The sequence below is a fragment of the Pinus tabuliformis genome, chromosome 8, assembly GCF_031772625.1.
Source record: "Pinus tabuliformis cultivar Carrire ecotype Pingquan chromosome 8, CPIR1, whole genome shotgun sequence".
NCBI lineage: Eukaryota > Viridiplantae > Streptophyta > Pinopsida > Pinales > Pinaceae > Pinus > Pinus tabuliformis.
The window spans coordinates 847,838,129-847,982,307 of NC_142294.1; the positions used below are offsets into that span (position 1 = coordinate 847,838,129).

Below are 144,179 nucleotides of genomic sequence, written 5' to 3' on the forward strand. Positions count from 1 at the left end.
TGAATCAATTTGATGGGCCATTTCCACTGCTGATTTCGTAAGGGAGTGAATCAACCATCCAAATTTGAAAACGTGAAACCATTTACCCCATCACCTTAAATTTAAAAAATATTTAATTGATTAAGTTCACAATAACGCCTTATAAATTTCAAAAACGGGTGAATTTTAGTGTATAACAACACATATAGTGCTGACACCTCTTAAGTTTGTACAAACCCCAGGTTGATAATTTAAGTTGGTAGCCTTCGGATTTGCAGCGTTCTTGTTGCAATAATGGGGTTCGTCACTTTTTGGCATTGTTTTTGGGGAGGTTTCAAAATATGCATTGTTTTCTTCCATAGTTTATTCATTTCTTTTATGTTATGTAAGAAAAAAAAAATCATTAGGCATATTTCATTTCAAAGATGGAAAAATTGTGTTGCATTAGCATTCTTATTTTTAAAAATTATAAAAAAACAAAAAAATACTTCTCCAAGACCAAACCCCCCATTTGATGATGTGGTGCAGTAAGAACCACATCACAATCCACTTTTGCAAGTAGAAGAAGAAGAGGTGGTAGAGAAGGTAGAAGAAATGGATGGAGATGATGACAATGATGAAGATCCTCTTAGATTTCCCATTCAAGATATTGATATCGGTGTTCATATGAAGAACATACCTCCATCTTTACTTCCCCACTTCCATGTTTTGAGGTTTGAGGATCTAGAAACCTTTCTCTTATCTTATGGTTACTTACTAAATACTCAAAAATTGAGATTGTTCAGGCAGCATTGAAGGATAGAGCTCTTAAATGGTTCATGAGTCTAAGGACTAATTCAATAATATAATGGAATGATATGCAAAATATATTTCTAGAAAAAATATAAAGATCACGATCTTAAAGAATAAATCTTTAGAATGACTTAAAAAGAAGACGTGAGCCTTGAGGATCTAATAGAGGGATTCATGTATAATATTAAGAGGGGAAAATTACATTATTTAGGATTTAACACACTAAAAACTCTCTTACTTAAAATAATTAGGGATGAGTGGATTGATATCCTTGATATCATGAGTAGAGGTGATGTATACCAATTATCATCTGAATAAATTTGTGAAATATGAAAGTGCATATCAAGAGGAAGGGCAAGAGTAAGTAAATCAACATCAAGATTGGTAAGTCAAGCTAAACTTGGAAATTTGTTTGATAACTTTAAAACGGAAATTTTTAGCAATCTTAGTGAGCAAGTAGAAATGTTAAGAATGAAAAATGAGCAAAAAGAAGATGTTGATATTTGTGTTATCCATGTTGAATCACATGCTACTAAATATTTCCCATTATTTCCAAGGTTGAAGGAATTTTACCAAGAAGAGAATGGAGCAATTCAATCACCAAAGAAGCTATGTTATGTAGCTCCAAGAAGACCATGACAACCTAATCAACCTGGTAGGATGCAAGAACCTAATTCACAATTTCAAGGATATGTGAAACCATCTCAAATTAATTGGAACACACCCTTTCCTTGGCAACCTTGGTCATATCAACCCCAATGTTTTAAAACTCCGACTCTGACTTTGACTCGGCTAAGGGTCAACCCCGACTCTGACTCCGACTCGGTCGGCTCAATGTCAATGACTCAGTCGTTGTAAAAAATACATTAAATATTTTTTTTTTTATAAAAAAACATAATTTTAAATATTTTCATTCATGTTTCCAAACACACAGCATTAGAATATAGATAGAAGACAACATATGATCAAAGTAGGCTCATGAATATATCCGTTATATCAAAATGGCACCCAGTGCACTGTCCAATACATACATGATGATGATATAGAGATCAAAACAAAAACACATAACCAAGAAGGCTAGAAATGGCATTATCCTCCAAAATAGATTGTAAGTCATCAAGGAACTAATACAAGGGTCCAAGAGTGTTCCTCACTCCAAGAAAGTCCCAAAGTGCATGTGTACATCTTCAAAAGGTGCATCCTCCACCATGATGTCATCTAGGGGAGAACCAATGTCACCCTTTTCAAGCATGTGAGTGACATCGCACCCCTAAGGGTAAGCATTGGCATTAAAGAGGGATGTGCTAGCCCTCCTATGTCATCTCAATGATAACCATCCTCATCTGTGCTTTGGAAGAAGCCACCATCCACTAAAATAGGGTCAAGGCTAGCCAGGGGGCATCTTCAGTCCATTTGGGCATATCATCAAATAGTCCAACGTCCAAGCTTTTAAGTTTAGTGTTTTAGCATTTGGAGGCTCATCAAGGGGTGTAGCATCACGTGGAATCAACTCAAGGCTTGATGCTCATCTTTGGAGGGCCAAGGTTGGGGCCACAAAGTTACGTTTGCTTTAAGAAAGGGGCAAAGAACCTATTGGAAGGTTTTGAAGAAAAATGAAGCTATCCCTTAAGGAATCTCTACTACATATGTGATACCACCTAAACAAACCTCTCAAGATCAAGTGAGATAAACTTATTTAGGGACAAAAAGCCATTAAAGTATCATCGTGAAAACCTTGGAGTCCCCCAAACGCATTTTTTTTTTGAATCGTATTTTTTTAATTCATGGGTCACTGTCATCCAACCCGGCCAAGTAGGATCGGATTCGGCCGAGTGGGCCGAGTTGTTAGACAACTCAATTGGCTTGGTAATAACTCGGCCGGCCGAACCGGTTCACTGGCCGAGTCGACCCGGTGAGGCCTTGACTCAAATCAACTCGGCCGAATTAGTTCCGAGCCAACCAAATCTTAAAACATTGCTCAACCCCAAAACCAATCTTGGCAACAAGGTTGGCAAGGACCTTCTGGGAAAAATCCACAATATTCCCAATATCCTCCATACCCAACTCCATGATATCCATACCATCCAGCTCCACCACAACCAAAACCCCAACCACTTCCATCTCAAATATCCACTCCCACTCAACTAGCTATACCACCATTTCTGAATCCAAACAACGAAGTAACTCAACCCACTTACAATGTTGAGGTACAATACTTCCAAACAACTCCTCTTGATGTGAATGATATTCACCTTAGGTTGGGAAGTATATTGCAACAAATATATTCTCTTGATTCCATTGAAGAACAACATCCAGCAAAAGAAGATTCAAAGAAGACCAAGGAATCATGGGCACCACTTGATGGAGAGCATACATTAGAATCAAAGATTGAGAAAGTTATATCATGTTTACCATTAGATCCTCCATGTGTTCAAGAGAGTAATCAACAAAAAGAAGAAGATATGAATTTCATGGATTCATAAGAAGAAATACGAGATTATCTAAATCAACAAGCGAACCAAGGGCATCAAATCTATATTGAGGTTTGGTTCCAAAAAATCAACAAGATGGAGCATCACTCTCTTCTTCAACAGTTTTTGATATCATAAAAGTCAAAGCACTTGGTCTCTAATATTCAGGCGCATGTCAAAATATATGTTTTGAGCTTACACATGAGTTTATTTGTCATCTTGTTATACACATGACTCCATTGGAATTATTCCTACACTTGAAAGAGATTTTCTTTTTTAAAGTAGGGTAAAACAAAAGAATAAAAAGAAAAAGAAAAAAGGAAAAAGAGGAAAAGAAAACAAGGGAAAAAATAAAATCTCAGGTGAAAACCTCTTTTGAGGTGCTTGAGATTGGCTCACTGATTGAAAACCTCCTTGAGGCGGTTAGTGTGTTGGAAAGAAAAAAGGAAAATATCCTAGGTGAAAATGTCCTTTGAGGCACCTAGGCAGACCTACTAGTTGAAAACCTCATTGAGGCAGCTAGTAGGCCTAAAGAAAAAATGAAATAAAAAAGAGAGAAAAATGGAAAAAAGATGAAATAAAAAATAAAATCAAAAAATTGTTTTTCCAGTTGCATATATGTGTTTTCATACAGTTACTCCTCCACCTTCATAAGGAAAATAAACAGGTCAGTGCCACAAAAAGAGAAAAAGATATGAATGAGCAATGAGACAAGCAAAAAGTCAAAAACAATCAACCTTGGGCTTCTTACCTTCTGTGAAAACTGCTCAATAAGGACCAAGTACATGTCACTTCATCACCGTCATCCATTTCCAGCATCCACCCATCATTCCCAAGCCTTTCCCATTCATTTTCCTCATTGTCCTAAAATGCTACATGAAGTTTATGTTTTGCTATAGGACTAGCAAAATACACAGGGCATAAATTTTTTTTTACCATATCTCAAAAATTGTGTATCTTTTTTTCAACTTGTTTCATGGGGATATGCATAAGGATTATGTTAACGCGCTCAATAAATTTCAACAAATTCTAGTGCACAATTTTCGAGAAATTGACCTCCAACAACTACAATAATTTTTCTTTTTTCTCAAGATTCGTAGATTTTTTGGCCAATATTTTTTATGGGGATATGCATAAGGATGATGGAAACATTCTCAAAAAATTTCAAGTCAATCCAATCTACCATTTGAGAGATATGGATAATACAATTTTACTACAAGATTGTTCCAAAATTGCTACAGGAGTGACCAGAATTTCTACAGGATTGTGATCAACATAGAGAGAGGGGTCAGATCATGAATAAATAAGTCTACCACACCTCCATCATCCACCCTCCACACCATTTATTCACTTCTCCATCCAAAAATTCATCTTTTTCCATGAAAAATCTCGATTTTCACCCCTTGTTTCATTACTTTCACCACAACCAAGGATTTTGATCCTTGTCCATAGATTGATAATGAATTATAAATTCTTTTGGAAGCATTACCTGAAGGATATTGTTGTTGTAGAATGGTTTTTGTTACTACTACAGGAAGAAATACATTCATGTAGCAGTCTCTAGTTACCTTACAAGACCACAATTAAGAGCACCAGAATGAAGAACCAATCATCATGAAGACATTGAAGAGTCATTTCCTCAATTTTTGGAAGCTACAAGACCTCTGCAAAGTTGCTACAAGATCATTGTTCATCTCCAACAACAACCTTTGATCCATGGTGGCACCTATATTTTGATCACATGAATCATGGAACTTCAATCAACAATGAGAAGATTCCATCCAATGAAAAACAATTGATGAAAGTGACATTTTGTACCTCAAAGAGAATTCTAATAGCTTCATCAATGTTCCAACAGCCTCATGCAAGCATCAACAAGTCGATCATCAGCTACAACACTCACATCATGAGCATCTCAGCAGCATCATTTTAACCAGGGATGTGAAGCAACAACAACAAAACCTAGAAGACCTCCATATTCAAGGCTATCATCAATAGGACCTCCAATAGATTATCACATGCAGCTTTAGGATCATCAGTAGCACCTTCAGAACCATCAAAGGTAGCTTCAACAGTCATATCAGTAGCCTCAATATCACCTGCAAAAACACATCAAGGGTAAGGCTCAAGTATGCAATCCTCTAAACCTTTCCTATGAACTTATTTTAGCTTGAAAAACATTGCAAGTGTATGAAGGAAAAGGTTTTTATAGCCAAAATTAGTAGCAGAGAAACCTCGGCCTTATCTAGTAGTTAGCTTCATTTTTCCACTAAGACACTTGCACATGTCGGAGAGGAACAAGACAAAAGTGAAGAGGAATTGAGAAAGTGGGTTGTAATCATTTAGTCGTGATGGAGGCCAAGGAGTGAGAAGGGGTAAGTGAGGACAAACTCAGTTAACAAAAAGCACTCTGAGTTTATTTTGCATGCAATGAAAAAAGAGAAAAAATTAATAAAAAATAAAAAGTGGACCCACCACCTCTTAGCATGCAAAGATCACTTGCTACAGAATATAGGTTGTGTGCTACATGAGAAAACATAGTTGCTACAAGAAGCAACAAAGCTGTTACAGGAAAGAATATAAGTGCTACAGGAGTACTATCATTACTACAAGAGTACCAACATTTCTATAGGAGAGCTCCTTTATAAAAATTATGTTACTAGGCTGTTGGACAATGATTAATTAATTGCTAAAAGGTACAAAGAAACACAATAGAGCTGCAAAGGATTTTCTACAGGAAGTCTGGGCTATATAATGGTAAATTCTCCAAGGGTGAAAGGTATCCAAGTTATTAGATTGGTCATCACATCATTCCTTTCTTTTGATTTAGTTTATTCACCATCATTTCTCCCTCTATAAGAAGAAAGAGCTTTGTGTTAAGTGTTTTCAATTCCATAATTTAATGAGCAAAGTAGAATTCAGATTGCTAGTCAAGGGTGTTCATGAGAATTTGATGGATAGTATGATGTGTCATGGCCAAGAATCAAAATTTCACTCCTAAAATTGAAAAATGAGGCCACCATTGTCAAAATTATTCTTTTTTTAGATATGCTACAAGAAACATTGTTTCTTGTGGAAACCCCTGTTTGCCACTAGATTGCTTGATTTTTTTCCCAAGAGGAGTTATAAAAAGGATGGAAGGCAAAGACATTGAGGGAAAACCTCAGTGTGTGTTGTGGGAGGTATCAATGACACCTAGATTCCTGTGAATTAAAATTTAGTGGTGCAAGAAAAACCCTAGCTTTGCACATAGAAATCATAGACTACAAATATGGGAGGAGGATTTAATAGAAGAAGAAGTTGAAATTGAAGGGGAGAAATCAAGGAAAGTATCAGAAGAAAGAATGGAGAGAAAAATAGCAGAAACAAAGGTTGATCCAAATCCAAAGGAAGAAATTTCATATCATGCATGGTTTCATTCAGTAGATGAAGCTACATCCACATCAGTGTGGGACATCAAAAAAGTCCGCATAAAAGAATAACAAAAAGGAAAGAAGATGGATAGGTTGCTTAGAGGATGAGAAACAGTTTCAGTAGGAGCTATAATGGGCCTCCAAATTAAACACAAATTAAGCCCCATCTAACCTTTCTTAGGAACATAAAGGCTATATTAAATCTCTCCTTCTACATGTAATAATGTTTTTTTAGCTTTAATATGTTCTTGGAAAGGTTAGGATATAATTGCATATTTGTCCCTAATATTATTTATTATTGCAAAATATTGAGAGAATATTGAGTAAATTATGAATGATATAATATAGGGACTTTCTCCCTACTATAGGATGAAGGAATATTGGATAATAAATGAACAAAATATCATGAAATTATTGAAAAAAATTGGAACTCCACTGATTGAGAAAACCTGGGAATGTGTTCCCTATCGTTTAATGAAGATTCCTAATGTTGGGAAGCAAATACACTTTTTGAGGGATTTTGGAGGGGAAATTTGCCTCCTTTCAAGGATAATGTTTCCTCGTCACTTTATAGAAGCACCAATTCAATTTTTCCTCTAGGGACATGTATTTCTTAGTCTTCTTGTGGAGAAAACTTGTTATTTAGCAACTCCACTTTCATTTCTAACAGGGGTGTACTTGGATTAATTCAAATAATAAAGTTTGGTGCCATTTTTAGCTTCTAAAACTTGGTTTCCTTCATAGGACTCTGAGTTTCCTTAGGCTTGGCCATCTCAGGAGCCTCAGAGCCCTCTTGTACAATTTCTTTATTTCCTTTTAATGTATTTTTCACTTGCATCTCTTATTCATGCATTTAGTTTTCATGCTTGTTTTGTTGTAGGTTATATTGGTTAGATGATTGAAGTGAGTTATTTTGAAGGTTATTTATAGATTCAAAAGCATGATGCATCCTTAGAAAATCTTTGAAAAATCATATTCATCATTGAGCTACTTGGATTGGTTTACTAGTTTACAAATCTAGAATTTATGGAAGTCCCTTATAGAAAAATAGTAGTAATTTTCTGATATTTTTTAGAACATGTTAATGAGCTTCATTTGAGTTTATTCCATTTGTATTCAGTCATAAAAACATTCAAGAATAAAAAAAATTTACCCCATAACATTTTCACTTGATTAGGTCAGGCATTTGGTAGGTTAACTAGCTCACTAGTTCTTGAATTTCTGATTTTTAGAGTAGTAAATTTATGTTATTTTTTAGCACATGTTAACAGGGGTATTTTGGAGTGATTCCACTTGTAAATGAGTCCTAGGACATCCTAATTAATAAAAAAAATCTCCCATCTCATTTTCATTTTATTTACTTAGGCATTAGGCAAGTTATCTCACTCTTGTAGCAATCCTCCCACTCATGTAGCACATGTAAACTTGACCAGATCTGCTCCAATATCTTTGCTTTTATCCCTTAGGCTTTAATAATGACTCCTAGGCTCTAAATACATGATTTAGAAATACCAAATACCACTTAGGATTTTCTTTTTTACCCACGCAACACATATCATCAATTTGGGTTAATGGACAAATTTATGAATTGGATAGCACAATAATGATTTCCTTGATTTCCACATGAAGTCTCTGATGAACTTTGTAAATAGATCTAACCTATTTGGAATGAAATGATTTATTACATTATCTTTCCTTCATGCATGTTAGATTAGTTTACTTTTCTTTATTCTTAAGCTATGGTTACTATTTCAAGCACTGTTATTTCCATTCCATAGACTAGTTTTCCTTTTCAATGCAGCTCTCACATTTTGCAATTAGGCTAGTGTTTGGTTTCATGATATTCACTTCATTGCATCATATCAACGACAAGAGGACACATTTCATTTTGTGCATATACTATTGACACCTCTTAAGTTTGTACAAACCTCGGTTGATAATTTAAGTTGGTAGCCTTGGGAGTTGTAGCATTCTTGTTGTAGTAATGGGGCTCATCATCAACTAGAGGTGAGAAGATCATAATAAAAATCATAGACACATGGAATTTTTTCTTATTGAAGGTGTCTCATGTTCTTATGATGTTGAGAACATAGGGGACATCGAGGTGTCCTTTATGTATAAACATCTAGAGAAATGATGGGTACCCAAGGACCTTCTTCAAGAAAACACTAATTTTTATCTCAACAAGAGGATATATCACATTGATCCATCATCGTTACATGGTTTGGATTTGTTTTATATGGACAGCATAAAGGTTTGTTACGATGGATTAATTTAATTGATGGAGTATGTCAGACCCTGCTACAATTACAATGATTAGATGTGGTTGGTCCAATATATGCAAGGTATGCGAAGATACGAAGTGGCTGCAAATTATATACAACTAAGATACATTGATAAAAGTAAGGGAATGTCTATTTATATTGACGGAACGAAAAAAACATCAAGGAATATTTCAAGTTTTATAAACAATACACAACCTAGGACAACAAATAAGCAACTAAATTTCATATTTGAGGGACGTGAAGGAAACCGTGTATTTTTTATGTGCAATAAAATGAATAGAAATAAGAGAAGATTTGTTGATCAATTACAACTTGAGTGAAATAGATGCAGTGGAAATTGTTATTATGGGGGTGCTACATATCAAAATTTCATGGCCAATGAACATCATATGACTGACTTATCAAAAAAATATATCTATTGTCATTTTGCATTTTTGAGGGGTAAATAAATGAATCTATGGCTAATATTTTATAAGAATGTGTATATATGATCCAACTAACCAAAGTCCAAATTTGGTCTTCATATGATTTATTATGTATTTATTAAGCCAAAAAATATATTATAATGTGGTAGGATGATCATGGAAAAGCACCAGCAGAGTTAGAATAGGTAAACAATTAACATTTTTGATTTACATTGAACGTGAAATGGTTTATTTGTTTAAATAATAGAAAAAAAAAAAAAAAAACGTTTGTTGAAATATGTAGTCCAGGGGACATGACCATGGATGATTGTGATTGATTTGATGAGGAGGAGTTGTTTGATTCTCCCAACCCAATAGAAACAATCAAAAATCTTGTGGTTAAAGCGAACAAAGAACTTGTTCATTTGATTCGCATTAGAGATAAAACTCTTGAGATTAAAAAGAGGATGCATATATTAAACGAAGATCTTAAGAGATATGAGGTAATACCATATTTTAAAGTAATTTTTTTTATGTCATTAGTTGAATTATGCATTTTTTTAAACTTTTACATTATCTAATCGAAAAAACATTTTCTTTCTTCTATAGGATTTTTTGGCAGAGATACCACAGCGTCTGGCCACCACGAACCAACATATACCTATGAGGCTATTTGTTTCTCCACCTTCGCGTGGCCATAGTCCTAGTAGCTATATTGTGTCCGCACCTTTGGATTTGATTGATGAGCATACGCCCCTAGAGGAAAACACACAACCAAATTTTAGAGGTGGTGATGGAGGTGACCGTATTTATGACACTATAGGTTCATTTCCTAGATCATCGCATGTTACTAGCATGGGGATAATTTTGTGCAGATTTTTGGTGAATGAGAAAGGAATTCAAATAAAAACACCAAAAATCCCACGTAATTTTTATGTTTTAACTATTTCATGTTGTCTCTTGCAAACATAAATCATCTAGATTATTCTTTTCAAACTATTGATCATGTATTTTTGCATGTAGGAAGCAACTCGTTCTATAAACACATGAATGACAAATATTTGATGCTTTTTGGGCCCACCATTTGTATAGGGTGGAATTCCAAAATTTCCAACCTGAAGAAAGAGCTTATGAACTACCATGAAGGCCTATTTGGGGTATCTACCTTCAATAAAAGTGTGATCACCTCTGCAATTAGAAACTATTTAAAATATATACAACATTATAGGGGTCACTTGGAAAACAAATCTAGTTATGAGCATCCTCCCATGATTCCTGTGAGGAATGGAAGGCCCTCATTGCTAATGCATAGGAGAAGAAATTAAGAAAAGAAGGAAAAATACCACCTATTTCACCAAGGTAAATTACATTTTCAATTAAATACTTTTAATTTTCTTTAGTTTTAAATAAAATTGCATCATATAACATACTTGAAACTTTTCATAGGCTCCACGACACTTTGAAATCCACCAAGGCAACGCTTGAGAAGCCTGGGCAACACAAACTAGGCCAGGGCATCTATTCGAAGTGGCAAGCACGAGTTGTAAGTACCCAAACATCTTAACATTATTATTTGTTATATCTCCTTCGAACTCTCTAGGAATTGTGCTAGCCAATAACAAAAGTCAATACTATTATGCATTCGAGGGTGACGAGTTCAAAACCCAAGCCACAAAGGAAGACTTCTAGCTTGGTTTCAAGTTTGGCTTCAAGTTGTTGTTGATCACCGAATAAAAATGTGACAAACTCCAAGATCCAGTTTTAAGGACATGGTAAATAAAAATCAATCCACGATAACCTTTCATTACTTATAAAGTACAATCATGTTTCATATCATCCATAAATTTAATGTTTTTTTTTTTGTGTTAAGCAAGGGAGTAGCAATATCAACGAGCAGTTTGTTAATATTCAAGTGCAGAAAGAACATGGTCCTCCCATGCAATCTCTTGATAGTGGGGTGCAGCCCCATGATATTACTTTAGATGAGGCCCACGACAGTAATTTTGTGATTGTGCTTATAAATTTAATGACGGTAATTCACGATTGTATACTTATAAATTTTGTGCTTTGAATGGCATAGTCTGTCATGCATGAGGATACTCTACCAAAAGAGGAGCATGGGGAAGCCATTCCAATGGTGTCGACTAATTAGTTTGCATAGGTATTTTCTAGTATTAATGAAATACTTCAATGATATTGCCTTTGAATAAGTTATTTAAATTGTTAGGTAGCCTCACCTTTTCTTCATTTAGAAAAAGGATTACAATTAAAAATATCTATTTCAAATGGTTTATTAATTATAACCTTTCATGTTTCATCTCCATAGTAGGTAGAGGATGAGACTAGATAATAAACTATTTTTCCTTCCTCCACTACTCAAGCAGGTAGAGAACACTCTAGTGTTATTTTTATTAATGAAATAATTGTAATAATAATAACAAAAAATATAAATTTGACATTTATTTATTGTTGTAGTTGATCATTCGCCCCTCTTGCAGTAGCCTCTACGTTGTGCATACACGACCAAGTTGTCAAGAATACTTCCAAAGGCCATAACAACTGAAGGGGAAGAAGAAACAGATGTCTTCATTTCTCAATTCATGTCAAAAAAAAAATGTTTGAACTAGTTATATAAATAGAAACCTCATGTACCATATTATGAAAACATATTTTTCATGATAAAGTTTATTGAGATGAAGTATTTTGTGTCTATGATTAATGAATTAATGTTATATGTTAATGAATGATTGTTATATGTTTCTTTAGGTACAAAACCACTTATGTTTCTTATGACCTTTTTGTTTTTCTAGTGTTTATGCATGAATCTTGTTGTGTTGTTTTCAATTATTGTCTAGTAGATAGAATGGGTACTGGGGAATTGAGAGTGATGTGAGGGGGTGAGGGGTCATAAGGTTTTCCACCTTCACATGGTTGGCCCTGCTCAATAGAGAATAAGTTAGGATTCAAATAATCTTAGATCAAACCTCCCTCAATCCAACATAGCAATAGAAAATTCAATCTTGACTTCACTACTACTCCGTCAAAGCGAGGTTGGTTTGCTCTAAGATTTGACTACTCCAATAAATTATTCTCAAAAACAAGAAGATCTCATTCAGGTATTCATGCATTCAAGTATTTTAAATCATTATTTAGTCATAAAAATGTTTGTTAATCTATTTTATTATTTTGTTTATTCTTCAAGTGTTCGTTGAATCAGTAGATAACTATTGGAGGACATTGCAATAGGAATATTTGGTGTTGATTATTTTATACAGACACCTTCTATCCATTCCCCTAAACCCTTTTCTTTCAAAATGTCAATACATGCACAAGGAATCACCATAACTCCTTTGTTGTCCTCTCCCTGAAAAATACAACATTTAGCCATTATAGCATCTCCACAATCACTAATGGATTGTGGAGATGCTACAATGTTTGAATGTTGTATTTGTGAGGAAGAGGACAATAGAGGAGATATGGAGATTCCATGTGCCTATACTTCTGCCATTTTGAAGGTACATGGTTTAGGGGAGGGGCCATAAGAGCTTCCATCTTCACATGGTTGGCCCTGTTCAGTAGAGAATAAATTAGGATTTGAATAATATTGGAGAAAACCTCCCTTGATCCAACAGAGAAACAACAAAGTCAATGTTGACTTCATTGCTTCTTTGTCAAATCAAGTCTTTTTAATTATCATATAGTCATAAAAATAATTGTTAATATATTTTATTATTTTGTTTATTCTTTAAGTGTAGGTTGAATCTTCTGCAAAACTCTTATTCAGAAACCTTTAGAGATTAGAACATTCATCTTTGTGTGAGGGCCAAGGAGGAGTTGGAGTAAGAAGCTACGAGAGCTTTAAATGGGACTCAAGGTAAAAAACACGGTTTATGTAATGTGTCTCATGTTATGGATATATATTTATGATTTTCTCCTTCATTATCTTGTGTATTCAATGTTTTATAGAAAAAAATGGTAGATATAATCTTCCTTGAGTACATTAGGTTAGATCTAATAGTAGCCAGCATCCCTATTGCTTGAAATGGTTTTATATTAATGTTATTTTTCTCTTGTGCATAGGAAGAAAGTGCTAGGAATTAGATATGGATCTTTGGGGCTTTATCAGCCCAGATTGTGCAAGGAAAACTATCAAATAAAGGGTGTGTGCCATATTATCCATTCCCTTAGCATGTATTAGGATTGATTGCATTGGATATAGTGGAAAAATGCATTTTAGCCTATCCCACATTTTGTCTTGGAAGGATCTAGTGTTTCTTCATTAGATTTTGAAAATCATGTGCTCTTATATTCAATCCACTAGCCACACCTTATTTCCAATATTCAATCCACTAGTTGCACCTTATTTCCAATATTTAATCCATTAGTCACACCTTATCCAAAAACGAAATTGCTATGCAATGGTTAAATCCATTTGGACATCTTTTTCTCTTAAAATTGATCATATCTCTTTGTCCCTATGGGATTGAAATAATCTATAACTAAAGAGATATGGAAATTCCTTTGGGAAGGAAGCAAAACAAACCACAATAATTTCCATTTGGTGAATTGGTGCATAGTGAGGGCCCCAAAATTTCATGGTGGGATAGGAATAAAAGACCATTTTCCAGTCAACTAAGCCTTAGGAGCTAAACTCTTATGGATATGGTCATCAAGAAAGTTGACAAGTGAAAAAAAGAAGTCCATAGAAAATGCCTCTCTATAGATTGGCACCATTGTTTGGATTAGAGTCTTTGGTGCTCTAATGGTTCAAAATTTTGGAAGTTTCTCTAGACATCCTCTCCTTCCTTTCAAGAGAAGCTCTCATGGACTCTTGGTAATGGGAAATACATTAGTATTTGGAATGATAGGATAATGGAAAGGTCTCCCGTCTCTTTTGTCCCTCCCCTCCTCCCTTTGAAATCATGGCTTCATCAGTAGGGAAAATATTCCCTTTATGACATATCTTATTGATCCCTCCCATATGGAGTATGGAAGTTTTGGAATTTGGGAGAAGTTACTAGACAACTTTGTATTATTCTTCCTTCTTTCTTCTCTGCTCTCCAAGGATGCGCTCCAAGGTCATTATTTTAGGAAGATTTCAGGAGTTGGGGATATGTTTGTTTGCTACTAGATTGTTATTCTCTAAATGGAACTTGGAATGGATATATCAAGGTGAAGGTGGTCAGTCTACCATCGAAATGCATTTCACACATCAATACATTCATCCATAAAGTAGCTTGATCCATCTGATAATTTGGGTATGGTATCTAGTGATCTATGGAAAATATACCTTCAATAACAACATCTTTAGGTGATTTTTCATCAATCTAATATAGGGAATATACAACAAGTTGTTGCAAACCTAATTCTATACCAAATTGCTACAACTATGATTCTATATAAAATTGATCAATGGCCTATTTCTCCAAAATTACAACATGGATTTTTGAGAAATTATTGTAAGCACACTTGTTGTATTTATTGTTTTCCCCAACAAAAATCATGAATACCCATATCATGGATTGCTAGATATGATAAAATCATCAGGTAAGCTTTGGTTACATGTGTTGTTGAGGATGCTAGTAACACTTAATGAATACTTTAACACATCTTCATGATGGAAGTTTTCCATACAATTTAGGGAGTGGATGTCCATTGTAAGAGATTCATCATTGCCATAAATTTATTTGGAAGTTTTGTAGAACATCGCCTACCACTTTATTACTATATGATGATGTGAAGAGGATCAATTGTTTATTGAAAATGCACCCAATATTTGAATTCATTCCATCCAAGACATGCCTAATTAAAAGTTATCATCTAAAAGGAATGTGTCACCCTCAGCTTTCAACAAATTCTTCAAATTGATAGTGTCAAGATGCACAATTTGCCTCCACTTCTTACTAGATATTATATCTTCTCTTTATATCCTAGCATTTGTAAATGAATCCAAGTTTTGGGAATATGGAATGAGATTTTGAGAATGCATACTTTGAAAAGAAAAAATAATAATTGAAGTGCTCTAGAAGCATTCAATATTGACATTAGCCTAGTTACCCATTCAAATATGTGTCTTGCACCCCAGGCTTCATATATCAAGTTTACCCAAATGGGAAACATAAATCTAGATTGTGCATTGGGTGCATTGATATGGAAACTAACCTGGATCCATCTAAATTTGGTTCTGAGATGCACCTCTAAGTTGTGAATTTTTAGGTTCAAAGCTTGAGGATGCATAGCTCATGTGCACATAAATTGTCAACATAAATCTAGACTACACATTGGGTGTATTGAATATGGATAATAACCCACATGCATCTAAACCAGAGTCTAATATGCACTTCTGGATTACAAATATTGAATATGAATGCCTCGATTTCACACAAATGTCCAATGTAAAACCAAACATTGCATTGGATGCATTGGATATGGGCATTAGCCCAGACTCATCTAAACTCAAGTCTGAAATGAAACTTAGTGTGGAAAAGCTCGAAGATGCATATCACAAGTTCACACTAACGACTAATGTATCAAAGGTTGGAACTTGAGATGTGCAATATCAAGGTGAATATCATACATGGGTTTATATACCTTTGTTCCATTGTAGTTCATTTTTTTTGTACATGGACATGATGTTTTAGTCATTTCCTTAGCCATGGGTCATGGGTTTGATCGCATATAGTAGCACCATGTGCAATTAGAAACATTGGATAGACACTAATGGCATGCTAGAGCATATGGATTGTTATCAAATAGGTTTGGAAAGTTTCGTTCCCTTGCATCAACATTCACAAGACATTTTTCCAATTTTGAGACGATTTTTAGATGTTTTCAAGAATAATTCACACCTTTTAAGGCACAAACAACCATTCTAAATGTATTTTACACTTTCTCAAGGGATTAGGGATTGAATGGTGGATGATTACCAGGAAGTCACTATTTTCATAACTTATTGATGTTTTATTTATTTATTTATAGATAGATAGGGAAATAGGTGAGAAATTTGGGTAAGTGACATCATTCAATCAATTTTTTGACAATTGTGTGTAGGTGAGCATACATGTTGATTGATGTAGATATATATTTTTTAGCATTTCACCTATTCCCTGTAGTTAGCTAGTGTTGCATAATTAATATAGTTTTCCTCTATCATTTATGTAGGTATTGAGGTGTTTCTTGATCTTCCTCTCGCTATTTATTCAATTCATTCATAGGCAACTAGACTCTATGTAATGGTATCATTTTTTCCTTGTTTGTAGAAACTACATAGATAATTCTTTGAACTCTTTTATGCTAATGTTTCATTGTCATAGTGTTGTCCTTAGTGCATCTTGCAACTCAAGTGAAAGCTCTAAACTTAGTGACACTATTCATATCAGCCTTGTAGAATTTTACTCTTATTCCCGATCATAGATTCATGTACTTCCTCTCTTCAATTTCTTGAGCCATGGTATGATGAAATATCTAATTTAATAACTTAAACCCTACCATAGATTATAGTCTAAGTGCATGGACAATTCTTGAAGACAACAAATTCTTCTCACAATTCTAAAATGGTATGTAGATAGTTGAAATCTCTTTAGAAAAATGCACTAGCTTGAAATAAGAAAACCTGCTATAAATTCACCTTAAACTTATCTCATAACGACATGGCCAAATGGAAATGGTCATCCTTATTAAAGAAGATACAGCCACTATCAAGATTCATCTTCAACTGAAACACAACTCTAGATTCTATAGTGCCTAGTAGCCCAAAATCCTAGCATCTTTACCCAATAAGTCTAAGGCATTCATGGGGGGTGCTCCAAATTACTATTAATACAAAATTCCCCTTACAGTTGGACTTACATTAGAAAAATATCCTCAATTTTTATTGGGTACAACCCTGGAAATGGCAACCCTTTGTGTGCTCATAACCAGATCTAAGATTAGTATAGTGGTTCCTTCCATAGTGCAAAGTGTAGAAGATCCTTTCTATAATCTGTTAATATGTTGACTGTTATGGGCTTGAATCTCTCCATCATTTTTTTTGGGACTGTGACGACTAATTCTTTATATCATTTTATTTCCTTTTTATTTCAATGACTACATCATCCTTTTGCATTTCTTGTGCATCAGGTATCATTCCTATAGAAAATAAAAGATAAATATTTCTCTGCCCATTTTGGGTATATAACTTGGACTTATAATGTATGATAAAGGACCTCTCATGGAATGCCATTCATAAGGTAATATAAACCACATATTTTTAGGATTTTTGGCGAGACCAGTTCCTTTCCAAATTTGAAATGTAAGCTCATTAGTTATCAATGTACTCCATTAATATACATATATCTATCCATAAATAAGATATAGGGAATAATAATTTCAAAGAAAGCCACAAAGAGAAACTCGTAATTTGAAGCTTCTTTTTTAGCCACCCAAATGAATTCAAATTATCTAGCATATCGCTCCTTTAATTATACATGTTCTAGAGCTCAATAGGAAAAAGAAAGAGATATATTTGTTCGTTTCATCTAGGAGAGAGAGCCTGGATATGAGAAGAGTCAAAGATATTCTTTACATCTAATCTTGATATCAAATAAACTAAAGGATTTGAATTAAAGGATTGATGTAACAATCACATACCTTTCTCACTACATGCATCACTTTTTTTCGAAATACATTGAATTGAAGGTTAGAACAGCAATTGATATAGAGAACTTAGAAGTTGTGTAGATATCTTATGATGGTGGATTTGATACTTGTGCCTTAGCATTAGCATTGTATATGTATAATAGGGTCATTTTTTTCGTTGTTGACTCATGGCTAGGAAAATTTTGATCACACAAACAATATCTAGCAAGAGGCCACATAAAAGTCTTGGTGTGTCATAATTGCTATCTACTTGGCCCCTGCGATAGTTGGTTGTATGGAAGTGTAAAGAATGGTTGTATAGTTGAATATTGTGTGTGCTTTGGTTATTGTGTATAATATTAGTGGCACCTATGATTCCTTGAATTTCATGGAATTTTATGATCCATATAGTTTACATAGGAGAGATACAATAATATTGTACGGAGTTGTTAGTAGGTTTGTTAGATAAGTTGTTACTCTCCTTTCTCTTAATAGTTTGTTGAGTACCCACTAGCTTTTCATACCTCTTTATCCAGTAGGAATTACTACATCCACTCTTAAGTGAGGTTGACCTTTTCGACAAGGAATTGTAGTATATATCTAAGGTGGAGGTCCCAAATGATGTGACAACTTTCCCATTTGTATATCTAATCAACTTGTTATCAATGATAGTTAGGTTGATGATCCAAGAGATGGTTTCTGCACAAGGTGATATAGCTAGGCATGTAGCTACTTTGTGTAATTGGGATTTTCTAATGCACTTGTAGACTCCTTTATCTAGGTTAGTCTTCTTATGGGTGTATGGCATCTCGGAATATGTCTCCTGATAAAACATTTGGTATAAATCCCCCATTTGAAGACTAAAATAGTATTCATGCAGCGTCTTATATCACCATATGTAACTGAACTTATTTATGCACAAATATTCAACAAAAATAAGATCAGATTAGATGCAGAAGAGTAACCAGATAAAATCAATATATTCCGATCATTATTTAGTATTCGAAGAATCTTTATAAATAGTATATTCACTACCAATTCATTTTTTAAAGCACCAAGCTTCATAACTTTACAATTTTCTTATAATCTTATTGTTCAAATATCAAAATTCTTGCTAATTTCTATTATAAATTTGTATCTATTCATACGGTTATTTTGTTACCAGAACACTGTCTCAAGAAACAAAGAATCAAAGAAATTGGAAGACCATGGTTGATGGAATCATATGTGGGTAGAGACATTTTTTAATATTTAAAAAAAACTCCACTCATTGGTCACGATGGCATCTAATTGTGACTCGTTGGTTTTATGATGGTAATTGCAATGGTTGTTAACGTCGATGATTTTACACGTTCATCACAAAAAATCGACTGTCTTCGATCTATCGATGCTCCATTTCATCGAAGTATGTACACTTTCGGCGATATACCAACCACAGACTCTTACTTCCATCATTATTCTGATGATAAGTTCCATTTATTCTGTGACACCAATTCAACAGTAGACCGAGGACAACTATCATTGATCATGTGACACCACAAAACTCTTATTTCCATCGGTATTTTGACGACAGTTTTCATTGATCGTGCAACACCATAAGAATGTCCTTTCATCGGTTTACTAATGTGTGGTAGGTGTCAGAATTACGACTAATTTGGAAAATGTTAATAATGTGACTGTACCATGTTCCACGTTTAGTAAAACCCCCTTTTGTCATTATAGCAACCAAACTTTGTGGCAAAAGTGATAAAAGGCCATCGAAAAAATGACTCAATTTTTATTAGTGCATCCTAATATAAGACAGTCGAAGTGGGCATACCATGTAGCTTAAATATTTGATTTATGGAGACTTGGGAAACTAAGGAAGGAGTGAAAGGATGAGCAAACGTGTAAAAATGAGTAGCTTTTGAAAGATGGTCAACCACCACCACAATGATTGATTTGTTGCCTGCTTTTGGGATACCCATGATAAAATCCATTGAAATTTCCATCCAAATATGTATTGGGGTTGGTAAAGGTTGCAATTCCCCTATCAACTTTAGTGTTTCTTCCTTGTTTATTTGGAAAGCATCACATGATGCTGAAAAATCCTAGATATCTATTTCCATGCCTTCCTAGAATAATGGATGATTAGTTCTTTCATGGGTTTTATGAAATATTGAGTGGCTAGTTGTTGATGATTATTGTAGGTCCTCTAATACTTGTTTCTTTAGGTTTGAATATTTTTCCAAAACAATGTGACCGTTCTATCACAATGTTTCTTGTTGTCATGTATAACTTTCAGGTAGTTTGGGATCTATCTAAAGCCTTTGAATGAGCTACTTTAAAGTAATGTTTTTTATCCATTACTTGTGATCTTCCTCAATGCATCATAGATTCAGTAATGATAAGTCAAGGAATGACACATCCTCTTCAAATCACATAGTAAGTCATCAACCACAACATTATCTTTACCCTTCTTATATATGATCTCAGAGTCATACCGCAACATCTTAGTGGCCCATTTATGTTTCTCTAGTGAAGACAATCATTATTTTAGGAAGTACTTCAGAATGTGATGACAAATCTTGATCTAAAAATGAATCCCAAAGAGATATGACCACTAAGTTTACACTACATGAAGGATATCCATAATTTCCTTCTCATATGTGGATTTTCCCAAATTACGGTCACACAATTGCTTATTAGTGAATGCACATGGATGTCCTTGTATCAATACTTCTCCTATACTGTTTCCTGATGCATCACATTCCAAAACAAAAGATTTATTAAGGTTAGTCTCTGCTAATATTATAGTTTCATGTGGGATCCTTTAAAGAAATGAATGCATGTGAGGCTTCATCACTCAATATAAAGTCATTATTTTTAAGGAGTGAGGTTAGGAGCTACATTTTTCGACCAATTTTTTTTTAAATCCTATAGTATATTATAAGTCCTAAGAATCCCCTTAATCTCTTCAATTTTATTTTATGAGGACATTCTTACATAGCCTCCATTTTCTTTGGATCCACTCATATTCCTTCCTGAGTTACAATATGACCCAAATATCAACCTCAAAATCCCCAAAAGCACATTTGGAGTACTTCATGAATAATTAGTTCTCTCTTAAGAGATGTAAGGACTTACCAACATGATCTATGTGATATTCCCATGTTTTATTGTACATAAATATATCATCAAAGAATACTAATACAAACTTGTATAGGAAGGGTTTGAAAATATGGTTCATGAGGCTAGTGTGAGGCTATAGAAGGTGGATAAATTATTGACAAAACTAAAAGGCATCAACTAGAAACTCATAATGACCTTCATGTGTTCTAAAATTCATCTTAGTGATGTATGTCTCTTTCGCCTTGATTTAGTGGTATCATGGATGTAGATCATGCTTAGTGAAATAACTTACCTTATGAAGTTCATCTAGTAAAATTTTAATAACTAGGATAGGGATTTTTTCCTTGATTGTCAATTAATTAAGAACCATAAAATTAGGAAACATTCACCACATATCATAAAATTTTAACACTATGAATACTAGTGGTGAGTAAGGGCTTGTACTGGAACGTATGACCGCTTCTTCCAATAGTTCCTTAATGATATTTTCTATCTCATTCTTTTATGCAAAAGGGTGTTGATAAGGATGTACATTTGGTGGTTAAATTCTTAGAATAAAGGGAATTCCATGGTCATGTTCTCCTCAAGAAGGAGGTAAACCCATTAATGTCTCAAAGCCCTAGTGATATTCATCAAGGACTAGATAAAAATCTAGGTGGATTTCTTCTCTTGGATTATCCATAATATGTATGGCATTAAATTGGGAAATAATGCGAGAGTACACTTTATTTATAAAAAAATATTCATATGATGAGAGTTATTTATTTCAGGGGATCCTTCCAAAATCCCTTAAATGGTGTATGCATGCCCCTTTCTAGTGAAACTCATATAGAATTCTTTGAAATCCATTGTGATTGGTCCCGATGTGCATATATATTCTTCCCAAAATATTATATCACAACCACTCATATCTATGGAAAATAGATTGATTTTGAGTTCATAATCTCCCATTTGGAGTTTGACATTTTCACATCATCATAACTCCATTATTGATCATTATTTTAAATTTGTGCACTACGTGTACAAACAATGGGTTTCTTCTACCACTCTCTTATGAATGAAATTGTGAGTATTGCCATTATCAACTATGACCACAACTTCCTCGTGCTTGATGTAGCATATGAGTTTCCATTTTTTTGGATTTAAATCCCCAATAATGCATGTAAGGAGATTAGGGGTTCTATAGGGACAAATGAAGAATCAATATATAACTGAGTCTGAGTGTTCATCTGTTCAACCTATAACTATGGTTTCTCTTTGATAGTTATGTCTTTAATTAGGTGTTGTGTGGTCATATAAATTTGGAACCTTTTTTATTCACACCTTGGGAAGCAAGAGTGTGGAGAATGAATATTGGTTTCTTAATTTGTTCATTGATCACCATCTTGTCTTCTAGTTCCCTATCGGTTGATTCTAACCATATATCAAAATGCTACATTCAGACTTGTACTTGAATCTCCTCTTTTAGGCCACTGATGAAACATTATTTATAGTAGGAAGTTATTAAGTTCTCTATAGAGATTGCCAATTTCTCAAACGTTGTCTTAAAGTTAGTGATTGAGCTTGTTTTGTGTAACTTTGTAAGTCACCCAAAATAGTGAGTATCTCTTTCAAAATGTGCGTGGAAACTTTTAACGAACTGACTCCAGACAATGTAACCTGGTAGTATTTTTTTTTGTTCCCACTAGTTCCATCATTTCAAATAAATACGAGGACCCCACTCTAATTGTCATCAAATAAATAATTCCTTAGAGGATGAAGTAATGTTCCATCTAGGTGACCCATTCTGACAAGTCAAACTTATCAAACTTATTTAATTCCACCTCCAAAGAATGGTGTCATATGTTATTATCCATTATTCTATTACTATGTGGACCTAAATAGGGTTGAGGGTGACTACATGGCCCAATGTTAGAATTTTCTTCCTACTATTGCTCAATGTGATGTTTAGTCCAATGTTGTTCTTTCGGTATGCTTTGAGCTAGCACACTTGACAAATTCTTAGCCAATATATTTTCAATGTTGGCTAGTGTTTGCTGATTTGTATTCTCCTTCTCATCTAAATTTTCTAATTTCTCATTCAACTTGGTTAGTTCCTACTAATTTTGCTTATCATTCTCATACCAACCTATTTAGTTGTTTTTCAAAGTGGTCAACTTATTCGAAGTGGAGCAGGTTTTATTGCTTTTTAGCAAAGTATGAGGTGGTTTATAGGTATTATGGTTATCCTTCTTTGGTGTTGTCACTAGAAATAGTTACTAAGTCTTAAAGACAAGGGAGTAGCCAATGTTATAGCTCTTCAAAATATGTACAAGGTCCAACAATAGTACTTGGCTCAATATTTCAAAGTGCTAATTAAGGAGGCTAAATCGTCACTTTGTTCATACTACTCAACTACCCAGGTACTAGAGAGTGGTCTCCCAAGTGTTATTCTTAGTGTACTATAGCAACAAGATAGTTTATTCGCTTATCTAAATATGGGTTCAAATATATCTAGGGGACTTTCTATATATCAAAAGGTACATGGGAGCAAGATTCCATATATAAGTATTATCTAATGAAATACTACTTGAAGAGGTAGAAATAGGGGTTTCAAGAATTTCCAACCAAGTGAAACCATCTGTAGTTCCTACATGATTTTTTCCCCAACTATGGTGTTACCCACCAAACAATGGATCATTATGTTATTTAAAGACATCATAACATATCTCTAAAAAATACCTTACTAACCCAAGAAACAATATCTTTAAATCACTTAAAAATAACTTGTGCAAGGTAGGGTTTGAGGCCAAAACTGAAAAATAATCACAACTTGTGTTAAACTCCTTGGATTGGCTATTGTGACCCTAGTTATGAAATTCCATAACTTCTATGAATCTAATGGCACTATTTTGAACAAAATCTATATTGTCTATCAAAAGATATTCAATCATTGAAAATTGCAACCTCCTAAAAAAATAGATAGATAAATAAACAAATTAATTAATTAAATTATATTAAAAAAAAATCAATAATTTAAATAATAATTTAAGGAAAAAAACAACAACAACAATTTTAAATTACACAACTTAATTTCTTGAACTCTGTTTTGGATTTTATTTTTTTAATTAGGTAGTTTTAAAGAGAAATTAATTTCTCAAATTGAATTCTTCAAATTATGCACAATAAGTGTCATAAATAGATCTAAATGCTTTTGTCCTCTTTTTCCATGGAATATCAACCAAAAAAATAAATCTCTCACTTTGTGCCCAAAAACTCTCCCACTTAATGACTCAGAAAGAGCTTTGATACCACATGTAATATAGTTCGCATGAAATATGGTGTAAAGCCTAAGAACATAAGAAAAAAGAGAGAAACCCTAAGAAGTATCTCTTTGATAATAGAAAATAGAAAGTTATGGTTCACTTGCCCCTTCAATGGGGAAACCTCCAAGAGAAATGTTTTAAATACAATAACAACTCTTCACAAAACATTACATAACCTTATACTCTACATATACATATTCATTGAGAATCGTAACTACCTATGGGCCCCTTATAATCAGGGTCAACCAACTAATTTGGACTTGATTAATAAAAATGACCTTTTTAACAATGAATGATAATTAACTAATTATTTAATGGGCCTTATTCAAAGACAATGGCCTCATACATTAATAAAGTATCTAAGTAATGAGTTTAGGGTGGGATCCGAACACAAATTCAATCACTTTCGTTAAATGAGGAGGAGTTTAGAAGTCATCTAATAAAGTCCTAAAAGAAATTTGACAATTATTTTAAAGTGCATAAATAATTTTTTGATAATATAAAAAGGCTAAAAGAGGAAGTACTTGAATCCGTATTGAACAAAGCTAGATAAAATCATAAAGAACCTAGGTGGAGGAAGGAATAAAAGGGATTTTTTAATAATGTGGTTAGTTATTTTTCTTGAAGAGTAAACCCACTCTTAAAAATAGCTTGAACGTAAAAAGAAAAGTTTGATGGATAAGGAAGACGCAAAATTAAGGCTTGAGAGAAAATCCACTTAACTCGCTGAAGGAATTAATAATACTAATTTATTTCATATATTTGAAACTACATAAGGAATGTTAACATCATCTAGAAAATTGGTTTACAAGATGGTTCCAAAGTTAAGTCATTTTCAAACGAAAAGAAGCTAATAACCAACATTTTAAAAATATTTTGACAAATTGTAAGAATTCAAATAAAGATGAAATAATGAAGACTTTTAATATTATTACCCTGTATATTATTGAAAGAATGATTAAAGCATAGTAGGAGTACCAAAAGAGAATATTAAATAAGTGTTAAACTCTTTTAAGAGGGTGAAAATCCCTAGACCCAATAGATGGATTGTTGAGTTTTATCTTGTTTTTTATGATTTGTTGGAAGGGGTATTCTAAGAGTGGTTGATGATTCCAAATTATTATAGAAAGTATTGGGAGACTTGAACTCTACTTTCATAACCCTCATCCAAAAGGAAGATGGCCCATCTAAAATCTTACGCATATCTCCCTGTGTAATCTTGTTTACAAATGGATTTCAAAAAATAGGACTAACAAAGTGAAGGGTGTTTTGTCATGTGTTATCTTAGAAGGATAGTTTGGATTTATTTCAATAGGAAAATTCATGATGCTATTTTAATATCAAAATAAGGGATCCATACTACAAAACCTGAAAAATCTAGCAATGGTCATGAAATAAATCTTGCAGATGCATATGGAAAACTAAACTAGTTATATCTCACAATTGTGTTGCTTCTACTGGGAATGAATCTACATACTATTTGTCGGATAATGAGGTGTCTCTCCTCCATTTCCTTTGAAATTTTAATCAATGTTTCCCCCTCATGGTTTCTTAATTCCTCTATAGAACTCTGACAATATTGTCCTTTATATCCATTTGTGTTCTTGTTGGTAGTCAATGGTTTAATAATAATGTTAAAGAATGCTAGGAGAAGATGGTTAATGAATAGCCACTAAACATTGTTGAGTCAGTGATCATCTTGCACTTTATTTTTCTTGATTATATTGTAAGTTTTTTCCATAGGTCCCTGAGGGAAATGAGTTGCATTAAGATATATTATAATATAATTGTTCAACAACAAGGATGGAAGTTAACATGTAAAAATCCTCATTGTTTTCCAATGAGATGGATGAGAAGGTACAATTCATTTTATTTTCAATAGAAACCCAATTATTTTATTCCTTGGTCAAGAGGGCCATTTTCTATGGTTGTTTTAACAAAATTTAAGCTAAAATCTCAATGTCATGTAATATATTCCTTTCAAGGGGAGGTAGATAGATTCTTGTTAAGACTATATCGGAGAGCATCCAAACTTATTAGATGTCTATTGCCGACATTCTAAAAGTTATCCTCGACAAAATTAGAAAGGATCTCTTCAGCATTTCATGGACAAGAAAAAGAGAAGGGGAGAGAACTCCTTTCGTTAAATGGTCTATGGTGGAAATCTAAAAAATGCAAGTGGATGGGGTCTAAAGAACATTTGTGTGATTAGTATGACTCTAGTTGCAAACAATTTGCAGAGATTAATCAATAATGAAGGGTTGTGGGGAAAAGTATTGAATTCCAAATACGTAAGTGATAGATCCATGGAAGAATGGTTTAGATAGGAAATAAAAAGTGAGAACGAGACCTCATTGAGTATGGAAAGCATTGGTTAGAACCTTCCCCTTGGTAGGAAAATGTGTTGTTTGAAAAACTGGAAAAAGAAACAAGGTGAGGATTGGGGAATACCCCTAGATTGATCATTAACAAAACTAAAAGCTCACATATCCTCTCCTAAATTATTTACATTCCTTGGGTATTTTTAGTATGGGGTTGCTAAAATCTCTGGACGTGAGAAATGGTTGGGCGCAAGAGTAGAAAACAACAGAGTCCTTAAAATTGCAAGGGGAAAAACATTTGAAAGGTCTTAGTTTATGAGGATATTAAAACAAAGCACAATCAGGTTATCATATGAATAATATGTAATTAAATGGTCCAAGGACAAGTACTTCAAAGAGTATATAGCCAAATCCTAATACTAGGTGAAGATGTATGAAGATCGTGTAGGAAATAAAACTCAACATTAGAAGTTGGTGTGGAAGTTGTGTTGAAGAAAGTGTAGCTAGGTTCGGTCTTCATAATGACATGATCTTTGTAAATGATGTAATAAAGAGAATAAATTATTTTTGTATATCTTGCTACATGGGTTTCATGACAAAGAAGTGTCATTAGGTCAAAGACTTCATCTTGTTGTCTTTAGGATTTTATTTATATGTCAAAGAGTCATGTCATATGTAAAGAAGCTCTTCACGAGCCTATGGAATTGTATACAAGTGTGTAGCACCCCTCCAAGACCAAGATCAATTCTCCATTAGCAAACACAAGAAGTCTGCCAGAAAAATGAATCAGAGATCATCATTGTCTGCTTCAAATATTGAATTAAATATGTTTAACTGACATGTCGGCTCAAATGAAAGACATGTCGGTTCACAAGTTCACGTTGGCTCAAAATAGGAGCAAAAGCAACTATAAATACCTGTCTAGGGTATCCACAAATTCTAAGCCAAGATCTCGCAATTATCCTATGAGATTTCGATGGGTATAGGTTGTAGGAAGGCATGGAACAAGCCTTGGATAGGTTATAGGTATAATACTTCATATAGGTACAGAAAGAAACAACCTCATACATATCCCTGCACCTAGATTAGCATGATCTCATAAAAGATGTCACCGTAGGCAGACAAGGATTCGGATGGACAGTAAGTCGCAATATTGATGACAGTGAATCCCTCTATGTAGTCTCGATGAAAGGAAATGATCTCAGTGTCACAAACTCGTTGTACCTATCTATATGTACTCAGCATACCTGTGGAAGAAGAAATACAGTCTCGACATATATATACTATCTCAATTATTGTCTCGACATACTATCTCAGCATAACCATGTTGATGAAATGAGTTTCTGTGATAACAGTGATTCTCAGCATACCTGTGAAAGGAGACATGCAGTCTCAATGGATAACATAGTATTTGGATCTTCCTTCTAGTGATCTCAATATGAATATGTATCTCAAATGCAGCCACAATGACAAGGATCATAAGCAGTGATAACATCATTATTACAGTCTCATCATAATGGAAGAAGCAGCGATCACCAATTCAAGGAGGGTCAGTCTTGGCAAGGATAAGTGACAAGGATCATGATTTCACTATGATCTCAACCTACAGTGAAGTGCAGTCATGATCTTCATGATCTCAAAGAAGGTGCAGAGATTATCTCAGTGATAATCTCAAGGAGCAGTCATGGTGTAGCAATGATATGATATTGTAACAATAATGAATTTCTTGGTTGATGCAGTAGTGTTGATCTCAGAGGTGCAGCAAAAATGATGATCCCAACAGTGATGAAGAAGAGGATTGATGTCTTGGTCTTGGAGAGGTAGAATGTGTCAAGGGTCAAGGTCTTGGTATTCGTCAATTGGAATCTCTATAAGAATAATTTTGTGCGGGTTTTCCTCTCCAAGGGGGAGAGGTTTTAGCCTTGGAAAAGAGCCTAATCTCTTGTGTTATTGTCTCTTTGTTTTTTGTAGCAGTTTTATGAAGTAATCACTCAGACCAATAATGAAAAGAAGATCACGCTAAGATAAATTGTAAGAACACTTCAGAAATTGTTATCATATCAAGAAGAATCACCCTAATTTATGTTTGCCCTAGATTCTTCAACAAGTTGGACAGTCCTTGAAAGGCCAACATTTTATATGGTTAGCTTTAGCCAATAAAATTATGATGTGGAATAATGGTCAAAAGAAGAACTAGTGTCCTTTGCCCTTTTTGTCTAGATGTTTGGATTGAATTCTAAATATTTGTAATGGTAGAAATAAGTAGGACTAGGACCTCTATTGGAATGCTTTCAATCATGGATATTAGGTAAATTTGTTTAAAAACATAGGGCATTTCAATGTTCCATAACTGGGGATTCCAGTTATCTAGGAATATAATGCTTTTTCAACGGTTAAAGAATGGTCTTGTTCATCTAGCAATAAGATAAGATTATCCCACGAGGGAAGTTGGGATCCCTTAAAATTCACATCCTCAAGATTAAAAAGGAACCAAAGACAAATTTAGCTATCCTATGGAGTTTTTTTCTAAAAGGCCTATCAATGAAGTCCATATGTGTTTCATGTGACGGATATATTTTTCTTTGATTCTCCACATTTTATATCATTGAAACATGTTTTTTGGAAAGGAACTAATAATCAATATGATTACTATGCTTTATGTCTCATTTTGAAAATGTGTGTAGAGAACACAATTACTCACTTGTAGGTGTTTGGGGATTCAAAGTTGTTGATGGATTAGGCCAACAAAAAATGTTGAATTAAAAATATTATTTTAAATCCTGGCATGCACATTCTAAAGGTAACAATTAGGTTTGCAAACTTATCCTTTTCATATATAAAGAGAGACTTCAATACAAAATTAGATCAACTTTATAAAGAAGCCTTGTCTCTGTGGAAGGGGATCCTACAGCGATTTCCAAAACATCTCTTCTCTTCACATATATTTGGTGTTGAAGTCGTCCTGCATGATTTTGTTTTAGAAAGAAATAGTGTTTTAGATATGATATTTTAGGACATTTGAACTTGTTTTTTTGTGTGATTCTAGAAGGTCTCCACCTAATTCTATGGAAGTTTCTTGGAACTCAAAATTCAATGCTAAAAAATCACCTTTAACCTAGAAGGTCTCTTGGATCTTAGTCATATGAATTTTCAACATAAGGTTACTGTAAAATAAGGTACAAAACAAAAATAGAAAAAATATAGTGTTTCAAATTCCAAATAGCACAAACTTCACAACAATTCAAGGAGAAAATGTATCAAATCAAAGGGGCACTATCCTTAGGGAACTTATCCACCAATAAACAAAGATAGAAATTTTATTTTATAGCAGTAATAACAGCAATACGGAAGGTGAAAAATCAGCCCCTTATATCCAAGATTCACTTAGATGTTAACTTACTTAACAATTATCCTTTTATTTATGTCAAATCAACAAGAATAGTTGTTAATAACAATGCATAAAGACCAAATGTAACTTAAAATAAAATTGGAAATTGCACAAGTTTTGGGAAAATGGTCACTTCATTAATATGCTCAAAATGAAGTACATTTACATAAAATAGCTTTTTCTTAAGGTTATCACAAATCATCCCAACTATCAAAACCCTAGATAGGGAAAATCAAGAAATCCCTAACAACCAAGAAGATCATTAGGAGAATTTTGAGGTAAAAATGGGTCTCAAAACAAAAAATGTGCTTTCAGAATCAACTTCAAAAGAACCAATAGAATTCAAGATGATGAATTCAACCCTAAGGGTAAATATTTTTGGATGGAAATGAAGAAATTTATTTTTTAGTTGTTTTCAACTTATCTCCATATATATTTACTCAAATTTCAAGTGTAGGCACTTGTCAGATGCATGTGAGGCTTCATCACTCAAGATAAAGTCATTATTTTTTAGTGAGGTTAGGAGCTACATTTTTCGACCATTTTTTTTTAAATCCTATAGTATATTATAAGTCCTAAGAATCCCCTTAATCTCTTCAAAAAAAATTATGAGGCCATTCTTGCATAGCCTACATTTTCTTTGGATCAACTCATATTCCTTCCTGAGTTAGAATATGACCCAAATATCAACCTCAAAATCCCCAAAAGAACATTAGGAGTATTTCATGAATGATTAATTCTCTCTCAAGAGATGCAAGGACTTACCAACATGATCTATGTGATATTCCCATGTTTTATTGTACATAAATATATCATCAAAGAAGACTAATGCAAACTTGTATAGGAAGGGTTTGAAAATATGGTTCATGAGGCTAGTGTGAGGCTATAGAAGGTGGATGGATTATTGACAAAACTAAAAGGCATCAACTAGAAACTCATAATGACCTTCATGTGTTCTAATATTCATCTTAGTGATGTATGTCTCTTTCATCTTGATTTAGTGGTATCTTGGATGTAGATCATGCTTAGTGAAATAACTTACCTTATGAACTTCATCTAGTAAATTTTTAATAACTAGGATGGGGATTTTTTCCTTGATCGTCAACTAATTAACCATAAAATTAGGAAACATTCACAACATATCATAAAAGTTTAACACTATGAATACTAGTGGTGAGTAAGGGCTTGTACTAGAACGTATGACCCCTTCTTCCAATAGTTCCTTAATGATATTTTCTATTTCATTCTTTTATGCAAAAGGGTGTTGATAAGGGTTGATAAGGATGTACATTTGGTGGTTAAATTCTTAGAATAAAGGGAATTCCATGGTCATGCTCTCCTCAAGAAGGAGGTAAACCATTTAATGTCTCAAAGACCTAGTGATATTCATCAAGGACTAGATAAAAATCTAGGTGGATTTCTTCTCTTGGATTATCCATAATAGGTATGGCATTAAATTGAGAAATAATGCGAGAGTACACTTTCTTTATAAAAAAATATTCATTTGATGAGAGTTATTTATTTCAGGGGATCCTTCCAAAATCCCTTAAATGGTGTATGCATGCCCCTTTTTAGTGAAACTCATATAGAATTCTTTGAAATCCATTGTGATTGGTCCCAATCTGCATATATATTCTTCCCAAAATATTATATCACAACCACTCATATCTATGGAAAATAGATTTATTTTGAGTTCCTAATCTCCCATTTGGAGTTTGACATTTTCACATCATCATACCTCCATTATTGATCATTATTTTAAATTTGTGCACTACGTGTACAAACAATGGATTTCTTCTACCACTCTCTTATGAATGAAATTATGAGTATTGACATTATCAACTATGACCACAACTTCTTGTTGCTTGATGTAGCATATGAGTTTCCATTTTTTTGGAGTTTAAATCCCCAATAATGCATGTAAGGAGATTAGGGGTTCTATAGGGGCAAATGAAGAACCAATATATAACCGAGTCTGAGTGTTCATCCATTCAACCTATAATTATGGTTTATCTTTGATAGTTATGTCTTTAGTTAGGTGTTGTGTGATCATATAAATTTGGAACATTTTTTATTCACAACTACGATTTGGAGCATATTTTTCATCACAATTATAGTAAATTACATTACTTTGGTAGTGTATCATTTCTGCTAGAAAAGAGATGAGTAAGGGTTGTGCTTGGGTAGTTACCTTGGGAAGCAAGAGCGTGGAGAATGAATATTGGTTTCTTAATTTGTTCATTGATCACTATCTTGTCTTCTAGTTCCCTATCAGTTGCTTCTAACCATATATCAAAATACTACATTCAAACGTGTACTTGAATCTTCTCTTTGAGGCCATTGATGAAACATTATTTATAGTAGGAAGTTATTAAGTTCTCTATAGAGATTGCCAATTTCTCAAAGGTTGTCTTAAAGTCAGTGAATGAGCTTGTTTTGTGTAACTTTGTAAGTCACCCCAAATAGTGAGTATCTCTTTCAAAATGTGCGTGGAAACTTTTAACGAACTAACTCTAGACAATGTCACCTGATAGTATTTTTTTTTTGTTCCCACTAGTTCCATCATTTCAAATAAATACGGGGACCCCACTCTAATTGTCATCACATAAATAATTCCTCAAAGGTTGAAGTAATGTTCCATCTGGGTGACCCATTCTGACAAGTCAAACCTATCAAACTTATTTAAGTCCACCTCCAGAGAATGGTGCCATATGTTATTATCCATTATTCTATTACTATGTGGACCTAAATAGGGTTGTGGGTGACTACATGGCCCAATGTTAGAATTTTCTTCCTACTGTCGCTCAATGTGATGTGTAGTCCAATGTTTTTCTTTCGGAATGCTTTGAGCTAGCACACTTGACAGCTTATTAGCCAATATATTTTCAATGTTGGCTAGTGTTTGCTGATTTTTATTCTCCTTCTCATCTAACTTTTCTAATTCCTCATTCAACTTGGTTAGTTCCTACTAATTTTTCTTATCATTCTCATCCAACCTATTTAGTTGGTTTTCAAAGTGGTCAACTTATTAGAAGTGGAGCAGGTGTTATTGCTTTCTAGCAAAGTATGAGGTGGTTTATAGGTATTATGGTTATCCTTCTTTGGTGTTGTCACTAGAAATAGTTACTAAGTCTTAAAGACAAGGGAGTAGCCAATGTTATAGCTCTTTGAAATATGTACAAGGTCAAAAAATAGTACTTGGCTCAATATTTCAAAGTGCTAATTAAGGAGGCTAAATAGTCACTTTGTTCACACTACTCAACTACCCAGGTACTAGAGAGTGGTCTCCCCAAGTGTTATTCTTAGTGTACTATAGCAACAAGATAGTTTATTCGCTTATCTAAATATGGGTTCAAATATATCTAGGGGACTTTCTATATATCAAAAGGTACATGGAAGCGAGATTCCATATATAAGTATTATCTAATGAAATACTACTCGAAGAGGTAGAAACAGGGGTTTCAAGAATTTCCAACCATGTGAAACCATATTTAGTTCCTACATGTATTCTTCCCCAACTACAATATTACCCACTAAACAATGGATCATTATGTTATTTAAAGACATCATAACATATCTCTAAAAAATACCTTACTAACCTGAGAAACAATATCTTTAAATCACTTAAAAAATAACTTGTGCAAGGTAGGGTTTGAGGCCAAAAATGTAAAATAATCACAACTTGTGTTAAACTCCTTGGATTGGCTATTGTGACCCTAGTTATGAAATTCCATAAATTCTATGAATCTAATGGCACTAGTTTGAATAAAATCTACATTGTCTATCAAAAGATATTCAATCACTGAAATTTGCAACCTCCTAAAAAAATAGATAGATAAATAAACAAATTAATTAATTATATTATATTAAAAAAAATCAATAATTTAAATAATAATTTAAGAAAGAAAAAAAACAACAACAACAACAATTTTAAATTACACAACTTAATTTCTTGAACTTGTTTTGGATTTTATTTTTTTAATTAGGTATTTTTAAAGAGAAATTAATTTCTCAAATTGAATTCTTCAAATTATGCACAATAAGTGTCATAAATATATCTGAATGCTTTTGTCCTCTTTTTCCATGGAATATCAACCAAAAAAATAAATCTCTCACTTTGTGCCCAAAAATTCTCCCACTTAATGACTAAGAAAGGGCTTTGATACCACATGTAATATAGTTCGCATGAAATATGGTGTAAAGCCTAAGAACATAAGAAAAAGGAGAGAAACCCTAAGAAGTATCTCTTTGATAATAGAAAATAGAAAGCTATGGTTCACTTGCCCCTTCAATGGGGAAACCTCCAAGAGAAATGTTTTAAATACAATAACGACTCTTCACAAAACATTACATAACCTTATACTCTACATATATATATTCATTGAGAATCGTAACTACCTATGGGCCCCTTATAATCAGGGTCAACCAACTAATTTGGACTTGATTAATAAAAATGACCTTTTTAACAATGAATGATAATTAACTAATTATTTAATGGGCCTTATTCGAAGACAATGGCCTCATACATTAATAAAGTATCTAAGTGAGGGGTTTAGGGTAGGATCCAAACACAAATTCAATCACTATTGGTTAAATGAGGAGGAGTTTAGAAGTCATTTAATAAAGTCCTAAAAGAAAATTGACAATTATTTTAAAGTGTATAAATAATTTTTTGATAATATAAAAAGGCTAAAAGAGGAAGTACTTGAATCCGTATTGAAAAAAGCTAGATAAAATCATAAAGAACCTAGGTGGAGGAAGGAATAAAAGGGATTTTTTAATAATGTGGTTAGTATTTTTCTTGAAGAGTAAACCCACTCTTAAAAATAGCTTGAAGGGAAAAAGAAAAATTTGATGGATAAGGAAGACACAAAATTAAGGCTTGAGAGAAAATCCACTTAGCCCGCTGAAGGAATTAATAATACTAAATTATTTCATATATTTGAAACCACATAAGGAATGTTAACATTGACTAAAAAATTAGTTTACAAGATGGTTCCAAAGTTAAGTCATTTTCAAACTAACAGAAGCTAGTAACCAACATTTTAAAAATATTTTGACAAATTGTAAGAATTCAAATATAGAAGAAATAATGAAGACTTTTAATATTATTACCCTGTATATTATTGAATGAATGAGTAAAGCATAGTAGGAGTATCAAAAGAGAAGATTAAATAAGTGTTAAACTCTTTTAATAGGGTGAAAATCCCTAGACCCAATAGATGGATTGTTGAGTTTTATCTTGTTTTTTATGATTTGTTGGAAAGGGTATTCTAAGAGTGGTTGATGATTCCAAATTATTAGAGAAAGTATTGGGAGACTTGAACTCTACTTTCATAACCCTCATCCAAAAGGAAAATGGCCCATCTAAAATCTTACGCATATCTCCCTATGTAATCTTGTTTACAAATGGATTTCAAAAAATAGGACTAACAAATTTAAGGGTGTTTTGTCATGTGTTATCTTAGAAGGATAGTTTGGATTTATTTTCAATAGGAAAAATCCATGATGCTATTGTAATATCACAATAAGGGATCCATACTACAAAACTTGAAAAATCTAGCAATGGTCATGAAAATAAATCTTGCAGATGCATATGGAAAACTAAACCAGTTATATCTCACAATAGTGTTGCTTCTACTGGGAATGAATCTACATACTATTTGTTGGATAATGAGGTGTGTCTCCTTCATTTCCTTTGATATTTTAATCAATGTTGCCCCCACATGGTTTCTTAATTCCTCTATAGAACTTTGACAATATTGTCCTTTATATCCATTTGTGTTCTTGTTGGTAGTCAATGGTTTAATAATAATGTCAAAGAATGCTAGGAGAAGATGGTTAATGAATAGCCACTAAACATTGTTGAGTCAGTGATCATCTTGCACTTTATTTTTCTTGATTATATTGTGAGTTTTTTCCATAGGTCCCTAAGGGAAATGAGCTGCATTAAGATATATTAGAATATAATTGTTCAGCAACAAGGATGGAAGCTAACATGTAAAAATCCTCATTGTTTTCCAATGAGATGGATGAGAAGGTACAATTCATTTTCTTTTAAATAGAAACCCAATTATTTTATTCCTTGGTCAAGAGAGCCATTTTATATGGTTGTTTTAACAAAATTTAAGCTAAAATCTCAATGTCATGTAATATATTCCTTTCAAGGGGAGGTAGATAGATTCTAGCTAAGACTATATTGGAGAGCCTCCAAACTTATTAGATGTCTATTGCCGACATTCTAAAAGGTATCCTTGACAAAATTAGAAAGGATCTCTTTAGCATTTCATGGACAAGAAAAAGAGAAGGGCAGAGAACTCCTTTTGTTAAATGGTTATGGTGGAAAATCTAAAAAATGCAAGTGGATGGGGTCTAAAGAACATTCATGTGATTAGTATGACTCTAGTTGCAAAGAATTTGCAGAGATTAATCAATAATTAAGGGTTGTGGGGAAAAGTATTGAATTCCAAATACGTAAGTGATAGATCCATGGAAGAATGGTTTGATAGGAAATAAAAAGTGAGAACAAGACCTCATTGAGTATGGAAAGCATTGGTTAGAACCTTCCCCTTGGTAGGAAAATGTGTTGTATGGAAAAATGGAAAAAGAAACAAGGTGAGGATTGGGGAATACCCCTAGATTGATCATTAACAAAACTAAAATCTCACATATCCTCTCCTAAATTATTTACATTCCTTGGGGATTTTTAGTATGGGGTTGCTAAAATCTCTAGACGTGAGAAATGGTAGGGCGCAAGAGTAGAAATCAGCAGAGTCCTTAAAATTGCAAGGGGAAAAAACATTTGAAAGGTCTTACTTTATGAGGATATTAAAACATAGCACAATCAGGTTATCATATGAATAATATGTAATTAAATGGTCCAAGGACAAGTAGTTCAAAGAGTATATATCCAAATCCTAATATTAGGTGAAGATGTATGAAGATTATGTAGGAAATAAAACTCAACATTAGAAGTTGGTGTGGAAGTTGTGTTGAATAAAGCTAGGTTCGGTCTTCATAATGACATGATCTTTGTAAATGATGCAATAAAGAGAATAAATTATTTTTGTATATATTTCTACATGGGTTTCATGAGAAAGAAGTGTCATTAGGTCAAAGACTTCTTCTTGATGTCTTTAAGATTTTATTTATATATCAAAGAGTCATGTCATATGTAAAGAAGCTCTCATGAGCCTATGGAAATGTATACAAGTGTGTAGCACCCCTCCAAAACCAAGATCAATTCTCCATTAGCAAACACAAGAAGTCTGCCAGAAAAATGAATCAGATATCATCATTATCGGCTTCAAATATTGACTTAAATATGTTTAAATGAAATGTCGGCTCAAATGAAATACATGTCGATTCACAAGTTCACGTCGGCTCAAAATAGGAGCACAAACAACTATAAATACCCGTCTAGGGTATCCAAAAATGCTAAGCCAAGATCTCGCAATTATCCTATGAGATTTCGATGGGTATAGGGTGTAGGAAGGCGTGGAACAGGCCTCGGATGGGTTACAGGTATAATACTTCATATAGGTACAAAAAGAAACAACTTCATACATATCCCTGCACCTAGATTAGCATGATATCAAACAAGATGTCACCGCACGAAAACAAGGATTCGGATGGACAGAAAGTCGCAGTATTGATGACAGTGAAGTCCTCTATGTAGTCTCGATGAAAGGAAATGATCTCAGTGTCACAAACTCGGTGTACCTATCTATATGTACTCAGCATACCTGTGGAAGAAGAAATACAGTTTCGACATATATATACTATCTCAATTATTGTCTCGACATAACCATGTATATGTATCTCAATATGAATATGTATCTTAGATGTAGCCACAATGACAAGGATCATAAGCAGTAATAACATTATTATTACAGTCTTATCATAATGGAAGAAGCAAGGAGGGTTAGTCTCAGCAAGGATAAGTGGCAAGGATCATGATTTCACAATGACCTCAACCTACAGTGAAATGCAGTCATGATCTTCATAATCTAAAAGAAGGTGCAGAGATTATCTGAGTGATAATCTCAAGGAGCAGTCGTGGTGTAGCAATGATATGATATTGTAATAGTAATGAATTTCTTTGTTGATGCAGTAGTGTAAAAATGATGATCCCAACCGTGATGAAGAAGAGGATTGATGTCTTGGTCTTGGAGAGGCAGAATGTGTTAAGGGTCACGGTCTTGGTATTTTTCAATTGGAATCTCTATAAGGAGAATTTAGTGTGGGTTTTCCTCTCCAAGAATGAGAGGTTTTAGCCTTCGAAAAGAGCCTAATCTCTTGTGTTGTTGTCTCTTTGTTTTTTGTAGCAGTTTTATGAAGTAACCACTCAAACTAATAATGAAAAGAAGAACACGCTAAGATAAATTGTAAGAACACTTCACAAATTCTTATAATATCAAGAAGAATCACCCTAATTTATCTTTGTCCTGATTCTTCAACAAGTTGGACTTCCTTGAAAGACCAACATTTTATATGGTTAGCTTTAGCCAATAAAATTATGATGTGGAATAACGGTCAAAAGAGGAACTAGTGTCCTTTGCCCATTTTCTCTAGATGTTTGGATTGAATTCTAAATATTTGTAATGGTAGAAATAAGTAGGACTGGGGCAGCTCTATTGGAATGCTTTCAATCATGGATATTAGGTAAACTTGTTAAAAAACATAGAGCATTTCCATGTTCCATAACTGCGGATTCCAGTTATCTAGGAACTAATAATAAATATGAGTACTATGCTTTGTGTCTCATTTTGAAAATGTACGTAGAGAAGACAATTACTCACTTGTAGGTGTTTGGGAATTCAAAGTTGTTGATGGATTAGGCCAACAAAAAATGTTGAATTAAAAATATTATTTTAAATCCTGTCATGCACATTCTAGAGGTGACAATTAGGTTTGCAAACTTATCCTTTTCATATATAAAGAGAGACTTCAATACAAAATCAGATCAACTTTATAAAGAAGCCTTGTCTTTGTGGAAGGGGATCCTACAACGATTTCCAAAACATCTCTTCTCTTCACATATATTTGGTGTTGAAGTTGTCCTGCATGATTTTGTTTTAGAAATAAATAGTGTTTTAGATATGATATTTTAGGACATTTGAACTTGTTTTTTTGTGTGATTATAGAAGGTCTCCACCTAATTCTATGGAAGTTTCTTGGAATTCAAAATTCAATGCTAAAAAAATCACCTTTAACCTAGAAGGTCTCTTGGATCTTAGTCACATGAATTTTCAACATAAGGCTACTGTAAAATAAGGTACAAAACAAAAATAGAAAAAATATAGTGTTTCAAATTCCAAATAGCACAAACTTCACAACAATTCAAGGAGAAAATGTATCAAATCAAAGGGGCAATATCCTTAGGGAACTTATCCACCAATAAACAAAGATAGAAATTTTTTTTTTTTAGCAGTAATAACAGCAACATGGAAGGTGAAAAATCAGCCCCTTATATCCAAGATTCACTTAGATGTTAACTTACTTATCAATTATCCTTTTATTTATGTCAAATCAACAAGAATAGTTGTTAATAACAATGCATAAAGACCAAATGTAACTTAAAATAAAATTGGAAATTGCACAAGTTTTGGGAAAATGGTCACTTCATTAATATGCTCAAAATGAAGTACATTTACATAAAATAGCTTTTTCTTAAGGTTATCACAAATCATCCCAACTATCAAAACCCTAGCTAGGGAAAATCAAGAAATCCCTAACAACCAAGAAGATCATTAGGAGAATTTTGAGGTAAAAATGGGTCTCAAAACAAAAAATGTGCTTTCAGAATCAACTTCAAAAGAACCAATAGAATTCATTTTGATGGAAATGAAGAAATTGAATTTTTAGCTGAGGGTAAATATTTTTGGATGGAAATGAAGAAATTGAATTTTTAGCTGTTTTCAACTTATCTCCATATATGTTTACTCAAATTTCAAGTGTAGGCACTTGTCAGGTACACAATTTTTAATTTTCCATCTAACAAGTATGTACACTTGAAATTTGAGTAAATTTACAAGGAGATAAGTCAAAAATACAATTAAAAATGGTAGTTTTCTTTCTTTCCCTTTGAAAAAACATCATTTTTATTCTATTATTGTAGTTATTATTTTATGATTTTCCTTAAGAAGCCTATTTTAAACCTCTAATGCCCACATGTCCAATATGCAAGAATCACTTGTTTTGGGGACAATGAGTGACTCAATGTGTATTTTGATTTCATACTTGAAATGTCAAATATAAGATATTTTTTTCTTAGAAAAAGAAAGATGAATCCTACTAGACTAGAAATAAAATGTTGAAGCATTTAAATTTTAGCATTTTTTTGTTAAAAGGTGACCCTTATTTTTTCTTTACAAACATGAAAAAAAATATTGCAATAAAAGCATGCTTCCAATTTCATTTCAAATAGTGAAGAAAGTAGTGATTCTAGGAAAGTAGAGAGCACTAGGTAGCATTCCAATGGAGTATTTTTGCAACCAAATGGATGGTTCCTTGTCTTGATGTTTCCACTCCCTAAAAAAATTTACTATGACAGTAAATTCAATGAGCACAACATATCCTTAGGATTTATGGTGATTTTTATTTATCTTATATTCTCTCCACCCCATATCTACTCGAGATTCACATGTCCTTCATCTATAGGAGCATGTGGAAGGCCTAAATGGAATTGGTCAAGCCACCATGCAATATGGGATATGTCTTGAAGTTCTATTTAGAACTAGAAGCATAGAGGTCATCATATTTCTTAATTTCTAAGATGCCAAACTCATAGGTTAATAAATCTATTTTGATATCTTTGGGGTTTTAAGGTTGGTTAAGATGGACAGTGACCATAAAACACCTTTTCTACACACAACTGTATTAACTTAAAGGAATACCATTACAATATTTCAAATCATAATCCATTTTGTTGTACATTTCCAATCAACTCTTCATGAACTTTATGGATTGATGCCAGCCTAAGCCAACAATACCCACATTATGCAAGTAAAATTGCATGTGGAAACATTTTAATTGACTAACCCAAAGTCTAAACCTCCATTAACTTTTCCATTAGGACTTTATACACCCTCATAAACTTTGGTTAATCTATACCCCGCACATATTAATCAAGTCCATACCATGGTCTTCAACTTTGGTTTAACCCGATTTAACCCAAAATACATTAACCCACTTTATTTCTATTATAACCCTTGTATAACAGAAATACACATAAAACACAGATAAACTTACCTTTTCACCTTTCCTCGATATTGGCACATTTATCAATACTTACCTTTATCGAGTTCACTCTCCACCATTGATTTCAATCCCTCAGATCAGTGGCTGTCACGTGATCTCCACTCATCCTCCGGAACTCAAATGAACTTAACTCGTGTTGATAAACTTTCGAGTCCGCTCTTTCCCAAGCCCTATCGGCTTCAACCTCCACCGTAGATCCTACCATGCAATCCGACGGTTGATGTCCTTCTCGATCAACAAAACTGCCCGGCGATCCTGCACCATAGATCAAAACCCATTTGATTCGACAATCCACAACGATATCGGGTGACCTACTTGCATGAGGATTACCCGCCCGATAAAGCGGTTTCCTCTCTCCTCCGACGTGCTACGTGTCAACTACCTAATGGAATCAGGTGACTCCCTCCTATTACCACTTATCGCTTATTCTCCACCCGATAACCCGCTTTCGCTTATAAACCTGCATTTCTTCTTTGATTAACACACGAGCTTATCGGCATCTGATGACCGTAGATCTTCTACCATCAATGGCTACGATGGCTCCTCCAGATTCCTCTTCCGCTGACGCTTAACTTAATCTTCGTCGTTCAATTCTTTACTCCATTCTACGTGACTTAATCCTGGCCGCTTATCGCAAACAATTCTCGTTCATTGATCTAGCTGATCCAACGCTCCTATGCATCAACACCTCACTTCTTCGTTCTTCCCTTTACTTCGTTTTTACATTGTTTCTTCAGTGTTTCTGTGGTTTTCAAGTTTCTTCCAGGATTCTACTCTTTCATTGTTCTGCGTCACAACTTTCTCCTGAGCTTAACTCCGCTCGCTCTTAACCGTTGCCATCCTTAAACTTCACTTGGATCCTTTGATCGAATTCATCAATCAAACCACGATCCTTCTTACTCCACCTTCTTCTCTGTGTTCTGCTTGAACTTCACCTGCGTATATATACTATGCAGAATTACACTAATTACATAAAACTCATAACTCCATACACATCATAAACTCATAATCGAGTTGTTTGTATTAATAAACAGTTATTTACATAGGAATTCTCTCCTTGTCCTGATATTTTGTATTAGTGGCCTCTGTTTTCCTAACTGCTCGTAAGCTTACAGTCAAACCTCTAACTCACACCTCTAACTACTAACTTGACTAACTCTTTTTATGCCTTTTAGGCTTACATTTATACAAAAGGAGTCTATAACCAATTTCTGGTTCAGATCCTTAATAATTTCAACTAAAACCTAAGAATCCTCTCAATCCTATAAATCATGAACTAATTCCTAATTCAAGATCTACAATTAATTTCCAAAGATATCAATCCCTATGAACTCTTAACTATCCTGATTCTCTCATGTTCCCCTTCATTTGAGAACATTTACAATATGCCTCACAATACTTAATTAATTCCTATTTTCATTAAAATCACTCAAAAGCCTAAATAATTACATTAATTCAACACTTAGGAAACCAACTTCCTTAAAATACAAGACCCCCTATGTCTACTAAAATACAATGATTTTCTTGAGCTGAATGCTCTTGCATCAGACTCCCAAGGTAGAAAATATTCATGATCTCCTGATCATGTGTCTTCATATGTTGATAGAAAACCTCCAAGGTCCCAAACTTTAGTTTGTAACTGACCAAATGCCTTGCACCTTTGCTATTGTTGTATCTCTATTTTCTTCTGATTCATTTTCCTCTCTTCAATCAATTTCAAAGTGTGATTGATCACACTTCTTGCTATCATTTTCCTCAACCTAGGTTGTTTCATCATCAACTGCCATAGTTCTTCAATCTCTATTTCCAGTGCATCCTTGGACTATTCCATACTCTGCCATTTTTTGTTCTCTCTTTCTCTCTGCTTCAGGTTGTTGTTAATGTCCACTAACTTTGACACCTTCACATTCTGCATCTCACTGCACGTTGTCCATTCATATTCAAATTGTTGATTACCTTCCTCAGTCTTTTCTACTTCAGCTTCTGCTATTACTCTTGATATTACTCCAGGTATTATTGTAGATATTACTTCCACCCAAGCTTCCTAAATATCCTTGAAGATATTTTCCTCTGCAACATCTAATTTTTGCTCCTTGTCTACAACAAAACCTGTAATCATAAAACAATTGTTAAAATAAAAATCATAAGGCTTCTGTGCCTTTTCTTCTTTTGGCAACAATTCAGCTTGCTACTCTAATTCTTCCTCCTCTATCAGCACATCAGTATGATGTTTTCAATTCTCAACAGAATTCATGAGGCTATTAGCTAGTCTCTCCTCCACACCATATGTTTCAATGATGTCTTATTGTCCTTGTCCACTGTAGTGAACTTCTTCATTCTCATTCAGTTCTGATTTTACAACCTGAAGTGAACTTCTTCATTCTCATTCAGTTTGAGTTTTTCCATCAAGCTCTTTACTTGCCTCTGTTGTAGCCTTCTCTGTAACTTATGCCACTTCACTGGCTTTTTCTTCAAGACCCAACCTAGTCTCTGGCTTTCCTCAAGTATCATCATTAATACATTGAGTTGTTCTTTCATCTCTGCAATTTCCTTGTCAAGCTCCTCTTGACTAATTCTCTTTCCATTTGCCTTGGCATTCTCTTTCTTCACTTTTTTTCTGTTGTGGTCTTCCTCAGAACCTCCACTATGACTATCAATATTCATCTTCTTCTCCATCTCTATGAGTTCTTCACTCACTCACTATGAGCTGCATTAAAGCCTCTGCAACAGCAAGTCCTCCCTACTGCCACTTACCTCACCAAGCTTTCCTTTGTACTTGGTATTTTGGCAAGCACTTGGTTCTCTGTCTTTGGAATCTCTTTTGAGAACTTCTCTCTACTCCTTCTAGGCTTCAACTTATCTGCACCTTTCAAGAACCCAACTGTACTCTCTATCCAATCTATGTTGGAATTCCTCAAGGTTCTACCACATTCTGCTTTCATTCAGAAACTTTTTACCAGCTTCTTTTATCCCTTAGCAATTCTACCCACATCCTCTATGGAATTGCCTCTGTAAGATGCAACAATACCTCTGCAATAACAAGTCTCCTTCTTGCTACATATGCCTCACTAAGCTTCTCACCTCTGAGCTCAGTCTTTTAGCATTTCTCTAGTTCCGTCCTTTGGAAACAATTGATCACTCCTTGCTCTAGATTGCTGCAACCTTATAACCTTCTTATGTTGCTACCTTTAAGATCTCTGCATGATCATATTCTACCATTCACCTGCACTTTGAATGGATTGTTCCCTATTTCTTGCATCTGTAAATTCTGCTACACTTTATCCCTGTGTTCCTACTGCTTATCAGCTTAAGATCTAATCTCCTCTTGCCTGCATACACATCTTAAAACATAACTCTGTTCTAAATTTCTCAAAGACCTTTTACACAGAATTCCCTTATGTTGCTATGATATCAAATGATGCCAGCCTAAGCCGACAATACCCACATTATGCAAGTAAAATTGCATGTCAATGGTCCCAAGCCTTAATCACCTGATCCATGGTGAAGACCTTCTTAAATCAAGGTTTAATGTCCTTAATTAAGTTTTAAGGCCCATTCATTTAATCTCATGTGGAAACATTTTAATTGACTAACCCAAAGTCTAAACCTTCATTAACTTTTCCATCGGGACTTTATACACCCTCATAAACTTTGGTTAATCTATACCCCACGCATATTAACCAAGTCCATACCATGGTCTCCGAAATTGGTTTAACCCGATTTAACCCAAAATACATTAACCCGCTTTATTTCTATTATAACCCTTGTATAACAGAAATACACATAAAACACAGATAAACTTACCTTTTCACCTTTCCTCGATCTTGGCACATTTATCAATGCTTACCTTTATCGAGTTCACTCTCCACCGTCGATTTCACTCCCTCATATCAACGGTTGTCACGTGATCTCTACTCATCCTCCGGAACTCAAATGAACTTAACTCGTGTTGATAAACTTTCAAGTTCGTTCTTTCCCAAGCCCTATCGGCTTCAACCTCTGTCGTAGATCTTACCCTACGATCCGACGGTTGATGTCTTTCTCGATCAATAGAACTGCTCGGCAATCCTGCACCATAGATCAAAACCCATTTGATCCAACGGTCCACAATGATATCGGGTGAGCTACTTGCACGAGGATTACCCGCCCAATAAAGCAGTTTCCTCTCTCCTCCGACGTGCTACGTGTCAACTACTTAATGGAATCGGGCGACTCCCTCCTATTACCACTTACTACTTATTCTCCACCCGATAACCCGCTTTCGCATATAAACCCGCCTTTCTTCTTTGATTAACGCATGATCTTATCGGTGTCCGATGACCATAGATCTTCTACCGTTGATGGTTGCGATGGCTCCTCCAGATTCCTCTTCCGCTAACGCTTAACTTAATCTCTGTCGTTCATTTCTTTACTCTACTCTACGCGACTTAATCCTGGCAACATATCGCAAACAATTCTCGTCCGTTGATCTAGTTGATCCAACGCTCCTATGCATCGACACCTCACTTCTTCATTCTTCCCTTTACTTCGTTTTTACGTTGTTTCTTCAGTGTTTCTGTGGTTTTCGGGTTTCTTCCAAGGTTCTAGTCTTTCCTTGTTTTGCGTCACAATTTTCTCCTGAGCTTAACTCCACTCGCTCTTAACCACTACCATTCTTAAACTTCACTTGGATCCTTTGATCGGATTCATCAATCAAACCACGATCCTTCTTACTCCACCTTCTTCTCTATGTTTTTCTTGAACTTCACCTGCATATATATACTATGCAGAATTACACTAATTACATCAAACTCATAACTCCATACACACCATAAACTCATAATCGAGTTTTTGTATTAATAAATAGGTATTTACATAGGAATTCTTTCCTTGGCCTGATATTCTGTATCAGTGGCCTCTGTTTTCCTAACTACTCGTAGGCTTGCAGTCAAACCTCTAACTCACACCTCTAACTTCTAACTTGACTAACTCTTTTTATGCCGTTTAGGCTTACATTTATACAAAAGGAGTCTATAACCAATTTCTAGTTCAGATCCTTAATAATTTCAACTAAAACCTAAGAATCCTCTCAATCCTATAAATCATGAACTAATTCCTAATTCAAGATCTACAATTAATTTCGAAAGATATCAATCCCTATGAACTCTTAACTATCTTGATTCTCTCGTGTTCCCCTTCATTCTAGAACATTTACAATATGTCTCACAATACTTAATTAATTCCTATTTTCATTAAAATCACTCAAAAGCCTAAATAATTACATTAATTCAACACTTAGGAAACCAACTTCCTTAAAATACAAGACCCCCTATGTCTACTAAAATACAATGATTTTCTTGAGATGAATGCTCCTGCATCATGGATTATCCTCTAAATGGGAATGTGTTATCTTGTAATAGTAAAGCTTCAAGAAAGGAATATTTTACTTGGAAGTCACTTGCAATAAATCGAAGAAATCTTACAATTGATTAACACTTAAAATTTGGTTAAAAAATAATATGAAACACAACTTCTCTCAAGTATAGTTCTTGTTTTATTTTTTAACTTATTCATGTGTACATTTTAAACTATGATGTTGTTTTCATCAAACTTCCATGAAATAAATAAATATAAATATATATATATATATATATATATATATATATATATATATATATATATATAGTGAGATGTATATATTTTGTGAAATATGGAATTTTATCCATTACCTATTTTAAACATCTTCCATTTTTAATGGTTAAAACATATTTTTATAAGTTTCACTTACTAAAATGTCTTCTTATGAGGAAATGTTTTTAATATCTTACAGACTATTCCAAAAGTCCTAACAATTAAAGTATTATTTTTAGTCTTTTAATTGCCAATGTCAAAATTTATGAAAGATTCATATTCCTAAGAAATATAATGATAGAGAGCTTTGGGAAACCATTTTTGTGAGAACAAATTCAACTTTACCATTCTTCATTTTTCTACTTGTATTAGTTCAGTAATAAATCCATACTCTTTATATAATTTACCTTCAGAACCATGCTTGTGCAATCCATGGTTCTCTCTCAAATTGGTCTTATTAACAATTGATACTCAAGATATTTTCAAAACCTTTTACACTTTTTTTCTCTGGTGGCATTGAAAAATGAGAGATAATCCACTTCAAGAGTGATCAACAATCAACAAGAGTTTTTTTCATATTTCCTTTTTAAGACTCATATGTTTTCACAAGGACAAAGATGTTTTGTGAATTTATTCAATGAATGTCAACAAAAACATCCTGATTGCATCCTTCCCTCACAATAATCCTCTGTAGGCATCCTTTGTGCATAGTCCAATCACATTCAGCTTATTTGCAACCACACAACCTTCTTGCAAGATATTTGAATTTCAAGCACGTCCTCCTAGGGTCTTGCATGCACATGTGTTCATAATAGTTTGTTCAACCTTGCAGCTTCAAAGAATCCCACTACCCTCTATGGCCTTCCTCAACCTCAACATTGTCATGTTTGGCCCCTTCACCAGGCACACACTTTGTGGGAGACAATTTGTTTATGAGTAATCTCCTTGTCGCTCTCATTGTGTAATTGCATCACGTTTGCATGTGAAATAGGTCCAAACATCTTTCATGTGAAACAAATATTGTCAACTCTTTCACAGTATTGTCATATTTTGAAAGTAAACCCTTAACCTATATATACTTGCATCAACAGAGATCACCTCAATTGGCATGCTAGCACTTCCAATTAAAGTTTGGAAAAGAACTTAGAAAGATTTGAAGGCATGAGGTGAAAAAACGAATCCTAAGAATTATGAATTGTCTTCTCTCATGTCATTCATGGTAGAATATTGTTAGTAGAGAATCATTTTAACTTGAACTCTATTAAGGATTAACAAGGATTAAAAAATAAAAAATAAAGCATAGATATATCAGTGGTTAAAACATGTGAAATAAGATAGATCCATTTTGATTTACTTTATTTTACATATTTTTATTACTGTTATGGTTGAGTGTTTTTCTTTTTCTTTTTCCTTTTCGTTTTTTTTTAATGAAAAACTCAACTTTTAGTCCACTTAATTATTTTGTTGGGTTATAAATACACCACACTAATCTCGGTGGAACAATTTTCTACTTAAAAAAAGTGATAGGTCATGATAGATTTTCATTCATTGTTAGGTAAGAGATAGATTTCAAATTTGCTTAGCCTATATCTTGTTTCTTAGAACATGGTTTAGAATGTTAATGATGTGATATGTATCTACTCCATAGAAGTCAATTTTGCAAACCCCTATTATAATTATTTTTTTCATTTTTTAGTTGGTCAAATTCAAGGTTTTAATATATTTTGATCCTTAGGTGCTCATTTTATCATTTTCCTCCTCCTTTTTAAATCAATATTATTGTTGGTGTAATGTACCTATGGGATGCCCATCGAATGAGACTACCTGTAAATATGTTTCCATAAACAAACTTAGGGAAGTGGGTAATGTGTCATACCAAAATGAAGTTTCCATGAAAAATGAAACAATAGGAAACAACGTTTTTGAAAATGGGACAGCAAAATCAAATACTGAGAGAGTAAGCAAACATATTGTGAATCTCTCCAACACCCAGATTGACCAGGTTACTCTAGGTCTCCTTGAAAGAGGCTTGAATTTTTCTATTTCCCCTCATTCCATCCCCAAAGAAGACATTATGTGCAACATTGAGTATGGGATTAAGGATTTACTAGATAACATTAAAGAAACTGTTAGACAAGATTGTTCCATCATCCTCAGGAAAACCCAACCACCCAAAAGCAATATTACGAAACAAGAACATCTTTCTCTTAAGAACCTGAACCAAAACCCTAACATTGTGGTCTTGAAAGTTGACAAAGGTGGGGCAATTATTATAATGAACACAAATTATTATAATGAGAAGATGTTGGACCACCTAACCAATACCAGTTGTTACATCAAATTAAAAAGGAATCCCATATAAAGATCTCTAGGAATGTAAATAACTTGATAAAATCAAGCAAAGAACACAACATTAAAAATCTTATTAAAACCAATCCCTACACTCCCAGGATCTATGGAGCCCCTAAAATACACAAAGAAGGTGTCCCCATAAGACCCATTGTCAACACCATTGGAGGTCCTACTTACCATCTAGCGAAGTATCTTGCTAAGAAACTTAAACCCATGGTGGGAAACACCAATTCCTTTGCCAAAGTTTCCAATCACTTCATCAATGAGACCAAACAAAGTAAACTTGATCAAAATGACATTCTAGTTAGTTTTGATGTAAAAGATCTCTATACTAACATTCCCATAGATGAGGCCATGGAAGTGGTCCATAAAATCATTGATCCTGACACTGCTAAACTAGTATAAATTTGTTTAAAATTGACCTTTTTTTCAGTTTTAAAGATGATATTTATGAACAGAATTGTGGTGTAGCTATGGGGTCACCTCTATCTCCCATCATTTCCAATCTGTTTATGGAATATTTTGAGACAAAAGCCACTGAATCCTCCCCATTAAAACCTAAACTTTGGAAAATATTTGTCGACAACACATATTATTTGGCCTCATGGAAAAGAAAAATTAGACATTTTCCTTAAACACCTTAACAATCAATCTAATTCTATCAAGTTTACAATGGAAGTAGAAGAAAATGGCAACCTTCCCTTTCTTGACATCCTAATCAAAATAAATGAAGACAACTCCATATCCCACCATGTCTATCGTAAAAAACCCACACAGAACATTACCTTCATGCCAACTCTCACCATCATCCAGTTCAAAAACTTGGAGTTCTCAATACTCTAGCAACTAGGGTTGTTCGCATTTCAGATCATGACCATTTTGAACAAGAGAACAACCATCTCATGGATGTTTTTGAAAATAACGGATATAGAAGACACCAAGGAATCAAAGTTTTCAAGAAGGCAAAAGCTCCTCATAACAAACAACCAATGGATGATCATGTTGGTAAGATTCACCTCCCTTACATATTGGGTACCACTGATAAGATTTCTCATATTTTAAAAAATAACAATATAAAAGCCACCTTTAAACCTATGAACACCATTAGCAGATGCTTAAAATTGTTAAAGATCCCATGGATTCAAAATCCCACAAAGAAGTGTTTGTGATTCCTTGTTCTTGTGGCAAAACCTACATTGGTGAGACTGGTCGATCAATCTTAACAAGGATTCAAGAGCATGATGTCGACATTAAACATAACCGAACCAAAACCTCGACTTTGGCAGAGCGCTCCAGTAAAACCAATCATCATATTTGTATTGAAAAATCTTGTGTTGTGGCCAAAATTGAGCATTATCACCATAGGAAGTTTAAGGAAGCTATAGAGATAGGAAAACACCCTAACAACCTTAACTGTGATGATGGTTGGAAAATAAGTGATAATTGGATTCCCACTCTAACCTCCGACTCCACCTTCCCCTAGCTAATCCCTACCCTCTTACTGCTTAATTTGTCCTTTCAATGTCTTCCCTATAGTGTAAAAATTCACAAACCCTAAAAAAATTCACTAAAACTTTTAATAATATATGCTAAAAATTTATGATTTTTAACTAAATTCAATTCCAATTTTAGTCTTAAAATTAATAATAATAATTAATAATGAATTAATAGGTTTATAATCATATTAGGTATTAATTATTAATAATTAAATTTTAAAAAGTATATATATAATTTTCAATTTAATTCCAACAACTTTAATTTGATTCTAAACATTAAATTTAATTTCAAAAACATTAAAATTCTATTTTATCTATTAAAAAAAACCTAATGAAAATTAATTAATAGAATAATAAAATTTATTCATAAAATAATAGTTAAAAAACTAAAAATATTTCAAACAACCCATTAACCATGAGTTAATTTGGTCAATTATTTAATATGTGTTAATAATAATTATAGTAATTGTTATTAATTATTATTAATAAAATTAAACACTTTACATTACAATTTAATTCCAACAAAAAAAAATAATTGATTTGACACATTACATTTAATTCAAACATTAAATTTAACCCTAATTTATAATTAATAAAAACTAATGATAATTAATTAATAAAATAATGAAATCTATTTTATAATCATTAAATAATAAACAACAAAAATTTATTAATAATCTTTAAAGAAAGCTAGGTATTAAAAACTAAAATTAAAAAATAAATCATTATCTATTGTTTCACTCTCATTCCATCAGAACTTGTCGATTGTCATTCATTCTCATCCTAGCCCACACCTTTATTTATTAACCCTATTGAGTTCTGCCTTATTCACTCATGGATCTATCCTGATGATGAACCACAAAGGATGGTTCGAAACATCGATTCCAAAAATATGAATGCGGTCACTGTGGAAGATGACCACCATACATGATAATGAATGTTAATGTGGCCATAATAATGAAATAGGCCTACTATGTATTTAAAAAAAAGAATATAATAATAGGGATAGTTGGCCTAAGCCTCACAAAAATATTCATGAAAAATTATAAATAAACATGATTGTCAAGTACAATCGCAGATGATTATAGGTTCTAACGTGTATGATAAGATTAATTATTAAATTGCAGTATCAATTCAATGTTGATGTTTCGTCAATCATGACCTTGGAGAAGCCTCGTTATTCTTCCAAAATCAACTCCACGACAATTCAATTTATCAAGGGAATGATCATAACCACATTCAATATTAACTAGATCCAATATAATTACATCCATGTACTTTATGTTTCAATGCATTGAGAGGTGCTATTCAACCCAGTATGGAGAAGAAGCTCTATTGAAGTGTTACATGTTGTAGTGAATTTTTAAAATACTTCAATTTGCACCTTAATTTTGCATCAACTTTATATGAAGAGATAAAAAGTGGAAATTTTCTGACTTCATTTATAATTGTTTTCTACTTCTTTTTTTGTAAACTTGGTAGGACTCCAATTTCGAGTTAACATGTCCATTATTCACCCCGCTACGAGGGGAGGGTAGCACAAGATTCGAACCCAAGATCTCCGGTTCGGTGAGACTTCATTCCACGGCCATCGCCACTTGAGCTACCCAAGGTGGACAATTGTTTTCTACTTTTTAATATGAGAGAGATGTAATTATTTTACTACTCAATATGGAGTGGAAATGGGGGATCTAAAAATAATATTGATATTACAATCCATTAACAAGGATATGTGTAATTAATTTCGTGTTTAGTTAACATGTGCGTGTGAGTTAATGTCAACTACAAATAAAATATTTCAATGTCCATATAAAGCAAAAAAAATTATATCAACTTTATGTATAAGTAATTGAAATTAAAAAATTTCTTATATTTTCAATTTGCACTATGAGAGCAATGTGTAATTTATTCAATTATTAATATGGAATTGATATATGACATTTAAAAAATGTTAATAACAAAAAAAGATTGAGTTATAAATAAAATATTTCAATATACACATTATGTTTTATAAAAGAGATTTGTGATTTCTTCAATGCTTAACATGAAGGTGGTCATGTATTTAAAAATATACCTATAACCAAAAAACATTCTAATATGGACAATGTCAATCATAAATAAAATATTTCAATGGTCTTGTTGAATAAAATGTTTCAATGGTAACTATGTATATATTATATAAAGAAAATGAAAATAAATAAATACAAATCATGGTTGAACCATTTTATTAGTGTGTTGTTCAAGATAAAGGAGATGTGTAATACCTTCCATGCTCAACATGGAGTTGACGCATGGTGTGTGATCCATGTTAATCCCAAATCTATTAAGTGCCAAGAGGGATCAAACCTCTTGAAGTAGAAACATTTCTTCAAGCTTTGCATTCTATAAAAGTTCTGCACCTCAAAAAAAATTGATCCCTCTCAATACTTGATAGATCCAGAGTTAACATGGATCTATGCTAGTGTTTGTAATTCTGCAATTACAATTGACAAATATGAATTAAAATGTCATTCCTTTATGGGATAAATGTTTACCATAAATTAAAAAGGCAGTGATGTTTAGACATGTATTGTAAGGACTAAGACTAAGGACTCCCTTTACAAACCTAAATATGTTCTTACGAAGTAACCACCAAAAGGGACAATTCAAGAATGAAACTACAACAAACTAACATGCATCATTAAAAAAACCTAGAGCCTAAACCAGAAATCATTTCATAAGGAAATAATCAATAGCACCAATTGGATGTTTTCCATAGAATTGCAGTTTGTAAGGTTATTTAATACCGATAATACATAACACCAATTTATATCCATCTTAGCTTTAAAGCTATCAAGTGTCAAGAGAGATCAAATCCCTCCAAGTGTGAACAATTAATTAAGTTTTGCATTCTAAATCCAAAAAATACATATCTAAATTAATCAAAAAAATACAATCATAATTTCAATTAACTTCTCAATTCACTGTTTATACAAGTTGTTTAATTATTCAACTTAGCTTTTCAATTCACGTGAATTTCAATCCACTTCTATGTTCAATGATTTCAGTCCATTACTCAATTGCTCAATGCCCTCTCCATGCAAGATATTGATGATTTTAATTTTGTTAGATATAGTTTCTGATGTTTATTATATTATTATCATTATTTTTATTTGTCAACTCTATATTAGAGACAAGGAATTGCACATCTCTCTATATTAGACACAAGGAATTGCACATCTCCCCTGTACTTGGATCAGTTCATTTCTCAATTGGTCAATATCCTCTTCATGCAAGATATTGATAATTTTAATTTGGTTAGATATAATATGTTATATTATTATTTTTAACTGTCAACTTCACATGAAACATACAAGGAATTGTATATCTACCATGTAGTGGGATATGGAAAGTGCCTCTGAACCCAATCATCATTAGTACATTGAAATATGTCCTGATAAAAGTTGAAACAAAATTGCTTATCTTACTTTCCTTAGTAGAGCAAGATAAACTCTGAATCAAAGGTCATTTCTGCATAAGCAATGATCATAACACCATTTTGATGAGCTTCATAGAACTATAATGCACAAGGCATTTAAATCATTGTTTCTTAGTGCATTTGAAGAATGTCCAGCTGAAAGAAAAATTTAGCTACATTGCTTTCCATATTCGTTACAAGAATAATTTAACCAACAGGTCATAGATTATAGAAAGAAATACAACCCGATAAAGGGAGAATAGGTTCGGCAACCTACAATTTCCCAGTGCACCTATTAATTTTGTTAGCCAGTTGGAGCTATTTAGCATAGAACTAACAAATACAAGGTGTAATGCAAGAGATTCTCAGAAAGAGAAAATCTGTAAGATACAAAATATAAAATAGGTACTCTGAGCTATATCTCATTTCAATTTCAACCTGTCCCCGGGATAAATCAAATCAGGATTATTTATTTCAGGGTTTAGTAGAACCAACTCCTTCCAACTTGACTTGCCAACTCGTTTGGATATTTGTGACAATGTATCACCTTTCTTAACCTCAACATCTTTGGGTATCCTGCTAGTGATCAAACAGAAGACTAAAGTTAGAAGAATACTGTTGCCATGTGAAAATTTCAAAATAGCTTAAAAGCCATTTTTCTCTACTGCAATGATATAACTGATAAAAGGCTAATTTAAAAATGCTTAAGCAAATTAAAAAGCAATTAATTTTCATTTGTGTTCTTGATATGCTGCGTTTAGGATCTATACCTGGCCCGCATTATTGTGATCGCTGTCCCAAGGACTGCAAGGCCGCCAGCAAGAAATGGCATCCATAGCCTTCTCCTGTTATGCCTACAAGTTGTCAGCTTTTCCACTGATTCATCTTTTCTAGGGATTATTTTTTCCTGGAACATTAGATAAGAGCCAGGGGAAATTTGAAAGTAAGTATTTTGCAATATGCTATTTTATTTAATGTTTCTGCTTCTAAGCAGTTAAATGAAAAGTTAGAATGTAGTAAAGGAAATATCATATGGCTTGGAGAACTGAAAACTTTTAGAAAATGTTGAGGTGATGCATTACAATTTCACACTGATTTTCTTCATTGTCAACAGGGCCAGAATCTTCCTTCAAGTGAAGAAGTCGATTTAAAGATTCATTGGCGTTCAACGCATGGTCTTCATCTACAGTTTCAGATTGCCTGATATACAGGGAATCAGTATCCATGCTATCTCCTTTTGTCACGTCTGACATACCAACCTCCAGACCATGTGCCTCTGGCAAATTTGGCCGGCCAAGCTTGATACCATATGCTTTCTTTGAATTTGGAGAAACGTGAACACCAACAGTCTCTGGTTTCGGCACATTTGTGCAGTCAACATCAACACTATCTGCTTCTAACCCATTCATAGAATTGACCACACTATCTTCTTCCAGCATATTTGCACAGTTGATATCCACACTATCTGCTTTCGGCATATTTACGGTCGCCATGTCAACAATATCTCCTTCTGGCATGTAACCACTGTCGGTATCCACAAAACCTGACTTTTCCTGATTAACAAAATTCATGTCCACACTACCTGTCATTGGTTCGTTCATGTAATAATCATCATCATTTACATTTGACACAATTATACGATCAATGTCAACACTATCTACTTGTAAAATATCTGTGCAGTCAGCATTCACACAGCCTAATTTCAATGGCTTTTTAGAGCCAACATCCAAACTATCTAATTCTGATACAGTTGTGGGGCAACTCACCACCACATCAGTTTTTCCTGCTTGCTCAAAACCATGGCAGACTGACACAGAGGAAGAATTCGCACATTCCTCACAAGCACCGTTACTAGCATGTTTATCAGAGATGCAAGGTACTGAGTTCCCCGTGAATTCATTAACAATGTCCGCCATGCCTGTGCCAGTAAGTTTAGGGCTGTCATTAAATTTTCCACTGACATGTTTATCTTTTAAAGGCCCTATGTTCGTGTATTTGTCCACATTGTCAACATCAACGTTATCTCCTTTATGAGCGGAAGAATTAACTGGTGAATTAGAAAGAAGAGATGTGTTAATCAGCTCTTCATGAATGCTGTCAGAGGCATGTCCATTAGAGCTGGATGGGACTGGTTTCACTGTGTATTCATTACCGGCATCTGTTACGAAAGTATGCCCGATGCGACATTCTTCATTAGAACTTTTCTCATCAATATCTTTTGGAGCCAAAGAAATGTTGAGTTCAGCAAGCGAATTCCTCATAGGTGAAGCACTCATTGCCGAACTTTGGGAAGACCAATCTTCACTTCTATTTGGACTTCTTGGAGATGTTGAATAAATGTCTGAATTTAAACCAGCATTTCCTTCTAAAAGAGAACCTGGGCTTCCAAAATCTGGTGATTTTAGCTTACTTTCTGCTTCATCAGGGTCCTCGGGTGATAGTTCAAATGATCCTGTGAAGAATGGTTCATTGTTCTATTGCAACAATTGACAATAGTCAGAAATAGAGATTATAGCAAGAACTTGAAGAGAAAATATAACATTAAATAAACTTGTCTAGGTAATTAAGCTCAATAAACTTCATAGCCTTCCTGCAAGTGGATTCTGAACTATCATGACTATAATTGTAAGTTTATTTAATCTCACATTTCCCAATGGTCCATTTGAGCCTGAACCAGGGCTGTATTCACTTTTGCCAGACACGGCATACCCCACCGTCTCTAAGTATTTTCGAATACTATCCACCATGTCTGTAGGCATGGATAAGCCATGAGTGACGATATCAAAATCAGGCACCTACCACAAGCAATAGTTTTAAGTTCAGCAATCTGTTCAAATAATCTAACCTGATAACAGTATTAACTTTTCCCAAACAAAAAGAGCAAGTACGATCTCTTAATTTTAAGAACTCTTACATCTAAATGCCTTGACCGGGCTTTCTTTGAAAGTGCACGAATGCATAGACAAACACTTCGGATGTCCCTCTTCTCAACAACATCGGGTGGAGAGAATAGATCTATACCCGTTAATCCCAACTTCTGACAGACCTGTTGTAAAACAGTTCACTGAACTTGATTAATGAACACAATAAAAACCGGTACCCTAAAAAGAAAATTACAAAGACCCGTTTCTAAAAATATAATAGAATCAGAGAAGTTTCTAGATATGTTCTGAAACAACACAAAGCAAACTGTAGACCCATCAATTGTATGATTTGAACTTGTTTTTATAATATAATGCACAGATGAAAAACTCTACCATAGGGAGGACTTCCTCTCAACACAACAGGTAATGAAATTGAGAAAAGAAATAAATTCAGGGCTCATGCTGTACTTTCACCAATTAACATCTTAGAGGATTTTATATAATCTCGGACGCTTAGTTTCAACTTTCTGGAAATACATTAGCAATTTAGCACTTTAGCCCCTTTTCGGACAACTTAGAACCAGCATTCCTCCCTTTTATATATATAATATAATAAGAGAAGAAGGCCGCCTTGAAGGTTTTTCTGTGAAAGAAATATGTTGAGGTTGAGGTTGGTACTCATTTTAGAGCTCCTTAGCTGTACTGCTTTCTTCCCTCCCTAGGACTAGAGTAAGAAGAAGGTCTCCTTGAAAGTATTTCCGTGAAAGAAATATCCTGAGGTTGAGGTTGGTAACTTGGTACTCATTCTAGAGCTCCTTAGCTGTCCTGCTTTCTTCCCTCCCTAGGAATAGAGTATACAACCATAGAAATTACTACAGCCTAGGAGTGTAGCCACAATAAGAAATATGCTGACAACCATTTTTACGTTATTTGTAAATGGACATGCCTTTTGGTTTCTTTTTCCAAGAACCTTACCTGGTTTATGCATCTGTCGCAAAGACTTAATATGCTATGCTTATTCATCATGATTATTGTGATGCATGCTTTTAGAATACCAGACTTAAATTACTGTTATGGTGCACCTCTATTCCCGGATTTATAACTGTCCAGTTTAAGAAAGAGTAACACTGAGTATATAAATGATGGTAAAGAAACAAAAAGCTAAATCCTAAACTTTAAAGTTGAATGATACTACCTTCAGAAAGGCATCAACATTTGAATAAGGTAAATATTTCCCACCATGCTTTGCAAAAGCAGCTGCTTCCGGGAATGTATCCGGAGAATCAATTTTTGCACCAAATCTCGTTCGCATCAATTCACTAATTATTTTAGATATTTTGAACCTGGAAAGAAAGATAATACAAGTGAGTAATAATCTATTGAAAACATAAACATGTGCTGATTCTGAGCACACAATCAAAGAGTTCATTGATGAGATCACCAGTCAAAAGTAGGGTAAGTCTAAAAGGATTGGATATTTAAGAATGGTATAAGCAGATGTTGCTAGGAACCAAAACAAAATGATACCAGAACATTATCAGAAACGGTAGCATTAATGTATGTAGTTTGTATTACTCACTTTTCTTTTACTGGTCTAGCATGTTTTTTCTTTTAAAGAACAGTATGTATTTTGACACTCTAAAAAACTTGTCAAATTCAGATTAATGGAATATAATTGTAAATGTAATCGGGAAACAGTATAGAACTCAGCAGTTTCAGATTAGTTAACAGACACATCTCAAGTTGCAGAGAGATTTGCAAGTATTTCTCTAAAACAACTACCAAGCTCCATGAATGGCAACCTGCTCTCCTCCATGCTATAGGTTCCTTCTTATATTATTGCATGTTTCCTCCTCAGTTACTTCTTTTTGTCATTTCTATTTTTCATTTTTAGAAAGCTGAGGGGAAATCATGGAAAGTCAAGTAACAAGAATAAGAGAATAAATTATTGATTCTACAAATGTGAAAAACTTTCGTCAGTTCCATTTGCAACCACACTAACAACGTGGTGCTTGTATTCAATGCCACTAAATTATTAGTTATTCTATATCCCTTGTAGGACAAAGCCAATCATAGAGATATCAGTGCTATACAACTAGCAAATATAATCAACATCTGTTGGAAGACAGTGACTGGATACCTCGATGTGATGACAATAATGACATGATTATTTGAAAAGTATTCTGTCAGAAAACATGAAAAGTGTAACTTTTCAGATCGTAACACTCAAAGAATGGACGTTTTAATTTTATACTGCAAATTACCAGCATTCCAATGTCAGAGTAGAATCGTTTAGAGCATTCGAGGGAAGAGGGAGGTTGGCAAGGTGGATCAACGACAGAAGCTCATTAAAACATGCATTTTCCACCAAAACAAGTTCGTTCTACTTCTTAGTCTTTTAGTCCAATGATTATCAGGCTTTGACTGTTGTAGTATACATATACATGCATGCATACATGTCAGATATCAACGAATTTTAACCACCTTTCATATAACTATTAAGTTTGGTAATTTATTTCGTCAAGTTAAGAACAGAAAAGTAGGCATTCTGATTGTAACTTACAGAATTTCTCCATCAGCAAGTAAATCTACAAGAGTGTCCTCATCATGAAATCTTTTCTCTAAAACTTGTTCTATCCATATTTTTGCTTGTGTCTGCAACAAAGGAATAATGCAATACAAATAAGAAACTCTTACCAACATAAAAGAAAAGCATGCTTAGCTTAGTATCCAAATAAAAATTTGCAAAAATAAAAACACCAAATCAGTAAAAATAATTTTTACCCATAGAGTTGAAATGAACAAAGTCCATCTAGGACAAATAATTAAAATCTATATAGGACATATAATATATAAAATTAATTAAAGATAAGATAAAATTGAATGAATGATATAATGTCATGTGACAGTATACTTATAGTTATACGTATTCACTAATTACAATAGTGAACGGTCATGTGCCTTAGGTTATGCCTTCTAGTTTTTATTATTATTGTTATAGTCATCATTATTACTATCCATATTCATTTATATATTTTACATTTATTACGTTGCCTATCCATTCAAAGATGTTTTGTCCTTAAAGCAAATATGGAAAAGACCATGTCTTCGTTCTAGCTTATGATACTTGTCATAATTCTTTATTATTGAGGTTGAACACATGAGATAATATGATATTTGAAGAGTTGAATAGAATTTTCAAATTGTTAAAGGGTTTGCCCACTCTAATTCAATACTTTGAGGAACTGTGTTTATGCAGTTCCCAAGATGGTCATCTTGTAATGTGATTCCCAACATGACTTTTAGTTTGGAACCAAATTGTACTAGAATTAATATTCTTTGAAATGTAGTTTGAATATTTTCCTTGTTCTCAGAAATTTTAAAAGACAGATCAGTTCAGTATCAACTCCTGTGACAAGAAGGACAAATAATTAAAATTCATATAAAATAAATAATATATAAAAATGAATAAGTTAAGATAAAATTGAATGAATGATAAAATGCCATATGGGTATATACATATACACATTCATTGGTAAAATTCATATAAAATAAATAATATATAAAAATGAATAAGTTAAGATAAAATTGAATGAATGATAAAATGCCATATGGGTATATACATATACACATTCATTGGTTAGGTGTTATGTAAAAAATTAATTAATTAGTAGTTATTAGGAAAAGGGCATGATCAAAGATCATGCCCATTCACCAAGAGGCACCCAAGGCAGTATAAATCCATGGGCCTCCCACAAATTGTAATCATCTTCTATCATTTAATAATAATAGATATGATTTTTCTGACTATTTGAAAGTGTTGTGTCATCTGGTATCAGAGCGGTTGATTCTCCCTGGAATTCTCTGTCCGTCCCTTTTTCATTCGTCCCCCTTCACTCATACGACCCCCCATTTGACTCCAGCACAAACAGTAACAGTCAAGTCGGGTCACTTCATCAATTGTGCCCTTGCATTCGACTCCATTGTCGTGCTCCCGCATCCTATTCTTCTGTCGTCCAACTATGCCACTGTGCCAGCTTTTCCACGCATCGTATATTACCGCCGCACCCGACCAGTCGTCGCCCCCACACGTCCTCCCAATATCTCTGTCGGTTGTTGTGTCTGCCCCTGTCTTCACCTTCGTCCACCTGTGCCCCCACCCTTCCACCGCGTTCTCTTATTGGTCATAACATTTGGCCTCGTTCCCTAATGTTCGTCCACCACACTGTGTCCGTCCAGCCACTGTTTTATAACATCCAGCACATAGTTATAAAATTTTACAAAGAAAATTTAAATAATGCAAGACATTGTATGAAGCAACAAGCATACCAAAAAAGAACCGAAAGAGAATTTGAAGTCGGATAATGGGTATTTGTCAAGCTCCAGACATACAAATAGTTGTCCTTGAAACAAAAAGGGAAAAATAATTGGCACCGAAGTTCTATGGACCATATTAGATCAATAAAAAGATCAGCCAAGTTGCATATAGCTTAAGCCTTCTGGATAAAAGTCAAGTTCACAATGTCTTCCATGTATCCTGCCTTAAAAGGGCACTGGGCGACCATGAATCAGCACAAACAATGCTTTCGTCCTTAGATGATGAAGGAAGGGTCATTTTAGAACCAGAAGGTATCATATCCACCAGGGAAAAGAAGCTTCGATCTCGTGTAATCAAGGAATACTTGATCAAGTGGAAAGACTTACCAGAAGAAGAAGCTTCTTGGGACACTGAAGCATTTCGTCAATAACATCCATCGTTGTGTATGCTTTGAGGACAAAGCATTTTTTTGGGAGGAAGACAGTGTTATGTCAAACATTAATTAATTAGTAGTTATTAGGCAAAGGGCATGAACAAAGATCATGCCCATTCACCAAGAGGCACCCAATGCAGTGTAAAGCCAGGGGCCTCCCACAAATTGTAATCATCTTCTATCTTTTAATAGTAATAAATATGATTTTTCTAAGTATTTGAAAGTGTTGTGTCATCAGGATGGTGAATGGTCATGTCCCTTAGTTAGGTTATGTCTTTTACTTTTATTATGATTATTTATTACTTGGGAGAAATCGACAACTAAAACATACAATCATTACTGCCACCAAGGATCACATAGGGTAGCTACGAAGAAAGACCCCCCTGGCCCAATATGATAGCCCGCAAACCATATTGAGCAAGGTTAGCCAGGATTTGCACTGAGTTGGGTGACATTATCACCATGAGTACCAACCACTTGGACCACCCATGATCGGCTATTATTACATTTATTAATAGTATTCATATTTGTTTTTATATTTTGTGTTTATTACACTACCTATCCATTTGAAGATGCTTTATCCTCAAAGCATTTATGGAAAAGATTGTCTTCGTTCTAGCCAAAAATACTTGTCATAATACTTTATTCTTGAGGTTGAAAACATGAGACAATATGATATTCAAAGAGTTGAGCAGAATTGTCAAATTGTGAAAGGATTTGACTACCTTGATTGCATCCTTTAAGGAACTGTCTATAGGGTTCCCAAGATGATCTTGTTGTATTGTGATTCCCAAGATGACTTCTATTTTGACACTGAATTGTACTAGAATTAATATTCTTTGAAATGCAATTTGAATATTATCCTTGTTATAAGCAAGGTTAAAACACAAATCAGTTAAACTATTGTCTTTTGTGATTAGGAGGATGATAAGGTGTCTTTGTAACATGACTTTCTCTTATCACTAGCATAGATCCTTCTTAAGTCCAAGTCTATCATGCATCGAGAGGGATCAAATCCCTCGAGGTGCAAACCTTTCCCTTAGTTTTACACTCTAAAAAAGGTTTGCAACTCAAGGGATTTAATCTCTTTTGATGCATGATAGATTCAGAGTTAGGCGTGCTAGTGATCTCAGGACTCACATAACCTAGCAAACAAACAAAAAATGTCACATGTCAACTACATATTAAACGTTGAAGTAATTACACATACGCACCTATCAACAGAATAAGAAATTTTCTACTTTTAATTAATTTATACCTCATTGAGATATTATATTTATGGCCGACATTGAAAATATTATTTTTAAATACCACATGACAATTCCATATTGAGCACGGAAATAATTACACATCTGGACCCTCATATTGATTGTAGAAAATGTTGAAGAATCAAGGGCAATTAGGTGTAGTTAGATTCTTCTTTGCTTGATAGCAATTTGTGAAGTCCTTTTACTTTTCTTGTTAGCTTAATCTTCTTCTTATTATTATTAATGCATGTGTGTACTTCATCAAACTGCTACCAAAAAACATAACAACAAGAACACAAGATGTTGGCTCTTTGCCAGGGCCAAAACCTCTCTTCTCTTGAGAGGAAAACCCTTCGGTAAGTTTTCTCTTATTGATCAATGCCAAACCCTAGACCCCTGACTAGAATTTCCTCCAAGCACAAGTCAAGTCCTTGTTCCCATGCTTTGATCTAGTAGTCCTTCATGACTTCATCCTGATATTGCTTCAACATTAAATGGTGCTTTTGTTGGATGGCTTCTTCATCATGACATCTTTGTAGAGTAGAATCAGTTATCTGCACCTTTCATATCTCCAAGGCCTTCATAGATCTGCACCTTTCATATCTCCAAGGCCTTCATAGATCTGCACCTTTCATATCTCCAAGGCCTTCATAGGTGTCAAGGGTCCTTTGATCTTTTCCTTTCTTGGCCAAAGTTATCCTGCCTTCTTTCGGGAGATGTCTTCAATGGATCTTTGTCAGATAGTGATTCTTTGTGATCATGGTGTTCTTCACATGCTTGATCTCTTTCTTCACTTGCTTCTTCTTTGATAGATTAGTTAACCACCTTATGCTCCTTGTGGGAGCACTCCATTGCTTGCTTCTAGGACTAGTTAGCATTCCTTTTTCACTTGCTTCTTAGACAGCAATCGTATACTCCTTATGTGAGTATTTTCCTTTTGTTGACCTTCAGTGCATTGTAGTACATGCCTTCGAGCATGTCATTGGTGAAAGAGATTCTTTTCTACTTGATCATATCATAGAACCATTCCCATGACTCAATAATATACATATGATAACATGACTAAACTTTGATGCATACATACCTCATCTTGATTCTCCTTTGATCATCTTAGCTTCATTTGGTTGTCCTTGGTGTGGCCCTTCTTGCTTCATCTTAGCTTGCCTGCATATCATCCTTTTCTTGAATCCCATGAATGGGATTCCCAATGAGACATCTGCTTTTGTTTATGAATCTTCTTTTGAAGATTCCATCATAGGATCTTAAAGACCCTTACCCTGCAAATGTTTCTTTCCTTTTGATGATGGAGGTCTTCTAAGATTCTTAATCATGATCAATTTTCTTTCATTGTGGATGAGGTCCTATTCTAGGTATGCTCCTTCTACATGAATATCTTGAGCTATATCTACCATGCTCCTATATTCTAGAAGATATTTCTAACCATGCATTTTGTTCTTATTTATAAATGCTCTTTCTACATGAGTATTTAGAACTCTATGTACATCATGCTTCTAGATTCTAGAAGATGTTTCTAGCCATGCAATTTTATTCTATTCCTACATGCTCCTATACTACTCAAAACTTTGAAAGAAGACTTTAAGTAAAGAGTTTGACTTAGTCATAGTAGAGATCTAGAGGATCTTCCTTCTTTTGCTTCTTTTCTTCTTCTTTCACCTCTTGAGTCATGTGAGCTTCTTCCCTTTTTCTTTTGTTGTTGTTGTCCTTCTTTAGTTTAGGACAATTCCTTTTGTAGTGTCCATATTCTTGGCATCCATAGCATTGGATTTTGGACATATCTTTGTTGTTTGTTCTTCGTGGACCAAATTTTCCAAATTTTCTTTTTCTCTTGGCCATGGTAGCAAATGCTTGCTCCTTTGATCCCACATCTTCCTTTGCTTTGAGTCTTGTTTCCTCTATCTTGCATAGAGACCACATTTCACTTAGTGGGGTGGCTTCCTTCTTTGCATATATGCTTGATGTGAAGTTGCCCCAATCCTCAGGTAGAGCATTGAGTACTATGGTTGTCATTTATCTGTAAGACATGACTTCCCCTAACTCTTGAAGTTGATCCCTCATCTCAGAGATCTTCATGAAGTAGGGAGCTATTACTTCCTTTGATATCTTCATTTTGTACAATTCATTTCGTAGAGATATCACTTCTCTAGTTGTGGTTACCGAGAGTAGCTCTACTAGATTTCTTTTGATGTTTCAAGTTTGGAGAAATAAGGAATGAGAGAGTCTTTGAAGGATTCTATTAGAATCCTTTGAGCTCTTGTCTCATCCTTATTATACTTGGCTAAGGTTTGAGTTTGTTCCTTACCAGGAATAGTAACATTCCCTTTGATGTGTTCTAGGAGTTCATTCTCCTTGAGAAGTAAATTAGTCCTCTTCTTCCATGCAAGAAAGTTATTAGTACCTACCAATTTATTGCTTTCCTTGCAAAAAGTCATTGATGTATATTCAGAAGGGGATATATACTTACTTGATAGATTTTGAGATGTAGTAGACTTTCTTTCTCCTTGAAGACTTGATGGCTTGCCTTCCTTAGATCTTGATGTTTTTTAAGTTTCTTTCTCCAAGTGAACAAGTTTCTTTCTCCAAGTGAACTTGCTTGATGATGAGAGTTGCTTGATGACTTGTAGCTTGATGTAGGGTCCTACTTTGATTTTTTCTTCTTGTAGGTGCCTTTGTGTAAGGCTCTTCTTCTTGCTTTGTAGTTGTCCTTGATGAATGATAAATGGTAGACCTTCTTGTCCTTGAAGTGATTGAGACTTCTTGGCTAGATGCTTAAACTTGCGTAGATGTCCTTCCTTGATTAGTGTTCTTGAGGTGCCCTTTCCTTGATGTGTCACCTTAGCTCTGATACTATGTTGACGAATCAAGGGCAACTAGGTGTAGTTAGATTCTTCTTTGCTTGATAACAATTTGTGAAGTCTTTTTACTTTTCTTGTTAGCTTAATCTTCTTCTTCTTCTTATTAATGCATGTGTGTGTACTTCATCAAATTGCTACCAAAAAACATAACAACAAGAACACAAAATGTTGGCTCTCTGCCAGGGCCAAAATCTCTCTTCTCTTGAGAGGAAAACCCTTTGGTAAGTTTTCTCTTATTGAAGCTTCTTATTGATCAATGCCAAACCCTAGACCCCTGACTAGAATGTCCTCCAAGCACAAGTCAAGTCCTTTCTCCTTGCACTTTGTTCCCTAGCACTTAGTCTTCCTTCTTCCGGCAGCTTCCCGGCACTTCGTCCTTCTTCTAGCAATTGATAGTAGTCCTTGTTAGGTATCTTCTATAAGAGATATTCCTCTTTGTTCCTTGGTAGATTCCTTTACATATGAAGAATACTTTATCCTTCCTCCATCGGAGCCCTTTCTTAAGATGTAGTTGCAGACTTGATATGGCAGCACTGCAGCCCTAATTTCTCGCATGTGTGAGAGTTCTCCTCTACACTTTTGTTCCTTTCTCCTTCGCTTAAGATACTCTCTTCTTTGCTTAAGTAGTAGGCCTTATAGGCCTAGGTTACTAGCCCAAACCAAGAGATATATATGACTGTTATCTTGCTGCCGTAATGACCATAAGGATGCTTCTGTTTCTCGTACGTGTGACTGTTTTCTACCCTAGAAAACAGTTCTCTTAACTTCGGCCTAGACTTCACCTTGTACGCTGCACTAGAGGATTGTCCCTCCTTTAGGCCGACTTGAAGGCCGACTTGCTGTTTGTAGACCGACTTGATATCTTTGCTTCAGATGGCTTCTTTGGACGTGTCTTTGCTTTGAAGGAGACTTGACTTTGCTTGGAGGGATATTCTTTGACTCTTATACATACATATACATGGTGTAACATGCCCTTAAGGTCTTCAACATTTTCTTTTGACTATTTGACTCACCTATAGCACTTTAACATGTGCTAGACCTATTTCAATGAGCAAGAAACTCATTGACATATATTATAAAAATAATATTTCTTTTCTTGAATAAATACAAATATCAAAAGTACATTTATGAAGACCAAACCTAGTTACATTTCCTTCAACAGAAAGTGCCTTTTGGCATAGTTATAAGTTACACAATAATTCCTCAAAGAATAGTAGAAACTACTCCAAATACCCTAATACATTCTTACATCCATATCACATGTTTGTTGATGATAGTAACGTCGAACGTACTTCTACACAAGTTTAAGTTTCTAGACATGTGGAAGTCATCCAAGACCTTTAACCTTAGCAAATTATTTTAATTAAAGGATTTATTAAATTAAATGTTTTTTATAAAAAAAGTGAGTTAACCTAATGAAATGCAAAGGTTATTTGCATTGGTGAATTAGATGAATCTCAACCATTGATCTCAATTGAATTTGAGATCTAATCTCAACCGTCAATCGCTTTGAAGATTAGGGTTATAGATTCAGTCAATAACTAAAACTTATAAAAGCAAGGCTAGGCGAAGGAGGAAGACACAACAACGAGCACAAGACACATTGAAATAGTGAGCATCTCAATGATTGGGTGAAGAAGGACTTTCATCAAAGTTTGCAAGGTCTAATGAAAGACAACAACAGGATTTGTAGCAGTGAGAGGAGGAAACCCAATAGTAAGTAATTTTAGGACAGAAGATTTCTACAGCAGCAAATCCCACACGAGTAGCAGAGAAAGAAGGCCATAGGCCATACAACAGTGTGCATGTGGGAGTACAACAGGTCATACAAGCACAACCATCTCCAATACGAGTTGTACAGGTTGTACAACAAGCCATACAACAGTCTGTGAGGGCAAATTTGCAAGTGGGATTGATTCAGAAATTCAAAGGGGCATACAGCACGTATGGGTGCCCAGTAAAAATTTCTAAGTTGTTGTAGCTTGTATTTTTCTCATTGGGCCAATTTCCCAATAAGGGGGGCCTTGTATTCTAAGATGTTTATTTAATGAACAATACATTTGAAGGGCTGAAATTTCTGGGTGTGCATGAGTGAAATTGGCTCATTTTGCTTTCACTAACTTTTATGTTATTTACTGTCAAAATCCCAACTGCATAATTTATTCAGTAAATCCACAGTTTAATTTAATTTACAGCAAGAAAGTACTAGGAAATATTTTGCCTATTGTTGGGGTACATAGTATCAGAGCTTACACTCCAAGAGGGAGGCAGATTTCAGAGTTTGCACAGTAAAGCAGTGAACAGTAAGATTGGTGGAGGTCATACACTTCAAACAGAAAGAGGGATACCATACTGATCAAGTAGATTGGCAGTGACGAAATTTTATGTGGGTGTTTTAAAGGACCAAAACATACTTCCACAGCAATTTGTAGCAGATCTATTTGATCTACAAGGAGATCTTAGCAGAGCTATAAAGCAGCAGTATTTTTATTCTTGTGGGTACTTGAAGGAATAAGCACATGGCAGATTTTTATCAGATCTAGAAATGGCAGCAGCAAGTCTCAAGTTTGAAGACAGGTTGGATGGAGCATCTAACCTCTTGTCCTAGAAGGTAAGGGTAGCCTTGCTTTTGAAGGAGCATCACCTTTGGAATATTATACAAAAGGTTGTTCCTGCACTAACAAATGCAGCAATGAAGGCAAGTCATGAAAAAGAGGACAATATATCCCAGAAAGTGATAATGGATGTCATGAATGATCATCTGATCTCTCACTGGGCAAAGAAGCAGTCAACCGGAGGATGATCAAGGATTTAGTGGATTTGTTCTAGAGTGACAACATGAACAGGAAGATGACCTTGAGGAACAAGCTCAGATCCATCCAAATGTCAAGGTCAGATAACGTTACCAGCTACTTCATGAATTACACAGATACGTGATCAACTTGCAGCTATTGGGGAGAAAGTGGAGGACGTAGAACTTGTAAATTGGCATTAAATGGTTTCACCAAGCCATGGGAGCCATTTGTCAAGGGAATCTATGCTTGGGGGAAACTTCCCAATTGGGAGAGGCTTTGGGATGATTGCATCTAATAAAGAGGCTTGACAAGAGTCTAAAGCTTATAAGCAGGGAAATGGAGAGGAGAACCTAGCTCAGTTAGGCCCAAAAGGGCAAAGGGAAGGGTTCCAAGAGTAATAATGAGGGGTCAAACTCATAGCCAGGGAAGAAGAAAAACTTGAGCAAGCTCAAGTGTTTCTTTTCCATAAAAATGGGCACTATGCATCACAGTCTCCAGAGAAGAATAAGGGGACGGGGAAGGGGAAGGGGAAGGGGAAGTCACAGCAGACAACAGCATTAGCAGAGACACGGCTGGATTAGTTGGCAGCAAAGTTTGAAAAGGACTTCTCACCAGTCTCCCATCTTTCTACTAACACCATTACCAAAAGTCTATGGTACTTGGACACTTATGCATAATGTCATATGAAAAAATCATGGCAGTTGTTTTGTATTCTAATGGAGAAAGACTCATGGATTCATGTAGAGCTTGGTGATGATGCATGCCAAGTATGAAGTGAAGGGGGAGGGAACTATCTTGTCTCATTTTGAGCCAGAAGGATTGTTGGAAGCTAAGGACATGTTGTATGTACCAGGACTGAAGAATAACTTGCCCTCAGTCTCAATGATGAAGGATAGAGAATTTGTAGTCATCTTCGGGAAAGGGCATGTGGTCAGCCATTCCAACGATTCTAGCCCTAACACAACAATAGCCAATGGGGCTAGAGAGGTCAATTTATACAAGTTGAAGGTAAGCCTATTTAGGCATTGGTACATGACAGTGACAAATTATGTGAGCTATTGCACAAGAGGATGGGACACTTGCACTCTATGGTTTTGTTGATCTTGAGGGAGATTGTCACTGGTCTCCCATCAATGTTGAGTAGCAGTGCGTGTGCAGAGGATGTGCACTTGGAAAGAACACCAAGGCTACTTTTCGAAGTAGTGAGAGTAGGTCATCCAAAGTTATCTTGGATCTCACTTATTCAGATGCGAGTGGGTCGATGTCAGTCGCATCAGTATAAGGAGAATCGTACTATGTGACATTCATTGATGATTACTCCAAGAAGATGTGGATTTAATTCATGAAGACCAAGGATGAGGTTTGCGATCAATTTCCAAAGTTTAAGGTTCTCGTGAATAACCAAATAGGAATTACGATCAAGGTCTTAAGGTCCAAAAATGGGAGTGGGTACACTTCCAATGGCTTCGAGGATTTCTACAAGGAGGCAGGGGTCAGGACGAAGTTGAGTCACATACAACCCTCAATAAAATGGGGTTGCAAAGAGAAATAATTGGTCTATCATCGGTTTTGCCAAGGGAATCATACATGACCAAGATCTACCTATGTTACTTTAGGCAGAGGCATGTGACACAACAGTTTATATGCAGAATAGGAGTCCTCACAGGATATTGAGGGGCAAGACTCTCTTAAGGAAGCTTTCATAGGGGTGAAGCCAAAGATAGTACATTTGAGAACCCTTGGTTGTCCAGTATACATCCATGCACCTATGGAGAAGAGGATGAAGTTGGAGCCTTGAGGAGAGAGGGATATTTGTTGGATACAGTGAGACCTCCAAAGTTTACAAGACCTTCATACCAATGCAAAGGAAGACAGTTGTAAGGAGAGATGTTAAGTTTGATGAGAACTTGGCATCTAGGAAGTCTCATGAGTTTCCACCAATAATGAAAGAGGACGAGGAGCAAAATGTTATAAAGGGAGAACAATGCTCAAAGATTTCCAATTCAAGGGGTCAACCTTCAAGTGGGGGGGAAGATACAATAGCTCCTTCCAATTATGTCAGTAGACCTAGATGGTTTGAGTAGACATTAAAGGATGTTGAGGATTATGTTGAGGCTTCTCAGAGCGCATTCAGGGAGAGCAAAGCTCTAAAGAAGTTTTTGAACTATATGGCATTAACAAGTGGCATCATAGAAGAGGCAATAGGCCAGGAGGTTCGGAGGAAATCCATAGTGAAGGATGATGCATGGGACATTGTGCCAAGATCATAAGGAAAAACAGTTCTTGGTGGCTCTTTAAGAAGTACCTTCCTCACTAAGAAGGAGTGTTGATGATAGTAACATCGAACAGGTACTTCCACACAGGTCTAAGTGTGTAGATGTGTGGAAGTCATCCAAGACCTTTAACCTTCGCAAGTTACTTTAATTAAAGTAACTGCTTTTCATACGAAAAAGTGAGTTAGTGTTAAAAATTGGCAACTAAGGCCAAATTTCACTTCAGACAGCTCCTATGGGGAGATAAATTGTAGCATTGAATTCCTCTCTTCAAGAGGACTAAAATCGATATAAAGATTGTCTCATTTGGACAAGCGGAAGGTGGATTTTTGAATTTATGTTCTCTCACAAGTAAATTTATAAGGTCGGCCTCATCCTTATGTTGGCTCATCAAGCCCAATGGTCACATCCCATGACCTCCACTGAATTGTATATATTGTGGTACTTGCTCCCTCATTAGATACATCTATTTGTCTTGGATAGAAGTCTGGATAGTCGAGTTCTTGTAGAAGGTTGAAGGAGGGTTTTTGTTTTGGGTTTTCCTCTGCATCAAGGCCAAGACCTTCCAAGGAGGACAGCCACTGGTCTGGGCAGTTTAAGTATGGGAAAATTCATCCAGTCCAAGTTTGGTAGCATCTTAACAAGTCGAGATGGTACGGTGTTTTCTAGGCTTGTTTATGAGAAATAACACCTCTCCTCATGAGGTCGTATCCATGATTCATCTCAGGCAGAACCATAGTTAGTACAATCTTCAACATCAAGGGAACCGAGAGTCCTTTCATAGGTTCATATCAGTCCTAATGGCCAGCATAGATCATATTCATGCATGCCAGTGAAGCCGCATTTGAAGGGATAACCCTTGGTTCAACTGGATAAAATCACAATGGACAGTAAGCTGCCCTAACCAGACCTTCATATCAAATTAATTGAATGTTGGTATTATAGTTTGAGCCACTCACATGTTTAAGATATTGGATCTTCACCAATTAAAGTCATTTTGACTTTGGTTATTGTACTCTCTCTCTATTGAACATTCGATATTAATAATAAGAAGAATTGATATAGGGTTTTCCCCATCTTGGGGTTTTTCCCTGGCTTGTGCCACATCCTTGTGTACTCTTGTCTTAGCTTGTCTTCAGCATCTATCCTTTATGTTATTTCTTCATTCACTGTCAGTTTGATAATGTTTCATGGGATTGCTAAAAAAAATACACAGGTCGAATGACATGTTCCTCTACAACATAGTCAGTTTGAATGGTATGAATGGCAACGATCTACATTGCTTCTCTGCTATATATATATTGGCACTGATGCATAGTTAATGTGGCATCGAAACTCCATATATATGTAAACTATCCAGTAGCATCAAATGGCATCAACTCTCAACAAGAAACGTACCACAAAATGCAAAAGATGGTTGGGACATACAAATTTAGCACGTTGGAAAAAGCCAAACATGAGCTCTACCTCTTATCCATGGCCATCACCTTGGTTCCTATGGGCCCTAGATGAGCCCCTCCATCATTAAGGAAGCCAAGATTGTCCCAACCCTTGGTGGGCAATGAACTGCCCTATCTGAAGGGGGTATCCACTGCTATATATTACACAACATGCTTTCATCCCCTGGAGCCCCAAGCAATTATGAAGAAAAATCAATCAAAGGCAAAAGGCATATGAAGAAGGGTGGAAAAACAAAGGTCAGGGTAACTCATGTACCACAATATTCTCCCTCCTACACTCATATACCCAGGTGTGGGCTTCCATCACTGTATACCCTTGTAGCATGACATGTGGTCTGGATGATTCCCATGATCCCCACTTTGTTCAATTACTATATCATTTGCCACCTACCACTTGAAGGTTACACCATGGACATGCCACCCCCTTTAAAGGTTGAAACCACCTAATAGGGTCCTTCATTAACCCCCTTATTGAGCTTGGAGACACTTGTACATGACAAAGCCCACTATGGAAGGGCATGCTACCATGAAATGCCCCATTGATTCCATGACTTGTAAGCTCTTTTACTTGATTATTCTAATGATTGTTGTACTGGAGGGCAAGGGGATGCATTGGATCTTATGCAAGATTTTTGGTGGGTCTCCATTTGGGTCTTGGTCTCCCTATACGGGGTCCTAGCCCTCCAGAGGGCCACATTGGCACCTGTAGGGTGAGTGTTGAGAGCCATGGGCCTCCACTATAGCAAAGACTACTTCATGGATCCCCAGAGCCACTCATTGATTGCTCGTGTTCCACCTTTTGGATGAGGATGATGCACCTGGTTCACCATGCCCAGCCGGCTCCACACTTGCACCATACACTTGGCAGATGATTCGGGTCCAGATGAGGGCTTATGACATCATCCTAGCCCTTACAAATGGTTTACAGGCATTTTCGATCCACTTGGAGACCCATGAGGATGTCCTTGTGCCCCTCACACCCACTTGGGGGCACCACATGGATTTGCTTGGAAACAAAGGGCCAACCCCTTATCCACTATGTTTGAGGTCCATTCTCACATCATGGCACACTTTGGACTTCATTAGGCCTCCTCAAAGGCCCAACAACTCACTTTATTCATCATTCTACCCTCTTGAGTGACTTATTATTGAGCTATCTTGGTGGGTATGTCACCAAGGGATGTTATTATCGCACATTATTTTATTATTTGGGGCTCAATTACGACAAATTAGGCAAATCAAACTCATTAGTGATTGTATAAATACAAGTGAGGCGAATCATTTTCATCATCATCACTTGGATTGGATTTAGTAGCTACTTAAGAATTTCGCATTCCCTTTTGGAGGATGAGTTTGGATTGTATGGATGAATTTTGATGTTTTGATATATTTATTTTGTCTTGGAGCTTCATTATTGGCATAATATGATGATTGGATATACTCATTTGTACATGTAAGTGATCCTTTTCATTCTTATTCTTGTATTTACTTTTTCACATGAAATGTTGTTGGGATTTTCACTATACAAGTCCGAAATTTACTGCTTTTCTATGCGAAATTGTGGAAATTTTGATCTTTTGTAGCGTTGCATCATTGCATGGGCCATATATGAATGGGTGAATGTTGCTAGAGGTTATTGTTGTTAAATATATCTTGACAAGTCATCAATTATTGCATATCAAAGTATAAAGACCTTGAGTAGTTGCTCTCATGCCCTAATGCCATGTGAAGTTGCTTGAAGGCCTCCTTAATTAGGTAATTCTTTTCCAAACACCAAGTTCTCTTTGACTCCATCTCTCCCAAAGTATAAGGCACTAATCCTTCCATAGGTGATCACCTTTAAAGAACATTTCTCTCACCTCTCCTCTTTCTAGGCCTACCCTCCATAGGTCACTTAGGGCATCACTTCTCTCCCATTGCAGCCATCAAAAAAGTTCGATCTCTTTCCCATACCTGCGCTAGGGTTTTCTCTAGAGGCCCTCCAAATTTCAAGAAATTCTCTAACGGTGGGATCTTGAGATATAGCAAGCCCTAGCTTGAGAATCCTTTTTTTCCCTAGGTTTCCCTTGGCTAGTGTCCTTATTTGGATCATTGCATTAAATTCTCAAAAGAAGATTTGTCCTTTGGTCCTCTTCTCTTCCATAATTAGGTCAAGCCCCTCCTTGGCTGATCAACTCCACATCCTTGACCTAATTCTAGGTCCACTTGGTCTTGTGTGGTCCCGCAACCTTACAACTCTAATTCCACAAAGATCACACAAAGGCCAATTCTCCACAAGGATTCTCGGGTCTAGGAAACCTCTTGACAAGATATACTCCCAAACCCTAGCCTCAAGAATCCTCCTAGCCTTTCCTAGAGAGCCTATCACCTTGCTTTCCAAGCAAGAAAACCATATTATTGAGTCTCTCCTGTGAATGGGCCTTGGGAATCACCCTTCATCCTTTTATTGACCTATTCATTCACGTGATTCCTCATATTGGTTCTCCTCCTATTGGTGAAAGTCTGTAAAGAGCAGGGAGCCTTGGTTGAGGTGATAGTGGGTTATCGCTCCATTGTTGCCCTTTGACCTAGTAGTTACTCTATAGGACCCCTGCTAGTTTGAGCAGTAACAACCCCATAGGAGAATTTTTCTCCTAGATTTGTCTTCAGCCAATAGCCCTTGACAGTGACCAGTGTTGTTGATATTGTGCCAATTGTCTCTGCTCCCTGAGCCAGTCATGTGTCCCCTCACCCATCTGTCAAGAGCATATGTTTGAAAGGGGTCATTCAATCTTAAAGGTATGTCTTTCATTGTGCAATCAGGTGCTTATGTTGTTTTTACTTGGACACATTTCAGTGTGGATTATTGGGTGACTTGGAAGAAGGAAGTGTTTCAACTATAGTCTTGTTCCCTCACCTTAAATGGGGGGTTAATCCTCAACCTAGTCCTGTGTGATCTCCCCTACTGGCTTATAGCTTCAAGATGGGCACTACTTGGGAAAACCAAATTTCAGTAGTGCGGTCTCATTTTCCCATTCCACATTTTTCACTCCCCTTTGCACATTACATGCCCTATTTCATCATCTTCCCTCTTTGGTCCACGTGACCACTAGGTCCATAAGGCACTGGTACTCCCCCTCCCTTTGTCCACGTGTCTGGGTCAAGCCTGGAACGATGCCCCGGAGGTTGATGCAGCTAAAAAAAAGATAAAAGCATATCATGGCCACATATAAAAGGAAATAATACCAAAAAATGCAAAATATGGTCGGGAAAATAAAACTTAGCACATGGGCAAAAGCCAAACATGAGTTCTACCCCTTGTCATTATGGCCACACCCTAGTTCCTAAGGCCCCCCCCATGAGTGCCCCTACATCATTAAGGAACCCATGCATGTCCCAACCCCTCGTATGCTGTGAACTGCCCCACCTTAAGGGGGTAATCATTTTTATATTATACACATCATGCTCTCATCCCATGGAGCCCCAAGAAGTATAATAAAAGAAAAATCAATAAAAGGCAAAATGCAAATGAAGAAGGGTGGAAAAACAAAGGTCGGGGTAACTCATGTACCACGATTGCTCCATCCTACATTCATACACCCAAATATGTGAGCATCCCTCATCATTACCACCCTTGAGCCCACAGAATTTGGCCTTGAGACCCTTGTGCCCTGATCCACCTCATCATTATCCACGTGACACCTACCACTTGAAGGATGTGCCTTGGACACTTCTTTCCCTTTAGGGGCTAGAAACACCTAATCTGGTTGTTTATTAGCCACTCCTACTTAGGGAGGTAACAACATTACATGCTCAAGGCCCCAAATTTGGAAGGGAAACCCATTATGAAGTCTCATTTGTGCCCTCGACTAACAAGCTTGATTCACTTAGATGCACTAATGAATTATTGTACCTGAAGGTGAGGAGATGTATTAGATCTTATGCGTAATTGGCAGGTGGTTTCATCATGGGTTGGGCAACTTAACTAGGGCCCAAGCCCACCAGAGGATGATATTGACACTTGTAAGGGATGCGTTGAGAGCCATGGAGCTCCATCATGTGATATAGCATTGTCTCATCTTATGGGCGCCCTTAGCACCTTCAGTAGCTTGTTCATTGCCCCAGATTATATGTGAGATGATGCACTTGGACCAACAGTGCCCCCAGCCAGCTTAGCAGTATATACAGGGTTTGACAGTTGATTCGAGGCCTAGAGGAGGTTTGCCTCATCCTTGAGACATGGGAGGGCAAGCACCATCTTCCATGCCCTCATTTGCAGTAGTCTATAGACTTATTCTTCATCAGGAGACCCATGAGACCATTACTTGTGCCCTAGATCCACTTTGGAGCACCACATGATCATTTGCATAGAGATTAAGGGGCCAACCCCTTGTTCGTCATTCATGGAGCCCTCACCCTCATTTTGGCACCGAAGGATGTGAAAAATTGGTGAGCCGATTCCTATTGCAGCAAACTAATGATATTTCTCCTATTTGTTAAATTCCTTTAAACAAATTACCTACAGTTTTCTACAGCAAATATCGAAATACATACACTGCAACCTACACAAAATAAAATACTGCGGAAACTAAATACTGCACTGGAGAGAAATAAACACACACATATACACTGTTGTTTTTGGACAAATGTCCCCGAAAAAACACAATGTGGGAAAACCAATGCAACAACTAAGGGTTTTATTTATTATGCAGTAGTAATCTAAGTACAAATCGTTAGATGCCCAAATTGGCAATCTGATACAGAGAAATACTGACAAGAAGATAGTGAGAAAAATCTTACACTATCACTGGCAATTTGAATCTGATCCAGGCTCTAGATGGATGGCCTCAAGCTGCCTCTATGTAGCCTCTACGTCAGCCTACGTAAACCTGGCCACAGTCTCTGGGTTCTGCGTCACCTCCTCCTCTGATCTCCTACTGACTAGAACTTCGATTCTCTGGCCCTCCGGCCTCACACCCCGGCTTCTAGCTCTGGAATTCGACTTTCCCAAGTGAATCTCGGACTCCCTCTAAAGCTCTGTGTTGCTTCTGTGTGGCACCACGCTGCTCCTCTGAACCTCTCTCTATCTTCTCTACCTTGCACTCCCCGGATCTGGAAAACTCTCCTCCGGTCTACTATCCTTGCCCCTCTCTCACTGCTTCAACTTTACTAAGTCACTTCCAACAACTCATAGCTACTACTCAAGAAATCGACTCAGCAAAATCGAACTGCACAAGTGTGTTCTCCAAGTGCCCATCGAACTCCTTATAATATCTCGTTGGAGCACCAACGGCCAAGATTAAAACATAATCAAGGGCTAAGATTAACTGGGAATTGATCCTCATCTTTTTCTAGAAGATTCACACTTGATTTAATTAATACCCTTTAATTAACCATATTTCCTAAGTTTAGACTTAGGGAACCATTTTAAAAAGTTAATTATTTTAATTAAATCATCTCTAGGTGGAATTTTCCCAAACAATTTATTGGTATTGGAGAATGCATGTGTCTTAGCCTCTCTGCAAAATCTCGAGGCAAGAGCGCATCCAATGCTAGAAAAATCAACACTCCCTCTTAGCGAGGAATGTGCTCTAGTGCTGCAACCCACTGAACCATCACTTTGACTCTGCAACACCTCTTGCTACGTTGTTGATGTCTAGCTCTACTACACCAACTACTGCGCAACTCTGATATGAGCTACATTTGTGCTGCTACCGACCCTGCTGAATTTTTGCCAACACTGCATCTACACTGCAACCCATCCCAATTGTTGTTGTCGCAAGTTGCAACTACAACATTTGCAACGGAAAATCATCCAAAATATTGAACCAACTGTGGTCAGTATGATGCATTTTTCGTCCAAGTTCTAACTGCTGCTAGCCTCTACGCTATCACTGAAGCCTCTGCATTGTTGTTGACTCTGCTCTGTGCCAAATGCACTGCTGCCAACACTGCTCAGTCTTAGACCGCTACTAGCTACTGCATCTATCACTCTAGCACTTGACTGCACCAACTACCACTGGTCCATCCTGCTACTGCTGACTATGGGCTCCCGTAGCAAGGTCTTGATCCAAGAGGTGGACTCCTCAAGGATCCTACCCATCCTGTAGCTCTCTGGGGCTACAATTCCAGATCACCCCACCTCACCCTTGGAGGCATCTCGGCAATCATGGCAAACTCTTCCTCCAGTCTGGAGGACAGCCTGTCGATCTCAGCGGATGCAGCTTGCTGATCTTGCTTCTCCTCCTTGTCCTTCTTTCTGAGAGGACACTGAGTGTTGTAGTGGCCCATCTCACCACACCTGAAGCACTTGATCTTCGAAATATCCTTCTTTCTTCTGCGTTGCTCCTGTTGCCCCTTTGATGCAAGGGCCACGTCCTCCTCTTCCTTCACCTGCTTCGTCCCACTGCTGCTACTGCCACTGATGGTGGCCTTCACCAAATCATGCCTCATTTCCTCCTGCTACAGATCAGCCCACACACGTTCCCAATCTAGTAGTTTTTCTCTGCCCAGGATGCTCTGGACGAAAACTTGCCAATCTTCAGAAACGTTATTCAACGCTAATCATACAAACTCTGAGGGCTGGGGTGCTAACCCTACTGAAGCCAACGAGTCCCGGACATCCTGAAGCCTAGTAAGGAAGGGGTCTACATTCTCCCCTTTCTGCATCCTCGTACATCTCAGCTTCTCCTCCAAGTACATCTTCTACTACTCGAAAGATCCTTCGTATAGCGTAGCTAATGCTTCCCACATTTGTCAGGCAATATCCTTGCCAGCTTTATGGGATACCACATGATGTTGAACACCATCGAGAATGATTCTCTTAGCTCTCACCATCTCAGCGTTGTACTTCTTGAGCGGATCTACATCGGCAGGTACAATTACCACACTATTGATATAAGTTTTGAGATCATGCTCATCTAGAAAGAGAGATCCTCGCATTCCAGATCACATAGTTGGAGGCTCTGTCCAATCGATCTTGATCTCTCAATCCAGCGAATGCCATCTCTCCTGAAAAGTCGAATTGCTTCCTCTTCACCTCTGCGCAGCTGCTGCCCAACTATTCGCACTCCCTTCTGGAGTGAGAAATCCCACACTGCTGCTCTACTAAGAAATTTGAACTTCTTGCCTAAAAGTCCTCTGAGGAAGGAATTCCCTCAGTATGTGCTCTTCTCTCCTTCTGACGCTATTTTGCCAGCAACTGCTGCAAAATAACTACGTCCCAGTTGAAGATCTGTTGTGCAAGGAAACTGCTACTACTCCCTCTACCTCTGGTACTCTCCAATCTGGGAAATTTTATTCTCTATCAACTCACTCCAAGAAAAATTCCCTCGAAAATACTAACCCTTATGGCCAAGGAAATATGCTGCCCCTGAGGGTTTCGATTTGCTGCCTACGCAAAAATTTGAACTGCTTCCTTCCTTCTGCGTTGAGCTCTCCAGCTTACGATTTGTGTTGTGATACCATGTGACAAATCGGTGACCCAATTCCTACTGCAACAAACTGATGATATTTCTCCTATTTGTTAAATTCCTTTAAACAAATTACTTGCAGTTTTCTATAGCAAATATTGAAATACATACACTGCAGCCTACACAAAATAAAATATAGTGGAAACTAAATATTGAACCGGAGAAAAATAAACACACATATACACTGTTGTTTTTGGACAAATGTCCTCGGAAAAACCCAATGTAGGAAAACCGATGCAGCAACTGAGTGTTTTATTTATTATGCAGTAGTAATCTGAGTATAAATCGTTAGATGCCCAAACTGGGAATCTGATACAAAGAAATATTGATAAGGAGATAGTGAGAAAAATCTCACACTATCACTAGGGATCTGAATCTGATCCAGGCTCTGGATGGTTGGCCCCACACTACCTCTACGCAGCCTCTACGTCATAGTCTTTGGGCTCTACGTCACCTCCTCCTCTAATCTCCTACTGGCTAGAACTTCGATCCTCTGGCCCTTTGGTCTTACACCCCGCTTCTGGCTCTGGAATTTGACTTTCCCAACTGAATCTCGGACTCCCTCTGAAGCTATGTGATGCCTCTGCGTGGCACTGCGCTGCTTCTCTGAACCTCTCTTTGTCGTCTATGCCTTGCACTCCCCAGATCTAGAAAACTCTCCTTCGATCTACTATCCCTGCCCCTCTCTCACTGCTTCGAATTTACTAAGTCACTTCCTGCAACTCACGGTTGCTACTCAGGAAATCGACTTCCTAGCAAAATTGAACTACACAAGTGCCCATCGAACTCCTTATAATCTCTCGTTGGAGCTACCAACGGCCAAGATTAAAACATAATCAAGGGCTAAGATTAACTGGGAGTTGATCCTCATCTTCTTCTAGAAGATTCACACCTGATTTAATTAATACCCTTTAATTCACTAGATTTCCTAAGTTTAGATTTAGGGAACAATTTTAAAAAGTTAATTATTTTAATTAAATCATCTCTAGGTGGAATTTCCCCAAACGATTTCTGGGTTAATTAAGAAACACCATAACATGAAACTACTAGGATAATAGTGCTACCTGGTCAACTATTAATAGGCATGCTGTAAGGTGAATTACAAGGTATTATCTAATAAGCTTTAGTACAAGGTATATATTAGTACCCTGAGAACAGTTGTAAGGCTGATGAATCATGGATAATCAAAATGTAATGGAGAATGCATGTGTCTTAGCCTCTCTGCAAAATATTGAAGCAAGAACACATTCGATGCTACAGAAATCAACAGAGGACTCATCTCAGCCTTCCAACGGCCCTCCTGCATCATGATAACAAGTCATTTTGGCTCACTTATGGATGGCTTCTTCATCACTTTATGAGCTACTTGGTGGGCTTGTCACCAATGACTTGTTATTTGCACATTATTTTATAATTTTAGGGGCTATTAGGCTAATTCCAATTAGGAAAAGGAATGTATAAATACTAAATAGAGATGACTCTCATTGTGAGAGATAATCATCATCACACTTAGATCTCTCTTGTAAAGAATTTCACACTTCTTGGACGAATTGGATGTTATTTGATGCATTTCGATATCTTTGGAAGCTAATTTTGATCTCTCTTGGAGCTACTTCTTGCTATGGTTGGATATATCTCTTATCATTTGGAAGTGTTGTCTTGTTGAAATTTTGTTGAAATAATGTCTAATGTGTGGAATTATTGCAACTAGCTAGATCTTTGTGCCCTAATTTTATTGAATATCATTGTAAAAGATTGTTTTGATTGCAAATTGCACATGTTACTCATTGAATGGCAATAGATGAATGTTCCTAGTGGATGGGATTTTGTATTCTTCCATGAAAAGCCATAGATTTTGAAGTAGGTAATTGTTGAAAAGTGGTTGCTAGGGCATCGTTATTTAGCCTCCTTGAAGACGAATTTAGCTAAGTTCAAATCATCGTTGAATCCATGCCCAAGGGAAGTAGGCACTAGTCCAAGTAAAATTGGTGGTCACCCTTCTTTTCCTTCTCTTTTCTCTCCTCTTAGATTTTCGGCCCTTTCCCTAGATGGCCTAGCTAGGGCACCCTGTGAAATCCTTTAGAAGGGGTACTTTTCAAATCTGTTTGGACAGGAATCTGTGTTGGTGTCTCCTCTAGTGGATCTCAAAGTTTGAAGGAATTCCCAAGGTTAGTTTGCAAGAAAACTCGTGCCCTAGTTGCGTCTTTGGAAACGTACCTTGAGCGTCTTAGATAAGGTAGTCTTACTGAGGGTCATTCACACAGTAGTCAAAGAAATTGATCATTCTTGACCCTTTCCCTATCATATCTAGACCTCGTGAGCACATTGGAGGAACTCCTCCCACGATTACTCATAAGCCTTAGGTTTTGTATAGGCTCCTTCTAGGTCTCTCTAGTGAAGCAAAAACCCTTTTCAAGTGACAAATCACCTTGCAAAGCTTCTACAAAGGTCCTATATCACATTGGAAGTCTTGACCCTAGGCATACTCATCATCATTGAATATATCTAACCCTAGGTCTAGATCTTCCTCCTAGGTCTTTCTTGGAGAGCCTTTAGCTTCTTTAGAAGCATTAAGCCCTAATTGAGTCTCTCCTTGAATGGACCTTGGGAATCACTTCATACCTTATCATTGATCCCTTCATTACAAGTGATTTCCTCCATACCAAGACTCCTCCCATCAGTGAAAATTCATAAAGAGCAGGGGGACACTGACTGAGGTGACAGTGCGTCTTTGTCCCAATGCTGTCATTTAGTCTAGTAGTTGTCCCATAGGTTCCCCTCCTAGGAACCCTGCTAGATTGTGTGGCAATAGGGACCATGTAGAACACCCCCTCCTAGTGACATCAATAGTATAACATCACCATACGTAGTCACTAGGATGCACCAAGGAAAAAGAAGCATGAAATGGCAAGCACCCATAGGTAAAGACAGTGATCCATCAAACAAAGGCATCAAAGTAGCATCAAAACTATCAAATGACCATACACCATAGAAAAGTGAAGCTCCTCCATTTCAAATAATCCACCGCCAAGAAAAGAAAAGGATCCATGAAATTGTGTCAACCCAAGTCCATCCAACGGCTCCAAAGGTACCAATAGCGAACTCCATCAATGTGATGAAAATCACAACATGAAACCTCATATAATATGAGGTGTAACAGCGTGTATTCTGGAAGAATAAATTATGATATTGGCATTAGTTCATTTGGTTCATCAAATAACATGTAATGCTTAGTGTGCAATATGTTAAATCAAACTAAATGTGACTTTAGTGATTTTACATAATGTTAAAATATGTAGCTATGGTCGGTCTACATAATATTATTATTTATCATTGATATATTTGATTTATTATTATTTGTCAAGCATGTTCCTCATGCTCATTATTGTCAAAAGAAAAATTATGAAAGGCATGTTCTTCATGACCTTTGCAAAAGAAGAAATTTGAATTTTAAAGAGTATGTTTGTGTCCCCAAGATGACCAAGTCGGTGCTCCAAGGAGTCATGTCGCCCTGCCCATGGGAGACACCCATTCACATCATTGGAAGGCTATAAGTAGCCTATTCATATTCCTCCAAGAAGCATCATCAATTTATCTCATCTATCTTTGTTCAAGCAAAGAAGACAAGGACTACTTGAAGGCTGAAACAAAAAGGAGAAGAAGACTCATGTTTCTGCCCTCGCTCAAGTGATTAAAGGAGGTCGAGTTCAATGTGAATTTTTTGTGGCATATTTATGAGGTATGGTACGAAGTCTGAGGCTGAATTACAATCTGAATTTCGGCCCTGTTACCCACCACCTGTGGGTAGTGTATATAGGGGAAAAAATTTCTCCTAGATCGTCCTCCACCAACATCCAGCAGCCCCTTGCAGCCACCAGATAGCTCGATGTGCCATTATCTCTGCCACCTGAGCCAACCATGTGGTCCCTCACCCATATGTTATGATGGTATGTTTGAAGGAGGGCCTCCCAACCCCAAAGGTATGGATTTTCATTGGTATAGTTGGGTAATTTTCCTTACTTTCCATGGGCACTTTTGGGCATGGATTGGTGGGGGGATTCGACGGAAAGAGTGCGTTAGGTTTGTATTCTTGTCTCCACTGCTTGATTTCGTGGTTAGCCTTGTACCCTAGTCCCGTAGGATCTCTTTTATTGGCCATTAACTTTAGGGTTGACACTACATGGGAAATCTCGATTTTGGTTACGTGGTCCTGTTTCCTAACACCATATACATCACTCCCTTCCACTCATTTTAGCCCCATTCATCTCTTTTCTCGTCCGAGTTCACATGTGTCCACCGTGTCCACACAGGGTTAGCCTCCCCCTCCCCTTGTCCACACCATGGGTCGGGCCTGGAACAATGCCCGAAGGTTGATGCAGCTAAAAAGAAAAGGAAAAGCATAATTTGGCCACTCTCAACAGGGAATGTACCACAAAATGCGAAAAGATGGTCGAGACATGCAAATTTAGCACGTGGGCAAAAGCCAAACATGATCTCTACCCCTTATCCATGGCCATCACCCTAGTTTCTATGGGCCCTAGATGAGCCCCCTCCATCATTAAGGAACCCATGATTGTCCCAACCCCTGGTGGGCAATGAAATGCCCCACCTCAAAAGGGGGTACTTACTGCTTCATCTTACACATCATACTCTCATCCCCTAGAGACCCAAGCAGTTATGAAGAAAAATCATTCAAAGACAAAAGGCATATGAAGAAGGGTGGAAAAACAAAGGCTGGGGTAGCTCATGAACCATGATTTTCTCCCTCCTACACTCATATACCCAGGTGTGGGCTTCCCTTATTATAGCTACCCTTGTACCATGGCATGTGGCTTGGAGCTTTCCCCTGATCCCCACTTTGTTCCATCACTATATCATTTGCCACCTACCACTTGATGGATGTACCATGGACATGTCACCCCCTTTAAAGGTTGAAACCACCTAATAGGGTCCTTGATTAACCCCCTTATTGAGCTTGGATACACTTGTACATGCCAAAGCCCACTATGGAAGGGCATGCAACCATGAAGTGCCCTATTGTTTCCATGACTTGTAAGATCTTTTACTTGGTTATTCTAATGATTTGTTGTATTGGAGGGCAAGGGGACACATTAGATCTTATGCAGGATTACAAGTGGGTCTCCATTTGAGGCTTGGTCTCCCTATATGGGATCCTAGCCCTCCAGAGGGCCACATTGGCAGTTGTAGGATGAGTGTTGAGAGCTATCGGCCTCCACCATAGCAAAAAGTACTTCATGGATCCTCGGCACCACTCAATGATTGCTCGTGTTCCACCTTTTGGATGAGGATGATGCACCTGGTTCACCATGCCCAGCCGGCTCCACACTTGCACCATACACTTGGCAGATGTTCCAAGGTCCATATGAGGATGTGCCTCACTACAGTAGACAAAGGGAGAGCTCATGTCATCATCCTAGGCTCTAGCCCTTACAGATGGTTTACAGGCATTTTTAGATCCACTCGGAGACCATGAGGATATACTTGTGCCCCCACACCCACTTGGGAGCACCACTGGGATTTGCTTAGAAAATGGAAAACAAGGGACCAACCCCTTGTCCACTATGCTTGAGGTACATTCTCACATCATGGCACACTTTGGACTTCATTAGGCCTCCTCCAAGGCCCAACGACTCACTTCATTAATCATTCTACCCTCTTGAGAGGCTTATTATTATGTTATTGAGCTATTTTGTTGGGCTTGTCACCAAGGGATGTTATTATTGCACATCTTTTTATTATTTGGGGCTCAATTAAGCTAAATTAGGCAAATTGAACTCATTAGAGATTGTATAAATAGATGACAGGTGATTCATTCTCTCATCATTACTTGGATTGGGTTTAGTGGCTACTTGAGAATTTCGCATTCCCTTTTGGAGGACAAGTTTGGATTGTATGGATGAATTTTGATGTTTGCATCTATTTCTAGTCTTGGAGTTCCATTATTGGCATAATTTGATGATTGGATATACTCATTTTTACATGTAAGTGATCATTTTCATGCTTATTCTTGTATTTAGTTTGTCACATGAAATTTTGCTGGGATTTTCGCTATACAAGTCTGAAATTTCTGCTTTTCTAGGCAAAATTGTGGAAATTTTGATCTTTTGTAGCATTGCATCATTGCATGGGCCATGTATGAATGGGTGAATGTTCCTAGATATTATTGTTGTTAAATATATCTTCATAAATCATCAATTATTACATATAGAAGTATAAAGACCTTAAGTAGTTGCTCTCATGCCCTAATGCCATGTGAAGTTGCTTGAAGGCCTCCTTGATTGGGTAAATCTTTTCCAAACACTAAGTTCTCTTTGACTCCATCTCTCCCAAAGGATAAGGCACTAATCCTTCCATAGGTGATCACTTTTAAAGAATATTTCTCTCACCTCTCCTCTTTCTAGGCCTAGCCTCCATAGGTCACCTAGGGCATCACTTTTCTCCCATTGTAGCCATCAAAAACGTTTGATCTCTTCTCCATAACTACGTTAGGGTTTTCTCTAGAGGCTCTCCAAATTTCAAGAAACTCCGACGATGGGGTCTTGAGATATAGCAAGCCCTAGCTCAAGGGTCGTTTCTTGCCCTAGGTTTCCCTTGGCCAGTGTCATCATTTGGATCATTGCATTAAATTCTCAAAAGGAAAATTGTCCTTCGATCCTCTTCTCTTCCATAATTAGGTCAAGCCTCTCCTTGGTTAATCAACTCCACATCCTTGACCTAATTCTGGGTCCACTTAGTCTTGTGTGGTCCTGGAACCTTGCAACTCTAATTCCAGAAAGATCACACGAAGGCTAATTCCCCACAAGGATTCTCGGGTCTAGGAAACCTCCTGACAAGATATACTCTCAAGCCCTAGCCTCAAGAATCCTCCTAGCCTTTCCTAGAGAGCCTATTACCTTACTTTCCAAGCAAGAAAACCATATTATTGAGTCTCTCCTATGAATGGGCCTTGGGAATCACCCTTCATCCTTTCATTGACCTATTCATCCCATGATTCCTCATACCAAGTCTCCTCCCATCGGTGAAATTCCGTAAAGAGCAAAGAGCCTTAGCTAAGGTGACAGTGGGCTATCGCTCCATTGTTGCCCCTTGACCTAGTAGTTGCTCTATCGGATCCCCTCCTAGGACCCCTGCTAGTTTGAGCAGTAACAAGCCCTATTGTAGACCTGAAGCAGACCTTGTTCCAGTACACTTGTGATAGCTTGTCGACACCTTTGACTTGGAAATTTGTGGAGGGTTGGCTTGACTCTTGGTGGATGGTCATCTTGCTTCTATCATCTATGTTGGTCAGTTTGTCTATGACTTTGATGTCTCTTATTGAATTGATTTTATAAGGAAAGGATTTCTGGGTTTTTCCCCATGTGGGTTTTCCTAGGGTAAACTCTTATGTTATTGTGTGGCTCTCTTTATGATCCTTATGGCATTTTGTTTTTACTGTTTAGCTCCTTTGTGTAATTACTTTATGATGAAAAAGATAACAAGAAGAAGATTAAATTAATAAATTTCATAAGAAGTAATTATCTTTCTAGAGGATGCCCTAGTTTTTCAACACATAAGAAAAGTGTTTTGTTGAATAATGAAGATATATGATATAGTGTTGAGCTTCAAGGGAGCAAATGCCATCTACCCTTGTTGGATAACGGAGTTGACAATCTTGAGCTCATCACAAAACGGTGGTATGAGAAGAAAAAGCAAAATAGAAAATTTTGGGATCCCCGACCAAGTGAAGGTGTGGGTACATTACATTTAATTACCATCAACTCCACGTCCTTGTGCAACCGAACCTAAGGATGTGGTGTGGGATGTTTGATGGTTGGAAATCCAATCTTTTTCACTAATATGTTTCAAATATCATGTTTAGATGATTGCCCTAATCAAAAATCACAATCACAATTATGTTATTTATTTGCATATTCACATGGAAAAACTTTTATCACTTCTATATATTACTTTTTGATTGGATCTTGACTCTCAACCATTATAGGCAGCATATCATCAACTCTCTCAACCCCGCTAAAATATTGGCCACCTACTTTTTCAGCTAGAGGAAGCGAGTTGAATTGCTTCAACTGAGCTTTTTGCCACAAAAGCATTTGTTTTTTCATGCGTTTCTCCTTGGCCTCCAAGCACATGGGTTTTGTACAGGCTTCGTTAAGTATTTGAATGTCAAAAAGAGTAAGATCCCTTTGGATATAACTATGCAGCTCACCTATATAATTCAACACTGTCTCTTTCTTCTCTAAAAATAAGGTATTCTTGTGGAATTTAGTTGTGTAATCATCAAAAATTTTGCCCAACTTTTGTCTAAGATACTATCACTATATTGTTAACTCGCAATTCTTTCATAGGACTTTCTTGGGCTCTTCACAATTGAGGATAAGAAGTTTTCCTCGATGCATTAGTTGCTAGCAAAAACTTCCCCACCACTACATTACATGGCTTGTCAACTTCGGCCAAGAAAACAAGATGCTACAGGGCAACTAATGCATGGCCTCCAAAGAACATTTCTATTAGTTAAAGCCAATTATCAAGCTTTTTCACATAATACTTTCTATCAAAAGGGTTGCTTTGTTGAAAATTGTAGCAAGAAAGGGTTCATTGATTTACGCCTTAATCAAAGGAACCACAACGAGTTTCTCCTTGAGCATGCACAAATTCCTACAATTTAGGGCAAATTCCTAAAATTTGGGGAGTGTTCATGAAGCAGTTAACTGATGTGTCAAAGTGTTCTAGTGCGAGTAAATTGAGGAAAAGAACTGTTGTTGAGTCTCAAGAGATAGGACGAGTTGCATGAGTAGTTAACTCATGCTAACTCAAACAATCACAAAAGCAAACTCGTTAATTAGAAACTCACCAAATTTGGCCATTTGAATTGCTCTAAAAGGAGGAGCGAAGGCACATTGTTACTCATTGTTTTGTGAGCGCAGGCTGGTGAGACAAAGCAATAGGAGTATGCACAAGGTTGTTTGTGAACTTGTGAGGAAGAGTGTGCAAGAGAAACTTGTGCACAAAATTATTGAGGAAAAGTTCCCTTGGTTAGTACATATAGAAATAGAAGGAAATTCCTATTTAATAAGAGCACCTATTGCACAAGGATTCAGGGAGCAGATCAGGCTACAACAAGCGTGTTTTTCAAGCCTAGGCAAGGCAGGCAGAAGGGTGTATTCTCTATTGAAAACAGAGTTGTATTGTAAGAGATCATTCCTCAGTTTCTATCAATAACATTCTCAACAAGCAAAGGGTTTTCCCAGTTGGGTTCCCTAGAAATTTTGTGTCTTGAATTGCTTTAATTGTGTTTATTTCTGTTCCTATTCCGTTGCAAAGTTTAGTAGAGATTCTGTGTTTATATAAGAAGAAATTATATTTCAGATTGCTCATATTAGCAGAACAAAATTTCGTGGATTTTCTACATGGTATCGGAGCTCTTGGAACAAATTTAAGAACAACATCGGTGCAAATCTTCAAAAAGAAGGAGGTCTGAGTTAGGAGAGCCGCAGCCTCTATAGGAGTCTGTCCAAAGGGAAAAAGACGAGTTTTCTTGAGGGTTCTTTTTGTGTTGAAGCAGGCCTAGTTAGAAACTTAGAGGAACTCGTTGGCAGATTTAATGGTAGTTCTGTGCATGTTCTAAGAGTGGTAATTCTTTGTGGAAGAGGCTGCAGTATCTTTGTTTTGTTCAGGAAGGGTCGAGCCCTATTAGGAGCAGTCTTGGGCATGGTTTTTGTCTTGGAGCAAACCTAAGTCAAGGACAGAAACACTTAAAGGAACAGCACAAGAGGCAGGGTCTCTAAGAAGGGAATTGCGCAGGGATAGAAGGGAAATTCAGCCAAGTAGGAGCATGCCTGTAGTGCCACAGGGTGCCCTAACCGGAGGACCGAAATTCAGAAGGAAGCGCACAGGCTGAAGAGGTTCAGAGGCCAGACAGAAAAAAGAAGGATACTTTCTAAGGTATGTATGTCCTTATGTAGTTGATGATTTTGCTAGGTGTTTGAGTCCAAATTTAGTGCAGTTGTTGTGGCATCTTAAGTACAGGTGGAGGGTTGTTAGTAGGTGCTTAATTGTGGCCAGAGAGCAGATCTTGTGAAGGACAACAAGAGTGCTAGCAGTGGCAGAAATATTGAAGCCCAAGAGTTTGCAGACTTTAAAGGACTAAAGGAGCAGTGTAGTGGGCAGCCTCCAATCCCTAAGTACAGTCTTTTGTGAAGGATTACAGGCTGTTAGTGAGCAGGTTTTAGAGAGCTCTCAAGGGAAGCAAGATGGATTACCATGGGTTTAGAGCATATCACTATTTAGAGGGAGCAACGAACTTTGTTCCATGGAAAGGGAGGATCACAATAGCGCTGGAAGATAATGGGGTGGGAGAGTACATCAAGCAGGCGATAGCGCCACCTCAAGACCCCAGCAATTGGCCCAGCATAATAAGAATGATAAGGAGGATCATTCTACAAGGGGTCAAAGATCATATAGCACCTCAAATCCATGAGAAGAAGACAGCATTTGACATGTAAGATATAATCCTGAAGTTGTATCAGGGTACCAGTGATACCAGGAAGCTTAATCTTAAGGAGAAGTTGAGGAGTATCTGTATGAGCAAGGATGAGCCCAGCATTCCGTATTTTTCAAGGTTCGCTCAGGTACGAGATGAACTAGGTGGGGTGAGCGTGGTTGTATTTGAATTTTGAACATGATCTTGTGAGTTTTGCCTTACTTGGACTTCACAAGTTGTGTAAAGCGTTCCAAGATGTTATTAGTGGGGGAGAGAACTTCCCAAATTAGGAAAGGTTTTGGACTGACTACATGCAGGAAGAGATTCGAAGAGGAACCATAGAAGGGAGATCGGTTATGACAGAGGACGAGGAGAACTGTGCCTTGGCAGACAAGAGTAGCAAGGCTAAAGGCAAGAAGGGAGAAGGAGAGGTCGGGTCCAATGAGAAGGGAAGGAAGAAGGGTCTAAGTAAGATCAAGTGCTTCCATTGCCATGAGTTTGGGCACTATGCTTCTAAGTGTCCTAATCGGCAGAACAAGGAGTCCAGTAAGGATCATGTTGCTCCATCAACGGAGGTAGATGCATTTTCTACCTAATTCGAGAAATATTTTTCATTGATTGCTAGCATGGCAAGCTCAGCAGATAAGAATATATGGTATATTGATTCAGGAGCATCCTTCCACATGACCAGGAACAAGAAGAGTTTCAGCCACTTGAAGGAGAAGGACATGCAGTTTCAGATTGAGCTAGGAGATGATGGTCAGTATGCAGCTAGAGGAGTTGGTACTGTCAATTTTCAGAGGGAGTTAGGTAATCCTCTTCATCTCAAAGATGTTCTCTATGTTCCAGGATTGAGGCAAAATCTTCTTTCGGTAGCTACCCTTGAGGACAAGGGATATGATATCATATTCAACAGAGGTAAGGCATACCTCCAACACTTAGCTTATGGATGTAAGAAGCAGATAGTTGTGACGGTGAAGAATCTCTACAAGTTGCAAGTAGAGATAGGTGCGGCCTTCAGTAGCAAGATAGGGAGTGCTACGAGTAGATAAGTGGTGGTTGTGCAAGAGCAAGATAGAGCTCTCAAGATGGAGCCTCAACCAATATCTCAGTTTCGGGCTAAGCTAGTCGGCAGTTGGGCTGACTAGCAGAATGATGACGATGAGGACCATAGCTGAAAGTGAGTGGAGGCAACCACTTAGTCAAAGACTTTCAGTATAGGGAAAGTTCGAGCCAAGTGGGTAGAGGATTTGGTTAAGGGAGATCAAAAGAGAGATGAGTCTCCCAGCATCAAGAAGCAGACACCTAAGTAAACAAGGTACATGGCACTTATGACTAAAGTGGTGAACTCACAAAGCATTGAGGGAAAGAACAAATCTTTAAAGCGGGTTCTTGTAATGTTCCAAATTGGAATTTACAGCTAATAACAGACACATGAATTAGGCTATAGCAAACAAAATCACAATTAAGCATGCACCATCAAAAACACCAAGAAACTGGGCAAATAAGCTGAGCCATTTTATTAAAATATGGAATATGTTGGAGTACAATAGCAAGGAATAAGTGCACCTGGGCTTGCATAAGCAAGCTGAATCAAACCCAAGTGAGATAGATGTCTCCAATGAGTAGAAAATCGACCCTAAATGGCCTCTACATTGAACAGGGAAATTAGTTGTTGTTGCTGCTAGGGAATAGCTCGAATCTCCCACTGGAATGCTCGGAATGGTCTGAAATCGCTGCTATAGCCTCCTCTTAATTTTCCCCACAAGACCAAGAAAGGAATTGGTCTCAATCCTCCACACCGGAAAACCCACAAAATGGTGTCAATTACCAGCAATTGCTAGCTGGAAAAACTGAAGATTTTCCCCACCTCGGTGCTCAGAAAATTCTGCAAAATTAGCCTCGACCTCCTCTCACCAAACCCAAAAAGAAATTTGGCTAATTCCAACCTCTCGGAATTTCCCTATTTTGGCACTACACCCTCCTTAACAGAAATTGTGTCCCCAAGTATTGGAATCTGCTAAAATCCTTCTTGTTCCTCCTCAATCTACTAATGAAGGGCTTTAGGAAATTCCTCCTGAAGTGGGAGAGATGATCTCTCGTAAGTACCAGCACCAAAGAGCTAGGCCCAGCTCCAGAAAACGTTGTCCAGTGTCCCCTCTGTGCAGGCCCTAGAAAGGGAAATCCGTCCCCTCTCAAAGGCAGCAATCTCCAAACCCGAAATTCTCCACAAAGCTTAGTCTTCCCCTAGAGCAGCTTCTCTAAATTTCTCCTGGCAAACACCCCCACAGAAATAGTTGAAACAAGTGGCACGAGATCCTCTATTGTGTCCTCCCTGGATGCATGAATTAGCTGAGGGGAATGGCTGAAAGATGCTCCCAAAATTCCACAAGCCTCCCTTCAAATGTAGCAACAAATTTACCTCCCTAGGGTGGCACTCGAAGTCCACCGAAAGAAGGGTGAGTTCTCCCCTTGGAGAACTTTGTGCTAAACAGCACTTGTGACCCAGCTGAATAGCTTGAGCAACAATGTGTAAATGTCAAATTATCAAAAGGTACCAATTGCTGCCCTCAACCTTCTATTTATAATTGTTGCCTTACCTTTCCTTGTGGGTCCCTCCAAATATTTCGACCTCCCTTCACAAAATCGATTTTTCTCCCAAGAAGTGCATATTCCTTGAGGGGTGGCCCCCACATTCCACCAACTTTAATATTTGACCCACTTTCCCTAAGTTGGTATCCAAAAATGTGTTAGCTCCAAAATGGCAAAAATGGTAGATCTCTTCTAGTAGAAAATTATTGAGAAGGGACATTACAATCCTCCCCGCCAAAAATTGTTTGTCCTCAAGCAATGCTCAAATAAGCTCTCTCTCCTAGCCAAGCAAGCAATATTGGGGTCCCAATTGTGCCACTGAGACACTCTCAATCCATGCGCTGACCTGTCATAAAGGAGTTCCCAAATACTATGGATCCAAGCCATCCCTCTCAACATGAAGCACACCTCGCTCCATGCGCAATCCCACCTCCTGTCAATAAGTAGAGCACCTCGATGCTATCGAACCCCAAACTCCTCAGAAAGTTGTCCCACCAGAAAATTGATCCTGGGTACCTCAAGAGGGAACTCTTGAAGATACAACCCAAGTCCCATAAAATAGATCCCTCGTCCTGGCGTGTCAATCACGGCCACCTCCTGTCGGTCATATAGCCATCTAAGTGAGGTGTTATCCCGTCTCAACTGGTCCCTGGGAAGTGAAGTGCCTGCTATCAAACGGGGTCCCAATGGCAGATTCGAGTGACCCCCCCCTATGAGAACCCACTCTCCCCAATCTGTAACACAACTGTTGAACCCTGTAGCTCCCAGGTCCCAAACTAATCTCAAAGTGAGTCCACCAAGTGTGTGTTGCATCGATATGATCATAACTCCGACCCTCTCATGCTCTTGCAGAGTCATCCACTCTAGTGAATCTCTGCCATAAATCCAATAAGGGGCAACTCCACGCATGCAGGTCTATCCTGCCAAGGTCACCATCTACCAATCCACGCCCAATATCCTGTCGAAACAATAGTGAGAAAGGCCTTCCTCGACTTGTAGTAATCACCCCGATGGTCTTCGACCTGTCATCCGAAAGAGGATGCAATCCTATCTCTGTCATCCCCATGATCCTCCCAAAACAAGATAGTCCTCTAACCCAATGGACCCCTGGATCCCACAACCAAATTAGAGGCCCACTGCTCCCAATTTCTATTTCCTGCCACTGATAGTGTCAATGACCACCAAGAACCACACATGCCAATCATTCTGCCATACTAGCACAGTGCCCCAAGTCATCAGCTAAGTCACCTGACATGGGGATTCGGGATTCGTAGGATTCGGGATTCGTAGTGTCGGATTCGGACACGTTGACCCCCCGGAACAGGACACATAGGATTCGTTATATATTATTTTATTAAAATATATATATATAGTTAAATATATATATATATATATATATTAAAAATTAGATATTTCTTACACAAATTTATTGATTTCAAACATAGATCTTCATCTATAGCATGCATAGTACATACAAAATTCAAATACATGTCAGTGGTCACATAAATGATAAATCATGATTCATAATTCATAACTGAAAGACAACTTACAACTACAAGATAGTAAGATAAACACACTGACAAATTTTTAACCTATAAAAAAATAACCATCATGAATTATCAAAAACTTTAAAATGCAAACCTCAAAGTTTTTACACCATCAAAAACTTTAAAAATGCAAACCTCAAAGTTTTTACACCATCAAAGACTACTTGAACATTATTCAACCCCATTTCATATATAATCTTATCATTATTTTTTTAAATTTATATATCTCAATAAAATAATAATAATAAAGAAGATATTATATGTATGATCTGAAATTTTACAGACACCAAGACAACCCTACATCTCCCCCTCGCAGTAAACATTGAACTGAAATCTTATTCTTGAATTCCCGTGAAGGTTGTCGACGAGATGATCAGATTCATGTTTTGCATTCATGTACTGTTCAGCTTTATCTTTGCTTTTGTCAACAGCATCTCCTTTAACAGTTCAAATCCCATCCCAGTGGTTATTCAAAACATTATCCTGAATAATCTTCCAGTCAAAAATCAAACTACACTTTTTTTAACTGAACTAGTTTAACTCCTTATCTGGCACAATAGATAACTTGTAAGAAATTGTTGCTGCAGTAGAAATAATTGGTAAACAGAAGCCATGAACGACATATGAAAGAATCAAGGGTCCTTTGGGTTTTGCAGATTTGAGCAATCAAAACTGTCACTCGAAACTGTGAAAAAAGCGAGTTCTCGGAGTTTCCAGGCAATAATGGTTCTGGTATTTCAAGCACATGTTTTGTTAGAACACAGCATACAACAACATCTCTTGAGAAACGTAGAATACTCAAATGCGACTGCCATCCATTGCTGTTAACTTAGCCATACATCAAACATTAATAAAACAATGCTTGCCAAATGATGAAAAGCGTGACTGTAATGAGCAATTGCGGCCTTTTTCTAACCCGCGGAAGTCACTTTGCCGCTAAACGAGTCCTGGAAAGCAGGACACGCAGTCCAAAATCGTGACACGATGGCGATTTTCGAGACACGCACAGGATTCGACGTGTCATAATCGGATTCGAGATGTCATGTTTTTTGGGCGAATCATGTCCGCCACGCCGGATTCGGACACGTGGCCCCTCCCTAACGAATCCGGTTACTTAGGTCATCAACAAATCTCTAAGGGGCGATCTATGCTCCGTGCAACTGAAACCCAATGGCATATATGTACGATCTTCCCCTGCATAAACTAGCGCAACCCAGAATGTGGCTGAACTGTTAAGTCTTGAGATACCGTGATCCCGTGCTAATCGCAAATAGAAACTGCCATGTTGACGTTGTGGCTCTCTAGTCATAACCAGTTGTCTAACATGGTCATACTGGGCCGTCCTCTCCTAGAATTCTCGACCACCATACAAGTAATGATCGAAGTTATGCCAAACATGTGAGGACATCTCAGCAATGCCTAAACGTCCCACCCCATGGCTAGCCCCAATCCTGGGCAACAACAGTGAATACCTGCCCCACCACATGGTGAAAGTCTCAGTGATTCCCCCATGTATTAACCCAAGAATGAGCTAGATCACTCTCTGTTAGGACCTTGCTCATCTCAAAGTAGAGTGATCCACTCATCAACCAAACCCCTAGCTCCCAAGTCTGTGGCGACATAATTCTGACAACTGTTGGGATCCATCCACGCCTCACCTCTAATCTCGGCGGGTATAGGCTCCATATATCAAGGGACAATCTGGTGTATACCCCATGGCCCTGCTCTTGCCTGGTCACACAACGAACTCTACCATCCTGTCTCTGGATGGTGTACCCAAAAACTAGCAGAAGCCTACGTGCCCTCCTATAGAAAAGGTCTATCATCCCCTGCGTCGCATGCCCCTGCAATGCTTCATAATGCCTTGCCGAAGGTGTGTCATACAAATCCCCCATAAGCATACCCTCAAGTGGGGACTCGGGGGCAAAGCATATGCTACCTCTACAACATACCATGTCATCCCTGCGCCTCCACGTGCCAACACATGCATAGTTTGTCTGCCCCCACGGGAAAGCTCCTCTCCTATCCATGATGCTCTGGGTCACATCCAACTGCCTCAGGTGAGTCTCTTGTGCCCTACTGCACATGATGAGGGAATCAAGGGACAACAACCCGTGCCTCTGTGACTGTGTGCAAGTCCTTATGGATATACTCAAGAGGTGCTCATCGCGGCATATCTCTATACTCCACAGAATGCCACGGTCAAGGACTGAGTCAGTGTGCAGCAACTTGCATCCTGTCAGAATCGCCATCTCTACTACCACACCTCCATGTCCTCGGATGAGTGGACCTCCCATACTGATCCTCTCGGGGAGATCTGACAAGAAAACCTCCCTACATACCAGTGGCGATGTCACTAAGGAGCTGCTACCTGGTGTCCCCTGCACCTTACATATCCACGAAAACTCCTTATCCCTGTACAATGCTCTGTCTGGTGGCCTACCGACGCCACCTCCTCCAAGCAGCACCTGCAAGAGAATGCTAATCATCCTACGACTCCATTCCTGTTCCACATGCCAAGACAACTCGTGAGTCTACCTACTCCCCTATCGATCCAACCAGCCACTAGTGTTACTCAAAACTCTGATGGAAATCTACGGGTGTGTGAGCACTCATTCCCCGGATCCAGTGCACATCTACTACCATTGTCGACTGACTCCATGATGTGATGGGGAATCCCACCTGGATCCAAAAAATAGTCTAGCCCTCGAGCCCCTCTGGTAACCCGCGGCCCCTATCGAATTATGGCCATGGGTACATCTCGACACCAAACCTACTCCACCGAGTACCAGCTCAATACCTCTCGCCATCCAATTCGGTGCGAGGGATCAATTGCAAGAACACCAGTATACGTAACAACTCCACCCTGCAGTGTTGTGCCCTGTGCAACTCGTGTTGCCACGTCTCACTATCCTGGTCAACACATAAGACTAGTATAGATAACTTTGCCTCTCTCTCTCCAACGTGCAGAGGCAACCTACTAGTGCTACCAACCTCATCTACGTATGTCTGAAGAGGGTTACTCCTATGCTCCAATGTGTACTCTAGCTACACCATTAGGGAATCCAACTGTTCCCCAATGCAAATCAGTTTGGTCGCTAAGTCGGCATAAATTGCTCTCATGCCCTCCAGCTCCTCATTTTGCTGCAGAATGGCTTCCCGGACCATCTTGGCCTTCTTTCCCAATGCTAGAAGGCTAGCACTAAGTTGTCAGACCGGTTGAGGATGGCTATCATCTGGAAACTCAGTCACGATCCTAAACATCTCATCAACAGGTGCCTCATCGATGGATGACCTCTCATCAGTGGTCAGTACCTCACCAACAGGTGACTGTCTGGGTGTATGCCCTACTCCCTCCACTAAGGTGTCAACCGGAGCTAGCAAAGGGATCTCCAACAAGGGTAACTCCTGTGCCACACTAGGTATATCGTTGTGCCCCTCACCATCCTACGTGTCCTCCTACTCAACCTCCTCCTCAGGCTCCTGATATCTAAAGTCAAGTCTCCACCAACAATAGCACCCCCTAGTCTCACCCTCAAACAAACGATCCATGTCCTGCCTGCTCCTTTTGAGGAGATTTGGTGCCCTGATTCTATCGACTCTCCCACATGGTGTAGATGGTTGTACCCCCACAACCTGTGTACCTCTAGTGTCTCTGTTGTAAGGATGAGGATGGATTTGGTCTATCACCTTCCTCAACTGGCCCAACCTCTCATCATTCCAGCGGATTCCACCCCAGAATTCCTGCATATTAAATCTCCCTTGAGCCATGGGTTGTGTATGGTTTAACCCGTCACTGTGCATACATGCCCAAATCTCCCATGATCTAGTTGGCTACCCCACAGCTGGCCAAGATCATGGCTTTGATACCACTGTAATGTTCCAAATTGCAATTTACAGCTAATAACAGACACATGAACTAGGCTATAGCAAATAAAACCACAATTAAGCATGCACCATCAAAAACACCAAGAAACTGGGCAAATAAGCTAGGCCATTTTATTAAAATCTGGAATATATTGGAGTACAATAGCAAGGAATAAGTGCACCTGGGCTTGCATAAGCAAGTAGAATCAAACCCAAGTGAGATAGATGTCTCCAATGAGTAGAAACTCGACCTCAAATGGCCTCTACGCTAAACTAGGAAATTAGTTGTTGTTGTTGCTAGGGAATAGCTCAAATCTCCCACTAGAATGCCCGGAATGGTCTGAAATGGTTTTTGTAGCCTCCCCTTAATTTTCCCCACAAGACATAGAAAGGAATTGGTCCCAATCCTCCACATCGAAAAACCCACAAAATGGTGACAATTACCAGCAACTGTTGGCTGAAAAATTGAAGATTTTCGCCACGTCTGGTGCTCAAAAAATTCTGCAAAATTGGCACCGGTCTCCTCTCACCAAACCCACAAAAACCCATAAAGGACTTTGGCTAATTCCGACCTCCCAAAATTTCCCTATTTTGGCACTACACCCTCCTGAACAGAAACTATGTCCCCCAATGTTGGAATCTGCTAAAATCCTTCTTATTCCTCCTCAATCTGCTAATGAAGGGCTTTAGCAAATTCCTCCTGAAGTGGGAAAGATGATCTCTCGTAAGTACCAGCACCAAAGAGTTGGGCCCAGCTCCACAAAACATTGTCCAGTGTCCCATCTCCGCAAGCCCTGGAAAGAGAAATTTGTCCCTCTCAAAGGCAGCAATCTCCAGCCCTGAAATTCTCCACAAAGCTTAGTCTTCCCCTAGAGTAGCTTCTCTAAATTTCTCCTGGCAAACACCCCCACAGAAATAGTTGAAACAAGTGGCATGAGATCCTATATTGTGTGCTCCCTAGATGCACGAAATAGCTGAGGGGAATGGCTGAAAGATGCTCCCAAAATTCCACATGCCTCCCTTCAAATGTAGCAACAAATTTACCTCCCTAGGGTGGCACTCGAAGTCCACCGAAAGAAGGGTCAATTCTCCCCTTAGAGAACTTTGTGCTAAACAGCACTTGTGACCCAACTGAACAACAGTACAACTTGAGCAACAATGTGTAAATGTCAAATTATCAAAAGGTGCCAATTGCTGCCCTCAACCTTCTATTTATAATTGTTGCCTTACCTTTCCTTGTGGGTCCCTCCAAATATTTCAACCTCCCTTCACAAAATCTATTTTTCTCCCAAGAAGTGTGTATTCCTTGAGGGGTGGCCCCCACATTCCACCAACTTTAATATTTGACCCACTTTCCCTAAGTTGGTATCCAAAAATGTGTTAGCTCCAAAATGGAAAAAATGGTAGATCTCTTCTAGCAGAAAATTATTGAGAAGGGGCATTACAGTTCCACAGAAGAGAGCAGGGAAGCCTTCTAGTTCAGAGGGAGTAGCTTCAGCAGCGGAGAACTTGGTAGAGTTGGAGAAGATTCAGGTGGACAAGGTTCTTATAGAAACAGCTTCCTCACTAAGAGGGAGTGTTGAATATTGTAGCAAGAAATGGTTCCTTGATTTGTGCCTTAATCAAAGGAACCACAACAAGTTTCTCCTTGAGCATGCACGAGTTCCTAAAATTTAGGGAGTGTTCATGAAGCAATTAACTGATGTGTCAAAGTGGAAGGCCAAGTTATCAGTCTTCTAGTGCAAGTTAATAACTTGTGCTTGAGTCTCAAGAGATAGGGTGAGTTGCATGAGTAGTTAACTCATGCTAACTCAAACAATCACAAAAGCAAACTCCTTAATTAGAAACTCACCAAATTTGGCGATTTGAATTGCTTTAAAAGGAGGATCGAAGGCACATTCTTACTCATTGTTTTGTGAGCATGGGCTGGTGAGACAACGCAATAGGATTATGCACAAGGTTGTGTGTGAGCTTGTGAGGAAGAGTGCACAAGAGAATTTTTTGCACAGAATTATTGTGAGGAAGAGTTCCCTTGGGTAGTGCGCATAGAAATAGGAGGAAACCTTTACTTAATAAGAGCACCTATTGCACAAGGATTTAGGGAGCAGATCAGGCTACAGCAAGCGTGTTTTTCAAGCCTAGGCAAGGCAGGGAGAAGGGTGTATTCTCTATTGAAAACAGAGTTGTATTGTAAGACATCATTCTTCAGTTTCTGTCAATAATATTCTCAACAAGCAGAGGGTTTTCCCAGTTGGGTTCCCTAGAAATTCTGTCTTGAATTGTGTGAATTGTGTTTATTTCTGTACCTATTCCGCGGCAAAGCTTAGTAGAAAAATTGTGTTTATATGAGAAGAAAGTGTTTATATGAGAAGAAATTATATTTCAGATTGCTCATATTAGCAGATCAGAATTTCATGGATTTTCTACATGATTCACAACTTATCCTCAAAGTTAAATGGATCTGGTTGGATAAAACGAAATTTTGTTGGTGTTGATGTTGAAGGAACATAATTAAAACATGTTTATTCAATTGAGATAGAAGGATATGGCATGGGCTTATTACTTGATGGAATTACAAAATATTGTTGAGATATGAAAGCCATAAAATCGCTGAGTATTTTTGTTTTGTATTTGATTACGAGTTGGATCTCCACCGAACCATCTTCAAAGTATGCTAACCTCTTGACATGGTATCAATGATTCAAGGTAATCCTGTGTTAAAGTTTAGAGTGTAACATTTCAAGTGTGTTGAATCACCCATCATCAGAAAGCTGAAAAACAAAGCAGGCAATTGTATTTGTTTTCTTTTATTTTTTAATTAATACCAATGTGATCTTATATAAGTAAAAAGGTAGGCTAATATTATGCTAGTATTAAAAATTATTGTGATAAAACATGATGGCTAGTATGCCTTTTTTTCCCAGCACTCTGATGATGGGTGATGCAGCTCACTCAAAACATCAGGCTCTAAAGTTTAATACAGGATTACCCCAAAACGTTGGTACCATGTCAATTAAAAAATGCAGAAATCTTCGTCCATCAAGGTAACTTCTTATTTGGGCTTCTGTGATTGTCTCTTTTGCTTTCTTCTATGTCTGAATTATGTCATTGATCCCTTTTCTTTGGTTATTCTGACTTTGTCTGGCTGCTCTCCTTCTACCTGATATTGGGCTTTTAGTTTAAACTATAAACCAGTTGTACTAGGAACTTTTCTCAAAAGGCTTAAAAACTCTAGTTGGGACCCTTTCCCAAGGAGATTGAATTGCTTCATACCGACTTCTAAAATTCTAAGCTCTAACAATAAATGGATCTAAAATATTCATATGCATGTAATTAAAAACTCATAGCTCCATTATTATCACAAGTGTTTTTAGACTGTGGCTTAATGAAGTTTATGTCGTGTTTCAGAAGTGAGTTTCTTTATACATTGTAATTTTCTTTATCCTAGTCTACAAAACTAGAATAAGTGAAATGCTTAAAATGACCAGGAACAGATTACATGAAGTTGGAACTTTGCATGAGGGATACAATAAACCAGGATTTACACTTAGCTTCTATTACTGATTGGAATCCCAACAGTCAGAGGTTGGAAAGTTTACCACCATAACCATTTAACTTTTTTCCCTTCGAGGCATTGCACTTGTTTATGTTATACAATGTATCCTTGCAACCTTCTTACTGTTGCGGAACTCTAGTTTCTGCAAGCTTGTTTTGCAGGTCCTGTGCCCTTGTGACATTGAATTGTGTGTTTGCAACAGGAAATCAGAACCTCCATAACTTAGGTTGCGGGGTTTCTCTTTCCACACCAATTGTTGTGATGAGCAGACCAATCATGCAACCTTGAGTTGTGGTATAAAACAGCTCTAAAATTCTACATCAACATTCTTCATATATTATAAGAAATGGTGTCTCGCCTTGTACATTAGGGAGATGTGTTCTCTTAGGCAGCGTTTACTTCAAGGTGGGCCTGCCACAAATAAACAAATTAATTCATTCCTCCAGTTGTAGGAATTGGGGGAAGAAGCATCTCACTGACCCTTAATTGGACACCACAAGGACCGTTTGCATTTGTTCTCTAGCCTGCACCAACCAAGATCCAACTCGTATCAGGACATGAGATTCTAGGATGATCAGAGCAACTTAAGAGGGCCATTCATCTGCTTAATATTGCATTACCATTTTCTTCTCTTCTACAAGGAGTTCATTGGCCCTGGATGCTAGGAGTATGAGGAGTGGCATACCCTCTAACTTTGTCCCAGGGGAAGAGCAAGTGGATGCCATCCATGATTACTCCCTAGGGCCCAATCAGCTCAAACTACTCCCTTGAGGACATTATCTAGCAGGAACTAGCTATAGGCATCTACATTATTGATTCAGATGATGAGTAGTGGTAACTCCCTCCTTCAGTGGTTGCCGTTGCACTTCTATCTATATTGTGTTTCTTCATTGGCTCCCCTCCATTTTCTAAGGTTTCCCCTTTCAGATAACACTTCTTATATGGCCAGGTTAGGTTGTTTTGTTTCCCATCATTTTTATACTCATTTTCCATTCTTGGTTTAGGCACTTCTTGTACCCCATGGTTGATCTCTATTGGACATTAATATGAATTTCAATTTTCAATTTACGGCCTAAAAACATACTAGAAAAATATCTCCTCTAGAAAACAAACTTAGGCAAGACCAATTGTCATTCAATATCAATTTTATATTAAACTTTGGCCAAGAATTCGTTCATAATATAGACCCAACTCATGCAACATCCTTGTTAGTAACTCAAGAAATGAGCCAATGCCTATACAAGTCAGACCTAACTAATTAAGTCAATACCCATCCAAATAGGGCCCACCCTCTCTTTAGGACATGCGGAAGTTGGCTAATGGGCTTTTACCAACCACAACCTGCCCATACACAACCTTGTTAAAAATTTTGCTGCACAAGGACATATTCCTACCTTTAAAACCAACATTCAAAGCAATCAAACATTTCAAGGACTTTGGTACTCCAAAACTTCTCGAAATGAGTGGGAACTCCATTGAAGACTAGGGAACTTTGTACTCGTACAAAAGTTTGGAACTTTTCGGGATTTTGGGGGGAACTCCTAGCCGCCCCCATTCTAAACACTTTACCATTATGTTAAAAGGGGAGAAAAATAATGATTTCTTCTCAATATCAATAATGATTTGGCACATACTGGCACATCTAGGTTTGACTTATTTGGGTTCAAGTGTTGTTTTTCTTCAGATATGTTTGCTACAATAGATTCTATGCAGTGTCACCAAAGGCTTGGAAAGACTACAAAGAATTATGAAATCGACATTATAATAGCAATGCCAAGTGGATAAAATGGGCGTATTTTCCTCCTATGTACAAAAGGTCGAAGTGATGCTAATGAAGGAATTGTTTCTAAAGAAAATTTTGGACTCAAAAAATATTGAGATCTGACAAGCTACAAAATCATACTAAAAAGGATGTTATCTCACCTCAAGTTTTGAATCTTGTAAAGGAACTAGAATTTCTTGCTACTGTAAAGAGATTGCAACATTCTTCCACTAGAAACATTGTAAGTAAAAATGATCATATAAATAGTATGAGAATAAAGAAGATCACGCCAAGACTCATGGATCAAAATCTAAGTAATCTGACACGGGGATTCAGGATTCGTCAGATACAGGGATTTGAGTGCCGCATTCGGACACCTTGACCCCCCCAAGCAGGACACGTTAGGATACATTATATATTATTTTATTAAAATATATATATATATATATATTAAAAATTAGATATTTCTTACACAAATTCTCATTAATGATACAAATTCATTGATTTCAAACATAAATCTTCATCTAGATGTAAGTTTTACTATTTACAAAGTAAGTTAGTAACATTATAGCATGCATAGTACATACAAAATTCAAATACATGTTGATGTCACATAAATGATAAATCAATGAATCATAAATTCTAAATTCATAAATGATAAATCATAATACATATTCGATTCATCAATGATCCAATAAGAGAAAGACAAGATAGTAAGATAAAGAAATTGACCGCTATAGTTTTCTCATTAAGTCATCAAAATCAAAATGTGTTACATAGGTAGTGCAATGCCAATGGCAAATAGGAATAGAAAATACAAAATAACTACAGGTATACAAAGCTTAAGGCAGTAGGTAGCCCATGATTCATGAGTCATCAATACTCATAGTCATCATTAGAATCAGCATCGTTGTCCTCATCATCATGGTCACCACTGCTCTCCTCTGCATCCTCCTCCTCCCCTGTATCCATAGTCGTCTCTGCATCTGTTGGAGTGGAGGATGACCCCTCTATAATATCACCATCTTCAAAACTAACAGGCTCTAGCACTGGATCATTGAGATCCATGTTGGCCAATGCCAACTCAACACTATTGTCCAGACCCATATCATCAGGAAAGACATCCCACATCTTTGTCTTTCCCTTTAACCATTCTTCCCTCTGCCTGTAAATAAGACGAAGGTTGGTGTGCACATACACCATTGTCTCTACCCTGGACTGCTCAAGCTTGCTCTTCTTAACACTATACAAATTCCCATATGTGCTCCAATTCCTCTCGCAACAAGAGGATGAAATCACCTGAGAGAGGAGCCTCATGGCTAACTGTTGTAGAGGAGGGTTTGTTGCCCCATGATTTTCCCACCAAGAATAGGGCTTCTTAGCCCCCTATCTCTAATCACATCATGTCCAGCAAATCGACCACTGCCAATGTACAAAGGCATCCTCCGCCTCATCAAGCAATGCTCTATCCTGAAAAACCCGCCTAAATGCATCTTTCCTCCCCTATGAGATTTCACCATCCATGTGAGGAGGGAATCTGTGGGAAGGTCCACCATTCATCCACTCATGGTTGTAATATTTTGGGTTCAATGAGTGAGCCAAACAATGTAAAGGTGTGCAATTCTTCTCCCATCTGCTGACAAGAATATCCTATATAGTACCATAGAAGGCCTCTAGTGATGTCTCATACTCGAGGCACTCACTCTGTAGAATAATGCTCCTCACAGACTCAATCATGGAATCCCATCCCTCATAAACCTCTCCCAGGATGGGTTTGTCTATATCTGCAAATCAAAGCAAAGAAATGATAGGGTCCATGATCTGAATAATCAGATCTACCCTCTCGCACCAAGCATCATCTAGCACTGTGTCCTTCACTCTTTTAGATGCTAGTTGATCTGTCTTTCTCCAAAAAGACCAAAACTCTGAAATAACCATGGCCCCAAGAGCAGTCTTGACCTCCCTCAACCTCTTCAACATGATGAATGAAGAGGCAAACCGTGTATCCACAATCTTCAACAATGATAGATTGTTGTACTCCTTGTAAATAGTGAGGGCATTTGTATGATTTTGTACAAAGTTACGGATATGTCGTGCATCCTCAATAATGTTACCAATCCAAAGCACATCAAAAGCAATGGATTTCAATGCTAAGTTCAATGAATGGACAATGCAAGGTGTCCAAAACGCTTGTGGATATTTAGCTTCCACAATCATGCCAGCAGCGTTGCAAACAGGTGCATTATTTGTAATGATTTGCACACAAGAATCAACACCTACATCTTCAATAACTTTAATAAACTACTCACCCATATATTGTGCATCCTTGTATTCTCCAAGTGTATCCATTGCTTTCAAGAAAACTGGACCATTCAAAGAAGACACCATGAAGTTGATGAGTGGGTGCCGTGTTGGATCTATCCATCCATCAGAAAGAATGCTAACCCTAGATGTTGGCCATGATGCTTTAATAGGCTCAAGCATTTTTTGCACCTCTTTTTTTGTCTTCGTCAACAATGTGGTTCTAAGTTTCTCTGAACCAGGAGGCACATACCATGATGGAGACCCATGAGTTAGAGCTCGGCACATCTCAATAAATAGAGGTGAGCATGCAACATTAAAGGATATGAAGTTTTGATAGAAAAAAAGGCAATGGTGAGATCAAGCTCTTCCCGTTTCTCTTTTTGAAAAATCTTGTCCATTGGACCAAGTGAAATTGTCTTTCTTTTTGCTGCTTGTCCCCCAATAGAACTCTCAAATGGAAATTTGTTGGTGCCTTTCCTCAAAAATGGAAGGGGGTCATCATTCTTGGTTTTTTTTTTATTTTGCAGCCACATTTGCCATACCAACAGTGAACTCTTTTTCCATTTCTTTCCTCTTTTGTAAAGGAACTTGTGTACAAGCTCCAACTCCACAACTTGGTAAAGCCAACAAATGGCCTTTCACACGAAAATATGTGCTTGTGAAAGTATTGTGGCAAAAGTTGCATCTCCAATTCACATTGCCTCCTCCCTTCCCCTTGCTGCTTGGCCCATCCTCTCTTGTGACATATTTCCACAAGGGATATTTCTCAATGTTACCTTTAGGAGGAAGTCTTCCCTCAACATTACTTGCAGCAGACTCTGATGATATTGGGGGAGGAGGGGCATCTCCAATGGGGACATTCTTCCCCTTCCTTTGCCCCCTACCTGCTGCCCTTGATTGAGCCATGAATATTGTAAAAAAAATAAACAAAACATGCACAAATTTGTAAAAGAAATGCATATACAAATTGCTATAATACAAATGCAAAAAAATAGAGAGGAAATGCACTTACCTGTTGCTTGAATCTCCTTGAAAATGCTCCAAACCCTTGGCTCCTTGCTCCAAACTCCTAACAGCAAACCCACAGCTCACCTCTTGCAAAAGGAATGACACAAAATGATACAAAACAGAAGCATTTTCGCCCTTTTATGGCCGCGCGGGTCCCGATTTGCCGGATTCGTGTCCAGATTTCGTGACACGTTGTGTCCGAACGGGACACGATCCAGATTCGATCGTGTCCCATTCAGACACGACGTGTCACGAAATCCAGACACGAATTAGGGCGAATCGAATCCGATTCGCCAGATTCAGACACGTGGCCCTCAAACAACGAATCCGGTTTCAAAGATGAAAATAAGACATCCTATTTAGTCCAAGAGATAAGAAAAACATCAATAACAACATCTGGTCATGGCATATTTGACCTTATTAAGGTTGATGCTTCTGAGAAAAGGATTCTCACAACATTCAAGGTTGCAATGATTAGAACACATGAAACAGCAACAATAATAGACCTAATAGATCTCATCTTAGAGGAAATCACCAATCACTAAAGAATGGGAGTATATGGAAATAAATACCAAAGAAATCATATGGTACTGGAAATGGAAAACACCATCATGCTTAGAATAAGAATTGGGAGATTGAATTCTAAAAAGGTTGATACAATAAAACAAAACAACTTGAGAAATAGTAAAAGTTGATATTGATGCAGTAAGCTAGTTCTATTTCACTTACTTATATATAGATAGATATATATAATTTCCAGAAAAAATATATATAGATATCTACGGTTAATAAATTTACGCCAAATGATGAAGTGGCTCTTGGAGGACTCTCCCTGAATATGACCGGGAGAGCTCTGGTTCTAGGGTTTAACTAAGCGAGTGACAGAGGGCAACAGGCACCCATGGAGACACAGGGAGGAGGGAGCTCCACTCCCTCCTACAGTAATATGGTAGCAAACAGAGGAAGAGGAGGGAAAAAGAACAAACCTCCACAACCCTTGGAGGTCAAGACAAAAAACACCGAAACTCAGAAGGCGGAAGGCAGAAAAACCCATGCAGATCAAGGGGCCCACGAAGAAGACTATCAGGAGGAGAAAGAGGAAGACAAAGGTCAGGGATCAGAGAACATAGCCAAGATGGGGCCCTGTAAACCAAAGACCATAACTAAACCTCGGGTTATTCTGAATGATCCAGCTCTGCAAGCGCACAGGGATCACATGGCAAACTATGCCATCATATGCAAATTTATGGGAATCTGGCCATCAGAGAAAGCATTGTACACCTGGATAAAATACAACTGGAAACCAAAGGGGGAGTTAAATATACATCTTGGATCCAAAGGTTTTTTTACTGTGGTGTTTACGAACATGGAAGACAGAGACAGGATTTTTGAAGGAGGGCCATACTTCTTTGCAGCTGTTGGTCTCTATATGCGGCCATGGACGATGAACTTCGTGCCAAAATGAGAAACCTTCACTTCGGTACCGGTATGGATTAGACTATACTCCTTACCTTTAGATCACTGGATGCCAGAGTCTTTAAAAGCTATAGGCAATAAATTAGGTCATTTCTTAAAAACTTCAGAGGCAACTCTACAGGGAAAATATACATCCTATGCCTGTATATGTGTGGAGATGGACCTATCAGGAGCCCTTCCAGATGAGGTCATTCTAGAAGTCTATGACGAGGAATGGGTTCAAACAGTGGACTATGAACATATCCCATTCAGATGTCACAAATGTCATGAGCATGCGCACCTATCCAAAGACTGTCCTCTTAATAGAAGGGAGGAAAACCTAAATACCAACAAAGGGAAAGACTAGACAGGTTTCACCAAAGTAGGAGGAAAAGGAAAAGGAGGGGGAAGGAAGACACAAAAGAACCCTATTGTGAATGATAAAACAAAAAGTTACAACAGTTTTGAGATCTTAAGAGAAAAAGAGGCAGATGGAGGGGATCAAGAGAGTACAGAGAATCAGACAGCAAGGGGGAAAGGAAAAGAGACCAGCATGGAGTTCACTCAGGAACAGAATGAACACACAACAGACCCTTTGAGTACCATGGAAATAGAAAAAGACCAGGAAATGACTCAAAGTGAATGTGGGACAGAGGATCTAGACTTACAGGAGATCCTGGAAAGGGAGAACCTAGAGCTGGAAAAGTTTCTAGAACGGGGAGGAAACCTGGGAATAAACTTCATCCCTCAGGAGGATGTGGACAAGGTCCAACAGATATTCCTTAACAAGTCACATCAAACAACTGCAGGAGTCAAAAGAGGACATGCCAACCAGGAAAACAAAGGGACTTCCTCAATAGGATTAATAACAGGAAAACTAACAAAGAATCCATGCAAGAGGAGGGGAAGAAAAAGATAGAAAGAACTACTACTGGAGTGTGGCAAACTCATGATTGACTCAGGAAGGATGAAATACCTTTCCAGTTACTCCTTTAAAACCCCACCTCAATGAAAATCACAACCTGGAACATTAGAGGACTAGGGAGCAGAAGAAAACAGAGGAATCTAGGTAAAAGGATCAAAGAGGAAAAACCTGACATAGTATTCATACAGGAAACAAAATGCTCAATGGAGAGGATCCGCAAAAAACATAGCAAATGGTTAAATAGATATGAATACCTTGAAGTTAAGGTAAATAAATCGGCTGGTGGCATTCTCACTCTATGGGATCCACAAAAATTTGGTGTGATTGATGCGGAGGCATCCAAACATCACCTTTCACCGATTTTACAACCGGTGGGTGACAGACAATGTTACATGATCACCAATGTCTATGGTTCCTAACCAATGGAGGACAAACTTCGACCCCTCACAACACTGGAGGATATGAAGAAGAGATACCCAGCTCTACCCTCGATTCTTAGAGGTGATTTTAACATAACAAAATCACTCATGGAGAAGAAAGGAGGAACTAGAACACTTGGTAGAGACTCAGTTGCCTTCCAGAACTTCATCACCAATATGAAATTGGTGGATATGGAAACAAGCAATGGAATCTTCACTTGGAATAACAAAAGAGGGGGACCTACCCAAGTAGCCTCAAAATTGGACAGATTTATTGTTTCATAGGAACTTCTTCTCAGGGGAAGCAACATTATTGCACTCATACTACCTTTTGGGGGTTCAGATCACTGGCCTATCCAATTGGAAGCTTCCCTTTTTGGCAAACCAAGGAACACCCCCTTCAGGTTTGAGAACGCTTGGCTCACACATTCAGATTTCCTCACAAACATTGAAAAATGGTGGAAGGAAGAGCTTCACCTTCAAGGTACAAAGATGTTCCTTCTACACTGCAGGCTCAAACACATTAAAGGCAGACTCAAAGAGTGGAATAAAAAGGAATTTGGTAACATCTTCAAAGCTAAAGGAGATGTGGAAAAGAAACTAAAGGAAATAAACCAGATTCTTATCACTGAAGGCTATACAGATGAAAGGAAAGAGATGGCAGAGTCACTCCAGCAAGAGTGGGACAACAGATGTCTTCAAGAGGAAATATTCTGGAGACAGAAATCCAAAGTACAATGGATTAAAGAAGGGGAGAGAAACACCAAATTCTTTCACAGATCCACCATAGCTCACAGAAACAACAATAGAATTGTGAAACTTACAGACCATCATGGAATAGAGAGAAACACTCATGAAGAGATGGAGAAGGTTCTACTCCAGCATTTTCAGAAAATTGTTGAGGAAACCTCGGAAGACAAATACCAGTTTACGAAAAGATTTACTCAGTACATCCCTAAATTGGTTACCAGAGAAGATAATTTCAATCTCAACAGACCAGTAACAGAGGAAGAAATAGAGGAAGCCGTGAAAGAGATGCAAAATGGGAAAGCACCAGGCCCGGATGGCTTTAATGTGGAATTTTTCAAAGCTTGTTGGAGGATAGTGAAACAAGATATCCTAGAGGTAGTGGAAGACTCTCGAAGATTTAAGACAGTCTTAAAGGCGCTCAATGAATCTTTCATAGCCTTAATCCCCAAACAGGAAAAGGCCACCTCTCTAGACAGATTTAGACCTATAGCATTATGCAATGTGATATACAAAATTATATCCAAAGTCATTGCCAACCGTCTCAAACCTCTCCTCCCAACCCTAGTGTTAGAGGAGCAAACGGGCTATGTGGAAGGAAGACAAATTCTAGATAATATAATTCAAGCACATGAAATGGTTCATTCACTCATTACCAACAAACAGGCAAGAATGATAATGCAGCTAGACATAGCAAAGGCCTATGACAAACTTAGTTGGTCGTACATAAGAGCAATATTAAAAGCTTATGGCTTTGGTTACAATTGGATTAGATGGGTTATGGCGCTAGTTACCACCGCCAGCTGTTCAATTCTTCTCAATGGCTCTCCTTCCAGAACCTTCAAGCCTTCTAGAGGTCTCAGGCAAGGAGATCCTCTTTCTCCTTTCCTTTTCATTCTAATGATGGAAGGGTTAGGGAGAGCTATCAGAGCTGCTAAGGAGGAAGGGAGAATTCAGGGTCTGAGACTCACTCAAGGTGGGGACACGGTGACACATTAGCAATTTGCGGATGATACTATGCTTCAAGGCATACCCACTGTCAAGGAAGCCAAAGCATTCAAACAGATTCTAAGTGACTTTGCTAAGGCAGCAGGCACAGAGGTAAGTCTTACTAAATCAAAGATTTTCTTTTTCAATACGAATATTTCAATACAAAGAAATCTTTCCAGAATTTTGGGCTTTCAAAGGGAGTCACTGCCTGTGAAGTACCTAGGAGTTCCTCTCACTGACAAACCGCTTCACAAGGATATCTGGGAGCCTGTTCTTAATAAGCTAAAAGATAAGATTAGCAAATGGACAAATAGAGCACTAAATCTAGCAGGGAGATTGATTCTCACTAAGGCTATCCTCCAAAGTATCCCTATCTATATGTTATCTGCCATTCCAGCACCAACCGGTGTAATTACTAATATAAGAAACATTCAGAGAGACTTTCTCTGGGGGAAGGGTGAAGAAAAGAAGAAATGGGCCCTTGTGGCATGGGACAGAGTATGCAAACCTAAGTCCCATGGTGGCTTGGGTCTTCATGACCCAGGAATTCTTAACAGAGTTCTTGGTGCCAAAATCTAGTGGAGATGGCTAAAAGAAATACAAGCCCCCTGGGCAAAACTTTGGAAGCAAAAATATGCTAGCGAATGGCAGGAGAAGAATCTAATCAGAATGACAGGACAAGTAAAAGGTTCTGCAATTTGGAATAGGGCATGGGAGAACAGGGCCCTAGTCCAAAATCACAGTTTCTGGGAGATCAGAAATGGAAACCTGGCTTGGTTCTGGGAGGATAATTGGCAGCAGGAGGACAATCTCCAAAGTGAAGAATTAGCAGACATTCACACCGATACCATCAACAAAGGATTAAGGTGGGTAAGTGACTACTGGGACCAATCAAGGAACAATGGGAAATGGAGAACATGGAAACTTCCAGATTACAGTGGAATGGACATGCTGCATACTCAAGCTATAGCCCTTCAAGGTCTTTTAGACAAGAGACAAATCTTAAACTCAAACTTGAACGATCAACTAAGATGGGGAAAGAACAAGGCAGGTCTATTCAACCTTAAGGAAGCCAAAAGGATAGATGCAAGGTTTAACCTTCCAAAAAACCGATAAGACGTGGAAAGAAATCTGGGAAAATCCTCATTGGATGAAAGTCAAACTGTTCAAGTGGCTGGTTCAACAGGGCAAGATTCTGACATGGGATAACCTAAGAAAAAGAGGCTTTGTTGGCCCCTCAAGATGTCACTTATGTAGACAATAGGAAGAAACTACAAATCATCTCCTGAATAGATGCACTTTCACCACAATACTTTGGAATTGGGTTGGAGAAGTCTTCGAGCAGACAGACAGAAATGTTAATGACATCACCACTACGTTGAAGAATTGGTGGAAAAAAATTTCGAATAATGAGATCACTAACTCCACTTGGATGCTGACCCCAGGATTCATAATCTGGAATGTCTGGAAGGAGCGCAACAATAGGATTTTCAAGGAGAAAGCGAGTCCGGTGAGCAGCATCCTTAAGCTAATCCTTAAACAACTCAAAGAAACTATTCATATCCTAGGAGGTGCAGCTACAGGCAAACCCATCGGACAAAGAGAGGCCAGAATATTGGAGAAGTTAGAGTTCTATGCAGATTAACAAGAATACCTTAGCCGAAAAGTCTTCTTGGCACCCCCTTCTCATGGCTTTTTAAAATTTAACATAGACAAGGCTTCAAAAGGGAATCCGGGAGAAGCTGGTTATGGAAGGGTCTTGAGGGCTCAGGAAGGAAACATACAAGTCATCTTCCACAGTTATCTAGGAAAAGCAACCAACAATATGGCTGAGCTCATGGTGATGGCATTATGCCTGGATTCTGGAAATACTGCTCAAGTACAACATTCACAATGTCATCATTGAGGCCAACTCGGAATTAGTCATTAACTCAGTGAAGAGGATAAATGCTGACGCTGCTCTTGAGAAAATCTCATAACACTGGCGGCTTCTGCAAGTCTACCAAGGAATCCAAGCGCACCTAAGAATGTTGAGAACTCTTAGGTTGTTGCATGTTCGTAGGGAAGCCAACAAAGTTGCGGATTGGCTTGCCAATGAGGGGGTACGAAACAAGCATATCGACTTGTGCTGCTGGTGGGAGGAGATAACGGATGATAGGTTGAAGGAGGGATGCTCATCCAGGGCCCTCAACGACCGACAGCAGTATCAGGAAAAATCAAGAGACAGAATTTTCTGAAACAGAGCCACAGAGACGGGGTCTAGTTGATCTGGATTCATTATGAAGTGTTATGACATAAGTGAGATCCTTTTTAGGATGCAGGTCTATGTTGGCCTCCTTAACTCAGGTAACAGCAAACTAGAAGTCTCAGGGGGACGGCTGGAAGGAGGGATCTTCATCTTCCTTTGGCCCATGCGCCGGAGTCCAGATTTTCTCGGTAAACGCAAAACCCCCGCTTTTATTCCTGTGATAGCTTTACTGCCCTCAGGGTGGTTTTTGGTTTATTGCAAGCTCATCAAGCCGGAAGCGATTTTTCACAATCAGGAGCGATTCCACTCACCATGCAACACGTGGCTAAGGGTGGGGAGGAATTACCGCCCTCATCGCGCGGTAACTATCAATGCTTTTAGTCCGAGCGATATGATCCTTAACCGTTGGATCAAGCGAGGACAATCCACAGCCAAGATTAAGCGGGCATGTTGGTGGGTCCGAAATTCGAGTTGTTCGCACAACCTCTCTGGAATCACGTGCAAATGGTGGATTTCAGGTGGTTAAAGTGAACGAAGGTTATGTCAAAAATGGACCCGATAGGATTATAGATTATGGTCTATTGGGTTCATCGGGTCCGATTTGTTTGTTAAAAGGTGTGCTTGTTGGCCACCCAATTTGTTTTTCATCCGCTGGATCTTTAGCTTAGGATCCAACGGTCAGTTTTGGACTGCTTGTTTGATTTGGTGGGCCCGTGTCCCTGGGTTCACTTTGTCGTCTTGAGACCATGGATTGGGGTAGACCTGTCATATTGGTGGGCCTTACCGTCGCGGTCGCTTTTGTACACTATTTCTCCTTTTTTAATTGAATAGAAGGATCCGCTCTTGCCTTAGCAAAAAAAGATATATAGATATCTACAATGGTATCTTCCACTAGTCGAGCTCAAGTGGTTGAGTGCTTTGGGCTTCATGTAGGAGGTATCTCGAGTGCTTTGGGCATCATGTAGGAGGTATCAAGGTAATCCTCCGGGCTGGCTGCCCCCATTGCATGCCTCACTTGATGTTCCTACTATAGCAGGGGTTGTAATTTGCATAGATTAGTTTACAATAGGTACCATACTTGATACCATTCACGAAATGTGGGGAAGTGTTGAAGGGCTTTCTCACTAAGTTCTCCTTTGAAAAAAGTAATTTACAGAAAACATATATATAGATATATAGATATCTTCAATGGTATGGTCCACTAGGCGAACTCAAGTGGTTGAGTGCTTTGGGCTTCATGTAGGAGGTATCAAGGTAATCCCCCCGGCTGGCTGCCATTATTGCATGCCTCACTTGATGTTCCTACTATATCAGGGGCCGTAATTTGCATAGATTAATTTATAACAGATACCATACTTGATACCATTCACGAAATGTGGGGAACTGTTGAGGATCTTTCTCACTAAGCTCTCCTTTATAAAAAAATATATCCCCAAGGGTTGGCTCAATCATTTGGACCAACAAATAAATGGGTTTCATCAATGGCGTGGTCACAAGTCCAAATTCGATAGAGTTCCTTAGGGTTATCAATTGCTCTTGTGGTTGGCGATTGACACTATCCTCCATCCAGATATCCCAAGGGAATCCTATGAAATTTTCCTTTAAAACAAAAATTATAAATAATTCCAATGGGTTATCTAAATTAGTTTAAACCAACCAGTTTCAAGCAAAAGATTGTCGAAAGGTCATGGCTTCAATTTTGGTAAAATCCCTCTAGGTTAAGAGTGCTCTGGCAGAATTTTCAATTTACCCTAGGTACCATCCACAAAATGTCAGAAGCACCTAGAGGGTTTCCTTGAGGATATTTACTACGAAAATACACACATATATTGTCATCTCTGAGAATTTTGGGCTCTAGCCATTCCAGACAACCCTTCCTCTACCCCACGTTCCCCCATTCCAGACAACCCTTCCTCTGCCCCACGTTCCTCCATTCCAGAAAATCGTGCAAAATAAGTTAACGCTATGGAGTAATTTAGAGACTGTCCCATGTCAGTCGGAGTGACTAAACAACGATGATTAAAAAACAAAAAACAAATAAAAAAATAAAAAATCTTAAACGGCCATTGCAGACCTTGCAATGATAATCTGAGCGCCTAATGAGCCTTCGAGATAAAAAAAATGTTAACACTAGATCAGAGTTGTAGCTTTTTTTCTCTGGATTACTCTAAGTCAAGTTAAACCTCAGCAACATCGATAGCTACCGAGAAGGGTTTTAATAAAATATAGGATAAATTCATTTCATGCATATTATTAAATTACTCTGAAATTCTGTCAAAGCTTCAATCGCTTATAAGCCCTGGTAGGCGAAACCAGGGTCCTGTTAATACCCTGGCCAAGGTTCAAGTCTCCACGAGACATTTTGCTCCTCTAAGATTGGACGTGCTTGTGTTTGCAGTTGAGACCAGGTAAACATCACTTAAGTGGAAGAGATAGTACCCAATTGGAGATTCTTCACCCAAAGATCCTATTGCAAGTGTGCCAACAAAAATAATAAAACTAAACACTAAGTATACACACTGACTATATATTGTAGAATGGAGTGTACATTATACTCTGCATTGGTGTAACATTTTTATCAGAAAAGAAGAAACTTACTTGCAGAAATTCAACATCGAGCTCTCGAAAATTACTGCCAGTGGATGATCCTGTTGAGCAAGAACCCATTGCTGCTGCTTCTTCCTCCTCCTCGATTAAAGGAGAGTAGCCAGTGCCTTTGAATTTTATAATTATTTTCCGAAGCTAAATTGAGTAACTGGACCGAGAAGTCCTCTGTCTAAGATGAGTTTAACAGATTCCATGGGTTGAAAATACAAGGAAAAATGTGAAATGTGTTAGACGGTGACCGGCATATTCTCTCTTACGGTTGACATGCGTATCAGGCTCACCGAAGTTCATTGACTGCTACTTCTGGCTGACAAAATCTCATAAAAAAGGGGTCACGCTTTCGTTCCCCTCTTGGCACTTTCTTCCATATGATTGGGTCTGTGCACCTATATTATTCCAAATATATGAGCTGATGGTTATTCCTTGTCTTGTGTCTTGTCCTTCTGGGTAGGGATTGATTCCTTTCTTTGTTTCATTGAAAAGGTGGACCATGACAAAATACTATGCATAAATGTGTTAATTGTTCGTGTTCAGAGAGTACATACAGTTTCCATTGCCATACCATCATAAAGTTATCCTTTGACATGTACCTGCATGTTTTGAGATCATAAATTCTAGATAAGTTGATTGGTCTTGTGGGATCCTCTACCACACACAATGTATCTGGCCTAGCCTTCCAGAGATGTGATACCATTGCCACAGAAAGGTTGAGGACAGGAGTAGGTTGGAAAACCAGGACAAAGTTTGCTAACTGACAAGAAACTTCAATTTGTAGAAAATGTGCCCAGGGTTTGTATGTGTTACAAATGTGTTTGTCTAATATGGAGAAAAAAATACACATATTTCCAAAATATTTAATAGTTTGGGTAAAGACAATGAAAGTCCAATCAATATTCATATGCTTTTCATAAATAAAATTATTTATAATTTTTATGTTATTTAATAAATATAATTATTTATTAATAAAAAAATGGTTATTTATTTTTAACTTGTATTTTTTAAAATAAAATTATTTTAAAAAATTATATTAATTAATAAATATAATTATTTATTAATTAAAAATTATTATATTTTTTAATAATTAATTATTTATTTGTTATTTTATATTTAAAATTATTTTTTTATTTAAATTTAATTTTTAATTATAAATTTACTTTATTTTGTTTTATAATTTATAAAAATATATATTTTATTTTTCATGAAAAAATATAATTTTTTAATTAATTTAATTAAAACTTTTATAATGATTTCATTACGTTGTTCCTTTGACTTAATAAACGAAATTTAATTAATTAATTAATAGAGAAATTAGTTTCATATATATATAATGTTTTACTAAATTAATATGGTTAAAAATTTTATAATGGTTTTGATAGCTCAATAAAAAATGATTTTTTAAATGAATTAATGAATTAAAACTTTTATAATGATTTTTATATTTTAATTGTTTTATTTTTTTAATTAGTAGAAAGGAATTAGGTTTTTTTAGATTTGTGTATTTGATTATGTAATTATTTCATTTTTTGATTTGGCACAAAGGAACTAGTTTTTTTAGATTGAGTATTTGATTATGTAACTTTTTTGTTCACTGTGAGGGTTTTTCATTGATAATTATAAATTTAGATTAAAATGAAATGGGTATAATATTGAATTTGTATGGTATGCTTCAAAATGAAAGACTTTGAATAATGTTTTAAGTTTAAATTTATCCAATATTTTCTGATATATAATCTAAATTATTTATGTTTTGTAATTTTTGAGACATAAATTTTAAATTAATGTTCTTTAAAATCTATTTAAATTGTAATTAATGGTTAAGATTATATATTTTAAATATTCTATAAATTTATATGAGTTTGAATCAATTTATATATAAAAAAAAAAAAAATTTAAGTAAGAAAATTATCATTTTACCAGCAATCATTTGAATAATAATAACTATTAAAATAAATAAAGAACGAAGATTGTTTTGTTTAGACTTGTTCTTTTTTTTAAAATGCATTAACTTATATATAAACATATTTAGATAGTTTATCTCTATGTAAACTCTACATCCAAAATTAGTAAAACTTAAAAAAAATGTCAAAACAAACATATTTAGATAGTTTATCTTTATGTAGGCTCTACACCCAAAATTAGAAAGACTAGAAAAGATGTCCTAAAACGTTTTTCAAAATATCTACCTAAAAAGTTATAAATAACTAGGGAGTAAAAAAAAGACAACTCCAAAATATATTTAAATAATTGCTTTTTAATTGTTTTTATGTATTTTTAAAGATAGTTATATGTATATTTTGAATTGTAGTTTTAAAGGGTGGTTTAATTGGTGATCGTCTCGATATAAAGTATCATGTAAACTATAAGATTCAAGGTTCTATGCCTACCAAGAGGCATACACAGGCACTCAGAGGTAGAGTGATAGCATTTGGAATTGATCATGTGCCTATAATTCCTATAACACACATAAATTTGCACACTTATTATCCACACACATGTGTCATGTACGTATAAAATTGACCTAGTTATTGATTCCTATAACTTAAAACATAGAATATATATATATACTTACTTCAAACATAAAATAATTAAATTTAAAAAGAAAAAACACATACACAACAAAACAAAATGTTACATCTAAATATTTTGTTTTCATAATTAATATAAATTTTGATATTCATTATAATACTTTCTTATTGAATTTGTTAAATATTTTAATTTCTTACTTTCTTAAAATCTGATAAATCATATTAATTTTAATAAACGTTAATTTTCTTTATCATAGTCAATTTACCCACTTTATAATAATAATAAAAAAATTTATAATTATTTATATATATATATATATTCAAATAATAAAAAACTTAACTTTACATCTCAATATTTTGGTTTTTATCATTTAATATAATCTTGATATTGATAACCTTGTATACATAATATTGTATATAATAATCCCCTACTCGCTTTGTTAAATATTTTTATAGAGAAGTCATTGTTTCAAACACGATATTGAAACTTGCTCACTTGTGAAGGGAATCCACTATTAGGTATAGGAGTAGGTTTGTGTAAGCTACTTATTTGTGGCCATAAAAGAAATCAAAAGGGGTTTTGCAAACATTTAAATCTAATATGATAATTTAATCATCTCAATATTATTATCATCTCAATATTTTAATTGTTATTAATATTTAATAAATATAATTGTTATTAATATTTAATAAATATAATTGTTATTACTATTTAATAAATATAGTATTTATATATTTTAGTATCCAATAAAATTATTATTACAACATTTAATATGTGTTTTTAGTTTATCAGTACATTGTGAAAGATGTTTTTGTCGAGATACTTAATGGTGAAAAAGTTACTAGTTTGAAATTTTATGGGTAAAAATATATTTGTGCTAAAGGTTGGTGTAGCCTAGGCAGAGTGCGATCCCCAGGTAATTTTTATGGCTTATTAAATAACAGACAAAAACAAAAGGTCTTTTTTAGTTCATGGGGATTAGAATAGATGGTGACAAGGTGTAGGATGTTCTGTTAAGGGACTTTGTGGTGAACAGTTTACTAGTTTAAAACCCCATGGGAAAAAATCCAGCCATGTTAAGGGTTGGTGTGGTATGGCTTATTATCTAAGAGACAAAAACAAAAGGTCTTTTTTAGCTCATGGTGCATAGAATAGATGGTGACAAGGTGTAGGATGTTCTGTTAAGGGACTTCGTAGTGAAAAGTTTACTAGTTTAAAACTCCATGGGCAAAATTCCAGCCATGTTAAGGGTTGGTGTGGTCGGTTGGATCCTCGGGTGATTTTGGCAGCTTAGATGCCCCTGAATCATGGATACTCAAGTGACAAATTAAGAGTGTGAGTCATCTCAAAACTAATATTACCTAACAAACTAAAAAATCTATATATATAATATTTCTTTGTATAATTAATAAATAATTTATAATTAAATATAAATAATAGTTATATTCATTCAAATTATATAATTAATACTTGTCTTTCTATAATTAATATAATAATTTATAATTAAATATAAATAACAAGTTGTCTTTGGTGAGACTTTTTGAAAGCTTTTCTGGTGGGTTTTCCCGATTTAATTTCTCTAAAATCTGGTCAGAATTGATTGAAATCTTAAGTTTGATGGGTGACCCCTGCACATTGAAGTTCCCTAGAGTTTTTCATGGTGTTGAATCCATATATATAGTAAAAAAACAATTTAAATAACACAAATCAAGATTTCACTTCAAATTTTTCCACCAAATTTAGACACTAGAAAATTCAAAAAATCACACTAAAAACAACTCCTATAAATAATAATTACATTAATTTACATTATATAACTAATTTTTAATATTAATATTAAATTGCAAAACTACCAAAAAAATCCAAAAAATCACACTAAAAACAACTTCAATAAATAATAATTACATTAATTTACATTATATAATTAATTTTTAATATTAATATTAAAGTGTAAAGTACCTACCAACACAATAAGCATAATTAATAAATTATTCCATCCCACTTTAACACATTCACTTTCCACTCAAAGCTGAGCTAAATATAAAATATTTTGTTTCAAACTCTGTATAATTAAATTAAAATGGTCATTTGCCAAGATTATACATAGGGATTGCACTAAGTTATTATAATGATTTAAAGATGGGGAAAAGTTATGAGGATTGGTCACCGGGTGATTATAAATCCTCTCAATTATCATATTGGAAAAAGTATATTATAATATATAAAGATAGAATTAAACATTTAATAAACACTGGCATGTTCTTTTCCTACACCTTACTGAAATTTAAGGTTTATAGTATTTTCCAAATATTATTATTTTTTGTGTGTATTGTCGCACTGCATGGTGAGTGGGGTACTTTTTTTCATATCCATCATGTTTTGTAAAGTACCTTTTCTTCCTCTAAAGTATTATAAAAGTGCTTTGAAGCTAACTTTTAACAAATTCAAATTTATAGTCATCATTATGTTGACCTTTATGGGATCAAATTGCTTTTGCCTAGTATTCGAGGTTTACTTTTTGGAAGTAAACAAAATAATCATAACAAATATTGTACGAATTTTAAGTAAAATTATATTGACAATAAGCATCGAATCAATAGGAGTGGTAGATGTGGGGATGCTAGTGCGCTTTGGAAAATATGAAGAAATAACATTTTTTTTAATGGAGTTTTGGTAGATCTTTGAATAATTAAACCAAGAATTATGGTTGATTATGAAAGAAGGAAAGAAGCTATATTTTTAAATATTAGTAATTTAATAATAATGGGAGATTCATATTTTATAATTAAATATTATTATTATAATTTTTATATTTAGAGTATATTTATTTTTATAGATTTTAGTAGTCAAATTATTTCATGGAGGCAGGTCTTTTGTCTCACAAGTTGAAATTAGATTATTATTATTATTATTAAAAATGTAGTATTTTCAAGGTTTAAAAATACAAGCTTAAGAATTTTACTATTAAATATATTGAAATAAATATCATTTATCATTATAAAAAGAAAATTTAGTTAGTAATTATGGGATAACAAATAAATAAAGGGATGTCACGTGCAAGAGGGGTTATTCTAGACCTTGAGGGAGCTCTAGTAAATTTCATTTTCTAGGGACTAGCGAGTGTATAGAATGATCAAGTAGAGGCTTATGTGCTCCACCAAATAATTCTCCTTGCGAAAAAGGATTGAATAAGCCTCATGATAGTCATTAGGGATTCAAGCATAATTAAAGTTTAATGTTTTCAAAGACACCCCACTCTAATAGCTAAATGTTGCATGACTCCAAAAGGAGACTGAAGGCTTTCAAAAGATTTTGTTTCATCCCATCTTTCAAGAACTCAATGACCAAGTTGATCTATGAAAACCAAAGTAGTTCTTTATAAGGTGGGAGCCATTCAGACAAAAGAAGGGTGGAATATGCACCCAATTCCTTAATAACCCAAATTCACTATGGAGGGACACTTAAACATTCATAAATAGTCACTTGTCAATCAATATATGCCAACATATATTATATTAAGCATATGAAGTTGAAAGGACAAACATTTCTTTCCTATGCATGTTGGGAGTAATCACAGTTCAGTATTTTGAACCCTATTATATAGAATTGATCAACCATTATGGTATTACGCATTATTGTGGGAAAAGTATTTGTGAGGATAATGATCTCAAGCAACCTTGGTCTCTTTAACTAAGACCTCCACTAGGCCATTGGTTTTCTTTATGGTTTCCTAACCTATCAAATTCTCTTATTATCTATGAGAAAGGTGAACTTTGCTAGTGGTTTCTTTTTGGTTTCCTAACCTATCAAATTATCTTATTATCTATGAGAAAGGTGAACTTTTCTAGTGGTTTTAGTTATTAGACTTCAATCGCCTTAAGCGTGCAATTAGTTGTGAGTTTCTCTTATTATATCTCTTTCTACATGCTACAATCTTTTCTAGGTCATTTCTTCATGGTTAATCACATTTTATGGTTCCTTTGGCTCAATTTTTTCTTGGCCCAAGTTTTTATATGGCTTAAATGAAAAATAAGGCCTCTACTTCACTAATTTCTTGAAGGCTCTATCCTTATATTATGGAACGACCTCCGAGAATTATTATATAAATTTTGTTCTCTCCAAAGGATTACCATCATGGATTACTAGGAGGTGCAAGAATTTAGAAGAATCTTAAGAAGACATGAGGAAACAATTCAAAGTAGAAAAAATCAATATTCTCGGTGACTTCTAAGGTACATGAGAATGAACACCAATGCTTATCTCAAACCACCATAAAAATGAATTATCTTATCCAACAAAAGTAAAATTTTGATGAACTGGGCGCTAAGTGCAAGCATCTTAAGAATGTGGTCATTAATTTGGCAAAGGATCTCACTCAACATCATCAAATTAGTGAATGTCCATCAATTTTAGTTGGGCCTAGTTTATAACACCCCACACCACATTTATCTGTTTTTATAAGCTCACCAAGGTAAACATGAGACGAGAGTTACTATGCATGACCCAACATCCAAGTTCCAGTTATGGAAGTGGGGTCTACCATACTAAAACTTACTACAACCTCTTAGGGACACCAGATCACACAAATGTCAGACAACATCCACTAATGATATTTCCCTGAGCTAGAACTATCTTTTTACCAAGCTTTACAACCCAACTACATGCATGCAATCTAGTCCATACGGCCTAAAGGCTCTAGCCACATGCACAAGTCATCCTTCGTGCGACTAAAGCAAAAATCCCCAATTTTGTTCTTGCGGCTGTAAGTTCAATGCCATAATTTCAAAGCTAGCCTACAGGCCATTGCCTGAACTTTCCAGAAACTCATCTATGATGATCACAAGTCTGTATAATCTACACTTGAGCTCAGATCTTGCCCAAGCTTGCTAAACACATGATAAACATTTAGACAAACACTTTGTAAACACAGTAACTAAGGGTCATGAATGCATATATGTTTAATGTTTCCTTAGTTTAATCAGATAATCATCAAGAAGGCTTACTGCTCTCTCAAGTTGGTTGCAACATCACTTGTTAGCTCATGCATTCATATAACCATTTAATAACTTATCAAACCATGAACAAGATCTATAATAAGAGCACATCATACAATAAGAATGTACTATGCATGTAACCAACATTTGACTAGAATCAATCCATGAAAATCTCGTCATCAAATCAACACAATAACCAATACATGTGCTCATTAACCTCAATAACAAATAACACATAATAACATATGCATAAAGCCAACCAGGTCAGGGACTTCCACGTACCGCTCAACCATAGATTGGGTTGAACCAAATCTTTCTTTCAACCATTCACCCGCATGCCATATTCCAAGCATGAATGTGGGATCACATGGAATAAACCAAGACAAAACTAACCAAATAATCCAGAGGCTAAAACACCTCGACCCTCAACCACAATGATTTCACCTAACTAGTCCATAAATCACCACAATCAAACAAGATTGGATGCCTCAAACTTTCTTCACCATACCCAAAGGAATTTTCTTGTCTCCACCCACCTATCAAGAGTTCCAGGGTAAAACCATCTCCCCCCTTAACCCTTGGGAATTTTCCTAAGGCCACTTCAACTAGGATCCAAAATCTACCTGAAATGCAAAGCTTAAACAAAAATAGGGAACCCACTACATCATGGCTATCCAGGAAATGACAAAGGCAAGGTTGTATATCACTATCAATGCAGGAAAATCCCATGCCAATGACAACAAACATAAACAATAAACTAATGCATAGACCATGCATCACATCCCAACATGTTAAATCACACATGCACATTGTTACCAAAGAATCCACAACTATTCTTTGCCCTTACTTACTATTGCCCAATCTCTTGTGCCCCTTTGCTTTCCTTGCTTGCTTGATCCCTTGCTTGTTCTTGCTTGCTTTCTTTCTTGCTTGCTTGCTTTCCTTGCGTGTCTCTTCCTTGTGTCCAAGTGCTCTTTCCCTTTCCCTTGTCGTAGAGTACTTCTTTTTGTAGTGCTCTCTCTCCTTCTCCTCCAAAGTGCCAAGAATGATCAAGAGTAACTAAGAGTAGCTAAGGGAGTCATAGAATGTTCTCCCTCTCCTTTTATTTTCCTTTTCCCTTTTCCTTTCCTTCAATTTCTTTCATTTTCCTTGCATGTATATTGTTGTCTCTTCATCTTCTTTTTATTTTATTTTCCTTTATTTCTTTAATTAATTTCCATTTATTGCCCTTTGGCTTTTTCTAATGCGAATGTCAATTTCCATAGCCATTAATTAACAGCAAGTGATGCCCACTTTAATGTTTTCCCCTCATTCAAATTGGAACATGTGTCTCGTGACCTTTGTTTGATTTATTTTACATGGAAACTTAACCAGGGGCTGTTACAAACCCCTCCCCTTTGGGGGAACACCGTCCTCGGTGTTTTATGACGCTTATAACAAGTAAAACATATTTCTTGTGGTGCTTTATAAGTAAAGCTCGATGCAATATTTACGATAACAAACTGTTGAAAACATGACAAACATACCACTTATTGGAGCTTTATAAACACATCTCGATACGATATTTATAATGACATACATATATACTTATGCACATTTGCTTCAACCAACAAATAAAGATATTGTTTATGGATCTTTATAAACACAGCTTGATACAATATTTACAATTATATACATATGCACATTTTCTTTAACCAACAAATAAAAAGATATGATGCCCGCATCAGCGATAAGGGAGTCCATAAGCTCACACCTTGACACAAACAATTTATGGGGTTTGTCGTTTTCAATCTTTTTTCTGGTTCGATCTTGGGACCCATGGGTTATGATTCCACAAACTCGGCTTATCCTCACTTCCATTACGAAAACTAAACAACATTGTGGCCTACATGTAATGTTAATTCACCAAATAAATTCAATGGATCTATGCATCAAGCCATCAATGCATTAAATCACCATGCACAAAAACACAATTACATAAATTAGGCCTTAAAATTAATTTAATTTATATGTTATTACATGGCGCCTCAGTGGTTCTAATATTCATTTAATTGACTACATATTTTCAATGCCCAAAGACTACAATTTATAGAGGAAATTACAATATTGTGGATCATTTCAAGATCCATGGTCTTCTCCATAAAGCTCTCAACATGATCCTCCCCACAAAGCTCTCAACATGGATTATTTTCACAAAGCTCTCAACATGGATTGTTTTCAAAAAGCTCTCAAAAAAATTCTAAGATCCCTCATGAATTTGATTTTTCAAGCTTTTTCACAAATCCCCTGCCTTTTGATGTGATTTTTCTCATTTTTGCCTTCTAGAAGTGGGTTTTGCTGATTTTTTATAAGATGGGTCAATGCTCCTGCATTAGACTCCCAAGGTACGAAACTTTATGATCTCCTGGTCATATGATTTCTAGTCTTCTCTTAACAAATTCAACCCTTAAGCTGCAACACACATTTGCAGTAACAAGCCTCCACCTTGCTACACGATACCTCACCAAACTTTCTCCCGAGCTTAGCCTTTTGGTATTTCTGATTCCTCCTCTGGAACCTTCTCTTGGAAATTCTACCCACACTCACTGTGGAACTACCCTCTGACAACTTCTACACAACTAATACTTGTTGGAATTCGTCCTTCTTCTAGTTGTAATCCTCAATTACAAAGAGTGTACCAGCTCTGATACCACTTGATGCAAACGATTTATGGGGTCTGTCATTTTCAATCTTTTTACTAGTTTGATCTTGGGACCTGTGGGTTATGATTCCACGAACTTAGCTCATCCTCACTTCCGCTACGAACACTGAACAACCTTGTGGCCTACATGTAACCTTAATTCATCAAATAAAGTCAATGGATCTGTGCATCAACCCATCAATGCATTAAATCACCATGCACGCAAACAAAATCACATAAACTAGGCCTTAAAATCAATTTAATTTCTATGTTATTACATGGCGCCTCAATGGGTCTAATATTCAGTCAATTGACCACATATTTTCAATGCCCAAAGGCTACAATTTATAGATGAAATTACAATATTGTGGAGCATTTCAAGATCCATCATCTTCTCCATAAATCTCTCAATGTGATCCTCTCCACAAAGCTCTCAACATGGATTTTTTTCACAAAGCTCTTAACATGTATTTTTTTCACAAAGCTCTCAACAAATTTATAAGATCCCTCGTGGATTTGATTTTTCAAGGTTTTTAACAAATCCCTTGCCTTTTGATGTGATTTTTCTCATTTTTTCCTTCTAGAAGTGTTTTTTGTTGTTTTTTCATAAGATGGATTGATGCTCTTGTATCACACCTCCACCCTCAAAAGTAGTATCAAGGATTCACCTCCTTCCCAAGAAGTCCATAATCCACTGCTAAGTTCAAGTTTAGCCTCCAATGTCCAGTGCTAGAATCCTTGCAATACTTGTTCTCTCAACAAATAGTTACCAACTCATTGTTTCTGGGCACACTCCTAATGTGCTTCTGATTCCAATCAGCAATGTTATTGACCAAAATAAACATATTCCCCGACCTTCCCTTCTCTTCTTCCTAGTCCCTTGGGAAATCGGTCACCCCCTTTCATTCAGTCACTCACCTTCCAAGTTCCCCCGCATTCCCTTCTTTTTTTTCCAGTTCGTCGGGCGATCTATTCTTTGGCAAGGTTTCTTTGCATCAGAAGGTCTCAAAACCAAGCATACCTTGTTGATTTGGAGTAGCATCATATGTTCTCTAGCCATTAAAATTAGTGTAGAGGCTAAAGCGCACAAGATCTCCAAAACCCAAAAATCGTTTTGGAAAAATCCATCCGGATGAAAAGTCATTAATATAATTAATATTTTTAATGAGTTCCTAAGTCTAAACTTAGGGAAATAAAAATATTAATGGGTATTAATAAAGATAAGGATAAGAAGCTTCCAAAATGTAAGGATCAAGTCTATTTTAATCTTAGCCGTTGATTATGGACTTAATCTCGGTCATTGATTCATCAACAAGAAAAGTAGAAAAGGGGACTTGAGGGTCAGTTGGAGATACACTGAGGGAGACCAATCAATTCTATTTCTGGAGCGGGGTTACCTGAGAAATTTGAACTAGAGGTCTGGAGCACAGCAAGAGGCAGTAGGTACGAAACAAAGAGTTAAGAACAACACCAGAAGATCAGTGCAGAGGTTAGAGAGGCAGACGCAGAGCCTGTCAGGCAAACGCAAAGGTAGCATAACTGCGCAGTCACTGGAGGGCCTATGTGGGTGACGCAGAGAGGCCCAGTGCTGACGCAGAGAAGCAGGAGCTGACACAAAGGGTCTGGGCGCTGCGTAGAGGCTAGCAAGCCTGATGCTAAGACTGGGAGAAGTGTTGGAGAATTATTTTCTCTGTTGGGTAAGCTAGTTTGGCACCGAGTTGTACTGAAGAATTGTTGAATAATAAAATCCTCCTCTGTTGCACTAGTTTTCCCACATTGGGTTTTTCTAGGGACAATTGTCCAAAATAGTTGTGTTGTTGTGTTTGATTCTTGTTCATGTGTTTGTTTCTGTATTATAGTGTGATATCTGCAACAGAATTTATTTTAATGTTTACTAAAGGGTTTTCATAAATAACTTATTGGGAAATAAGTAGGTAAAATAAATCAGTTGTTGCAGTGATATAATTTTTACATGGTATCAGAGAACGTAATTAGAGGCAGGAAGGGAAAATCAATTATGGGTCGCAACCATGATGCAAAGGCATCTACGTTAGGAGACTCGCACAAATTTTTAGAAAATTGCACAAGAGACAGACATTTCGATTTCTCTATGTTGGCTTCCAGGCTAGAAGAAGAAGTGGCTTGTGTGACTAGTTATGCATCATCAAAGGTATGGTATATAGACAATGGAGCCTCTTGGCATATGGTGGGAATCCATGATTTTTTCTCAAATTATTAGGAGGAAAGGATGAATTTTCAGATCACCATGGGAAATAAAGCAAAGTGTTCTCCAGTAGGGAAGGGTACCATAGTTTTTCAAACAGAAATGGGAGAGTGGTTCTGTGCTACCAATGTGTTGCATGTACCAGGATTGGGGATGAAATTACTTTCTGTGTCGCAACTTCAAGGCAAACGCTATGACGTTTTCTTCATCAAGGAGAAAGTATACGTCAAACACCCGAGCTGTAAAAAGAAAGTGCAGATCGAGATCAGAAGTAACAAGTTGTATAGACTACAACTAGAATCACCAATGGCACTGATCAGCAGTCATGGAGACAAGGATTTGAATGAACTATGGCACATAAGAATGGGATATTTTCACCATGGGGCTCTGATAATTCTCAGGAAAACTGTAACAAGAGTTCCAAAACTTAGTACATAACGAAATGATGTATGCAGAGGATGTGCTCTTGGAAAGTATGCCAAACCAGCATTTCCTAGAAGTAAAAATAGGGCCAAGAGTGTACTAGGATTGATACACACAGATATCTGCGGACCTATGTCCACTAAAGCTCTTATTGGTGCCGAGTAATTCGTCACCTTCATTGATGACCACCCACATAAAACTTGGATTTATTTTCTGAAAACCAAGGACGAGGTTTTCTATCGATTCAAAGAGTTCAAGGCTCTGGTGGAGAATCTCATTGGGAAGAAAATAAAATTTTTGCGCTCAGATAATGGTGGAGAGTATGTCGATAAGGACTTCATTGATTTTTGTGCTAAGGAGGGCATCAGAAGAGAGTGGAAAACTCCCTACAATCTGGAGCATAATGGAGTAGTAGAAAGGAAGAACAGGACTATCGTAGAAGCAGCTAGGGCCATGATGTATGATCAGGATATGCCAAAATTCCTGTGGGCAGAAGCATGCAACACGACAGTCTATGTTCAGAATAGAACTCCTCATTAGGCATTGGGCAAGATTACTCCAGAGAAAGTCTTCACAGGGAAGACGCCTGAAGTCAGTCATTTCAGGATATTTGGGAGCTTAGCATATTGTCGCATACCCGAGGAAAAGAGGAAGAAGATGCTTCAAATAGCAGAGAAAGGATATCTAGTGGGATATAGCAAGAATGCTAAGGCATACAGAATCTATCTTCTAGGGAAAAGGAAGGTAGTAGTTCGACGAGATGTGAAGTTCATGGAGGACAGGGCTTTCAGAAAATCTCGAGAAATGCCTTCCGAGGAGCAGTCAAAAGAGGAGTCGTTGGTCAAACCTCTTCAACCAACGGAAGTAAAGAATTCTTCCTCGGATCAAGAAGAATCACAGGAGGAGCGGGAGCTAATAGAAGCACCTGCTAGCAGAGGAAGAATGAGCAGGGAACTTCGTCAGATTCTGCAAAATGCAAAGGATTTCATCGGTGCACCAAGGAACGATAAGAGGGAGCAAAAACAACCAGATAGATATCAGGCATTAGTAGTTCACAATGGGGAGCCTGCTAGTTTTCATGAGGCTTCTCAAAATCAGGTTTGGTTGGATGCAATGGTAGAGGAATACAACTCCATAATGGTGAACGATGTCTAGGAGGTAGTGCCAAGGTATCAAGACAGATCGGTGGTAGGTTTGAGATGGATCTACAAGATTAAATATGCTACACAAGGCAGTGTGGAAAAATACAAAGCCAGGTTTGTGGCTAAGGGGTATGCTAAAAAGGAAGGAATTGACTACGAAGAGGCCTTCACTCCAGTATCCAGGTATACATCTATTAGAACCATGATGTCTCTTACAGCACAGATGGGATGGGAGATTCATCAGATGGATGTCAAAATGGCATTTCTGAACGGGGTGATAGAAGAAGAGGTATACATTGAACAACCAAAAGGCTTTGAGACACATGCGAAGAAGTCTCATGTATGTAGATTGAAGAAAGCCTTGTATGGGCTGAAACAGGCACCTAGAGCATGGTATGGTCGAATTGATGACTACTTGCAAAAAATGGGATTTCTCAAGAGTGACGCAGATCCAAATCTCTATTATCTAGTTGTAGAGAATGAGCCTCTAATCCTAGTATTATATGTGGATGATCTATTCCTGATAGGATCATCCAGGCTCATTGGGGACTGCAAGAAGAATCTAGCCACAAAATTTGAAATGAAGGATTTGGCACAAATGCATTATTTCTTGGGGTTGGAAGTTTGGCAGCAAAAGGGGGAGATCTTCCTTGGGCAAGGGAGATATGCTACAGAAATTCTGAAGAGATTCAGGATGGAGGATTGTAGACCCATGGCTACTCCAATGATCACCAACTAGAAGAAAATTGATGCATCAGAAGACAATGATGTTGATCCCACCTTATACAAGCATCTCATAGGGTCCCTGATGTATCTAGTCAATATCAGGCTAGACATTTGGTACACTGTCAACACCCTCAGTCAGTTCATGGGGGAACTGAATAGGGCGCACTAGGCAACAACCAAACATGTTCTCAGATATATACAGGGAACAATTGATTATGGACTCTTGTACTCCAGGAGTAAGGATATCAGATTGGGTGGATTTACTGATGCAGATTGGGCTGGAAGTTCAGGGGATCAAAAAGTACCTTTGGGTACTGTTTCAATATTGGATCGAGAATGACCTCCTGGTGCAGTAGGAAACATAAATTCGTAGCTCTGAGCTTAGCTAAAGCAGAATATATGGTCGCAAGCACAGCTTCGTGTGAAGCCACATGGCTTAGAAAACTGCTTGTGAACCTATTCAGAAGAAAGATGGAGGTGGCTAAGACCATGTGTGATAATCAGAGTTGCATCAAGCTCTTTGAGAATCCAGTATTTCATGATCGGTCAAAGAATATTCATATTCGGTGTCACTTTGTCAGAGACTGTGTCCAACAAGGAGCTGTACGGTTGAGCTACACTCCTATAGGATAATAGGTGGCAGACATCCTTACCAAGGCCCTTGGAAGAACCAAGTTTGATTATTTCAGGGAGAAGATGGGGATGATAAAGAATCCATTTCAGTGGCAGAAATGGGTATGATGTTGCAGTGCAGTAGTAATTAGCAATAACAAGATGTAGCATAATGAGAAAGGGTTGCAGTGCAGATGCAGTGTTGGGAAAAAGGATCAGCAACAACACATATGTAGAGGGAGTTGCGGTGCAAATGCAGTGTTGGGAAGAAGGACCAACAAAAACACGGATGTAAAGGGAGCTGCAGTACAGATGTAGCAATGGCAGTGATAGAGCCATGGGAAGTAGTACATGATTCAACAATGCAGAGGATGTTGGGTGGAGAGGCTCAGCATCAACACAGGTACTAGTGCTGTATAATCAGAGTGATGCTCAGTGTGAAGTATTACTAGAGCACAATCCTCGCTAAGCGGGAGTGTTGATTTGGGGTAGCATTAGATGTTCTCTAGCCATGAAGATTTGTGGAGAGGCTAAAACACACGAGATCTTCAAAACCCAGAAATCGTTTTGGAAAAATCCATTCGGATGAAGATTTATTAAAATAATTAATATTTTTAATGAGTTCCTAAGTCTAAACTTAGGGAAATAAAAATATTAATGGGTATTAATAAAGATAAGGATAAGAAGATTCCAAAATATAAGGATCAAGTCTATTTTAATCTTAGCCGTTGATTAGGGATTTAATCTCAACCGTTAATTCATCAACAGGAAAAATATAGAAGGGGACTTGAGGGTCAGTTGGAGATGCACTAAGGGAGACCAGTCAGTTCGATTTCTAGAATGGGGTTAGCAGAGAAATTCAAATTAGAGGTCTGGAGTGCAACAAGAGGTAGTGGGTACGGAACATAGAGTCAGGAACAACATTAGAATATCAGCACAGAGGTTAGAGAGGCAGATGCAGAGGCAACATAATTACGCAGGCATTGGAAGGCCTGGGTGGGTGACTCAGAGAGGTCCAGTGATGATGCAGAGAAGTAGGAGATGATGCAGAGAGGCCCAATGCTGACATAGAGAAGCAGGAGCTGACGCAGAGGGTCTGGGAGTTGCGCAGAGGCCAACAAGCCTAATGCTGAGATTGGGAGAAGTGTTGGAGAATTATTTTCTCTGTTGGGTAAGCCAGTTTGGCAACTAGTTGTACTTAAGAATTGCTGAATAATAAAATCCTCCTCTGCTGCACCGTTTTTTCCACATTGGTTTTTTTCCGGGGACAATTTTCCAAAATATCTGTGTTGTTGTGTTTGATTCTTGTGCATGTGTTTGTTTTTGTATTATGGTGTGATATCTGCAACAAAATTTATTTCAATGTTTACTGAAGGGTTTTCGTAAATAACTTATTGGGAAACAAGTAGGTAAAATAAATCAGTTGCTGCAGTGATAGAATTTTTACATACCCATGCCTCAAACCATCATACCAGTCATAACATGCTTATGGAAATCAATGGACACTATTGGGTATCAGTGTCTAAAAATGTCTCTACTCTTGAAGTGCTTTACCAACATATTGTTGCATGTTCCAATTCCTTTTGCTATTGTTGCTAGCTCCCTTGCAGTTAGTTCCAACAACCCAAACCAGGCATTTTCCGTACTTTCCTGTACCAAGCACATAATTTCCATTAGACTTAAAAGGAATTTTGATAAATTCAAATCATACCTCATTGATAGCTCATCAATAAGGTGACACTTGCAATTCTGTTTGATTCCTGTCACAACAAATCAAATTAGCTCCTTGATCAAATCATCATGTATAAAGATATCACATCTAGTTAGCTCAAAACCCAATCATCATAAATCAAAATATATTCATAACTTTGAAATTAAAAACTGAGTAAAATACTGATACTTATCTTTAAATTGTTCTTTGCTTCTGCCTTTGTTCTTTGTACTTTCCATACACACACTGGATCGGTTCCCAAACTCGACAAGAACCCAATTCCTTCTCTTCCCTTCTCTTCCAAAGAAACAAGGAAATCCAAAGACTATACCATCTCCACCTTCAATATCAGCAACAAGGGAATTTGAAGACTACACTAACTCCTCCCTCAATATCAACAACAAGGGAATCTTTAGACTATACTGGCTCCTCTCTCAATATCAGCAACAAGGGAATCCAAACAGTCCCATACCTTCCTACCCCAACACATTATACAACACATATACCTACACACAGTGTACAACACAATACCTTTAATATACACATGATACAACACGACGAATACACATGTTACAACATAACATGTACACAATACACATGGCACAATACAACACGTACACAACACAACATGTACAACATGTACATAAAAATAATATTGCACATCCAGAGACCATATTGTCTCTACCATGCATTCTTGCCTCTATAGTCTTTCTTATGCCTTACTATGTGCACTCACAATTCCAAATCCAAGATCTGTGGTGTTTTTAATTATCCATGCTTGTCCTAGCATGTTGCAGATCACACTGCCTTCATTTTGCTAATGTATCCTTCAACATTCCGTGTTCATAACATAAACATGAACATAGTTATAAACACATAATATAAAAATGATATCCACATGATACTAAAATAATAGATCTTCCAAGGCTACTTGCCCACTTGATTCCTCATAAAATCAAGAATCTTTTCATGCCATTCACCTGCATAAAATAATCATTATTCCACAAGAATGATCCCTGACAACCATGTTAGACAATGACATTAACACACACACACACACACATATTCATGATCATGACACAACTACCAGTGTTCATAAGGTCAAGGTTAAGAGAACTTCCTTTATCCATGCAAAGCATGCACAACATTGAGAACAACAATTCCCAACTTAACCAAGGCATCTGTTACCTTAGGTCCATGTACTTTACCTTTCCTAGTTACCTTTCTCATGATAGTCCTTCCACTATCCATTTACCCCAGTGGAGCCAACCAACCCAACTGGTTGTTATATTCTTGCGTTCAACTACCCTTTATTCATGCATCGAGTTTCATCTAGGTCTTACATTACCTGTTGGGTTCACTCATCTCTCCTTGAGTTCCATTAGATTTCCTCTTTCCCACAACCAATTCCCAAGACCCTCAAAACATAAAAGACACGAGCAAGAAGACAAGATGAAAAAAAATAGAAATTCAGACGACAATAGAACACCACAAAAAAGTGGCATGGTCATGCACTAGTCACAGACAAAACTATAAATCAAGCACAATTAAGTCATGAAACACCAAAAACACAAAAATTCCAACATACACCATGAATCAACCCCCATGGTTTCTTGGTGCTTCTAAGGGTTCATGAATAAAAGATCAGCCTGAGCCTTCTTCAAGATTTCATGTTAGTCTCTTTGCCCTGCAATTCCTTGCATCACACTACCATAAACACACAATTGTCAGTGCATTAATAAACATAACAATTTACCAGTTGCCTTACCTTCTTGTACCAAGCATCTGCCTTGCATCTGAACACATGCACATATCATCTCTTAAGGGATTTTAATTCCCTTGACTAATTCGACTATAATTAGAAACTAGTTATTATGCCTACATATGATCAACCATCTTTCATGTAGCTTCCTCAACCCTAAAGTGCTTCCATGCACTTTAACTTGCTCTATTGCTCGACTCCAGGGCATGAGCTTATTCTACTACATATATTAACTCAAGATTGGTCTCTTCCCAAGTTGTCCAGGGCTCTAGGGACTACTATCTCAATCCACAACCTTCAGGGAACCCAAGCCATTACAGGGATCCAACCCACAACCTCCAAGGAACCCAATTTATTACAGGGCTCTAGATATCCTAACCCAACCCACAACCTCCAGGAAACCTAAGAACTAATCCCCTTCACCTTTCTTCAAACATTCCTTGCTTTGTATTCCTGTTATCAATGACTGCATAAATCTAGGGAATACTCTTAGCTACACCCCCAACTTCCTGCACCTCCTGTGGATTGTAGATCTGAGGCCTAACACCTTGATACAATGGAAAATCCCTCCTGAAATGGTCTTCGCTACAAGCCCAACATCTCAATGGTTCTCTACCATTGCCTTTATTTTTTTTTCTCCACGGGCTGAGACCCATATCCTTTCTCAGCTGCATTAAACTTCTTATGAGGGATCATATTTTCCTTGTCGCCTACATCCTGAAATATTCCTAGCTTCTTAGGCAATTTTCCTTTAAGATAGAGGAGGAATGACCTGTTATATAGTTTTATGAACCCAACGTTTCAAACTACCAAGTGAGTCCATCGTCAGGGGTGCTTCAATAGATATTCTAAAGATATTAATGATGTATCCATGAGCTATATATAGGGTATATATATATATATATATATATATATATATATATATATATATATATATATATATATATATATATATATATATATATATATATATATATATAGGTTATGAAATAGTTAATCTAGGAAATTAGGTCATTAGGTTGGCTCTCATCCTGTTATTTTGTTAAAATTCAGTTTTTTTTTTTACTTAATTATTTATTATTATATAATTAATTTGTTTAGTTAATTTTTCTTAATTAATTAATTAAGTTTTTATAATTAATTTGTTTAACTGATTAATTAATTGTATACTTAATTATTTAATTTGTTTAATTAATTAATTAAATTAATTCTCTAATTAATTAACTAATTAATTTGTTTGATTACTTAATTAACTTGTTTGTTTAATTAATTAATTAATTAATTTGTTTGTATAATTACTCTGTTTAATCAATTAATTAGTTAAATTTGTTTAATTAATTCATTAATTGTTAAATTAATTATTTAATTTGTTTGATTAGTTCCTAAGTAATTCTCTAATAATTAGTTAATTAATTAATTTGTTTAATTCCTTAATTACTTCTCTAATTAATTAATTTGTGTAATTTATTGATTTGTTTGATTAATTAATTAATTAATTTGTTTATATAATTAATTTGTTAATTGTTAAATTAATTATTTAATCAATAAGTTAATTAATTTGTTTAATTAATTAATTAATTAATTAATTTGATTTGGTTATAAAATAACCAAATGTTTATTTATTTATATGTTTATACTTGTTCTTTTGTTTTATTGTTTAAGGAGGATGTAATATGAGTTAATTATTGATTCTTTAAGATTTCAAGTAAAGGTTTCCAGGTGTTGCTTAGTTTTAATCCATCGTCTCGGTTTAAGTTATTCTTCCTTTTTTCTATTTCAATGGCTTCTTTGATTTTCCTTTTAAGATAATGGTCTTCTTTTCTAACTAGTTTGACTTCTTCCATGCAGATGTAATGAGAGGAAGAGTGAACATGTTCTGCTAAGGCCGATTTTGAGGTTCTTTCTCTTCTTAAGTCAGTTGTGTGTTCTTTAATTCTGATGTTAAGAGACCTACCTGTTTCACCTATGTATTCCTTTCCACATGAGCAAGGAATAACATAAACGCCTTTTTAAAGGTTAGGGTTGATGGGATCCTTGACTGAGTTGAATAATTGTCTGATGGTGTTGGCAGGGGTGAAGACTACATTAATGTTGTGTTTATTAAGAATTTTAGTAATTTTATCAGTGGTACGGAAGGGAGACCTTGGGAGTTGATAAATTGTGATCTTTGATATCTTTATTATTCTTGTTTAGGGATAGGTGCATGGCTTTCTTAATGGTATTCCTATTATAGCCATTTAATTCAAACACTTTTTGAAGATGGTTGAGTTCATCATTTAAATGGTCAGGATCAGATATTCTGGTCGCCCTAGTGGTTAAGGTCCTAATGATGCCCATCTTCTGTTTAGGATGGTGATGAGAATTTGCATGTAGATATCGTTATGTGTGTTTTTTCTTTCTATAGACTTGGAAACCAAGTGACCCTTCTTTTTTGGTTAGAAGGATATCAAGAAAGGGAAGTTGGTTGTTATTTTCAGTTTCAATGGTGAATTTTATATGGTCCGAAAGGCTATTTAAGTGATTGAAGAATAGGTCAAGTTTTTCTTTTCCATGACTCCATTTGGAAAATATGTCATCGACAAACCTTTTCCATTCTTTAGGGGTGTATGGAAATGACCTAAGAGCCTTTTGTTTGAAGTGTTCCATAAAGATGTTGGCAACAATGGGGGATAGAGGAGAGCCCATAGCCACACCATGGGTTTGTTCATAAATCTTACCTTTGAAACTGAAGTAAGAGTGATCTAGGTGGATGTTGGTGGCCACCCACCTATCCCATTTGGACCCCCACAACTGTCTCTTTCAGTCTTTTTAGTTTCCTAAATTGTAGCACAGTTTATTATTTTTAGCAATTTTTCGAGTCCTGAACTTCCAGAGCCGTTTTGAGGCCCTAAACGACGTTTTTTAGGAAATCTAGGGGCAACATGGGTCCATGGACCGATGTTTCTCTTCCCAAAGTGGTAGTGCTCGGATAGATATTTCTAACGAGCTATTGTACGCGTCAAAAATGAGATCGTATGCCAAAGTTATGACCCCGAGAAATTGATGTACCAATTTACCCAAACGGGGCCCACAATTTGGCGTTTCATCTTCTAGGGTTAGGTTTTGAGATGTGAAGGGTTTTCCATTGTTTCTCAACAATAAATAGGCCTTCGAGCCTCATTGTAACACAATTCAAAGGCATGTAGCTGCCACATCTCTTCTCAGAGATAAGCTACCATCGCCCTAGCTAGTTTATTTCCATTTCTGTTTGTAAGCATATTTCAGTATTTTACATTAATGAAATGAAGTATTATTTCTGCTGCATCTCTATGTTTATGGTTATCTCTGTAATTTGTTGTGTTCCTGTTTAAATCCGGATCAGTGGTATTAGAGCGGTCTGCTTTTTCTCAATTTTTCTTTGCATGTCCCCAACGAGGTCGGAATATAAGGAGTTAGGGCTTGAACTGGTCGAACCTTTGCAAGACCAGCCTTGCAAATCCCAACGACCTCCCATGGCGGATGAGAAGAAAGATGAGGGGGCAGGAGATCCTATCAAAATCTTGCTCGAAGAAGCCCTCGAGCGGCAAAGGAATGCAACAAATTACAGAGATAACCATAAACACAGAGATGCAGCGGAAATACTACTTCATTTCATTAATGTAAAATACTGAAATATGCTTACAAACATAAATGGAAATAAACCAGCTAGGGCGATGGTAGCTTATCTCTAAGAAGAGATGTGGCGGCTACATGCCTCTGAACTGTGTTACAATGAGGCTCGAAGGCCTATTTATTGTTGAGAAACAATGGAAAACCCTTCACATCCCAAAACCTAACCCTAGAAGATGAAACGCCAAATTGTGGTCCCCGTTTGGGTAAACTGGTACATCAATTTCCCGGGGTCGTAACTTTGGCATACGATCTCAGTTTGATGTGTACAATAGCTCGTTAGAAAGATCTATTCGAGCACTACCACTTTGGGGCCTCAAAACAGCTCCAAAAGTTCGGGACCTGAAAAACTGCTAAAAATGGTAAATTGTGCTACAATTTAGGAAACTGAAAAGACTGAAAGAGACAGTTGTGGGGGTCCAAATGGGATAGGTGGGTGGCCACCAACATCCACCTAGATCAATGAATGGCCAAATTAGAAATGAAGAGGGTTTAAGTTATGCAATCTCTTGTTCCTATAGCATAGAAGATAAATTGTTTATAGTAACAATGCCTAACAGATTTAAGCTCTTTAAAGTGATGGTAAATGTACTTAAAGACTACTCAACATATGACTTCAAGGACAAAATTTGTTGCACATAATGCACTCCCAAAACTAGAAATTTCATCCTTTACGCAAGAAATAGCTAGACAACAATTGTTTCATGAAAGATACATGATGGTGCATACAAGGAAGATTGCAGGTGTTGCTAATAAGGAAGATAATAGCATTGGATCATTAGTAAAATTTAATACCAACGAATATCCTCTCAAGAAGGTTGATGACAAGAATAAGGGAGAGTATTTTTTTTGACAATTTGTGTTCAGAAGTGCTAGAAACAGCATTAGAAGCAGTAAATGATAAAAATGTCACTATAAAAATGTTGTGTAAATGATAAATATGTCAATATAAAACTATAGTATCCTATATGCTAAGAGACCATTTAATCAACTATCTTCATACCTAGAATAACTACAATAGATTGATATCAAAGTTAATTTATATACCAAAATGTAGTACCCAATTTTATAAAACATCAGTATATATCAAGATACCTAAAACTACCAATCTATTAATTTTTTTTTTGAATAGTTACTAATATATTTAAAGATGTAATTATTTCTTCATGTGATGGCTTTAAAGGAGAATTTGATGTTAATGAAACCAATCGCACTCGTCTTAGTATAGAAAATGGGTCCTAAGTGGTTTTATACACTTAATATATATATATATATATATATATATATATATATATATATATATATATATGGATGCATAACCAGTTTTAATACATTGCATTGTACATATATATCTATATCTATATCTATCTATCTATATATATGAATATATGACCCTCCTCCCTTTATAACTGAATGTGTATATCTATAATTACACAATTGTAAATATCTATTATGACATGTTTTCTCACGCACTTGTTATTACCTAGGTAATATAAAAGTGATCAATCACATTTACAATTAACCATTTAACCAATGAACAAAATAAATTGTAGCTTCAACATATTGCATGTGCACACTTTGGCATATTTGAGAGGTTTAAGAAAGAGACCATAATATGGAAAATGAATCTAAACATTGTTCCTACTGCCTAGACGATAATATTATACAAACCAATACGTACACAAACCAAGGCATATATATATATATAATAGGAGTCGTCTATGGAGGCGGAGGAATTGCCCAAACGGCTAAAAGTGGTCGGAATCCAGGCAAAAAAAATTCATAAAATCTTGTAGAGACAGTATTTGAATCATGTTTTGATGGTGGAAATGGGTTTAACACCATCAAAAACTTTTAGAGCACCTAAAATTATGAATTTTGACAGCTTTTACCTGGATATACAAAAATCCCTGCCAATTTTTTTCAAAATATGACCAGAATTTCCATAACTTTCAGGACAAAAAAAACATAATTGTTAAACTACGACTATATTATATATCTATATATGCACATATAAATGTATAAGCCAATATGTAATATGTAATCATTGTATACCTAACTCATTTCATATATATATGTAAATAATTTGAACATATAAACAAATGTAAATAAGATCAATGCAGATGCACAATATTTTAATGATACCTATCATATATATAATTTAATTAAACCAATAATAATATATTAATATTAATTGAATATATATATATAAAATAATATATATTAATATTAATTGAGCATATATATATATAAAATAAAATTATTTGACAATGGGATCCGTTACAACAAATATCAAACATAATTAAATAAGCGAATAAAAAAAAATCCAATAAACTAAACGCCAATTTTAAGAATGTTTTCACAAAGATTGGATCGAATCTAATGAAGAACACTAGTGAATGTTGAAAGGGTTTAATTTTTTTTATAAGGTATGTAACTTCTATCTTATCTTTACATTTAAAATAATATAACAAATATGGACATTTCTTATAGTGGAAATTCCGTAATGTATTTGAAAAAAAATCATTCATTTTAAGTATTTTACTTAATTTAACATATTAATGACATTAATGAATAATTCCTTGTTTAGCAAGACATTAGTTATAGTTATAATATTTAAAAAAATTAATTTTTATTCAAGTTTCTGTGATCTATAATGAATTAAGCAAAATCTTTCGGTAGAAATCATATAAAAGAATTTTCTCCCGATTGGGATGTGGAATAAGGTATGTGAAGGTGGCAGGGGAGATTATGATCAAGGTAGGACAAAGGGACGAAACCACAAGTACGACGCCGCCCTTCCAGCCAAAACAATGAGTAGCAGGTCAGCGCAATTTTCAAAAAACCGGAGTGGGGGAGGTGGAATGTAGGAGATTAGTAGTAGTGGCGGCAGTAGTGGAAGAGTGAGAAGGATGGTGAAGATGCATTATATGAAGGTGGCGATGTAAAGAAGAAAGGGTAAACAAAGTGGGACGAAAGAGGAGCAGAGCACAGCGCAGCCAGGAGAAGCCATCAAGGAGGTTAGCGATTTCGGGTATGTAAATCCTGAGACCCCTTCACCCCTTTTCTCTGTCATAATAGCTATAATGGACAAATTTAATACATGTGAAGCCCCTGAGGAAGAAAAGGGCTGGTGTGAGTTCGCCCTCCATTCAGCAATACATTGTGAGGGGCAATTGGGCCAGAATCGAGGGGGGATTCTTGATGAATGGGGAATTGTGGCCAGGAGCACAGTCCGGGAAGAAACTTGGGAGGCTGTGTCAATCAATCCACTGCAAAAGCAGAGGGGAAGTCTGAAAGAGGGGATACGAAAATCCTGCCCCTAGCTCAACAATTGATTCGCATGACAGAGGGTCTTCTTCGCCTCATGTATCCTGAAAATGACGAGCAGTGTCACACCCAAAAAAATGGTGGTGACTGCAGCAGGAGTAGAGGAATAATCACAGAGAAAATTGTGGTGGAAGACAGTGATGAGAAACTTAAAAAACTGACCCCTGTGAATGATAATTGTCAACAGGATAAGGTAGAAAGCAGGATGGCGCACCCGGGTCGTGGCAGAGGACGTGGAAGCCGAGGACGACCGAGGCAAGGGAATCAAGAGGGTCGGCCAACAAATGCTCCAAGTAACCAGGGCAGAGGGAGAAGGTCTACTTTGACAGCAGTCCAGGAAGCTGCCAGAGCTTACAGGGAGGGCACGAGTGAAGACATTCGCCGAATCATTCAAGACATGGAAACCAGTGTGATGGAAGAACAGTCTGACTCCGAGACGGAAGAGTGGGCTGAAATGATTAGAGATCTGGGGAATACGCAGGGAAGGCTAACTCTGTATAGGCAGTCTCTACATATCTACTAGGTACTAAAACACCTCCTGGCAAAGGCCCTGGAGCAGGTGGCGAAAGAAATGGCGGAAATTGCAAATGGCATGCCAAATCTGCAGAAAGAAATGAAAAATTTCCAAGTTATCATGATCAAGCAGAACAACAAACTGGAGGAGATGTATCAGCTGCTGTCTCGTATGGATCGTTCAGCCCCAAGTCAGGGTGAACCAATGGAAACTCCCATGGACATGGACCAGAATACCGGCATAAGAAAGGAATGATCCTCTTGAGTCTCTTTCGTGTTTCAGTGAACCTTTTATTTTCACAGTTTTATGCATGTTAGTAGCTTAATAGGTAGTTTCAGTGGTATAGTGCATATAGCCAGAATGGAAAGACTCGTCAAATTTTGTTTTTGGAATGCTTATAGCAAACTAAGGTGGCCAACAGACTTGGTTTCCCTTCGGAGCAGGTTGAGGCCACCACAACGATGTATTTGGTCTCGTTGGTTATTATAAATAGAAAAGAAAGGCACTACCTATACTTACAAAAAAAAAATCATATAAAATTTTTTTTTAGCCAGCACATTTCGAACCAACAAATGTGGTTCATCTTATGTGATTTCTACCAAAGAACTTTGCCTAAAATTAATCTTATTTAAAATTTAAATAAATTTATATTAATATATATTTTTATCCTATTCATTACCAAATAATTGATTAGCTTTTATTATTTGCGTTGTGTATTTTATTTACTAATCACGAATTTTTATCGTTTACACCTCACAGCATGTTTATTTGTAGTGGATGAGTACCACGTTGTCAAGGAGACACTCCCTGCCACACATATATCAAATCCAGTGGTTGTAGTTGGCCCCTCGAAGGGCAACCACAAGCAGACACTAGCCTTAACAACAGTTGCCACATACGTCGTTGTCACAGCCCTTTCTCCTTTTGATTTCTGTGACTTGTGGCTTCTTAGTCATATATATGAATATTAGAAAACTTCACACAATGTACCTAAATGCACATTCAGACTAATAATGTAACCCATGCAAAATGATTCAGTGAACGCAGTTAATCAAGTCTTTGTGTGTTTGTAGAGAAAATTATGCAGTTTCTAACAAAGATCAAATAGTAAAATAGATTTTGTTTATTTTTGTTGCTTGAAAATGTTAATTACACCAATATTATAAAAAATAATATACGCATTTCAATCTCAGTTAAAGAATGACCTCTCCAAAAAAAAACACAGTGCTAAACATTCTTAAAATCTTTAAGATTTTCCAAATATTCAAATTGAAATCCAAACAATTTCAGAACTAAAATCTTTAAGATTTTCCAAATATTCAAATTGAAATCCAAACAATTTCAGAACTAATGGTTTATGTTGACTTGAATAAAGGTGAATTC

The 144,179-nt window shown here is 36.8% G+C and overlaps 1 protein-coding gene across 3 annotated transcripts; it reads right to left on the reverse strand.

Annotated features, from left to right (window-relative positions):
- Nucleotides 1-54,419: 54,419 nt before the first annotated feature.
- On the reverse strand, nt 54,420-117,158 carry LOC149238228 (uncharacterized). Of its 3 annotated transcripts, XM_089372959.1 has the most exons (9): nt 116,496-117,158; nt 59,690-59,781; nt 58,322-58,469; nt 57,177-57,308; nt 56,908-57,057; nt 56,029-56,736; nt 55,345-55,815; nt 55,033-55,169; nt 54,420-54,841 (listed from the first exon to the last, which is right to left on the reverse strand). In XM_089372959.1, the coding sequence occupies exons 1-9, from the start codon at nt 116,562-116,564 to the stop codon at nt 54,685-54,687; spliced, it is 2,064 nt and encodes a 687-aa protein (XP_089229085.1). In that variant the 5' UTR covers nt 116,565-117,158; the 3' UTR covers nt 54,420-54,684. The 3 variants fall into 3 exon arrangements, with proteins under 3 accessions (XP_089229085.1, XP_089229083.1, XP_089229084.1); XM_089372957.1 differs by having other exon boundaries at nt 55,345-56,736; nt 116,496-117,155; XM_089372958.1 differs by having other exon boundaries at nt 54,420-54,838; nt 55,345-56,736; nt 116,496-117,147.
- Between the last annotated feature and the right edge of the window lie 27,021 nt (nt 117,159-144,179).

Coding starts and splice junctions, on each gene's coding strand:
- LOC149238228 (XM_089372957.1), bottom strand. CDS start 116,564: ATGGGTTCTTGCTCAACAGGATCATCCACTGGCAGTAATTTTCGAGAG. Junction 58,470..59,689: donor CTTGCTGATGGAGAAATTCT/GTAAGTTACAAT, acceptor CTTTCTTTCCAG/GTTCAAAATATCTAAAATAA. Junction 57,309..58,321: donor ATGTTGATGCCTTTCTGAAG/GTAGTATCATTC, acceptor GTTTTACAACAG/GTCTGTCAGAAGTTGGGATT.